Here is a 144,179-nt window from a genome sequence, read left to right as displayed (position 1 = left end):
CTAAATGGTCTCTTTACCAAACTAAAAGTCACCATGGCAAGAATATCTGGGGAACTGGCAAAGTGCTTCTGTGTGTCATACTGACTGACTTGGGTGTTAACATGTGAATCGTTGTCTTCGAGGAGGGACCTCTCTTATTCCTTTTGCAGACGATGAGATTAACTTTTGCAGATTACAGGAATAACTGTCTATATTTAAGTATTTATTTACACATAAGACTGCCTAAGAGGTGGAGGGATGGCTCAGTTGGTAGGATAAAGGTGCTTGTCACCAAGTCTGCTTATCTGAATTTGATCCCAGGGACTGACTCAAATGGAGGAAGAGGAGTCCTGCAAGTTAGCCTCTAACTTCCACATGCAGGCCTCTACCTCCCCTCCCCAGCCCCCGTACCGCCATACACACACACCGTTCGCACAAAATAAATAAATACAATTACTTTTGAAAAAGAAGGGCATAGCACACACCTGATACAGATCACAAAGCAGAAACTTTCTACGACAGCTCTTTTCTGTAATCATCCCTTTGGCGTGAACCCCACCCTTCTCCTGGAGACTTAGACTTTGAGCTAGCTTCCTGCTGGGTTTCTGAGGTCACTAAATAAAGTCTCAGGACACATTTCTTGATACGGTTCCTGTTTGTCCTTGGCTAAACTGCTGGGCACAAAGGGTGACACTGTCTCTTACTGTAAAGGAGCTGTGTCGAGGTTGCCGGGAATTCCTAACACCCCCATCTCTGAGGAATCACCTTAGCCCTGGAATAATCACTTCACAGGGCTCTTGGACATAAAACTTTAATGGCAATGGAATGGCAGATAGAAGTTTCACAGCGCTTTACAGTTAAATTAAAAGAGAATAATGTGCTACAACTTCTTGTTTCCCACTTGGTTCTAGTCTTTCTAAGTGCCCCACGGTGGATAAATTATCAGTATTTAGGCTGTTACACTGAATAAGAGATTTGCCCTCCCCATTTCCCCTTTAGTTAGTAAACCCATTAGGAATCACTTACATTAGATCAAGAACTGTATTTCTATTAGGCACAGATGTGAGGCAGGGCCTCCGTGAGACAATAAGGAAAGAAACAATAAATGTTTGCTATCAATGCTTCAACTAGCTGAGCACAGGGGCCAGTTTGTCCTTGCCCTAGTTTCCTCCCGGCTGCTGTGACAAAGCCGGCTGACCAAAAGTGACTGAGGAAGCCAAGGGCTTATTTCAGCTCACAGCCCATCACTGCAAAAAGCCAGGGCAGGCACTCAGGCAGACTCCTGAAACAGAAACCATGGAGGAACACTGCTTCCTGGCTTGCTCATTGGCTCATGCTTAGCTCCCTGCTTTTATTCTGCCCAGGACTACCTGCCTCGGGTTGGTGCTGCCCATAATGGACCAGGCCCTCTTACATCAATTAATAATCAAGACAGTCCCCACAGATGTGCCTACAGGGCAGTCTGATTTAGATAATTTCTTCTAGGTGACTGTGGGTTGTGTCAAACTGACAGTCAAAGCTACCTTGGACAATACTTCAGGAAATGTATGATGATATCTACAAACTTTTGTATCGAAATGACTAGGGAGCTACTAGCATCTAGTAGGTAATTGTAAGGACGTTTTTCAGTGCCTTACAGAGCACACAGGACTCCTACTTCTCTACAGAGACCTCTACAGTCATAAATATGAAGAGTGAGCAGGCTGGAAGCCCTCGATCTACAGTCTGACAGGGCGGTCCACACTTCTCCTTTCTAACCTAATATGCTTCATGGATGCTTGGACCGAATTAGCGCTAAAATCAAATGGAATTGTAATCAACAGGAGGAGTCCTCTGAGTTTCTTGAGGATAGAGGTGGTGGCATTCAGCCGAGCATAATGTGATGGGCACTTGTGCCTTTATTTTAGAGTGCACAGCTTAATTATATGTGACAACTCCTGTGGTGAGAAAAGAGAGCTGTGCTCCTACAAGAATAAATAACCGCCTCTAAAAGTCCTAGAAAAGTTGAGCAAGAAAAGTCTTAGGTGGGAAAAAGACAGTCAAATAATGGCTCGCTTGGTTCCCAAAGCCGCTGACCTCAAGGAGACAGCTGCCTTCAGACATGCTCCCCCAGAATGAGCTTGTCAAGAGCACGCTGTAATTGCTGACACGGGAAGGCCGGAGAGAAAGAACACTGACGTGTAACAGGAAGCACAAAGCGGAGGTGGAAAGCACAGCTTTTAGACAGACAGTTGCTTTAGGTGAGCCTGGAACAGACTGACCTTTCCGACGTTTAATGAACCCCGAAGAGGACACCTTGCTCCTTCCAATAGACACAGTTTTCATCTGAAGCCTTGATTTGATGTCTTGGAATTTGCTTGGTTAGCTGTAAGGCACTGCAGAATGAACAGTCTAGAATTAGACACACAGGGAGGTAAAGGGATAAGCAGCAGGTGCCCCTCGTATGCACCCTCGGAAGATCCTGGGCAAGGTGAGTGCTACGACACGCGGGGGTCTTTAGGTGAGTGAGCGGTAAGACCGGGCAAGTCCATACATCCTGAAAGTCACAGCATTGCCTCAGCATTCTTCCTGAGATTGGCTCCAGGGACCAACACCTCCATCAAACCACTTTTAAAGGGCTGCTTACCCTGTTCGTGGGGGCTTAAAGGTCCTATCTTTTCATTTAGTTGCAGTCACGGTTAGTTTTAACAAATGAGTCTGGGGGGTGGGGTACATTCAGAACATAGCAAGCCTTAGCAGACATGTAGAAGCTTAAAAGAAAGAAAGAAGAAAGGAAAGAAGGAAAAAGGGAGGGAAGGAAGGAAGGAAGGAAGGAAGGAAGGAAAAAGGAAGGAAGAAAGAAAGGAAGGGAGGGAGGGAGGGAGGGAGGGAGGGAGGGAGGGAGGAAGGAAGGAAGGAAGGAAGGAAGGAAGGAAGGAAGGAAACAGCACCATGAAGACAGATCCCAGAATGCAATCTAGGACTGGAAGAAACTCATTACCAAAATTAGTCTTTTCCTTGCCTACAATTAGAGGATACATTGTCAATGTACAGCTCCGATCGGTCAATGGCAATACCAAATTCCTCTCACCAAAATGCCACAGAGAGTTATATACTTGACAGTCATTTTCTGGATTCTTCTTCCTTTCCTGTATTAATAAACTAGTTATTCCTTTGATTACAACTTATTTCATTGTTGTGGGGGACATACCTGCCATGGAGCATGTGTGGATGCCACAGGACAGCTTACAAGGAGTCTAGTCATCTCAATCAAGTGGGTAACTGAGATTGTGCCCAAGATTGTCACACTTGATAGTAGGCATTGCTGAGCCATCCCACTGGCCCTTAGTGTAGGATATCATCAAGAGTTACTGACTCATTATAATATGTATGACAAATAACGTAAACGTTCCCCCCTCTTTCTTGAGACAGTCTGTAGCTGATGCAGGCCTGGAATTCCCTATACAGCTAGTCTCAAGCCTGCAATTCTCCTGCTTCAGCCTTCAGAGTAGTAGAACTGAAGGTATGTTACTTTATACCTGGCCATAAACATTTCCAATGGAAGAGTCTCTAATGAAAATTCCATTTCTTGTATCACGAGGCCTTACCTCCAAGAAACGGCTCCTTTAAAAGACAAGCTCTTTTAAATATATCACGTAGTTGGACCATGTTCACCCCTGTCTCATTTCTCCCCCTTGGCCCCCTTTCACATCCTTTCCCACTTACCTCACCCCTCCCAATCTCCTTCTGATTTCATTTCCTATGTATGTATATACATACATGTCTTTATGTAGATATGCCGAATTCTGGAACCCATAAATAATAGAAAACATGCAACATTTGTCTTTCTGTGGCTTATTCACTTAACATGATCATATCAAGTTGCAGCTACATATCCCTTCATCTATTCATGTACTAACAGACACCTAGCCTAATCTTGTAACTTACTGTTACAATAGTAGATCATGAATAGGCAGGTATCTCTGTGGCCCATTGACCAACAAGTGGTACAGTTGGGTCACATGGTAGCTGTATTCTTAGTTTTGTGAGGAACCTGACACCAGTTTCCATAAAGTCAGGCCCAATTTGCATTTGCGGTAGCAATGTATGAGTCCCTTCCCCAGGTGCTTGTTAACGTTTGTTATTGCTTGTTTTCTTCTTTTGATTTTCCAAGTCGTGCTGGTTTCCTGATGACACCGAGGTGACATGACTGCAGTGCTCCTTACTAACATCGCTGCAGTTGTAGGTTTGCTCTGCTGCCCGAGCCCTGTGGGTGTCTCACTGTGCTCCTGCTAAGGAACAGTAAGGCCGGGGTACTGACTGGAGAAAGTACAATTCATATTCTATTTAGAGCCTCAGGTATCAGTATCTAAGAAATGAAATGAGAAAGAAATGGGGAAAGGAGAAGGAATGGGGAAAGCATGAGGGGGATGTGGATGGGTTCAAAGCATAAAAAGGAGAGAGGTCATGACAGCTGCAGAAACGGAGAGCAGACTTTTCTGGTATAGAAATCTAAGGGGTGGCTGTAAGTCTTTCCTAGTGAGACTGAAGCTGTACCCCAGTTATTAATGCATATAATTTCAAATGGTAATAAAAAGGCAAGAAACTTGGAGGGAAAACTAAACTAGGGTGTCATAGTAGAATAGAAACAGAGCCTGAAGGAAGAGCGTATATCCAAACTTCTTCCCCCATCTCGAGCCTTTGGTTTCCCCACTTCCTGCAACTGTCCTTACTGTTTGTCTCTATGGTCAGAGGACTGCTCGTCTCAACAGTTCAGACAAGGAAACTCAGTGTGCCCATCCAGAGGAGGAGGACTTCTGTGCAAATTCACCGCTTTTGCGAGCATTCCCTAGCCAGATTCCCCACCTCAGCAAGTTACAATCTTGTCCCTTAGGATTTAAGGAAAGAGTTTAATATGGGAGGGCTGTCTGCAATTCATGGAAGGATTGACGACCCTCTCAACTTTGCACAGGGACAGCCCTGGCTTCCATCTTGCGTTATCTTGGGTGGTGAGGTCATTTTCTCTGGCTGGCAGTGTTGCATCTAGGTTTCCTAGCCACGGTTTATGCACGTGACTGCCACGGTTTCCCTGCCCTCGTCTAATATCCTTGATTGCTTTTCACCGGCCTTGCCCATTCAAATTTCTGCTGCCGTTCCTTCACAACGTTAACTGGCAAAGACAGTGTGGGTCCACTGATGGGTTTTGTCTAAGATGGCCACAGCCTGAAGGTGGCAGGAGTGATGGCAGCATGAGTCTTGGTGGGTGGGTGGCAGTGGTGGCATAGATAGTGGACAGTGTCACCAAGAGTCCCTTCATAGTAGAAATCCCCTGGTGATGCCACTGATACAGGAAATTCCCTGGCAGCGGCATTAAAGGCTTCTTCACAGGGAGACTCGTCCCCACTGATTTTAAAGATAACTTTGCTTGAATCCAGTAGGTGACCTAGTTATCAGTCATGTGCCTTCGAGGCCTGCAATATGTCATTCCATGCTTTCATGCTTTATCGGGCCTTCCATTTGGATGTCGGATGTTGTTCCAATGGGTTTGCTTCTGTCCTTTTCTCTTGCAACTTTAATATTCTTTCTTAGTTTTACCGTCAAGGATTTTGACTACAATGTGTTATTGAATTCTCTACATGTATTTGGGGTTCCAGATGCCTCTTCTGCTCGAATAGGGAAATCTCAGCAGTAATTCATGGAACAGATTCTTTATGCCTTTAGTTTCTTAGCTCAGCTCTTTCTTTTCTACAGATCTATAGGTTTTTACCGCTTGATCATCTTGCAGAGGTGCTTGTCTATTTTTGTTTTCTGAGCGCAGTTCCTCCATTATCCGTCCTCCATCTCAGGCATTCTTTCTGTGATCCAGTCTACTGGCCGTCCAGTTTGGCTTCCGTCTGATTCAGTGGGTTTTGAGTTTTTCAAGACTTCAATTACAGTGTTTTTGTATGCTCAACTCTCCTTTTGAGTTTTTCATCCATGTGGCTGACTTTCCTTGCTACACCTGACTGTGGATTGGTCGTTGCCTCCTGTGGAAAGAGTGCTTACTCATCCAGGACAGGCTGCCTTTCAGAGCAAAGAGCCCAGACACGGCCTTCAGACCTGGAGAGAGACAAAACAGACCACCTCCTGAGTGTTCTACAGTCACACCAGAGACAAAATAGAGTCTCCCCACATTCCAGGCTGGACAGAAGACTCTGAGGAACTACAGGCATGCACAGTGGGTCAGGATACCAGCTTCTACCAGCGCTAAATGGATGACCTTTCAGGAGAAGCTACTCTCCAGAAGCTGCTTGCACCTTTCCCCTGTGTTTTCCTTCTGTGTCTCTGTACTTCTCAGTAGGTCTGTCACTTACTTTGGTGGATTTTTTTTCCATCCATTTTGTTGGTTTTTTTCTATGTTGCTTACTTTTTTCCCTAAGTCTTGAATTAGATCCATCGACTTGCTTGTAACAATTTCCCTGTTTCAGAATATTTGAGTACAGTAGCCGAGGAGTTATGATGCCTCCAGGAAGTCATATGGTCTTGCTTTTTTTCTGTTTCTTGTATTTGTGTTGTAATTTCAGCATTTGTTGACTTGGATACCTCATCAGGATTTTGGTGGGAAGGGGATCTTCTTGTTGAATACGCTATTCTTGAAACCTCAATATGCAGCGAGAAGAAAACACACGCCTGTAGAACTGACAATCTCAAGCCACATAAGACACAAAAATACAATTACACATCACCAACGACCATAAAGCTAAAAATGCTGGCAACTTAAAACATATTTAAGGTAATTGTAGAAATGGTAAATTAATAAGCTAAAGGGGGAGACATTGGTAGGAAGAAAGCAAGATTACAGTGGGGGAGAAAGAAGGGAGTGGTGGGGACACATTCGGGATGAAGAGGAAAAGCAACATGTCAGCAGGAAAAAGAAAAGAAATCCCAACAATGAAAAATTTCAAAAACGAAATTAGATAAATGCCAGAGCTGTAAGGATAAATAAAAACCTAAGTTTATTTTTTAAAAAAAAAAACCAACAACAGCAACACTGTATATGGTAAAAAATCAAAGAGCTGCTAGCTGTAAAAAGGTGGGTGCACATAAAGAACAGACAATAAGGAAATAACCGTGGGAAAGTGTAATTCCCCAAATGAGAAAATGCTGAGCAAACATATGTGGATGTGTGAAGGTGGATACTATATAGAAACCTAAATCTTAAAAAGAAAAAAAAAATACAACCAATCAAACTTCTGAATGTGCAGGTAAAAGGCAGTTAGAACAGGGCTACAACTCAGCTAATAGAGTGATTGCTTAGTGCACACCAAGGCCAGACTCAGGACTCAGCACTGCACAAACTGGCCACCCTGGTTCCTGCTGTCTGTAGCCCAGCACTCAGGAGGTGGGAGTTGGGGAATCAAAACTGCAAGGTCTTTCTTGGCTCTTGGTTATGTGGTGAGGGTGCCTCTGGGGCTAGCGAGGGATAAAGAAGTTAAAGAAGGAGGAGGGGGAGAGGGAGGAAACAAATCACAAAAGGAAAAAGATGTCATAGCAGTGTCTTGTTGGGCCCTTAAAAATTGGAGATGCCATTTACATGCATGGGGGAGGTGGGGGTCATTCAGTGGATGCCATTGTTGAGAGCTGTCTCAACTTCAGCAGCTTCCGTTCTCGCTTAGCAAAGGCCTCTGCTTGCCATTCTGTGGGCCAAACCTTTCACCCTAGAGACTTTTCATGTTGTTTGCCCTGGAGCAGATGTTGTAGTTGAGGGGGTAGGGGGGCGGGGGGAGGAGGTGGTGGTCTCTGAAGCGCATTGAAAGCACTTAAAGCAACTACAGCTTTGAGATCAGTGCAGGGGAAGGGCTGTCCTTTCACTTTTACGGCCTCTTGAGTTTGAATAACCTCCACTGTGGAGATGCCTTGTGGGTTTCACATCCACTTCACACCTTCAAAGTTCTTGGGAAGGGGCTGGGTAATAGCTCCAGGGTTTGATCTCTCCACAGGCAGACTCAGAGCTATCAAACTCCAGACTCCAGGGTATTTCCAGGGTATTTTCATCCCCAATCACTGAGGGCAGAGTTATCTCTCCTTAAGAACTTCCCAGCCCTAGTCAGCCACCTGCTGCCAACATGCAGCCATGGGCCAGTCCCCTGTTCTTCATAACTGCCTCTCTGGGCCTTCACTTGCCCAGAAGCTGTGGCAGAACAAACGGAGGCTGTGAATTCCTGATGCCAGACTCCTAGGGTAGCTCAGTTTTTAAAAATAGATTGTTGATGTTAGGGAGTTGACTACATGGGGAATGTACTTGTCATGCAAGCTTGAAGATGGGGTTTGGATACCAAGAACCGATGCAGAAATCACATGGGTATGGCGGCTCACTTGTAATCCCAGTGGGCAGGAAGCAGAGATAGGGAATCCCCAGAGCAAGCGGACTAGCCAGATCGGCCAAAATGGTGAACTCCAGACCCTGCCTCAAAATACAAGGTGGAGAGTGATCAAGGAGGACTCATGGAATCAACCAAGCATGAACACATGCACAGACCTGTTCACATATGTGAGGCCTCACTCATGTGTACTACACACAAATACTAAGAAGTGAAATAAAGATTTTTCTGTCAAGATAGCACCCACTGAATCATAGAGTGTGGGCAGATGCTCATGGACCCCACCCTGCCCAAGGGGAGCCAATGGGGTTAATGGGTACGGAGGTTTGAGGAAGTCATTGTCTTTAGTGATGTAGCCACTGGAGAGTTAGTCATGCTGCAGCGGACAGCTGCACACTCATGCTCATGAGGATGGCTCTGGTTTATCCCAGTGGGTCACAAATAAAAAACAAAAATATGAAAGTGGAACAGGATTTGATGGGAGGGAGGGAGGGAGGGAGGGAGGAAGGGAGGAAGGGTCATTTCCTTCTGAGTCATAGAGTGTGACAACGGGAGACATCTCTTGATTATTAACCTTTCCTGTCCACCAAAGGAACCACTGCTATACCAGAACCTGTAACTGAGTCTGAGGTCTGTGAGTTTGATCTGAGGGAGGTGTGCTCGCTTTCCTTGGCCTTCTACTCTGGAGGGGGCTTCAGGTTCTCGCCCACCCCCCCCCAGAACTGAGCAGAGGACACTGTGTTCAGCTTGCTTCTCTTGCCGTGTCCCCTTTCTTTTCCTTTCTTTTCTTGTGCGATTTAATTCCTTCATTGATTTCCAAGCTGCTTTTCTATTTCTTTGAGATAAAACCCATTTCCCCCCTCTTCAGTCCACCCCTGGCTCATACAGAAGCAGTCTCAAGTCTCTCAATTCTCCTCTTTATATTGTATTTGTATCTTTTTCTGTTTGTTTTGTTTTCGAGACAGGGTTTCTCTGTGTAACAGTCCTTCCTGTCCTGGAATTCATTCTGTAGACCAGGCTGGCCTCAAACCCACAAAGATTCACCTGTCTCTGCCTCCCGAGTGCTGGGATTAAAGGCATGTGCCACTACCACCTTGTGTATTTGTATCATTTTAAAAGTTATTTAAATATAGTTTTTTATTATGTAGGTGTGTGTACCTTGTGGTGACTGTGTGGCATATGTGTGTGGACGATGGAGGAAGCCAGAAGAGGGAACCACTCCAGTCTCCATGCTTAAGTTACAGGGTGTTGTGAGCCAACAGATAAGGATGCTGAGAACTGAATTTGTGTCCTCTGGAAGAGCAGCAGGTGCTCTTAACCACTGGGCATCTCTCCAGCCCATCACTATAGTTTTAAATGGAAGAAAAGAGGGGAAAGTTTCAGGTTACAATTCCCCCACTAGAATTTTTTTTTTTTTTTTTTTTTTTTTTTTTTTTTTTTTTTTTTTTTGGTTTTTCGAGACAGAGTTTCTCTGTGGCTTTTGGAGCCTGTCCTGGAACTAGCTCTTGTAGACCAGGCTGGCCTCAAACTCACAGAGATCCGTCTGCCTCTGCCTCCCGATTGCTGGGATTAAAGGCGTGCGCTACCACCGCCCGGACCACCAGAATGTTTTTAAATGGCTTTTTCTTTTTTCTTTTTTCTTTCTTTCTTTTTTTTCTTTTTTTTTTTTTTGGTTTTTTGAGACAGGGTTTCCCTGTTGTTTCTAGAGCCTGTCCTGGAACTAGCTCTTGTAGACCAGGGTGGCCTCGAACTCAGAGATCCGCCTGCCTCTGCCTCCCGAGTGCTGGGATTAAAGGCGTGCGCCACCACTGCCCGGCTTAAATGGCTTTTTCTAAACAGCCTAATGTGTAAAATGCAGTCATCGACTAGTCTTTTCTTCTGTTTAAAACTATATCAAGTCATTCTACTATAATATTATTTGATACTATAAGAATTGGCTTGTTTTACATAAAGTGTGGTTATGAAAAATCTTTACGTTATTTTGTAATCATTTTTTTAATTTAGCATTGGGTTAATCGTGCCTAGCATGCAGCTAAAGATGCCCATATTAGAGCATAGAGAGAGTGACCTAAGATACACCTGCCAGGTTCCTGGTATCCTATCTTGCACATCATGGCTACTGTTGTTCCGTCTGTCCCCTACCCACCTTGAACTCTCCCTCGAACTGCTCCTAATCTGCTGTGGGCGGCACTGGTTAGCTCCTAAGGCTCACAATTCACTCAAAATTTAGCCTCTTAAAATAATAAAGGCACATCACCTCACATTCTCTGTGGTCTGGGATCTAAAAACAGCTTAGCTAGGTGGGTTGGGGTGACCCTTTTTGGAAGCTATAATCAAGGATGTTAGCTGAAGTTATAGTTGTCTCGAGGTTCGAGGGAGGGAGGGAGAGACTTGCAGGTTCACAGGGGAAGCATTGACAGGGCCAGGAATCAGCTCCTAAGCTCCTATGGTGACTCACAGGTCTCTCCACAAGGCTGTCTCAGGGCACGTGGCTGGTGTCCCCCAGAGCAGTGAATCCAAATGAAAGGGAATGAACACCCAAGAGGAAAGCCACCACCTCTCTATAATTAAATCTTAAAAGTGACATCCATTGTATTTTATTTGTTAGCTATTAATCAGTAAGTCCACACAACACTTAAATGAGGGAATAATCCAAAAGCATAAGCACTAGCAGACTAAGGCATCCCCAGCACATCAGAATCACTGGGACCCTATTAGTGTTTGTCTAAACCACATAACTTATTGCAGCTAATACCTCTCTGTATTGTAGGATGGTGAGCCCACCAATCTTGTTTCATGACTTTGTATAGAAATGTTACTTCTACCTTCATAAGAGATTTAGTCACTTTGGAAAGATCAGCATTGCCAAGATGGATGGTGAACTAGTTGTACGAGGAGTAAAACTTCGACACGAATCGCTGAGTAAAGACACAGTCATGCCATGTTTTGTGTTATCTTACAAGTCACCAGCCATGCATGCCTTTTCATGCATGGCCATGCCTTTGATTCAGTTTGTTTTGTAAAAGCCATTCTTGTTTGGCTGTCTGCTTGGTACATTTTCTACTTCCTCGTCTGGTCAGTACGCACAGACACATGCTCACTTCCTTCCTCAGGGAGTGCCAAAGGGAACCATTATGTTGACAGTCACACGGAAATAAAAATACCATTTCTCTCCCCCTACACTGGTGGGAAATGTGGTTATTATTCCCAGAGAAGCCAGTAAGTGGACTCCAGCCACCTCCCTCCATCAAAGGTCCCTCTCGGGCTGGTCTACTTTTGCCTTTCTCCTTTCGGCTGCCTTATGGCACTAGCTGGTGGCGTTAGCTTGTGAACCTGAAGACACTGAGAGAAACGAACCAAACTGCATCTATGCATTCATGTTTAAAATGAGAATTATATAATTTTATGTAATTATATACTAGAGTATGTATGTAGATCATATACTAGAGTATACATAGTAAAATATGTAGAAAAGCATAAAATATCTATTATAAAAGCTTATTTTGGTGTGTAACTATTAAAACTTGTATTTGCTATAAATATCCTGTGTGACGAACAAGGAAGGTTTGACGTTTTCTGATCTTCCATTCCTATGAATTATTGATATTCTATTTTATTAAGCTTTTGTTTTATTATGGAAGTGTCTGTAACTCTAAAACACTCTTAACAATTTCTGTTTCCACATAATTCCTTTTCAGTAAAATAGAAAGATATTAGAAGCCAGATAAACATATAAGAGAAAGATGAGGGGCTGTGGGAAGGTAGGCCATTCTGAGGTAAGTGGGTTTGGTTGTAGCAGTTACTTTGGGAAGTAGGAATTTGTGATAATGGAAGCGAGCAGGGTGGGGAGAGGGAGAGGGAAGGATTGGCTGTGACCTGTGAATGCAGGCGTTTACAGGAAAGGACAGTGGAGAGAACGCACTGTGGACTGTCTGCTGTTGCCGGTGTTAACTGTCTCAACAGAGCATTCTGAAGTGAAATCACAGTCATTGAGCGTTGCCAGGGTCTTTGTCCTCATCTGCTCCAGTTAGAGGGGAGACACCTAGTCGGTGAGGAGGTGAAGCCTCTGAAATCTGTGGCATTCTCTTGTGAAGCCAGTGCTGAGTGTCACTGAATCCCTGTCTCGGTGGCTTTTATCCAGAATTATGTTTCATAGTCTGGAAGAGAATTGTTTCTTTATTGGAAGATGAGAAGTTGTATTTTCGATATTGCATAAGGTATTTAAAACTTGAAATAATATCCTTGTAGTCTCTGAAGATGCAGACATTAGGAAGTTTTGCCTTTGACGCAAATCTCCCCAGTTTTTGCCAAGCTCTCTGAGTGCATCTCAGATAGAGTAGGACTCTCAGACGAGGGCTCTCAAGCTGATGTTTATAACTCTTGGATGGTTTTTGGTTTAATTTTCTCAGACATATTCATGGCTAAATATAGTTATGCTTAGTTTTGTGTATTATACATTGTAAAATTATATGACACTTAATTTGCAATAAAAAAATTTCCATTTTGGTTGCATTCAATTAACTACCCATTTCAACCTCCAATAAACCTTGGGAACATACCCGGAGGGAGCGGGAATCGACTCCCCATCGAAATGTGGTCTAGGATGAGTTAACCGTGTTTGGTTTTCTTAAAGCAGAACGTGCTGAGAGTGCAGCTTTTGTACAAGTGATTCAGTCAGAGAGCTCAGTAATATCAGCATTGATGTTTTCATCAAAATTCTCTTTTCAACTCTTTAAGGCTCCAGTAGAGTTAATTTTAAGAAGAAGTGTATTTATTTACTGGCTTCTCATAGGTTAGTTATGGCAAGCTGAAGGACAAGGGTAAAGCTTTGTTAGTTCTTCCAGCCAAGGTGGTAGCTAAAAGGCACCTTTGTGCCACTGAGTAAAGGAGAAGAATCAGGATAGAAAACAACAAACTAAGTTCGTGAGAGGAGATGCAGAAGAGGAAGAAATAAGGCGAGGTGAGACCTTTACTAAGGAACATCAGCAGTGGCAGCTGGCTGGTGCCTAGGTGTGCTGCAGCGTCTACACTGAACTCTGGTTTGTGCTGGCTGCCAGAGGGTGTCCCCCCTCCTAGACACTGGCACTACAGCAACAGCAAGCTGGACAGGGACTGGAAGGGCTATGGAGACAAGCCTGTGGCCTGTCTGAGCCATAGACCAAGAGACATCAAGACAGTAGAGACTGTGGAGACAAATATAGAAATGAGGTATGGAAATCTGAATATCTCTGTGGTGGCAGTGGTAATGTCACCATTGCGTCATTGGTTGGGTGAACAACAGGCCAGGTTGAGAAAAGCGGCTGAAATGGGCACCATCTCACTAAGGGGAGGGGTGCACTGCTGGGCTTGCAACTGTCTCACTGATAAAAGGATGCACCCCTGAACCTGACACTGTCTTATGGGGAGGAATGCTGAGCTGCCTGGAAGAGGCTCAGCTCAGCTCAGCTGTATAAAGACTCCCTCCAATCTACTCGTGGGCTCTAGGTTTCCGACTTTGCTGAGATGTCACCCATGGTGAGGAGGGCTTTGGCGATGAAGCTGACTTTGAGACACTTCTTCTCCTTTAATAAACCCCAGTAAGGCTCACTGGTTCACCAAGTTGGGCTTCAGTGACACATTCACCTGTTGTCAGGTTCCTGCTGGGGTGTGTAGACGTTTCTTCACGCCTCTCCACGAACAGTGCCACACACCATGATGAGCACACACAAGTATTCTTTTTTTTTAAAAAATATTTATTTATTTATTATGTATACATTTAGCCAGAAGAGGGCAGCAGACCTCATTACAGATGGTTGTGAGCCTCCATGTGGTTGCTGGGAATTGAACTCAGGACCTTTGGAAGAGCAGGCAATGCTCTTAACCACTGAGCCATCTCTCCAGCCCCACACAAGTATTCTTGATAAAAAGATTGCAAACTAAATCCAAGAAAACATTGAAATGATTCTACTTCATGACTGAGTTTGTTTCACTTGGGGATGCAAAGAAAGTTGTACACTCACAAATCAACAAATGTAACACAGTTTATGAATATGCCAAAGGACACGATTATCTCTAAAGATGCAGAAAAGGCCTAACAAAGTCCAACATCTCATCATACTAAAGCCCAGAGAAAACTAGAAATAAAGGTAATTTGCCTCAATATAATAAAGCCTATTTGTGAAAAACCAACATCAACTATCATGTAAAATGAGAGAAAACAGAGCATCCTTTCTAAAATCAGGAATGCGACAAGATGCACAGTCTCTCTACTTGAAGTGCTTACAGTCCTAGCTAGAGCTATAAGCAAGAGAAAGAAAGAAAGTGCATACAGATGGGAAAGGAAGAAGTCCTTTCTGCAGACAACACGGGCCTCTATTTAAAAGACCCCAAAGACTGCACCACACAACTCTTGCATTTAATAAGCACTTCAGTAAAGTAGCATGCTACAAAATCATAAAAAACCCAGTACGTTTTCTATATACCATGACAAAATTGTTGAGTAAGAAATTGTGAAAAAAGAATCCTATTCACAATAGCTTGAAAAATTAACTATGAATACTCTTTATAGAAATGAATGGCCTCTATGATAAAAACTGAAGAAGATGGAAAGACCTTTCATAAACATAAATTGGTAGAATTAATATCCCCAAATCGCTTACATTACTGGAAATTGTCTACTAATTTAATGCAATCATCATTAAAGGTCCAATAATTTTTTATAGAAATAATAAAAACAATCAGAAAATTTATATGGAAACACAAAACACTGCAAATAGGCAGCACAAAGCCTAAGCAGAAACAGCACTGCTTCTGAAAATACCTGCTGTCAAATTACACCACATCTCATAGCAGCATTAACTTTAGGGCACTGGCACAAACACAGAACAATGGACTGGAACAGAGGCCCAGAGCAAACTCAAGCCGCTACAGACCCCTGCCTGTTGGTGAAAAGTCCCAAATGCATGTTTTGGGTTAAGTTCAGCCTTTTTAGCAAATGGTACTGGGAAAAATAGATGCCCGTACGTAGAAGAATGAAGCTAGACCCATGGCTCCCCCTTTTCACAAAAATCAGTTCAAATTTGGTCAAAGAATTTTAAACCAGAATCTCTGTAATTGACAGAGGAAACTATTTTAGCAAACAGATGTAGGAATGAACTTTTTTGAAAATAAGGTCAGAAATCCAGGTAATTATCCTGAGAACTGATGGATAAAATTTCATGAAACTAAGATGCTTGTGCACAGCAAAAGGAATCATCAGTAGAGTGAAGTGACAGCCTGTAGGACAGGAGGAAAATCTTCGTGAATTATATTTTTAATAGGGCGTGATAATGTAAAGAACTCCAAGGGTTGCCCACCCTCAATTAGCAACTCAATGAAGTCATGGACTAATGAGTATACCTGACAATTATCAAAGAAATAAATACAACTAGCCAGTGAGTATTTGAGAAATATCTTGAAAATCCTTAGCCATCAAGGGAAATAAATGCAAATTAGAACGGCTGTGACATGGAATGGTGGTGGCGCTCACCTTTTATCCCAGCACTGGGCGGGGGGCAGAGGCGGGCAGATCTCTGAGTTCGAGGCCAGCCTGTTCTACAGAGCTAGTTCCAGGACAGCCAGGGCTACACAGAGAAACTCTGTCTAGAAAAACAATAAAAGAAAGAAAACAAAGAAACAAACCAACCAACCTGCTCTTTGATTTCATCTCAACCCAGTCAGAGCGGTTGCCAAGCACATAAACGAGACGGAAGGGTGGCATCTGTAAGACAGTTTGGAGGGAAAGTACCCAGGCCCTCTGTCCAGCTGTTGTTTCTGTTTGCACTTCATTGCTGCCTTTCTGTTCACCATTGGCCAGTTCATGGATTTATCAGGAAAACCTCCTTGCAGCTCCCCTCTACCCTAGCAGCCTGCTCTCTATGCTCTGTGAAGGGTAGCCCAAAGCATGCTCTCAGGCCTGCCGTGAAGGAGTGCATGGACCCAAGGGGAGCAGTCACAAACATGAGGGCTTTTACAATGGATCTGATCCTGTGGAACATAGGTGGGTATAGAATCCCTGTTTGGAAATCTTATTTGCGCCAACTGCAACGAAAATGCCTCATCCTCAAAGGACTGCCTGTAACTGTGAGGTACAAAACAGAGCAAAGCATTATGGGACAGAACTTCACCACTGCATTTCCACAGAAGTGGCTGGCCAGCTGCTGGTTTTACCTTAGGGAGTGACCTCATTTAGGAAGAGTCAATGGCCACCAAAGCATTGGCTTTAAGACTTAGGGGTCAAACCAGAAAGGGAAGCTTTACTACCAAAGAAAGTGCTTTTGAGGAGAGTGGATTTATGATCTGTGACTGGTGGCTTGATTACTCTCTGTATTGAAACTAAGGCAGCAGAATGTATTGCCAAATGACGACAGACCCAAATTATGAGCACAGAGGACACACAACTCTAAAAAGAGCCAGCATTCAGACAGCATACAGCTGCTATGAAAGAGACATGTAACAGAACTGCTAAAGATTAGGGCAGAGTGTCTGTCACAAGGTTTGTACGTTCTGACGACCAGGATAGGGTGAGTCTTCTGTCACCTACCTGTGGGGGTCTCATTAAAAAGGGAGTGAAATGTAGATTGTGACTTTGATGTTCAGAAGCTGTGATCCAAGGTGATTCCAAACAGCTGTCATTGAAGCATGGGATGTCGAGTTTGACCCGAGGACACTCATGAAATCACACACAGTCAAGTGACCAGTTGTGGTTGACAGGAAGATCATATCTAGGGTGATAATTCTGACAGACTGTATTTCAATTAGTGACCTAACATCAGATATCAAAATGACTTTTGACAGAGAAAATAATGGTGAGAAAATAAATTTCTGTTCATGCCTGAACGCAATGCATTGTAATCAATGCAATGGCCACCTTGAACATATATGGTATCAGAGACAGGTGGCGTGTCTGCTCATCAGCAACAAAGACACTTTACTTGAAAGTTTTAATTTGACAGGGCCAGAAATATTTTACAGATGAAAGAATATTTTATCGTAATAAGGCTCTGTTAGCTGAATTTTTTCTTGGTTAGAGGTTTGGGGAAATAGCCAGATGTCAGAGAAGGACTTGTCTGTCATCTCTGTAGCACAGCACAGCTGTCCCTGTGAAACAGCGAGCACACAGTTTCCAGCAGTCTTCAGTGTCTGTCCTGTAACTTAGGCTGTTACATCATCACCCCTTCCTGGTGAGGTAACCTCACACCTCTGTCTGCACCGCCCTCTTGGTCATAGTTGGTCTCTGGCTGTCACCCAGTCTTTCCCCGTGTGAACTGTGGTGGTGTTGTGTTTGTTGTCCATGCCATTGGCTTCTGATACTTGCACAACACGTGCACAGGAATGGATAGACAACACCATTGGACCAGGTCGTATGCTACCTTTTCAAGTGTTTATTTCTGGTTCCTCTTAGTTTTTTTCTAATACAGGGGATTGGACCATCTTTCCAGAAAAAACAAACAAACAAAAAATCTGCTTTTATATTTCTTACCTCAACAAGTTACCCTACCAATAACAATGGATAACACAGAGCATTTGTGAAGGTATTGGCTCTTCATTAGAATTGTGTACTTTTATCTGGTATGCATTGGTGAATTCATTACATCTGGTGTTTAGAAATACAAAAATTAAAAAAAACAAAAATTAAAAAGAAGACAAGGACCAAACTAAAGAACTACTTGTGAAGACGTGAGGTAAGTGGAACCCTTGATTCTCCAGCGGGAATGTCAGTCTGATACAATGGAAACAAATATGCAGGTCACCCAAGAAACTCAAAATAATCACGTAGCAATTCAGCTGCACCACTCCTGGTGTGTACCTGAAGGTCCCTGAGACAGCGTTCTGATGAGATCTTCACACGCATGCTTATTCCTGCACTGCTCACACAGTCAAGCTACAGAACAGACCTAGAATCCACTAGAAGGTAAGACATGACAGCATGGTGCACTAACACCTGGGATGTTTCTCTGCTGTGAAGAATAATGCAATTATGGCACCTGCAGGAAAATGGACGGAGAGCATCGTGTTAAACAAAATAAGCCAGACTCAGAAAGACTTGTCATGTTTTCTCTAACATACAAAGCACATATGTGTGTGTATGTGTATGTGTGTGCTAGCATGACTATAGATGGAGGGTATGAAGGGGAAGAAAGGTCTGAAAGTGGAAGCAACAGGAGAAGGTGCTGGGATAAACATGCTATGAGATCAGAAGGAGGGGCTGTTGGGAAGAAGGAGGGGACCCATCAGGGAAGAAGAGGAGCGGGAGAGGGCAATGATGATAAAAATAAAGGCAAATATAATGACATGTTTGCAGTAAAGTGAAATGTCACAGTGAAACCCACTTCTTCGTATGCTACCTAAAAAAACTTAAAGTAACAACTACTACTCATATCATGTGATTTTTATATAACAATAACTTCTAGACTTGATTTTATTTATTAATTTACTTAAATTTATTTATTTAAAAAAGTGCACGTGTGTGTATGTGCACATGTGTGCACATGTAAGTGTGTACACACACCACACCGTACATATTCGGGTCAGAGGACAACTTACAGGAGTCACTTTTCTCTTTCCAGTCTCTTCAATCTTCTGTGGGGATTGAGCTCATGTCTTCAGGCTTGAAGGACCAAAGAGAACTGTAGCTAAATTCTTTCTTCCGTAGATGACAAATTAAGACTCCATCTCAAGAGAACCCGCAAGTTCTTGGCACTTAGGCCAGAACCTGGGCCTCATAGTCACGGCTTTTCCACCTGACATGTAAGTTCTGAGTCTCCAGAGGTGTCTGTAGGATTCATTCAGGTCCTCTCTGGCTAGGCTATGTCTGCCTACTGCAAATTGACCTCTGGTCAGCCATCATTCTAAGGGGTCAGGTGCTCATCAGGTGTCACCCGTGACCAGGCCCACTGCCTTCAAACATGTATAAGTCACATGTCTCCCACTTTCAGAGATTAGGTTAGTAAGCACTTTTATCTGCTCTTAGCTCTTGCAGGACTCTACAGTTGAATTAGAAATGCTGAAAATGTTCACTTAGAAAAAGCTAACAAATAATATTTACATATGTAGAGATGAGTAACCACACCTCATTTACAGAATTCTTAACAAAATATGCATCTTAAAAATTCAGTGCTCCAGAATACTTAAAACAAAACAAAACAAAACAAAATAAAAACCACAAAACCTAGTAGTTTCGCTGGGCAGTGGTGGCACACTCCTTTAATCCCCAGGAGGCAAAGGCAGTAAGGATCTCTGTGAGTTTGAGGCCAGCCTGGTCTACAGAGCGAGTTCCAGGACAGCTAAGGCTGTTACACAGAGAAACTCTGTCTCAAAACTAACTAACTAACTAACTAACTAACTAACTAACTAACTAACTAACTGTAGTTACTGTTAACATTTGAGAGCAGAATAAAAACAGGTAACAATCACATGCCCAGCTTCATATAGTAATTTGAAAAAGATGCTAAAAGCTCCACGATCTCCACGATGTTTTTTTTTCTTTCATCTACGCCTTTTGTAGCTTACCAACTGTGTACTGGAGAATTGATCAAAGATGTAGACCCAAGGAGCCCCTCAACAACAGAGGGTGTCATCTGTTATCTCTTTTTCTCCTCAGTGAAAGACATGCTTGCTTTCTTAGTGTGCAGGAAGCATCATTTTCAAACCATTTGTTTCTCCTAACAAGAGACACCCCCTTAGAAGGGACCAACAATTTCTGCTGATACTATTCAGCCAGGTTGTGAAAGTGTAAAGATGTACTAGAGCATCCACGATCACTAGATGTCACAAAATAGAATTTTATCAAAATTATCAAAAGATAGCAGGAAAGAGTGTCCCGGGAGACACAACAGTCAGATCTATTCAGCCCAGAAAGGGAACCCGGAGTAGATCAAAGTCACCAAAGTCCAACTTGGTGGTTTAGTGAGGCTTTTTGCTTTTTGTTTTTCCTCTTTAACTGGGGTTACTAAATGGAGTCTGGGCTAGGGGATACTAACAGGAGTATGGTTGGAAGGTTACTTCTAGGAGCAGAGATGACTTAAAAGCAGCTGCTTCCTCCAAGAGCCCTCCCCAGTACCCACGGTAGCTCACGAAAGCTGCAGCCCTGGAGCTGTACATCCTGCAAACAGATGGAGAGTCCTGGGAAAGCTCCTCTGGGCAGCCTGGCTGCTAGTCTCCCTCCCTGCAGTTGTCTGCTCTGTTTATGAATTTGTTGAGAGGGTTACAAGAATGGTTCCTCTTCCCAGACAGGCATGTTTGTTTACAGCTTCCCTGTCCTCTTGAAAAGAATGTTTCTATTAGTAGGAAAGCATTCTACAAGGGAAGGATGAGAGTCAGACAGCATCAACAGAAAACCAAAAATAAAACAGAAAACACAAATCCAACCATCAGGACAACCTTGAATGTAGACGTGATAACTCTGTTAATGGAAAAACAAGGGAAGGTGCTGGGGTGATGGCCGAAGGTAAAGGCACCAAGCTTGACAACCTGAACTGTCAAGCTCAAGTGCAGATACAAGGGTGTGCACCTGAGTACATTAGTGCACGCATGCACACACACAAACGTGTGCTTGCATATGCGCGCACACACAATTTCTGTACAAGTCAAGGGAAGAGTACTAATTGGCAATAAGAGACTCAATGTAGCAGTCTTGCTTCTGATTATACAGACTGTTGAGCTCTAAATTACTCGTTTATGGAATTCTAGAGATTCTCAGGTTTCTGAATGGTTTGAATTAATGTGTCTTTGTCTTGAATTCCAAACATCTCTGAAAAAATATTCTTAAATTTAAATCTGGGGACACATGATTAAGGTCTGAGAGTTGCATTTATTAAAAGGGTCCTGGGTTTTTTATGCAAAGAGCTGTTTTGTCAGTGTCCAGCTTTGCACGCGCGCGCACACACACACACACACACCCCTCAGAGGGTCACTCCTATGTTCCTTTATAAGATGAAAAAGTTCTTGATAGATAGAAGACCCTTGGTGTAGGAAGTCCTTCTGTATATGTGTTGTTTTTATTGGTTAATAAAGAAGCTTCTTTCAGCCAATAGCTTACCAGAATATAGCCAGGCTGGAAGATATCTGTCTGTCTGTCTGTCTATCTATTTATCTATCTATCTATCTATCTATCTATCTATCTATCTATCTATCTATCAAGAGAGTAGACAGAGTCAGGGAGAAGCCACATAGCTGCCACAGGAGACAGTCGCCTCCACTGGAACCACCAAAACTTAGCCAGTAGGCCATGGCCTTGTGGTGATGCTCAGATTAATGGAGATAGGTTAGTTAAGGATATAAGAGCTAGCTAGAAATACACTTAAGCTATTGGCCAAACAGTATTGCAAATAATATTGTTTCTGTGTGATTATTTTGGTTCTGGGCAGCTGGGAAACAGACCCTCTATTCCATCACAGTTTATATCTTGATATCATTCCCTTGACAACAGCCTTTCTCTCAGGAAGACTCCAAGCTCTGACACTCCCTTTGTTTCTCAGAAAAGTAATCCAGTGCCTGACATATGGCAGATACTTGGTAGCCACTTACTCCAAAGAGCTTCCTAGCCTGGGCTGTAATTTATAACTACCTGTAGGATACATTTACCAAGATATTCTCTCTCTGCATCCTGGCATCCGTGTGTGAGGAGGCTAGTTGAGGGTATCAGCTGCTCTTTCCACTTGTTCTTCCTTATCATCTTCAGACAAGATCTGATACTGAACTTGGAGCTTGCTGTTTTTTTGGCTAGGCTGGCTAGCCAAGCAAGCCGAAGTGGTTAGAGGCTCATACAGCCACGCTTGGCTTTTGTATAGGTGCTGGGCAGACAAATTCAGGTCCACAAGCTTGTGTATGGAGCAAGTGCTCATACCCACTGAGCCATCTTGCCAGTTTCTTATTTGTTAATTAAAAAATTAAACACACCCACATATAAATTTTGTATAGTTAAATGTTACTATTTTAAGTAGATTGTTTTATGAGTTTAATAAATGATCACATGTATGTAACTACCAAGCAAATAAATAGTTCCATCACTTCCCAAACTTTATCAAGCCCTTTGCCATTTCTGTCCCCCTTCCATTTCCATGCAAACTAGCTGCATGCAGCCACTGATGTAGATTGTATCATTTTTATATTAGTTTTCATCTTCTTAGAATTTTACATATGTTACATAATACGTACTTTATTGTATATAGCTTTTTCTGTTTGTCTTGTTTTGTTTTTTCGAGACAGGGCTTTTCTGTGTAACAGTCCTGGTCGCCCTGGAACTCCCTTTGTACTTGTAAACCAGGCTGGCCTTGAACCCACAGACATTGCCTGTCTCTGGTTCTTGAGTGCTGGGATTAAAGGTGCATGCCGGCTTGTATATGTTATTTTTTATTTTTTTAACGGATGTGACTCTTTGAGATACATTTATTTGCTACCATGCTTTAGTTGTTTATTTCCTCTTACCATTGAGTTCTCGTCCATCATTTCTATGGGCTACATTTTAATCTGTTGATTGATATTTAGTTGTTTTACTATTTTGACTAATATTAACAAAACTGCCAATGATATTGACAAATAACTTATACCAGCTTTTTTTTTTTGTGTGTGTGTATTCCACGAAATGTAATGGTTAGATCATTAGGGCAGACATACAGGCAAGCTTCAAATTATTCTGTATAGTGGTTTCAACATTTTACTTTCTTGTCTGCGATGCAGGAGTTCCTGTTACTCTGTATCTTCAATAACAGGATTACCAGTTTTCTTTTCTCCCGTGGCTAGATGGTGGCATTTCATTCTCATTTTAAAACGAACATGTCTGGCTTTCTGAATCTCAGTCATCTCTCTCTTACCAGGCGTCACTGTAGGAATTTATGGTTAAAAAATGTAATGATTACACCATACTACAAAAAAACTTAAGAATTAAAATAACAAACTATTAATCGAGCCGTTTTCCTCCTCTCAGCGGTAAGGGCTATCTTGCTCTTTGCTGTATTTCTGGTATCTAGCATGTGTCTGGTGAATAATGTGCACATTCATTATTATCTGTTGTTATGCAGTAAACTATCCTGAAGTATTCATCCACAGTGGGCAGGTGGTCCTGAATTATATAAGAAAGCACAGTCAGTAAGCCACGGAATCCAAGTCGATAAGCCACATTTCTCCACCTGACCTTTGCTGAGCTCAGTTCCTGTCCTCGCTTACCCCTTGATAAGATGGTGATCTTAACGCGTAAGCCAAATCAACCCTCAAATCTTATGCTGGTTAGTTGTCAACTTGTCACAAGGTAAAGTCATCTAGGAGGAAGGAACCTCAACTGAGAAAATGTCTCCATCAGATTGGCCTGTGGGCAAGTCTGTAAGGCATTTTCTTGATGAAAGATTAATGTGGGAGGGCCCAGCCTACTGTGGTTGGTGCCATCCCTGATAGGTGGTCTTGGGTTGTATGAAAAAGTCAGCTGACTAAGCCAGTAGGCAGCATTCCTCCACAGCTTCAGCTTCAGCAGCTGTCTCCAGGTTCCTGTCCTGCGTTGGTTTCCCTCAAAGATGGGACTGTGATCCGGAAATGTGAGCCAAACCAGCAGTTTCCTCCCTAAGTGACTTCTTGTCAAGGTGTTTCTAGCAGCAATAGAAAACTAACTGGAGCACAGAGCTAAATGAACACAAATCTGGTAGTGAAGTCATATGGACCATGGTAGCTTTCAGAATTTGCAAAGGCAGTGAGAGTGTCTGCTGTTCAAAAGGCTGCAGTGTCTTTGGAAATAAGAAGATACATCCATCTCAACACAGAGAAGCATAGGAATGCTTTTTTCAGGGTGGAATTCTTAAAAGACCAGCCATATTTTAAAAATACATATATCATAAATAATCTAGTGCGAATATCTCTGAAAAAGCAACATTAAACCGAGTAGGTCAGCTTTCTATAATTTTTCAAAAAGCAGTTGGAAACCCCGCAAAGTTGATGAGGTATTTTCTTGGATGTCTCAATCAGAAACCAAATTTTTCCACGGGAGGTGGCAGAAACATGGGTTTCATACATGCTTCTGGAATGCAAGAATGAAGGAGGAGTGGAGGCTCAAAGTCCTCCTCAAGAATGCAGGAATCAAGTCAGCACAAACAGAGAGCGGCAGGAATTAGGCACGGGCTGTAACTAGCAGGCCTTGCTGGTAATCCTGAGGCCCTCCTGATAGAGATGAGATGGTTATGAGTCCCTTCCTCTCTCCACTTGGGCAAAGTGCCCTGTGTAGTTAGAAGGACTGAAGAGACAATTTAAAAAGGGGTCAGAGCAAATTCTGCCTTGGTCACTGCGCATGCTCACCTTTCAGTCTTCTTCAGATTTGACCTGTGGGAGCACAGGACTTCGGCTGCTGGGTGGGGAATCAGAGGAGACTCTTAAAACAGTCCATCGTTACTGTGTTTGGTCTAGACCAGATCAACAACCGTTCATGAAGAAGTGTCTGGTCTATTCTGAAATCGTGACGGGTGATCAACAGGAGGGAATGGATGGTTTAAGTATCTGGCTATGGTAATGGAAAGGTGTCAGGGGCAAAGGAAGAGTCATGCTCCTCACTCCGAAAGCTATTACTTGGGTTACAGTCTCCCCTTTGTATGGAATAGGGGGCTGTGGAGGAAACACAGGAGCCAGGTGCAGGAGGCTCATTTGGCCTCCTGGACCAGTTCCTTCGGTACTTCTTCAGCCCAGGTTAGGCCCCAAGGCACATTTGGCCGAAGTAGAACTTGGCCAGAATTGCACCTTTGCCAGCTCCTTTCTTTCCGGAGCATTTTTTTTTTTTAAAAGAAGATATTGAAGATTCAGACACCCATGCTTTTGGTAGCCCCAAGAAGAGGGTGATGCTTACATCTCATATAAGCCCGGGTAACTTTAGATGCTCTCAGGACGTGGAGTCCGCCGACGTGTCAGCAGACGCTGGACACCAGGGGGTGGAGGGTGTCGGAAAGCCAGACAAGGCTCCAGCGCTACCCCAGCCTCAAGGTACGCTACGGGGCGGTACTTCCTGACCCCGGAAGGGAAAGTTGTTTTGGGGAAGGGGAGCGAAAAGAAGAGGTACAGTGAGTAAAACTAAAACTCGGAAGTTGTTAGCTCTCTCTCTGGCCTTCGGTCCCTGTCCTCCTCTGGTCTTTTTTAGAGCACGGTTCCCTCTAGAGTCCCACGCTGTTCAAATTGCCGCTAGGAAGGGACCGCAGGAGCCCCGGTTCCCCCAGACCCTCCCGGGAACCGGGTCTCCAGGAAAACCCGGAGCGGAGCATCCCCGGCCGGGACACGCCCTCCGCGTGCGGCTGTGTGCGCATGCCCAGTGCACGGCAGCCGCGAGTAGGAAGCGGAGCGCGGCGGTGGAGGAGGTGGGAGGGGACGCTCCGCCGTAGCGAAGGCGCGGGACGCTGCAAGGGTTCCCGTGGTTTCCTCCGGGCGTTCGGGACCGTGGAGCCCTTGCGAGGCGCGAGCGAGCCTGGGGCCAGCAACGAGCGCGGAGCAGCGGGGCGGCCGGGCGGAGCGGGCTCCGAGCCCCGGGCTCCGCGGCTCGGGACACGGCTCCGGCGGCGGCAGCGGCGGGGGCGGCGATGTTCCACTGCATTCCCCTGTGGCGGTGCAACCGTCATGTGGAGGCCATCGACAAGCGCCACTGCTCGCTGGTCTACGTCCCCGACGAGATTTACCGCTATGCCCGCAGCCTGGAGGAGCTGCTGCTGGACGCCAACCAGCTCCGGGAGCTCCCCGAGGTGAGTGCCCGCCTCACCTGGCGCGGCGGCCCGGTCTGCGCGCTCCTCCGCCGACCGCTTGGCTCCGTCAGAGCCTGGCCAGTGGGGAACGACGACTGCCCTCAGCCGCCCCCATCCCTCTTTGCTTCCCGAACCCCATCCGCCAATAAAAGTTCTTTTTCATTTATACCGAAAGACTTGGTATTTAACAAGTAGTTACTTGGCGAGTGGAGAGAGGTTCTGGTCCATTAAAGTAGCTTTGGGAACTAACGCCTGTTAGGTGGAAGCCAGGTGGCTCACACTGTTCCCAGCTGGGGGCGACCATGCGCCCCATCACGCCCCAGGGCCGGTCGGCTGGCCGCCAGTTCCCGGGCCAGTGGCCCGGAGCGTCTCTCTTTGGGCTAGAACAGGTCCCAGAGGACATTTAGGACCTGGCAGCGCGCAAGTAAGCCTCCGTATCTTGGCATCTGTAAGGAATGTGCTCCTGGCCTTATCTTTGTGGGCTGTGCCCTGGAGAGATGGCGCTTTGTCGGCTCCCCTGGGCCCATGGCGGCATTGGGGTGCTGGGCAGGAGGAGAGCTGGTGCTGGTGGCCAGGTGCCCGCCTCTGGGGCACTGCGTGCGTGGACCTGTTGCGTGGTTGGAACTGCCTTGAATGTGGCAGTGGCTCCCGCTGCGAGTCAACCCTGCTGCTGCCTCTCTGTCCCTGAGCCACCACGGAGCTTGCTTGGGTCTGTCCTATTACTCACTGATGCTGTACCTATTCAGAGTTGTTTACGAAAAATTAATCATTTGCCGGACCGAACTTGTCCAGTGACAGATGCTGATTGTGCTTTTAGGAGGGTCGGGGCAGGGGTAGACGCTGAACTTTTAACCCTTGAATTTGCCTCAGGACTTTAGCTTTAACTGTTAAAGGGGACGGCATCCCAAACCCAGGTGTATGTAGGAAGTAAGCCTGTGGCAATCCAAAGGTTCAGGAAATGGAAGACTGCTGGGGGGCGGGGAGAGAGCCTAAAGGCCGAAGCTTCGGAGTGCAAACAACTTGTTTGTCCTTTGGTAACGCTAAATGCCCTGTCATTTTCAAAGACGTTCTGGTCAGATGTTCCTGTTTATTGGAACACGGGCTGATAACGATCTCCAGCGCTGACAGAGTTTAGAAAATCTGAACTATGTTTTTCTCAACATCTCAAGTGATGCACCTCTTGAATTAACTTTCCTTGATTCCCTTGGCCGCCTGTGTGTGATCCCAAAGATTCCCCTCACCAGGAACAGGGCACCCTCCCCCCTCCCCCCAGTTTAATTCAGTAGGAAAACCATCCAGTTCCCTCAGGCATGTCTGATTTTGCAGGCATTTTCAAACACATGATCTAGTTTTTAGCCTCACTATGTTTTACTTAAGTGGTAAGCTCAGTGCTTTAAGTTGTATAATTTTCGAAACATAGCAAAAATTACTTTAATGCTTTTCAAGGGATTTGAAATGCAGTTATTAAAAGACTTAGTAAAAAGCTCTTGATGATCAACTTTGCTGTAGCATTTGTGTTTTATTGTGGAATTGGAAGCTGTCTTTGGATTGGCCCTTCATTGCCTTCCGCAGTTTGTGAGATTTCCTGCAGTGCTGCAGAATTTTGCTTGGCGTAGGAGACTGAGAGTTTTGGACGGCTCAGGTATTGGTCAAGGACAACGCAAGTCTGATGGCATTCTGTAAATACAGTGAGCAAACATTTCAAAACTGAAGGATGGCCTTCCTTATTGGGAAGTATTGCTCTCACAGCCTCAGATCGTGGTCCTGTAAAGTGGATTTCTCTCTGTCTTATTTCACGTGACAGTGGGATTGTACGTGCCTGTTTGTTTCATTCATGACTTCCTTGGGCTGGCCACTGTTGGTGTTTGAGATCTGTATAACTCATTACTGTTGCTCACTGGTCCCCCAATCCTGTCTCCCCACCACCGTATCACCACCACTCTTGATGGACAGCGTCAAAGGTCCATAGTGTGGTGGCCATTACCAGCTGTATGTTTTACTGCCTATAATTTGGGAGCACAGCCAAAAGGGAGGCCTTCCCCTCTACCTGGGCAACAGGCTTTGGGATAATGATAGGCACCTAGTGTCCACGGAAAAGCCTGCAACCTCTCATTTGCTCCCACATTTTCATTTACAAATTGAGACAGGGAACTGCAGTGGTTTTTCTCAGGGCTTTGCACTGCATTGGACACAGTCTCTGGCTCCCCCCACCTTCCGAACTGTCAGACAACTGCAGTCACCCTGAACATGCAGCATGAGTCTGGCTCCGTTTCTCACGTCCATCAAACCTCAAGCTATTCAGTCCCGCCTTTTTGAGTCATGTGATTTAAACTTGGCCTTGTTAACATTTATTGTTAAACATTTATTGAAGGACCATTACTTACTAGTTATTAAGAATGTAGAGATTAAAGAAGCTACGATCCTTCCGAGCTGATCACAGCCCTGTGGAGAGGCTGATGACTCAAACGCAGAGGTGACGGGCTGGAGAGGGCAGCGCACTCGCCAGCCCACTTACCAGCCACAGACATGCTGTCACTCACCTACTCGACCTCAGAAGTGGGTCAGCTTCGCGGTGGCTTCTCGACAGTGCAGGCCGACGGTCAGCACCCTCATCTTGAGCTTGGCTTTGGTTGGGTGACAGTGGTTCCGTCTGTCTGTGGCTTCTGTCCCTGCAGCTAGATTCTTTTGGTGTCTGTACTAAGACAGTCTCTCTCTCTTGCCCTCTTGAAGTGCCTGCATGCTTTTGTTCTCTCCTGTAAGCACAGAACCTTATCCTTGTACCCAGTAGGTCTTGCTCAATAAACAGTTACTTTTCTAGAATTTTCTGTTGTCTCCTCTTTGCCTTTTTTTGCTAGTTTTTGGTTGATTGCCCTATGAAAGTGTTACCAACACCCATCCTCCTCCCGTCATTCCTTCACATCCTACCTTGTCTTCTAGTTCTAGAGCAGTTACCACGACCTCAGCTCAAACCTTATATGCTTTATGTGCTCCTTGTGTGTCTACCCAACTAAATTGTTACCTCCATGAGGGCAGGGTTGTTCATGGCTGAACCTAGGACACATGTGGTACGCTGTGGGCCCTCAAGTGCTTGTTCCATAGAAGACTCCTCATGTTGTTGACTTCAGAAGTCTGCCTTTCCTTGGCCAACGCAATTCCCCTTCCTATGACTGCCTTGCTACTCTGTTGAGACATCAGTCAGCACCTTTCTTTCAGAATCCCTTGTCCTTCCTTGGAAGGCTTTGTCTTCCATCTCTTGTACTATCTTTGACATCTTTGAACTAATCCTTACACACTGAACATTTACCATGATTATAAGTTCATTTTCAGTGCTTGTAGCCTGCTCAGGCAAGGGGCTGTCTCCCCATTTAGAGCAAGTTAGCCATGTTTCAGTTAAGTCTTCTCTTTGGAAGTGCTATTTCTCCTTGCAGTTCCATTTCTGAGGGATGGGGTAGCCATTCTTCCTGTTTCCAAGGTCTATATGTTTAACAGATTGATTCCCCGCTCTGTCTTGTCATGGTTTGTTGTTTTCTTGTAAAATGCCATCTTTCCTTTCAGTTTCTTGTTGCCACCTCCTTGGTTTCACCTGGCTTTGTGTGGCTTTTGGTCATCTTTTACCCAGGCTCCTTGGGTTGTGTCATGAAGGGGCAGTGGGGCCACATGCTGGGTTTAGAGCATTCAAGACAGAGCTCTGTGTCTTGGATGCTTTTCTCCAGCCTTAGCTTCTGCATGTGTCAGAGCACTGCTCGCTCTACAGTGTAGTCTGAGGATACAAAAGATCCGTGCAAACGCAAGCTATTTCTGAATACTGTGGCAAGAACTTATGATTACTGTGTTTCGAATTGAAGTTTTAAGAACCATTCCCCCTTCCCGGAGTTTGTTAAACCCAAATTAAAGTTTTGATATTTTCAGCAATTAAAAAAAAATCACACATCCTGTAATGTTTAGATGACTTTATAAATGAGTAATTATTGCCTAGCCTCCTGAGCACTCCTTTCATTGCTTATAGCTAATGGGAGGAGAGGAGATGTGGCTGTGGGCGAGGCCGGTGGTGCCAGCAGTTGGACGAGCAGAGTCTGCTGTGCTTCCTCAGGGAGAAGTGACTGGAACTGAAAGGGTAGCAGCCTCTGTGGGGTAGTTACTCAGAATTAAAACCCAAGCCCTTGCACCTGGTTAGTATTATTTACTACATTGTCAGTGGCCGGGTAGCATCTACAACATTATGCAATTGCTCTGTGATGCCAAGTTACCGTCGAGGTCTCCTTTCTTGTCTTTATTGGATTTTTAGATTGTTTTACTTAATAGTTTATGTAAGAGCTAAGGCATAGGGATGACACACCTATATGCTTACTTGAGTGTATAATAAAAATAACTCAATTATTCAATAAAAGACCAATTTCACGTTTAAGGAATGTGAATGTTTACAGCAAAGAGGCTGGAAAGGGATTGTCCCTACTGATGCACACATTTATCAAGTAGAGAAACAGTTCATTTCTCAGACATCCTGATATTACTTCACAGTTAGCACTTAATTGCTTTCTGATTGTTTTCTCTGTTGGTTCACACCTTCCCCATAGATTTCCTCATTCCCTACACTAAGAAGTTGTAATTTTCTCAGGTTGGATAGTATCTGTGACATAATTTTTATAGCTACTTCTTACTAAGTTCCAAATTTTGTGGTAGGGTCTTTCCATAAATCATTTTTCTTACGCCGTATAACAAACCATTGTAGCCATTATAACTTCAGTTTTCCAAATGCAGAAAAAGGCTTAAGAAACTTAAGAGGCATGGGAACATTTGGAGCTCCCCACCCCACTGGCGGGCTGGGGCCTGGGGCGAGTAGAAGCCTCTGTAGGGGGCTTTTACAGCTTTGAGGAGTTTCATACTTTTGGGGGGTATTGAGAGAGGCTTTAGAGGAGGCCATTCAGAATAGGCTAAACAGAGGGAAGAAATGCATTGTGCATCGTTCCAGGTGTGACGACTGAGGGGGCCGCCTGGGTGGTGGAGTCACACTACAGTCAGCTGAACTCTGCCCTGGGCCTCTCAGGTACTGTGAGTTGAGTTATTGTCTTGGGCAGGTGATTTCTGAGGGTAGAGGATTTCTGGGAGATGAGTCAGGAACCCTTGCATGGTGCAGCTGGAGGACTTTTGGCATCCTGTAGGAAGACTGGGGACAAGGCCCTAAGACTGTTCTCCTGGGAGTTTTTAGTCTGCTGTATCACTTTGTGTCATGCTCACTCACCTGGAGTTTGGCTTTCTTTTGTTGATGTGGGATGCCTGCATTTAACTAAAACATTGTGAGTTTTGCATGTAGGCTTTGCCTTGGGAGGAAAATGGCCAGCCAGATGTGTTGTGGGTAGGAAGTATTTGTTACCTTTTTCTATTTTCAGGTAAATGTGGCCATAGTGTTTATAAAAGTGTACCCATAGTGACCCTGGTAACTCCATGGGCTTTATTTTTCTGGGAAACATGAGTACATCTCTCTCTGTATATATCTGAGTACATCTATATAAATGCCCTGAACTTTTAACAGACTTGAAATTTGGGGGTTAAGACAATGCTGTCTTTATAGAATGCCAGCAGTACCAGTAGTGGGGGTCTCAAGCATGGGAGGGAGGGCTGCAGTGTGTGCCTGGCAGCTGGGGAGTGTTCATGGAGGTCAAGGGCAAGTTTGACAGCTGTAGGGCTGTAGGTTTCCATTCCAAGTGCAGGGCTGGAAGTCACGCTTGTCTTCTGCCCCAAGAGCTGCGTGAAGGGTGAAAATCATGGGTCAGGCCTTGGTAAGTGCACAGGAGGATCTTCTGGATGGCCATTAACTTTCTCTTAGGTGTTATTTAGTGTACAAGAATGGTAATTTATGTTGCATGTTTGTGTATGTGTGTGCGAGAGAGAGAGAGAGAGAGAGAGAGAGAGAGAGAGAGAGAGAGAGAGAGAGAGAGAGAGAGAGAGAGAGAAGTTTAAAATACATTGGAGTCCTTGGAGAATGTTTGCCCTGATCATTATTATTGAAGAGTTTACTTATGAAAGGTAAAACTTCTAGAATCCAGAGACTTGACTCATTCAGGGGTGGGGTGGTATTTTTTGTTTCTAGGAACCTCAAGGAATGAATTTGCCTCATTTGGGTGGGAGGAGGTGTTATTTCTAATTACGAAGTTGTCTAGATGATTTCTTGATGGTTTGACTAGATGGGACTTCTGTGGCCCCTTCTTGCCGCAGTTCGTGCCTGCTTCTTTGGAAAACATAATTAAGAGGAGCAGTCAACTTGGGTTGGAGGGTAAGGTCTCTAGCTTAGATGGGTAGTTGTGAGGGCCAGATGTGGTTTCCAGACCATTCAGGATGTGACGTGAGTTCAAGCTGTTCGGCTTGTTTCGAAAATGCTGGCTCCACACCTCTGTCTTCATGCTGTTGCTATGGCTGAGCGTGGGCTGTGGTGTCAACTTGTTTTGTTTTTCTGATGAGATTGATTTGAGTTCAATGCTTGAAATAAAAAAAAAAAACCATTTTTCTTGTCGTGATATCATCCATTAGCAGGTTTATCTTTAAAAATAATTTTGAAGAAGAATAATGATTGCTAAGTTTTGGAGCCCAGGGTGGTGCAGTGCGCATAGGAATCACAGACTGATGGATGCAGACTCGTCAGCATACCTGTTGACTCACTGCTTCATCATTTCCTCATGGTGCCAACCCTCCCTTTTCTTGTGTGTGTACGGGAGTTTGCTTGCGTGTATATCTGTGTACCTGTGTGTGCCAGAATTATAGACGGTTGTGAACCAACATTTCACAACCCAAGGGTGCTGGAAATCAAACCCAGGTTCCTTGGAAGAGCAACAAGTGCTTTTAACCTCTGAGCCACCCCTCTTGCCCCAAACATCCACTCTTAAAAGAATATATTCTTAACCTTGCCACAGCAGTAATTCCAGTACTTGGGAAGCTGGGCTAAGAGGTTTGGAAGTTTAAGGCTAGCCTGGGCTATGTAGAAAGGCGGTGTATTAAAAAACAAAAGCAGCAAAAAGAAAAAAAGAGAAAGAAGAAAGGAAATAAAGGATTCTTAGGAGGGATTTCTTCTTCCTCTTCATACATGGCCATGTCTTATCATTTAAACAAAAAGAGGACTCCTCCATCACGAATGATTGCTGGGTTCTTGTTCTGGCTTCCCGTTGTATCTTGGATATTTTCCATATCAGCGTGTGTTATAGGTTAACATTGATGTAGCTTTCAATTGGGCTTTACGTAATCATTTTAAAAAATTGTTCTCCTACTGTTAGGTATTTGAGTTGTTTCTAATTACTTTCAGTGATGAACCATGCTGGTTTAAATGGCTGGTACAGATTATATTGTATGCTTGGGCGAATACGCCTTGAAAAGGAATTTAAAGAATAATCGTTGGATGAAACACAGTGTACTTGCAGTTTCTCTCCCAGCCTGGAGATTCTCTTCCAGAGGAGCCCTTGGGTAGGCTCTAGTCAGGTTGGTCAGAGGTTTATGCCAGGTCTCTGGGAGAAAGCATTTAATGCTTGCCTTCAAGGAGCCAACCGTCTGTTCTTAGGCAAAGAAGTTTAGCCTTCTGGAGTTCCTAATGGAGTTAAGTGTCCCATGGTGCTGAAGGCCAAGCATTGCTGTGAGCCTCCAGAAGAGCTCATTGCTCAGGCTTTCTCAGCATCTGAGCTCACAGGGCCTGACAGTGGACCGGGCGCTGCAGACAGCTGTCATTTGCAAGGTGACACGATACTGTGTTAGGAGAAAAGATAGTCTGAGTTGACATGCTTCTGTTCCCAGAGCGAGGTGACAGTTGTGTGGAGGATGTCTAGCAGCACAAATCTTGGGCATCCCCTTGGTGCGATGACTGTGAGTCAGTCCCCCAGCTGTCCTCTCTCCACTGTGGCCCCCTGCAGGCCTGAACCCGTGGCTTGAAGAGAAAGTATGCATGGCAGCTGGGGGATTGTTCCAGCTGTGAGACTTTACGCAAACAACTAAATCTGTACTGAACCAGTGCCTTGGTTTGATCATCTTTGGAAAGAAAGGAATGGAGTCCCCACCCCATAGAGTTGTTTGAAGATTAACTGTGCTAACACCTATACACCATGGGTAATGGTAGCTGGCAGATAGGAAAAGACAATGCGATTTTACCCTTATCGATGTTGATTGTTTGGTGTTAGAAGCCCAGGCCATCATTGTTCCCTTCTCTGAATCCTTTCTCAATACTTGGTCAGAGTGATCTGAGACACAGACGTAAAGAGTGGCGTCTCCAGCGTGGCCTCCCTGCACTTGCAGGGTAAGTTTGGCAACATTCTTGTCATCTGCTTTCTCCTGCCCTTTTTGCAACTTGCACCTGTGCTGCACAATAGCCAGCTGCCCTGAGTCACTACCACTGTCTCATGCTGTGAGCCTTCCTGTCAGCCTTCCTTTGCTGCTCCACTTGGGTCTCCTGTTGCAGTGCTCCGATCCTGCGGGACAGAAATCAGGAGGAACCTTTTCCTTCTCTGTGGTCTGTGGAGTCCACCGATACTGCTCTTGACTGTAAACAGCCCTGTTTTCCTTTAAAGTGAATGATGGAAGGCCCCCCCCCCCCCCGCGTTTTGCTTCTGCTTTTCATTAAAGCAGCTAGCATAGAGAAAACATCAACTAGATACTTGAAGATGTTCTTGAGGAAATTTGTGGCCTTTTTTTGGGGGGAGTGAATGAAGTTAATGGGTTTGGAGGTTGGAGAGATCGCTTAGCGGGTATGGTGCTTGGCACCCAAGCCTGGCAGCCTAGCACGTGCAGCTTGACTCCACTAGGAGACAGGAGGTGGGGTAGGAAGAGCTGAAGCTCACAGGACAGCTAGCCTGGCTCACAAGGCAGCAGGAAACAACAAAACCTGTTTCTAACAGGACAGCAGACAAGGGCTGACACTTGAGGTTGTCCTCTGATCTCAATCACTCATGTTCTCTCTCTCTCTCTCTCTCTCTCACACGCACACACACACACACACACACACACACACACACACACACACACACACAGTAGGTTTTGATGATACCTGTGAATGTGAGGCTGAAGATTATACTAAGAATCTTGACTGTCAGCGGTCCCTGCTGTATGTGTGGACCATGATGATGGAGTAAAGACAGCACTGACTTAGGAGAGAACTCTTAGTCCTTGTCCTCACTTAGTTCTCTTACGTGAATGGTGGAGGATGTAGATGATGTATGGTCCTTTCATGTCCTGACTTTCTCAGTTGCTAATTCAGAAGTTGCTATTCCAGGAAGACCTTTCAGAGAGCAGTGCCATATCTGTGTACTTGCTTCAGGGGGCGCTTGGTGAGGTGAGTGGAACCCCAAATCTAGGCTTAATTATTGTAGTCAAGCATTTGATAATCAGGCAAAACTCTTCCAGATGAGCATCTTTCTGTGGTCATTGTTGATTTCCAGAGTTAATTAAGAAAGAAAGACCAGCAGATTTCCTCTGGTTAGCGTGCATACCTTCACACACATGTGCGCCTGCGCATCTCGCCGCAGCCCACACACACTGACTGCTTCGTGTCTGTCAGTTTTTTTTTTTCCTCAGCTTTTAAAGCTACAAGAAGCTGGCTAGGACTTTTGGTGTCTTTAGTAGGTTAGCTCAAGTCAGAGGTGGTGGTCCTCCCTGAAGTTGGCTTGATACCAAGAGAATATATTTGGGGACTCTGGTTTAGGAAGAGATCATTAGGAATATCAATGGATCAGGGTCTGCCCAAGGTGGTTTTTCAGGCTATAGGTCTGTACTCTTCAGGAATAAATACTAGCTCTGACAGGATGTTGATGCTGGGCTTTAGCAGCATCCCAGCTCAGGAGTGGGGGCTGGGCTAGGACTTCCCTTCTTCCTCACAGGCCCTCTGGCACCTTTGCTTATTCCCTCCAGGTATTCACTGAGTGCTGGCCTTGCGTCAGGCTTTGTTCTTTCCAGCAGGGCAGATAGAATCTGTGTCTCTGGAACCGCAGGTAAGCCAGATAAGCAAGTACAGATCTTTGATTTTTTTAAAAAGCTATCCTTTTATTTTATTTTATTTTATTTTATTATTTTGTGTGTGGGGGGGGTTGGGAAATGAATGGGATGGAGATGTATGGTGTGAAAGACACAAAGAATAAGTAAAAAGAAAGTTAAAAAACCCAAAAAGCTGCAAAGCAGAAATGCCGCAGAGAGTACATCTGTGGAGGTTCCTGTTTCTCACAAGGCCCCTTCAGGAAAGTGACCCTTGTCCTAATGCATGGCAGGCAGCCACTACTCCAGCACAGCAGGCGATGAGCTTGGTGCTTTAGAGTCTTGGCATGGGGTGGGGTAGCAGCGGGAAATTAAGGTGACAGTGTTTGCTTATCATCGCTTGGTGTCTAGCATGTGGCAGGCGTGAGATCTCGCTGATCTCACAGAGAACTGGATACGTGAACTCAGCTGTGTAGGAACTGCTGAGTATCTTGAGTCCTGGTAGGGGTTTTAAAGAGACCTAGCATTGAGGGAAGGCCGGTGATGAAAATTACAAAAACACTGACGTGTTCTGGGGACGGTGCCCCAGTCTGTTCTCAATTCTCCCTGTGATTGACACATCGCATGCTTGGAAAGCCCATGTCCTCATTTCACATTAAGTAGCTTTTTCCTACAGATAAGACACAGAGACCCCGAACAACTTGTCGCCCAGCTGTTAAGTAGCAGAGCTGGCGCTTGAAGACATAGGGTCTCCACCACTGGATCTTCCTGCCTCGAGGTCAAACCCCTCAAAAGCCCCTGCTGAGCCAGGAGTCCCCATCTCTTCTGTAAAGGGCAGTAAGGAAACTCACAATGTTTGGCTGTTGTTGCATCAAGAAAAAGAGCACTGAGCTGAGAGATCGCTTTCAGAATCAGGTCACCAAGTATTAACGAGCTCATTCATGCATAATCTCTCGAAGATTAGTGGCATCCATTCTTTGGTCTAGAACTCTCACCTCAGGAGATAGCAAGCAAATGGGATCCTCATCTGTTTTTCCAGTGAAAGCCCATTTGTTAGAGATGATAGGAATCATACGCTGCTTTGTCAGAGCAGTGCCCACTGTAACTCTGCCGTACTGGAAGTCAGCTCCCTGTTTGCAAAGTGTAGCATTAAGACATTGGCTTGAGATAGTCTTCAGTCTTGACCATGCCTGCCAGTACTGTAAAGTGGGTCCTATTGTACCTTCTGGAAATGCACACATTCCCATACTGCTACCGCTATTAATGAATAAAACCGAGCGTTTGGTAGTAGCTCTCATGACCCTTGCTGTGACAGAAATCCCTGGGAGACACAACTTGAGGAGCAAAGGTTTGGTGGGCCCACAGCTTCACGGTTTCACTCTGCTGGAGCAGGGGTAACAGGGCAGAGTTGATTCTTGAGAGAGGGAGCATTGTGAAGACTAGGAAGACTAGGAAGCCAAGAAAACTGGAACCAATGGCCCGTTGTTCCCAGACAGCCTCCATCTGTACAGCTCTACATCTTTCAAAAACTTACCTTTGGAAAGCAGCTAGTGTCCCAAACACAAGCCCATAGGGGATGTTTCAGATTCAAATAAAGCCACCCAGCCTAGCTAATAGCTTGTTACATTCACATGTCTGTTTTCCATAACTTCGCTCTAACATGGCAAGGTTGGGGACTGTGGCGAGTTATGTGTGCCCAGTGTTTTTTTTTTTTTATGGTTTATTTTAACTATTTTATGTGCATTGATGTGAAGGTGTAAGATCCCCTGGAGCTAGCTCTTCAGACAGTTGTTAGCTGCCATGTGGGTGCTGGGAATCGAACCCGGGTCCTCTGGAAGAGCAGTCAGTGCTCTTAACCATTGAGCCATCTCTCCAGCGGGGCCCCCCCCCCCCAGTGTTTTCTATAACTGTTGTGATTCACTGAAATTGCCCAAGGTCTAAAGGCAAAGCTTATTAGACCCTGGGCTTCCAACTTGACTTTACTTTCACCATTCTTTAGTAGCTTGTGCTTAAAAAAGAAAACAAAATCTTTGGAAAGATGTTTTTTTGAATGTAAATATGGCAGAGGATGCTGCTTGTGATCTGCATTTCGTTGAGTCATCTAAGAAAGCTAGGCATTCTGAAGTGTCATATTCAGTGTCCAGGCTTGTGTCTAAGGTTGAGGGCAGGCAGCACGTAACTCGTGGTTTCAGTCCCTGGCACTTTTACGCACTAGTGTGCAATCCCGCGCAGGAGTACATTCGGAATACTCTAAACCACAAGTAGCAGAAGTTCTCCTGCAGAAGTGCCTCTGGTTAAAGGGGCGTTTGGTGACCTCACATATCCGGGAAACTGAAGGTAATGGTGCTAGGTTAGTAGGTCACTTGCCTCCTACGCAGAAAGGGAAGGCTTGGGTAGTCAGTGGCTTGTGGTAACCATCAGAGAGGCTGGGGTTAACAGTGCCTGGCTCCCCTTAGTGAGAAGTAGATAGTGGGGAGTAGGCATCAGGAGGGTAGAAGTGTCTGCAGTTGGTGAGGTGTGTGGAAGGCACCTCCTGCTGGCTCCTTGCATATACCTGCCTTTTTCATCATGGGGTAGCAGGTAGCTGTTGTGTCTCATTAACCCTCTGTCTTCTGCCAAAACACAGAGACCATCTGTGTTTTTGTTTTCTAAGAAGAATCCTTAGCACTAATGATTTCTTTTTCACACTGTGCAAAACAAAAAAGAATGACTGTCTATGTAGATATTTCCCCTAGGTTTTATTGCCATATGCCTGGGGAATTCTGCAAGAGAACAAAAATTAAATAAGTAGGGTATTACAAAAGTTGAAGTCTCATACACTCAGCTTATGACTTATGACTTTCCTTCCCCATTGCCTGCGCTGTCGCTTCTGCTTGGGATGCCCTCCTGTGCCCATGGCCCCTCCTCTGCAGAGCCCCTCCGGCCACAGCCCAAGCATGGCTCTGTGCCTCCCCAGTCACTCAAGGTTCATGTCTCTGGTTATATGGGAGGGTGGGACTTAGCTGTGCCTCTGTTTGTTTTCTACCTGTCTGTCATCAGGTCTGGATTTATGTGAGCCTGTCCCAGGCATTGGGAAATTCAGCGCCTGAATCACAGGACACAAAAAAGAAAACAAATAAAACCTATTGTACTGAAAAATGCGTTTTCTTTTTTTGTGGAGTAGTTCAGACATGTAAACTCCTTGACCTGTGTTCAAGACCACCCATGATGGGATTCCTGCCTTCTTAAGTCTCCCGTGTCTCCTACAGTCTTTAATGATTGCCTGGGTTTGATTTACCTTCCATTGCTGTGATAAAGGCAGCCACCCCAAAAGCAACACGAAGAAGAAAGGGTCTCTGTGACCTCAAAGGTTTACCTAGGGCAGGAAGGAACTCAAGGATCTGGAAGTAGGAACTGAAGCAGAAGCCATGAAAGAGTGCTGCTTACTGGCTTGTTTCCCATGACCACCTCAGTGTGCTTTCTTATATAACCCAGGATCATCTGCCCAGGGGATGGTACCACCCACAGTGGGCTGGGCCCTCCCATGTCATTCATTAGTGAAGAAAATGCCCTGCAGGCTTGCCTATAGGTCAATCTGATGGAGGTATTTTCCCAATTGAGGTCTTTTCAGAAAACTCTAGGTGTCAAGTTGATCAATCAATCAATCAATCAATCAATCAATCAATCAGCCAGTACAGGGGCCAGTGTGTCTTTGTTTCTCCAACCTGTGTCTGTATACTGTAGGCTTTATGCAGCGCTGGCCCAGGGTAGCTATATTAATAGCAAGAGTTAGCTGTGTTAGCTGTGAGGGAGAGCAGGGCTGCTGCTGAGTCGGCAGATTCTGCTGGCAGAGGGTCAGCAGTAGCACCTAAGATAACACGTCAAGATAATGTCATTCTGTTGACAGAAGGACATTTCCGCCCCTCCTTGCCTCTTAGCAGGGGTGTTAATGAGGAGTAAAATGGCCAAAAGGCAGGAAGTGTTTCTGAAGCCATGGCCTTTGTTGTCCACATCCCAGATAACCCTCCCTCCCTCTGGAAAGAGTTAAGTGAAACCCCAGTTACAGTTTTTGAAATGCGAATAACAGCTGTGTGTTAAGTACTACCTCTGGCTGCACCTACTCTAGATTTGGTCCTTAGGTCAGCTTGATATGGTATGTGAGGAAGTTCTTTTGTTAAAGCCGACACTGAGGGCTTCTCTGAGGGCATAGTCGAGAAAAGACTTACCTAAGGTTAAGACCCTGTCTGCTAGATGCCAAAGACAAGGGCTGGTCATGTGAAGATGTGAGAGTTGTTTCCCAGTGTCTCGGGCCTAGCGTTGGAGTCAGGCAGCTAGGTAGATCCATTGCAGCAGACTCTCTGGGAGTCCTGGGCAGCTCGAGCACAGGCAGGGGACACCACAGAACCAAGAGTGAAGTTAAGGAGATTCCTGGAGCCCCGTCCCAGCTGGCCTAGATGCAGGTGAAGCCGTGGGGGAATGAGTGTCTAGAAAGATATAAACTTAGAAACCACATCCTAATGGCAGCTTGTGTATGGAGAGGGGAACAAGGATAGAGATGGATAATGTTTGAAAACCGAGCAGGGGCAGAGTCTGCTGATTGGCCGGATTTGGAACATACAGCCAGACAGTCTAGGGAGACCCTGTGATAGCTGGTTGCTTCTCAGGCTCAGCACGTGAGAAAAGGGGCAGGATGAGTGTGGCAGGTAAAGATCAAGCCACTTGGCTCATGGTGCAGGTGCAGCAGCCCGCCACAGGTGAGCAAGGTGGGTATTGAACATGGGGGGGGGGCGCTTCTGGGAGCCGAAGGTCAGGGCTGGGTATTGTTGGGTACCCGTGCAGTTTTCCTGCTGCTGGCCTCTGCTGCTTGTTTTCTTGAAGCGCTCAGCAAGGCAAGCTTGATAGAGAAAGGTAGATGTGGATCCCAGGTCCACCTGTGCAGTAGGCGGTGGCTGGGTAGGAGGGGATGAGACCTTGTAGGAGTCTGATAGGAAGGTACACGGGGTGCTGTAGACTGGGCGGAGAAAGGAAGGAGGCCCGGGAGAAGGGAAGCAGTCAGAGCGAAAGTGAACATGTCATGGGGTGAGCCAGACCTGAACTGTTGAAGACTTGTGAAAGGGTGGAAAGCTCTGGGTGAGGCCGGGTTGTGACTCACAGCTGGATGGCAAGGAGCAGACAGAGGGGTGTGGTGGCTGTTGCCCTTCAGAAAGCCCAGGGGTGGTGGTGCTTGCTCTGTGGGTGGGTCAGCTCCACCGTCATGACCCGCAAAATCAATGACTTGTGGAAGGGCCAGGTGGGCAAATTATAGTTTTCAAAAACCCAACTATAGACAGACCTGTGGCAAACCCAAAAGCCGCACCCAGAGGGACAGCTCCACCTGTCCCACCCAGCACGCCAGGTGGGACAGAATGTCTGTCCCCACAGTGTGAAGCTGTCACTGCTTCACTCCACACTCCCCCACCCTGCCCCTCCTCCTTGGAAATAATTTTTTGTGCCTTGACTTTTAAGCACTCAGCACTTGAAAACAGCCAGTTTCTCAAGAATTTGGAAAAGTACTGTGGGCTGTAGAGTCCAGGGTTCAGTTGGGTTTTAGGACTGGAGAAGGCGAAGTGGGTGATGCTCGTGAGTCAGATGCCAGAGTCTTGGAACATCTTGCCATTTTTGGTCATCTCATCCGACTTTGAAGATAAGGTACTTAGAAGCTAATTAGTTTTCAGTAGGAACTAATAGGCCTCGATTGTAATCTGAGGCCTGCGGCTCAAGGGAGCTGTAGACTGGATGTGTAGCCCTTTGCTCCTGATGTCTCTCTCCTAAGCTTGCTTCCCCCCCCCCCCCTTCATGTTGAGTGCCTCTTTATGGCTCTCTAGTGTATTTTTAAAGATGGATGTGATTTTTACATTATGTGAATGTGTGTAAGCTTATGTTTGTGTGTGCAGTTGCCCACGGAGGCCAGAGGTGTCAGTTTCCACGAGCTGGAGTTACAGGTGGCTGTGAGCAGCAAACATAGGTTCTGGGAACTGAACTCCAGACTAGTGCGTCTCTCCAGTCCCACAGTTTCTTGGTTCATACTTCCTCCCTTTGCTTGTCCCCAGCCTTTTCTACCCTTAGCATGGTTTCTTTTTCATTTGTGATCTGTCTGATTTGTTTCCCTGTAGAATTCAGCTCAAGTTAGTTGGCTAAAATGTAGGTCAGTTGTTCCTCCTATAATGATTCAGTATAGTTTTGTATTCTATTTCCTTAACGTGTTTGAAATCAGTGAATTAACAGAGGTGTGTCTACATAGTGGGGAAACTTTCTCTGAATCATTAACTGGAAGGTCCTTACACATTCAGGTAGATGCTTTGCCCCTCAATTTAACCACTTTGTGAACTTATTCATGTTTCTAAATAGTGTTGGAACTCTTTAGGAAACATTCTCAGGCTGCGTCTGCACGCCATTGGCCATTTTTCTTTGTTTGTCCTGGCCCTTTGCAAATAAATACATTTGATGGTTGGCTCAGAGAACTGAGTCTAGAGACTCAGACTGTGGAGAAGCTGGGAAATTTAGTTCTGTGCTCACATGAGATGCGACCATGAAGTCATGACAGGCTGACTCACTGGTGAGCCCCAATTCAGGGCAAACAGGGAGGGACACCGATGCTTGACTATCGTGGCCCACTTGGTAGAGTGTGCTGCCGGTTTCCTCCATTTGCAACATGACTTTTCGCAAACTTGTTTTCCAGTGTGGTGTATTTATTAAGTGACTAAGAGTTAAAATTTCCCATTACCAAAGACAGTTTAGTAAGGTGTTTTTGTTGTTGTTGGAGATAAATATGCAATTCTTGCCTGGAAATTTTGAAATGATTGTGCAGTTGCGTTGCTGTCCTCCAGAGGAGAAATCTTGGGGAAATGGGTTCCCCCAAGGGGTTTTAACCAACGTTGTGTGTGGGTCCATGGCATGGTGTGTTGAACACTTAAACTGGGCCCACCGCCAGACCTCTTGTGTTCTTAATCAACAGCTTAGTTGCTGGTCTCTGCTGGTCAGGATAGGACCAACACAACGACTTAGACCAAGTGCTTTCTCAGAAGCGCTGGAGAGTTCTTTAAAGAAATGCATTCTTAGGTCCCAGGTCCCATGAATCTGATCCATTTCTCCTTGTACCATGGTGGTTCTTGATGTTACCAGGAACTTGTAGCTCTGGGAAGGGTCCTATGGGCTGTTGGGGATGGTCTGGGGCCACACTATGTGAAGCAGTGCTGTATAGGCCTCTGGTATTATATGCATGTAGGTTCGTGTTCTTTTTCTACTCTCTAAAGGCCATGTGGTTTTGCAGAATTACTTAGCACTGTTGAACCTCCAGTTTTTAAATGCTTTAAGTGAGAGTGATAGATTCATCACAGACATGGTGAGGAATGCATCGGATATAAACAAAGCCCCCAGCTCCGTTTCACACATATTATATGATGCTAATTATGATCAGAAGGAAAGGATTCCCATCGGAATCACTGATGCATGTGTCGGAGGGAGTGTAGAACACTGGGTAAGAACCCTGTACTGCACTGCTGTGTGAGTTGTGCTGTGTGAGGTGCAGAGACTTTGGGTTCAATGGTTCTCTTTAACGCGGGTGGTAAAAAGGGTCATGTCTTTGCAGGTCATCAATGTGTCAGGCTCCCTTTCTTAGTTTCCTGTGTGAGACTTACTGTTCTTTCTTCTTTCACATACTGTGTTCCTCTACCTATGTGTACACACACACACACACACACACACACACACACACACACACGCTGAGCATGTTCTAAGGAACTATAGTAGTAGCTGAGGAATTGAAATCTGGTGGCTCTTGTTTATAGTCCTGGCTTACCAAGGCCTGGAAACACTTTCTGGACAGTGAACCTGACCTCTCCTTGTGCCAGCTTTAGAGAGATGAAGGCAGCAGTCAGTGAGCAAATATTCCTCTGAAACTTTTTGCTTTGGGCAGTATGATCTTGATCTTCCTAGAAGACAGTCAGGGTGCATTTTAGAAGTATTTTATTTGTATTTGCTTTCGATGCTAGCAGTGAAAGTTAAATACTTGGCTTTTGCCCACGGTGTTGTGAAAGCAGAATGGATGCTTCCTGTGCCTGGGATTCATGCAGGGTTAGCTGGTCCAAGCATGGCGTAGCTGGGCTCAAGCATGCTGCGCTTTTAGTTTTAATCTTCCCCTTGCAATATTTGACGTGGAATAACTACTTTCTCTTCTTGCTGATCATTTATTAAAGTTTGGTTTTTTGTAATGGGATTTCTTTTGGCACGTGAATGAAGGTGTGTCTGAGGTAACTCCAGCATCAGATGTATTGATGAAAAGAGCTTTACTTTTCAGTGCCTTTGACAGTGGCATTGAAAATCACTTACTAGAAAATCTCCACACGTGGATGACAGTGAACATGTTATCAGCGGGTACATCATTCTTTATTTCATAGTTCTTGACTTGGTGATACTATTCAGGATAAGTTAGTCTTAAAACACATAACAGATAGTGAGTGTGTTTTGGACTTATTATAGGTCTGAACTTAATTTGTTCATTACCTGACACAATCTAGTATATTTTCCTTGGATTTTATGCAAAAGAAACATCTGAAGAAAGAAAAATGACTTAGCCTGGGAATGCTAGGTGCCCAGTAACTACAGAAACCAGCAGAAAGCCTTTTAGGGGAGCTAGAACCCAAGCAACTGTTGGGAGTGACAGCTTTATCACAGCATGGATGTGTGAGTGACATGCCGAGATTTTATACGTTTCCTAGGAAAGTTTGTGCGTTAGTGTTCTGCTGCTGTAATGGATACTTGAGATAACTTACGAAGAGAAAAGGTTCATTTCAGCTCAGCAGTTTCAGAGGTGCAGCCTGTAGCTGGTTGATCCTGTTGTCTACAAGCAAGGAGTGTGACAAACTCATTTCTCTCCTCATGATGAGGAGAAAAAGAGGAAGAACAGGAGGTAGGCTCTTTCTTCTGTTTTCCACAAGGACATGTCCCCAGGGAGCATAAGTCCCCCCTTCATTGTCACGTTGGAGCCTTTGTGAGGTATAGTACTAGGTAAACTGAAGAGCCTTTTGAAGGCTCAGGCTCAGCAAGAGAGCTGGGTGTGAGGTGGGGGTGGGGGAAGGGCAAGGACAAGGGTGGAAAAGCTGCTCTCAGCTGTTCTGTTGCATTCTTCCATTACTTCTTGTGACAGCTTTTATATATGCCAAACAGTCTGAATTCCTCTAAAAATCTCACTCCATCTCCTTGAAAAGACCTCTGAACATTCATTAAAGACTGAGAAAATAGCCAGAGTTTTAATTAGGGCGTTAGCTGCTAAGCAACATTCACGGGGTTGGTGTTTTCAAAGGAGGGCATTTGCTTTTGTTTGTTTGCTCCAATTATGGAAATTATTTCAATGTTAATTTTAGAAACCTTGAAAAATTAAGAAATATTTTTAAAAAAGGAACGGAAAGAAAAGGAGTCACCTCTCCTTCCAAGGAACCTCTCCTTCCAAGAGTCCAGCCCCTAAGAGACTGGCTGGAGCCTTGCCTGCTTACCCAGTCGCCAGCCGCGGGAGCCTGGAGGTGTCACTCCCCCAGCACCACACCTGCCACCTGGCACTCACCCTGTGCCACACCTGCCTGCCTGGCACACTGCAAGTCTTTTTCTTCATTGGACTCTGAGCGCCTGGCAGAGCCTGACCGTGTGTTTCCACAGAGTTGTTCGTGATGTTGGTACACAAAACAGATTTAGGAATTTAAGCTAAATTCTGTACGCTTTTGACTCGACGAAAGACAGTACCTGTAGTCAGCTCTTTCATTTTCTCCATAGAGGCGCTAAAAGGAGAATTTGAAGTTTTTGCTGAGTGATGTGTAACGTGCGGACAGAGACGGGTGTGTGATGAGCGACACACACCCCTTCCACCTCTTTAGAGCCCAGGATGGACCCTCGTTCATTGTTGCGTATCTTTTCATGGATAATCTATACACTCACGTGGACATCCATTTGATCTTTTATAAAACCTGCCTTGGAATGGTAGGGCTGCGGTGGCCTTCTGAATAGGCACAGCCCTTCTGAAGGCATCCCAGCACCCAGTCCCAGCCCTGGTATCCTGCTTTAAAGACCACGAATGCACTAAGATACACAGTGGAAGGTTTTTGCCAGCTCATTTCTGTGGTGGCAGAAAAGCAGCAAACACCCGGAAAAAAGGAAATACAGCGAGTGCCTGCCTGTGAAATTGTTGGATAAATTGTGGTGTGGCTGTGGTGCAGTCTTTCCAAAGAGAAGGTAGAGATCTCCAGATTGCAGACTCTCACTTCCACAAACCGTGAGGAGGATGTGTGGCCGTGTATGTGTGCGTTAACAGACGATGATAAGCTCGAAGGAAGCTAAGGGAGGGGCTAGGTGAAAACGCTTCCACAATTAAACTTTTTCATCCTTTTTAATGTGCTCTTGACATCTTTCCCAGTCAAGGTCATTGAAGTGATTGCCAAATCTATTTCCTTTCACTTTTTGGAGATGGCAGCAGGTAGTTAAATCCCCATTTGATGTCATCTCATACCTGCTTTATCCTTTGGCGTGTGTGTCACAGAAGGCAGAGAAGACAATCTTGACTTCAAGCTTCCAGGAGGGCGGTGACCCCATCAGTAGCCCGGAGTGGCATTGTTGGAGATGGCACACAGCAAAGACTGCACTAATGGGGGCCGAGCCACACGGGGAGCCATAGAGAAGAGCTTGGGACACAGTTCTGTGGGGTCAGAGACAAGAAAGAGCTTTGCCAGAGATGGCAGTGAGGGCCAGATAACTGGAGTGTCTCACTGGGAAGCGGCTGAGTGGTGCAAGGGGGAAGGCATTTTGGGTAGAGACTTTGGATGTCTTTTCCATTTTGCGTCTGAACATCCCCTTTGTTACACATCTCACCTTATCCGTGCTCCTAGCAAGTAGGACTGTGGAGAAGGGGAGCGATGTCGTTCAAGGGGGCCAGGGGAAGTGCTGAGAAGCACAGTGTTTCATTACCTCTTTCCTTCTAAGTGCCTGCTGTAAACCTCTGGGGAGTTAAACTGCTGTCAGCAGAACCCTCAGTTATTTATTTGCTTCTAGATTGTGGAGGAACTTTGGACATATGTAAAGGAATGGGACACTTCAGTTTTGCAGAACCAAGAGGTGAAAATTCAGGTGGAGAGGAAAGGGGTTGAAGCAGGGCCCCCTATGTGTTTGAAGCCATGAGTACACCACCATCCCCAGCTCCCGAACCTCCCATCCTTCCCACTAGAGATTTTCCTAGTTCTCTTCTTTTGTTAGGCTGTGCTCCTGGAGAGGTGTCCTATCTCACCAACTCCTTTCTTTGGCGCCATCTGACAAACAAAGTGAGATCTATCAGCCAGGGGCACTATCACCTGTTAAACAGTGCTTTGATGAATGCAGCCTTAGAAGGTACGAATTGTGGAAGTGCCTTCAGGGCATGGGATGACCTTTGTCACCCGGAAATCTGCTGCTGCAATTACCTCAGGAAACCCTCACAACGGTCAAGCTCTTTAACTTTCCCTCATGGGGGGGCGTGGTCATCAGTCACGTCCCGCCTCTGCCCTCGCCTGGTTGTATCTAATCCTGCTTCTGCTGCTTGTGGCTTGGGTGGGTGGGTAAGGAGTTAGTCTCTAGGAGGTGGGAGGTTGAGTGGGGGAGAAACTAGTCATTCGAAAATAGTCATTCCTGAGTCTTCCTTTGTCTTGGAATAGGGGGCTTCTTGGTGGTGTAGCTGCTGGACACTCACTGGCTCACCAAACTGGAATTGAATAGCATGGTTTCATGTGTGTCTGGATCCTTTCTGGGGAGAGCAGGCGCGCTGTGCAGGTCCTCAGGGAAAGAAAGGAGACATTGCATACGTGACAGTTGGATTCCTGTGGAATTTACAGTTTTAGTTCACATGCGCAACTCTGGCATATGATTCTTGGACTCAAATTACCCACGTAGTTAAAGCCTTTCTCCAGTCCTTTTTATGGAAGTTGCCTTTAGACCAAGCCTCCATGATAGTATGGAATTTTAGGGTTTCGGATCTAAGGGAAAGACTCTGCATTTCTTGGGGCCAAGTCTGTTTTAATGAGTGTAGCCATCAGTGTAAACCACAGCACAGTCAACACACCTGATTTTATACAACTTACTTGTTAGTTTTAGGGAGTCTTTATGTGATGGAGGAAAGGAGGAGCTAGAGACTGCTGCAGGTACCTGTTCTGCTCTTCGCTGGCCACTTGGCGTTCAGCAAGTACTTCACCTTCTGAGCTTCCATTTTCATAGTGTTGCCCTGGAAGAAAATGGAGTGGTTTCACTGTCCCAGGCTGGTTGTGCAGGCATGTTGAACCAGCAGGATCCTTTCCCAGGGCGGACATACCTCTTAGCAGCAGGTCAGGTAGAGCACTGCCCCCTCCCTCAGCCCTGGGGTCTTCTAACAGGCGGATAAACCTGTCAATCAGCATTTGTCAGGTGGATGTTGCTTGTCCAGTTGATTTCCCACCCCTCATTTTATCCCTCTGCCTGTGTTTCTCGATTTTGTCTAGACTACCACAGAGTTATTCATATACTACTGAGTTGCAGGGGCTTTGAAAGGCTGGGGCATTACTTGCTGTAATGGAAAAGGTGCATGTTGAACTCACATGTCGTAAAATCACAATTTGCCAGAGATATTTGAAAGGGAAGTAGATATGAGCATGGAGAAAGAAGAAAGTAGCACACGAAACTGTCAGCACCTAGAGGCGCCGTGGGCCCTGCTCGCTTGTGTCCAGTAGTGCCAGCCCTAACCTAGGCCCGTCCTTCCGTGCAGGTTCTGTGTCTTCCTTGGATCCCAAGTAACTGGCCCCACTCTCTGCTTGTTCTCTAAGGACAAAGCCACGGGTGACTTTCCTGGGCCTTCCCATAAGCATTTTGCTTTTAATGGCTGCTTATTCCATAAGCTGTAAGTCACAGTTTATGGCTGCACTAGACATATATAACTCAGGGTCGAGTCATTATTACATATTCATTTTTACTCAGTTTTGTTTTTTAAACTTTTGACATTAAAGATAATAGAACATTTTGAGGGCACCTGAAAATACTGTGGGCCCTTGTCACTGTGTCTCCTAAATGATGTGACCATGTCTCCTGGCTCAGGGGCTTAGCAGTGGGAGTTATGATGGTGGTTCTCTGTTTTGGGTCTTATTTATTCTGAGGATATTTCATGGTCTTGACTATGTTAGTAGTTCTTCCTCTTCTCTTTTGCTGTTTTGAGATAAGGCCTCGCCTTTCGCCTTTCAGCTCAGAGGAGTCAACGGTGCAACTTTCTTTGGTCGTCTGGAATCCGGGTTCATCTGACACCAGCTGCCTCCACCATGCCACTGGGGGGGGGGAGAGGGAGAGAGGGAGAGAGGGAGAGAGAGAGAGAGAGAGAGAGAGAGGGAGAGAGAGAGAGAGAGAGAGAGAGATATTCTCTGTGTAGCTCTCCATGTCTGTGGACTTGCAGTGGTTCTCCTGCCTCTACCCTTGGAGAACTGAGATTGTAGGCATGTGCCATCACACCTGGTCTTGCCTCTGTTAGTTCTTTCTTCTGTCCTTCCAGGCTATTGTTCTGTTCAGACGGTAGAACTGCTGCACCATTAAAGGTGGAAGGGACGTGTGAGAGCTGCATCGCAGGGGCTTTGGAAGGTGTGATGGTTAGTTAAGACTTCCCTTTCTAACACTTGATTTTTCTTTTATCCTCTTTTCACTTTTTAATGTGAGATTAACTTGTTTCTGCTGTTTAAGTGGGGCCAGTAGAGAGTATTTCAGTGCTGATTTTGAAGTAAAGTTTGTCAAAGAGAATATCATTACTGCGCAGGTCCTGTGTGGAGAGGCCATCCCTCTCTGTTGTTGTCCTTTCTGAATTTCCAGGTGCTCTGAACTGCTGAAGGGTCAGGTGGCGAGTTCAGAGCCTTGGCGAGAAGAATGTAGCAATGGAGGGGATTTGCAGAGGCACCGAGGGGAGGGTAGAGAGACAGCAAAGATTCACATGCCTGGGAGAGCAAGGAACATGGTTTTTACACTTCACTCCTCAGACAAGTGGGCAGCTTGAAGCCAGAGAAAGGCTTCCACACCGGGAGTGGAGGAGCGCGGGAGAAGTACAGTTCACTTTATCCTGCCAGAGTTGATGTACTCATCCCAGGATGATAGCTTTAGTGTTCTGAAAGCCAGGAAAGCTGTTGGCATCCCCACTGTCTTCATAAGCCAGGACTGGGAGCAGTGAAAGCATGTGTTGCTAATGGTTGCTGGGGAGGGCAAGCTTCCAGGGCTCAGATTGTTGCTGGGCAGGAGGCTAGTTCCTGGTAGACTCATGGGCTGTAAAGTGGTTGGTTCACATTTTAGCTCTGGTTCACTCAGGGTTACTAGACAAATGGCCATCTCATCTGTCACTGGCAAAGTACTGAAATCTCATTGACTATAACTAAATTCTCGTCTGTTTTTCCCTACCGTGAGGAAGAACAGCTGTATATTGAACCCTCTCTCCCTGAATTCTTGCAGACTTTTAACCTGCATTCTTGCGTTTTTGGAGATGTTGGCCTATTACATGAATGAGGAAGACTGGGCTCAGTTAGATGCAAGTCTTTCCATGTGCCAGGAAAGGCCAGAAGAGCAAAGACTGCCGTGAGACTGCCCAGATTCTTTGAGAGCAGCCATCATCAATACCCATGTTACTGTTATCAGCCTGACACAGTCTAGCGTCACCAATACCCACACTACCCTTGTCAACTTGCCACAGCCTGGGATCACCTGAGAGGAGGAATTACATAGGTCAGATTGACCTGCGGGAGTCTGGGGGGGGGGATTGTTTTGATTACTAACTAATGCAAGAGGGCAGCACCATCCCTAGGCAGGTAGTCCTGGGCTGTAAAAAGCCAGCTAAACTTGAGCTGGGTAGTAGGGCTTCTCCATGGTTTCTGCTGTATGTCTTTGATTGTGGGTGAAATTCTTGTCTTGATTCTCTCAGTGATGGATTGTTACCTGAGAGTTAACAGAGCAAACAGAACAGATCCATCCCTCACAAGGTTGCTTTTGGTTGGGGTATTTCCATAGCAACAGGAAAGAGACAGGACAGTTCTGTTCTACTCCGTTGCTGTGATGGAACGAACACTGACCCTATGTCTGTTACGTTTATTATGTTTATTTTATGTTATGTCTATTACTGAAGGAAGAGGGCAGGATGTCAAGACGGTGTCACGTTGACAGTCAAGGCTAACCAGGACAGTACGCAAGTGGCCAGCACTTGGGTGTATTTCCAAAGCATAAACCTTTTGCAAAATGGATTGCTCAAGTGTGTCCAAAATGTTGGCGAGGTCAGCAAGTGCATTTGTAGATGACAGTGTCAAAAGGTCGGACACCCATCTCTTCAGTACTCTCCATCCTTATTGTGACTCCAGGGTTAGTACTGAGTCTGGTCTGCTTGTGGCCGAGGTATTTGACGTGTCTACCGTAGTCCTTCACACGTCCTTCATGTCGTTCCCACTGACACTGTCTTCCTCTGCGAGGCTTTTTTTTAACTTATAAATTTTCTTGGGAAAATTAGATGGAAATCAGTTATATTTCTACATTTAAGAAGTCTGTATCACTGAGTAGTGGCTTATACCCATAATTTTAGCATTCTGGAGCCGAAGCAGGAGGATCACAAGTGTGATATTTCTTCTCTTTTCCAGTAGTCCTCAAGCAAGCAAGCGTCCATGACTTTTGCTTCCTGACTTGATGATTGTGCCTTTCACGTTCTTTTTACACACTGGCAGCTGTGCCGTATACTGTGTTGTGCTTGACTTTTGTCATATGATACCGGATAATCTAGAGATTTCCTGGTTGCTTCTTGTAAATGCCGTATTTATACACTAGTCAGTTATAGGTCAAAGTGCATATCACCTAGTGTTCCTGTAAATTACGTTGGCAAATTTTGAATGTGAGGCAGAAAATATGCCTAGACATTAAACTTGGAGAGCCCTAAGGTCTTTCTGGATCTGTTGAGTATCTGAGTTTCCGATTCTTTCAGAGAAAACTCTACCAAGTTGTCATCAGGCCTACTTCCTGCATAGACCTCACTGCGTTCCCTGAGGACCCTGCCGGGTTTTAGTTGAGTGTGTGGGGGAGTATATGCCTTCCCTTTCTAGTGCTGTACCACAGCAGGTCTAATGCTGTCCGTGGCAGGTCTTCAGATACGCTGAGCCGTGGCTGGGCTGCACTTCTCCCATTCACTGCATCATGGGCCATGACCGGGCTCATCACTAGGCTTGTAGTTGGGTCACTCTGTACTATGTCCCTGTGTCCTTGTGTTCCTCATTGTTGCCTGTTAGCCACACTGATGGAGGAGTGTCTATGTGTTACTTTTATTAATAAAAAAAACCTGCCTTGGCCCTTTAAGAAAACAGTAAATTAGGTAGGCGGAGTAGACAGAACAGAATGCTGGGTAGCAGGAGTGGGGAGACACTTCAGGCAGTTGCCATATGCAGTTGCCATGCTTCTCCTCTCCGAGATGGACGCAGGTTAAGATCTCTCCTGGTAAGCTACCCCTCATGGTGCTATATAAATTAATATATAAATATATAAATATGGGTTAAAGCAAGATATGAGAATCAACCAATAAGAAGCTACAGATAACAGGCCAGGGGCCAGGCAGTATTTAAATGAATACAGTTTCCATGTAATTATTTTGGGTAAAGCTAGCCGGGTGGCTGGACGCAGCCCCGCCGCTCCATCTACACCACACGTGGAGAATTGCATGGCACTGTCCTTTAAAGGTTCCCCAAATTTGCTACCTCATAAGAGTTAATGGAGTGTGTAAGAGACCAGATCCCAAAGTCCTCGTTTTGGAGCCTGCATTAATAGGTGGGCTCAAGCAACCGTATGCCTAACGTAATTGTCCCATGATGTCAAGACTCGTGGATTTGACTCTCATTCTTCTGGCACAAAGCTGCTCCTTTTGCCATTTTTCTGACCAGGGAATAGGAATACACGTGAGCCAACTGTCCGGAACTGGAACTTCAAATGCAGATAAGACATTGATCAGATAGCATCATTCTCCTTCATTGGACAGCTGGGCACGGGATACCTATTGCCAAGTGGAAGGGTGGTAGGTGTTCTCAGGCACACTGCAGCCTGTTAAGTTCATTCTTTATTTCAGCTGGGGGTTTGTCCACCTGTTGAAGAAGCAGAGAGCTAAAGAAACGTCGTTTGTTTTGCCCAGACAATTGGGTAAAGCTTCAGAGAAATGGTATTTGGAATGAGTAAGATATTGGTTGCTGGAGAAAGGTATTGGGAACAATAAAGTCATAACTGACGACAGTTGGTTCATTAGCATAGGAACATAAGGTGCTGGGTCTTGTGGGCGTGGGAACTGAAGTTAGAAAAAGCCACCAGGGCAAAGTCGGAGAGCACATTGCAGCAGAAGCTGGGTGAGGTGTGGCCCTGGCAGTTGCATCTGCCCATTGGTGGGTAGTAACCAGATGCTTACAGCGTGCTGTATTTATTGGTGTTGTAAGAGCCAGCCCTCTATAAGCTCTTACAGCCCACTAACGTCAATGATGTTACTAGCACATGCCAGGGTTCTGTGAGTTCCCACCTTGTCCTGTGATGATGGCCAGGCTTGGGGAAGACATGTTCCTGTTGTGTTGGGGGCAGGCCTACGTGGAGATGCAATCACAGTTCGTGGGGTTCCCAGGCATATCGAAATGCATTCTGGATCCAGGAGCAGGGCCTGTTGGGGAAGTAGAGGCCTTTAACTCAAAAACTAAGGGAAAAAATCCAGTGCATAATTTACTTTACCAGTGTTCTTTCCTTTGATAGTTAGAATCACAGTCTGCTGGTAATGTATGGGTGTGTGTAGATCTAGCTGCGCCTCTTTGCCATCTCAGGTGCCCAGGATTGCTGGCAGGTCTTCAGACAGAAGAGTCCTGTCTCGGGGAACACCCCTCTGGGCCAGCCTAGGCAGAATGGTGAAAATCTCTTAAGGCATGTGGCTTTTCTCCAGTGCAGGCTCCCAGCTCTCGTCCTGTCTCTGCTCCTTTTGTGTCTCCCTTAGGGTCACCATTCATTTAGTCTTGCTGGCCTTGGTCTGAGCTTTGCTGATACCTCTCCAGTCGTTTCGTCTGTATTTTAGCTCACCTTTGGTATGTTTTTGTTGGTTTGATTAATATGAAGTACACTTTGGATTTACTTGCTGTGTTTGACTAGAAGCCTGAGTACCCGATGGATTATGAATCACTGGACTTATATTTGAAGTCTACCCTTTGAGACCATGTAACATTTGATTCTAGCAATCTGTTGATTTTCCTGTAGAGCATCTTTTTGTATGTGATTCTTTTCCGCTTTTGCAAATGAAAGGAAGCCTTAAAACTGTGTCAAGATGATTGCCTTTTAGAACTTAGCTGCATCTTGAGAGTATATTCCAGGGCTAGCAAGATGGATGGATCAGAGTGTCTTACATTTGAGAAGATGTTGTAACTTGGCTACAAAGAAGCATCTGGTTTTATAATACCCACAAGCAGTTATTATCGCTAGCATATTATACATTTCTCATATGCAGCTACTGTTCTGGATATGCTACCAGTATTCACTCATATATAATGGCTACCACAGTAGAGAGAGACACCGTCATTGTTCGTTTTCACCGATGAAGAAACTGGGTGTTAAGGAGGCCAAGCTGCTTGCCTGAGCTGCCCGCACAGCCAGCCAGTTAATTAGGGGATTCTAGAGACTTTGGACTCCCTAGTGCACTTTACTCTGCCATTGATTGTAGATGGGTGTGGCATTTGAATGTGGTTCTGCATCTCCCAGCCATCCGCCGGTGTCTCTTGGCCTTGGCAGGTACCCTCTCTGTACTGCAGTTACTTCTTTTGTACGATCAAGGTTATGGCCTGGATCAGGCAGTTTTTAGCTTAAATGCAGTTGTGTGTGTAGAAACCTTACCTAGTATCTGGCACATGAGGACTATTTCTCGTGGTAGCGCATACTTTTAATCCCAGCACTTGGGAAGCAGAGGCAGGTGGATTTCTGTGAGTTTGAGGATAGCCTGGTCTACAGAGCAAGTTTCAGGACAGCCAGGGCAACACAAAGAAAGTATTATTTCTTATTATTTTAGAACTGCTTTTTGGAAAGCAAACAAAGCAGTGTTGTATGGTTTTGAAATGAGGGTTTCAGAAGCACCCTGTCATTGATGCTCTAACTCCTGTACATGATAAAGTCTTGCTTAAAAGAAGTCTGGGCATCCTCAGCTCACACTCTCTGGCTCTGGAAGGTATTTTCCACAGATTTCCAGAAAACAAAGGAATGAGGAAGTGAGGACCATGTCTCCCCTTTACTCCAAATGGTCCTGATGATGAATCTACTGAGCCAGGACATAATAGCCTTGTTCCCTTATTTTGTACAAATCTGGACTGTTAGCTGGGAGTAAGACACTGGGAAATTGGAGCAGAGAAGTCATGGACACCACTGAACTAGCTCAGAAAATTGCCCAGAGACCTTTGGAGGACTACTCACATCCGGCTGGAAACCTGGGAGCTCTTTCATGTTTCCTGGAGGTTCAGATGCCAAAGATAATCTCCCACACTTCACACTGGAATTAAGTTTGGGAGTATTTTATGGTACCATTCCTTTTACACATATGTGTGTTCATATGTGTGTAGGTGTACAATGTGAGTGTGAGTGCACCCGTGTGCAGAGGCCAGAGGCTGATGTCTTCCTCAACTGACCACCTTACATATTCAGGTAGTCTCTCACTTGAAGCCACAGCTTGCCAGTTTTGCTAGTCTTGTCTCTGAGTGCTGGGATGGATATCTCTATCTCTATCTATCTATCTATCTATCTATCTATCTATCTATCTATCTATCTATCTATCTATCATCTATCTATCTATGGCCTGTTGGAGATACAGACTCCATCTCTCTACTTTCACGGCAGGTGGCAGGTACCACTCCCCAAAGTCTCTGTTCTCCCTCTCGGGAATTCATTCTCTCTCTCTCTCTCTCTCTCTCTCTCTCTCTCTCTCTCTCTCTCTCTCTCTCTCTCTCTCTCTTTCTCCCTCCCTCTCCCTCCCCCCCCTCCCTCCCCCTCTCCCTCCCCCCCCTCCCTCTCCCTCTCCCTCTCCCCCCTTCCCTCCGTCCCTCCTCTTTTTTTTTGAGACAAGGTTTCATGAATTCTCTTTTTGATTGCATGTCACAGAGATTTCTGACTCTGAGAACTTTTGAGGTGATGTGCTGAATTTGGCCCTTACTAACTAATGTTTTGAGCAGCTAGTTGGCCAGCAAATGCAAGGACACAGCCAGAACCCAGCTTCAAGAGCTTATTAGTGACAGAGAAGCACTGTAGCCCTCATGTGGGGTAGTAGAGTAGCTCCCTGTGTGGCCTCAGGCCGCCACCCGTCATATTTGTATGGTTTTCTGTTGGACAATAGCAAGAGTGTTTTGCCTCTTACCCAGGTTGCTAGTAAATAGTAAAAAATACAGCTCACGGATTGTTAAAAAGAACATCTTTTAACTGGACGGTTCCAGAGGCTGCCTGTTCTCTTCATGCAGAGAGCAGACTTAGGGCTTGAGATTTAATCAGATGAAAGTGCAGACGGGGGAGCTGAGCAGACGCGTGCATTCCAGGGGTTGCTCTTGTGTCTCAGACAGTGGGGCGCTTTAAACAGTTCTCACTTAGGCCTGTGTCTGTGGCTCTTCATCTGGATTAATGTTAGAATTTGATATTTGGTTCAGTTTGTGACGCTAAACTGTAGTGGTCAGTGTGAAATCTGTTTGGATTTTGCATTGTTGAGTTGCTAGGGGATACCCCAAGCTTTTCCATGCTGCTGTTTACTTAATGTTTCCGTCGACCAGTGGGAGTAGCATGAATTTAGTCAGTGTGAGAAATTTAAATATAATAAGCATTTATTTTGAAAGGTATAAGGCTGCCCCTTCAGGAGCTATAGAAACTTTGGAATATAAGCCCATGTGGATAGAGAGGAACCCTTATATTAAAATGACAGAATTTAAATCTTAAATTACAATTATAAAAACATATTATAGCTTATGTGTGTTCAGACTAATGTTAAGAAATGTTCAAGAAGTTCATCCTACTTCTATTATAAAATTTTATAGTGATTATTATTTGATAATTATACTTCTAAGTGTTTAGAATCTAGTTAGCGCCTAGGAGTCTGAATGCATGCCATAGTTAATCCAGTTCATATGGCTTGTTAGGGAGTCCCCTGGGGTCCTGTGGGACTCTGGGGTGTGTCTCTCTGTTGACTGGCTTAGTTTTCAGTGTTTGCTGCCTTGTGTTGCATGAAGACACCCCTTCTGTGCTTTGGAAAAGTACTGTGGCAAGATCTTGGAACAGGCTCTCTAAAATGTGTAGTGACATCCTGGCCACCAGCGCGAAGCTTGAGGGCCTTCCTGGTTTAGGAGTGGAATCCGTGGTTTCAATGTGTTGTGTTAAGTGGTGAATCATGTTGCTTATTCCTTTCCCCTTCAAGATTTCTTGATAATGGTTTAAGAGTGTGTTTTTCTACATTATTATTGTGACTATAAAGACTTTTACATGTAATTATTCGTTAAAAGTGTGAATTAAATTTTGCCTTGAAACTAACTAGCTTTTAATCTATGAGCTGAGTTTAAGTTTTAGGGCACTGTGTTATTTACAGAATCTTCCAGTTCTTGCTTGTTTTCTAGAAAAGTCGAACCTGGTTTGGGATGGTATCAATTTTATGGTTCAAAAGAGGAAAAACCCCTTAGCAGTAAGTGGTGGAGCGTGGGAAACCCTGTACATACGGGGTGAGCCCTCATTGTGTTGTCTTTGTGAGTTCTCTCTTTGCTGGGCTCTTATGCCATAGCCACGGTGTCTGAAGGCTGATGTTTTACTGAGAAAGTTGGCAAGAACCTTCTTTTTAAAAAAATAAATTTATTTATTTATTTATTTGTTTGTTTATTATGTATACGTTATTCTGTTTGCTTGTATGCCTACAGGCCAGAAGAGGACACCAGACCCCATTACAGATGGTTGTGAGCCACCATGTGGTTGCTGGGAATTGAACTCAGGACCTTTGGAAGAGCAGGCAATGCTCTTAACCACTGAGCCATCTCTCCAGCCCTGGCAAGAACCTTCTTTATGCAGCATCTCTGCATCCATTCCTACTGGACGCCTTGTGGGAGTCTGTCCTCATATGGTTAATGTCATGGTAGACTATAAAATAGTATGCTTTTGTCCCCCATGTTGAAGTATAACAGATGTAGTTTATTATAATTGGAGAAACTTAATATCTTTTCTTTAAAGACGCTTTTTTTTCCAAAAAAAGCTTCCATTAAATGTGTGTGTGTGTGTGTGTGTGTGTGTGTGTGTGTGTGTGAACCACAATGTGTATTTGTTGAGAACAGTTTGTGGGAGTTGGTTCCCTCTTTTCAACTGTGCTTCCTAGGGATCAAACACAAGTAACCATCCTTTGTGCCGAGTGCCTTTACCCACTGAGCCGTCGTGATAACCCTTATTCTTTCTTCGCAGGATGTTCCTCATTTATTACGATATTTCTCACTTCCTCCCCTATTATTCAGCTGCTCCCCACCTGCCTTGTCATCCTCTAGATTTCCTTAGGAGCCAGGCTTTCTTGTTTGCACGTCTCCTCAAGCTGTTTGAATTTCTTCATTGCTACGCTACAATATGTAACAAAAGCAGCTACATGTAGAACCTGTTTATTACTGCTCAGACCCCATCGCTGGAGGGAAAGTGGTGATGGCAGGAGCTGGAGGCAGCTGGTCCCATGGTATCCCCAGCCGGGAAACAGAAAGTGATGACTCCCTGTGCTTAACACAGTCTCTCATTTTCATTTGATCTGAGACCCCAGAGCACAGAATACCACCCAATATTTAGAGTAGGTCTTTCTACATCATTTAACCTAAAAAACTCCAAAAAGAAAATCTAAAACAGTCCCTCATAAAGCCATGAATGGTGGCCTATGCCTTATACCAGCACCCAGGAAGGCAGAAGCAGACAGATGTCTGAGCTAGAGGCCAATGGGATCTACATAGTGAGTTCTAGGCCAGCCCAGGCTGTATGATGAATTACCTTAAACAAAAATCCCTCCTAGACACGTCAGGACCTGCTTCAGGCTCCTGACATGAGTTTTCCTGCTGCCATGAACTCTAGTTTTCAGAGCCATAATAGACAGTTTTCTTTCTTGCTTTTATCCCATGTTTCTGTACAGCAGCAAAGAAAACTGTTTAGAAGAAGAATGGTCAAACAAGAAGAATCCAGGGCATGGCAGAAGATAGGTGGAGCCATGCCCCTTGTTTCCGTGGTGATGCCGCTTCCCATCGTTTAGCCATCACAGGGACAGCCTTGCCAGCATGACACCCAGCACATCACTTTTGGGCCATTACCTTCCACCGTTTGTCCTCTTAGACTCTTGGCCATCTCACAGTGTAAAATACATTCAGTGCAGAGTCAAAAGTCTGCATAGTGTTCAATAGTTTCAGTACTGCTTTAAAAACCCAAAGTCTGAGTCTGACCTAGAATTTGCTATGTAGCCTGACTCTGGCTCCCTGACCAGCCTGAAGGCATTCACTTACCTGTGAGCTCCTGTCATCAGAAAACAAGGTACATGCTTCTAATGCACAGTGGCACAGAAGAAACATTCCCATCCCAAAAGGGAAGAGGTGGGGCATAGCAATGAATGATGGGAACAGAACCAGACTGAAATTCAACAGAGAAAACACCAAACTCTGCACTGCATGTCCAGCGTCTGGGGCTCATGGTGGAGCCATACCTGCTCCAACCTGCACCTTCCACTTCGTCTGCCTGCAGCACAGTCTCTTGGGGATATTCCACTCCATGCCTGCAGCTCTCACCTGGGGATGTCACTTGGTTCTGGCATCTCCAGCATCTTAAGGTCTCCATTGCAACTAGACTTTACCTTCACAGCCTCATTCAGTAATCTCCGGGGGGGGGGGGTGTCTCTCTCACACCTTGCCACTTATTGTCTGGCCTTCGGAGCTCTGACACCAGCCCCCATGAGCCCTCAGTCCTGTGTCTTTTATGCCTGCAACACTTTATCATGTAGATGATATGACCAGCTTCAGTCACCTGCTTGAGATGCTTCTCTCTCTCTCTCTCTCTCTCTCACACACACACACACAATATCAATTTCTCTGTGGTGACCTAGGGTGGATGGGGAGTTCTTTGCTAGGCATTAGCTTTGGAGGAGCAGGGAACCCTTCAGCAGTATTATCAGCTTAAGCATGGCCCTTTAATTGAATTTGATTTTACATGGTGGAGCCTCCCTCCTATGCTTCCTAAATCTTACTCTCAGGTACCTTTTGCAGCTCAGGTGTAGAGATATGTCTTTAATGGCTCTGATCTCTTGTGATTCCAGCTGCTTTGTTCCTTGTGCTCTCCCATCTGACCGCCTATGCTGCTTCTCTGCCTCTCCTTGCCAAACCTCACAGGTCCTTGCCTTTCCCCTTCCTCTCACCATGGACCTGCATCAATCAAGGGAGCAGCACCCAATGCCACAGCTTGATTACTGCCTTAAATTTTATTTTGCCAAACAAATTAGTTCATTATTTTTAGATTCAGCCTCAACATGAAACCTCAACAGTTCAGCCCCCAAATGAGACTGTACCTAAACATCTGTGTATGAGTGTCAATCATGTTTAGTAAACTTGGTTAAATATATTTGACTTTTGTATTTTCCCTCCCTTATCTTATGCTGGCCTTGAACTGATGTGCACCTGATTATGACTTTGAACTTATGATCTTCTGATCTGTCTTCTGCCCTCCAAGTGTTGGGGAAGTTGGGCTTGTGTCATCACACCCAATTTTATGGGGTTTTAAATATTTAACCCAGAGCTTCCTGCATGATAGGTAAACACTCTAAGAAGCCACATCTCTAGCTCCGTAGATTCCATTTTTCCATGTAAAGTGTGTGTGTGTGTGTGTGTGTATGTGTGTGTGTGTGTGTATACATACACATATTCCAAGTTTTTCTAGATATTACCGTTGTTTAAAATGTGAAGAAAAAAGTAGGGTATTGATGTACTTCTATGATCCCACTTCAGGGCCATACTGGGCTACAAAGTAAGACTCGGCTTCAAAAAATCTAAAAAAAAAAAAAAAAAAAAAAAAAAAAAAAAGCAAAGCAAAATAAAAGAGAAACTGAAGGAAAAAGCAGCATTCGTCGCGCCAGCTCTTTGGTTTTCTGTGATACAAAGCATCAGCACAAAAGTTGAATGGCCCACAGTCATTTGACTTAACTTTTCTCTCAACAGGTTTATCTTTTGGTTCTCCTCCCGTATTTCTATTATATCTTTCAGCAAAACAAGGTTTATAATATGTATCTGTGTATATATGTGTATATATATATATATATATATATATATATATGCACACATACTTTACTTGGTTTCCTGATCTTTGAATGGATATATGTATTATAAGTATTTTCCAGATGTGTGGGTTTCATCACTTTTACCTGGGTTTACTCCTTCCCCGCTGCTAATGCTTTGGTTAACAGTTTGGGTGGAAGCGTCACTCCAGCCCCTGGCATCCATATATCCAGAGTCTGAAATGTTGGGGTGGAGGTTCCATCCCAGGCCTCCTCCCCTCAGAGTTGCCTCAGTCCAGACTCCGCCGCCCCTGAGAAAGCCCGCCAAACAAGGACCCCTCCCCAGAGATGCTCAAGACCACTCCCACAGCGTGTTTAAACTGTCCCCAGAGAACAAACTTCCAGTCTTCCTTTCCTGGCTCCTCTCTGGGGGTGGGGGTGGGGGGCTGGAAAGCTACCTGGCACCCTTAGTGTATCCATTAAACTGGGCTTTTTCTATTTCAGTTCGATTTGGTCAGCGGAGTAGCTTATTGGTGTGCAGAAACTTTTCAGTATTTTAGTTGCTCTTTTCTGGACCATCCTGCTCTGCTAAGCCCCTGCCACTCCTGTCACCTCTCTGGGCATCAGCAGTCTTGATCTTTCCATGTCAACAGCTTAATTCAGGTTCCCAGTAAAGCAATACTGTCCCTGATGTCCTCCAGTTTTAATTAAGAGTTTTCCCTGTCCAAGTGACTGCAAATGCTGCTACCCGCTGTCCACCTCTCTGATGAGGCACAGAGAAGAGAGCATTCCTGGCTTCATGATTTTCAACATGGTTTATCCCTGAACTTTTCAACAAAGGTGGCGGAACCTTTGGCATTTATATCTTCATTAAACACATTAATGGTGGAGCAGTGGTGGGGCATGGAAGTGCCATGTGAATATTTCAATGTGCCAGCAAATATAAAAAAATGGAGAGCTATTTTGAGCAAAATAAATGCAGCCCTTTTGTTACAAATGCCCAAGTGCACACCTGCTAGCACTTGGCGAGGAGCAGATTTGTTGGGTTAAAATTGGCTCATCTGAGATTTTAGGACCATGGGAAGAAATGAGCGAGTGGTCTTTTCTTTGTTACACAAAGGCTTCCTGTGCAGCTAAAACACAAGCCTATTAAATATTATATTTTAGAGCAGTAATCTGTCCTCTGAACAAATAAATTGGCAAGTAAAATATTTTCCAAATTATAGAAGAAATAGTTTTTGTAAGGGATGGAGCTTTTTGTCTCATTTCATATTTATTAACTATATTAACTGTTTCCTTTTCTAGAGCATTTGGATATGAGAGCATTTGGATATGAGTTTTCTGTTTTGTGAGTCAGTATTCCAAATTCTTTTTTGTTATAAGTTGATAGTTTATAATTGTACAAGTCTGTGGAATACAAAATAATGCTATCATTTTTTAATATGGTGTAGCACAATTAAATCAGTATAGTTTTATCCATCTCAAATGTGGTGATTTTGTTTGTGCTTTAACAAATAAAGCTTGCATGAAGATCAGAGTACAGAGTTAGCCATAGAGGCCAGGCAGTGGTGGCACGCACCTTTAATCTCAGCACTTGGGAGACAGAGGCATATGGATATTTATGTGAGTTCAAGGCCACCCTGGACTACACAAGATTGAATCAGTCTAGAAGAGAAACAACCAAATGGTGGTGACTTTAATTCCAGTGCTAGGGAGGTGGAGACGGGAAGTGATACGGCTGGACAGAGAGAAATATAAGTTGGGAAGAGATAGGAGCTCAGGATTCCGTCTGAGGTTTCATAGAAAGGGCATTCAGTCTGAGGATCTGTAGGATTCAGTAGAGGTGAGAACTAGGGGCTGGCTGCTCTGCTTCTCTGGTCTTTCAGCATTAACCCCTCTATCTGACCCAAGACCAGTTAGAATTTGTGCTATACTCAAACATTTAACATTTAGAATGTGCTGAGAACATTGGAAAGTTACTCTTAGTTATTTCAAAATATATGATACACAATTATATTTACCGTGCGGTGCAGTAAGAGAGGGTGGGGGATACTGTGTGAGAGTTTGTGAGCCTGAGGGTATTCAGTGGCCTGCTCTATCACTCTGCATGTTCTCTTGAAGCAGGGTCTTTCTCTGAACCTGAGCCTGGAATTTTCTTGCCTAGACTGGAAGGCAGCAACTGCAGCAATCCTCCTGTCTCTGCCCCCCTCAGATCTGCGACTGTATGTGTGCACAGAATGTTTGGCTTACTGTGTGGTTGCTGGGATCCAGAATCTAGAGCAAGCACTGTTACCTGCTAGGCCATCTTTCCAGTCTCCAGTAGTTCTTGGTCTTCAGCATTTACTAACTCCCCTTCACACTCAAATCCTGGCTGTGAGATACAGTTATTTAATTCTCTGCTTAGTTCCACTGGGTCTTTTACTGTTTTATAAATATTTTCTCTTCTTGCCTATTATAAACTTTTTTGTTATTATCAAACTTTTTATTCAGCCACTTTCTCTTCTGATTTCTGTTATAAAAGTTAACACTCCATGATTAACTGCAGAATTTTGTAACATGCATTACCCAGTTTTAATTCATGTTCTCCTGTAGTGGGTCTGGATTTTCTACCAGTTATTTTGTGGATAACTGCTAGGTTAGCAATATTTCCCATGACTTCTTTTAACACATTTCCTGTTTCCACTCCATCTATTAGCAGAGACTATTTTCTGACCTCCTGGATTGGGTCCTCATTTTCATCACACACATGTGCACACAGACAGAGAGCCACCCCTCCCCCAGGAGTGTTAGGGGATGAAGATGCGCAAGATAGAAGAGGCTTCATCCACCTTCCCCAGGGCCTCTCCCACCATTTACCCTGCCAGCCTCTCTTCTGTCGGTTAGTGCCATCTCTTCTGAAGCTCCTCTGCTCTTCCCAAGCCTTTATCCTTTTCCTTCAAACACAGTGGGACTCTTGGGATTAGACCTTAGAATCCCTCGTATTTTATTGGTCAAGCTAAATCAGGATCTCTTTCTTCTCATGGTCCCCTTTCTATTTTTATAGCCCACATGCTTATCACACACTTGTGCATATGCACACATATTTAAACGAGTCAACCTGTGAGAGAAAACTTGCATTTGTCCTTCTGAGTCCAGCTTACTTCATTTAGCATGCTGACCTCCACTTTCATCAACTTGCCTGCAGATGTTTTTCTTTTTAGTGGAATAAAGTTTCGTGTGTGTGTGTGTGTGTGTCTGTGTGTCTGTGTGTCTGTGTGTCTGTGTGTGTGTATGTATCACGTTTTCTTTACCCACTGATCAATTGAAGGATATCTAGATTGCTTTCATTTTTCCTCGCTAGCATGAATACTGCAGCAGTAAACAAGGGTGTGCACCTGTCTCCAGGACACGTTGGCTTAGAGTTCTTTGGTAGTAAAACCAAGAATAGTATAGCTGGGTCACGGAATAGTTCTGATGTTCAGTTTTTGAGGACCCTCCAACACTGATTTCCATATTTGCTATGACATTTGCATTCCTACCATTGGTTACTAAGTGGTATTCTCACCAGCATTTCTTGTCATTTGATTTCCTGATGATAGCTGTTCTTCCTGAGGTAATCAGCCCAATTTTTTCCTTTTCTTTTGATATAGGGTTTCTGGTAACAGACTGTCTTTGACTCTATGTAGCTAAGGTAATAGACTGTCTTTGACTCTCTATGTAGTCAAGGATGATGACCTTGAACTTCCGATCCTCCAGCATGAATGCCATCCAATTGCGGGGAGTACAGGTCTGTGGCTGGTTTATGTGGTATTGTGGCTTGTACCCCAGGAGAACCCAGAGGGATTCAAGCCTGCTAGAGAAGCACTCGCTCTACAGATTGAGTCATCTCCTCATCCCTACAGCTCTAGTTTTCATATCCCTGGTGGCTAGGTGTGGTGGGATAGTTTCTGAACATTTATGGCCTTATGCATATCTTATCTTAGAAGTAGTTCTTTCTTTGAGAATTTCACACAGTGTATTTTAGACATATTTCACACTATCTCCCCTCCACGCCACACCTGACCCTGGGCTTTTTATTTGGCAACCTATGGCTTCTAGGAGGAGCATAATCCTCTGTGTTGGGTAACTCTAATTAAGCACTTTTATATGAATATATAATATACATAAGCGTATAAAATAACTAGGTTTATATATATAATATACATAAGCATATAAAATAACTAGGTTTCCATGTGACTTTTCCAAACATCCTTGCAGTTATCCCTTCTCCAGCTGCCTCTCTACTATGTATGTCTTAGTTGGGAACTCCATTCTGTTAGTCTATTTATTGAGTGGTTGACCTTTTAATGTTTATATTTGCACTTCTTTATGTATTTTGTTGGTTAATTCTCTGCTGTGTGGTCACAAGACCTTTTCACATCCTATAGCCTATATATTTGCTGTCTCTTCCACTTTGGTGGTGTTTCCCTTTGCTTGTATGGAAGCCTTTTAATTTGATGGATTCTGCCTGTCAGCTTTTGGAATCATTTCCTGTTCTGTTTGTGTCATTCCAGAAAATCTTTGTCTATGACTTTTGAGTGTATTGTTTTATCTAGGTTTTCCTCTGCCATTTTTAAAGTTCCTGGTCTTATATTGGTGTAGGAGGTCCTTTTGTATTTGTATTGCTTTCATTGGTTAATCAATAAAGAAACTGCTTGGCCTGATAGGGTAGAACATAGATAGACAGAGAAGATAGAACTGTATTCTGGGAGAAAGAAAGCAGCAGATAGAGAGAGCCATCATGAAGTCACCAGGTCAGAGACGCTGAATCTTTCCTGGTAAGCCACGACCTCGTGGTGACATACAGATTATTAAAAATGGGTTGAATCAAGATGTGAGAGTTAGCCAATAGAAGGTAAAACTAATGGGCCAGGCAGTGTTTAAATGAATATAGTTTCTGTGTGGTTATTTCTGGGGTTAAGCTAGCCGGACGGTGGGATGCAGCATGCTCCCTACTACATTATATTAAGGTCTTTGATCCATTTTTTGGTGTGTGTGTGTGCGCGCGCGTGCGCACAGGATGGGAAAGATGGACTTAATTTCATTTTTCAATATGAAAATCCAGCTTTCCCACCATCCTGTTGAAGATGCTGGCTTTCCCTAATACGTGTTTCACAGCTGTCAAACATCAGATGTCTGGCTGTAGCCGTATGGGTTTATTTCTCCATTCTTTATTCCATTCCATGTCTTAGTGCCAAAGCATACAGCCTTTGTTCTGATAACTCTAGTATAATTTGTTATCAGGTGTGTGTTACCTACAGCATTACCCTGTCTTTCTTAGGGTAATGTATGCTTTCATATAAATTTTAGAACCTTTTTGCCTTAATTCTGGAAGAATATCTTTGGAATTTTGTTCAGGATTATGTTGAATTTGAAGATCATTTGTGGGAGTTCTCTATGTTCTGGTTTTGTTTTCTTTAGTGCCTGAAAGTTTTCATTGTAGAGTATGGGATTTCTGCCTGTCCCCATTGTAGATTATAGGACTTCTGCCTGTCCCCATTGTAGAGTATGGGACTTCTGCCTGTCCCCATTGTAGAGTATGGGACTTCTGCCTGTCCCCATTGTAGAGTATGGGACTTCTGCCTGTCCCCATTGTAGAGTATAGGTCTTTTGCCTTCTTTGATAGACTTAGTTTTGTTTTCTTTCAAAACTGTTGTGAATAAGATTTTTTTCCTTCCAATTTCTTCCTCTTCAAATTCATTATCAGTATATAGAAAGGTGACTGGTTCTGTGTGTTGGTTTTGAATCCTGGCACTTTCTGAAGGTGTCCAAGAGTTTTCTGGTGGAGTATTTAGGGTTTTTCCATGTCATCTACAAGTAGCGATGCGTTCACCCTGGTCCATCCCTTTTGTTTCTTCTGTCTTTGATCCAAGTCTTCCAACACTATGTTGAATAAGATTGGTAATAGTGGACACCTTTGTCTTGTTTCTGATTTTGTAGGAAATGCTTTTGGTTTGCAGTATCTGTATAGGTAGTTGATCAAAAGGTAGGCCACGTTGATGAGGACAGGGGTAGGGATTTGATTTAAGTTAGATAAAATACAAAAGGATGAAAGAGTGCAGTCAAGGTTAGAATGCCTCCAGAATAGAGATGGGTGTCACTGTAGCCTAGCCACGCTTTTTTTCCAAGGTTCATGGCATTCTCGACACTGTTGTTCCATATGGGAATCCATAATAGTGGTTCTTCTCTACTTTATGGAGGAATTTTTAACAACTTGGGTACAACTGATAGATGGCTGGCCATATAGTAACATGAAAGGATGCAGCCCCTTTGGAACTGAGATTTCCTTGCCCTTTCTCAGATGCAGGGAAGAAGGATTAGTAATACCAAAAGGGCAAAGACCTTGTCAGATGGAGAATGGGGCAACGTTCTGTTTTGTTGAAGGAAAGGCTCCGTGTCTGCTAAGAACAATAGTGGCTGTAAGAAGCCTGGTGCCACGCGACAGCCCGGGCAGTTGGGGTTTCTCTGAGTATAATTGCACAGAATGTGCTCTAAGTGGGTCAGTGAGCTCTAATCAAACATGTAGATTTGAAGAATAGTGTCGCTGTGTGTTCTGTCACATGATTGCTCAGTGCTCAGGCACCCTGCCAGAAGAGCTACACAAATTGTTCTCCGTGTGCCCTGGCTGATCTCAAAAACAAGGCAGAAGGGTTTATAGCTTATGAGTTCTTTTTTAAGGCTTATGAATTCTTTTCTCTATGTAAGGAAGCTGAAAATTTATGATATAATATGGTTTGAGTGACACCTCCTCAATTGTGTAAGAAAAGTAGGTGATTTAGAACATTTGAACACCTGCTTAGATCTGTCAGGCTAATGTGGGAAAGGACTGAGGAGTTACTGGGATCATGTTGAGATCATAGCACACTGTATTTTTCCAGCTAGTTGTGTACCTTCCCGTGTTAACTAAAGCAGTATTTGGGACAGGCCGTAGATGAGGATATGGTCAACCTGTGGCCTCTATTAGACATGGAGATCTGTAGGCTATCATTTTTGCTGTTTATTGCAGACTGAGTACCCAATTTACTTGATTTCTTGTATGTTACATATGGGCGGGCCCAGGATGCATGGAATTGGTGATGGCTTTTATACTTCTGCTATTACGCCTTCCTTGGAAAACAAAGTAAGCTTTTCATGCTTGAGTAAACACATTGATGTATTATGAAACTGTCAGACTCTTTGAACAATTGGCATCGGCTCAGTTATTCAAATATGTGACTCCTTTCAATGGCTTTTGTGCTTGATGATGCTTTGGTACAACTAGTAAAAAGAGATTGCCATCCCTTAAAATAAATCTCAGCTGATTGTTAAAGAAATCTCAAGGATTAGCACCCATTGAACATCTTGTTCATTATCAAATACGTCCAATTAGTAGAATCATTTGTCTAGATTCATAGTGCATTTACATTATCTTTTTTTTTAATCTTAAAAACAATTCAGGCAATACTCGTGTCACCTGACCTGTGATCTGTCTCCACCCCCTGATGTTCTCACTGTCCGCTCTTGCCTGTGTCAGTATGGCTTTTTACAGAGAACTTGGTGGGATTTTTTTTTTTAAAGAATTATGTTTGCATGGTAACCCTTTTTAAGTTCAATTGTGTTTTTAATAATCATTTTTATTATTTGCATAATACTGAATTATGTAACATCTGGCTAGCCTGTTTACTTATTCACAACATGCTTTCTAGTTTTTATTTTAACATCATAATGTGGAGATGTGTTTGTGCACTATGCTTGTTTTGGCTCTTTTCAGTTGCAGTCTGAGGAGTGGTGCCTAGAGTAGATCAGTAGACTTGAAAAGTTTTTTCTTTTGTGTGTTGCCCACTCACTTTTCAAAAGGCACTGCATCTTTGGGTCATTATATAAATACCAATTTTTAAAAAAAAATAAAAGAAGACAATTACTAAATATCAGCATCCTATAATCAATGTTTGGAGCGTCCTGTCATCTTAGTACAGATGTTCTCAGTCATTGCACCATTTGGATCAACTGGGAACAGGTGCCTCTTGCCTTCCCTGGGCTTGTGAGAGCCCCGACTTCGCTGTTTCTGTAGGTAATGTGCTTCTGTGTCTCCAGTAGCGCGTTTGTTTTTCAGCTGGACTGTGTTCCACTCCATAGCTCTCTATAGATGTCTACTAGTGGAAGTTGAATACTTGACACTTTTAGATTCTTGCCTTTCTAATATTGCCATATTGATTTTATCCATGTAGATGGTATAGTATTAATTTATATTATGATTTTCTCTTCTTCACTCCATCCCCGTTTGCTTGTTTGGTCCTCTCCACGTGGAGAGTTGCAGATGTCTTCTTTGTGCCACATCAGCAAATCCCTGAGATGAGGGTTTTTTTTTCCAAAACTCCATCTGGGAGCCTATATATTTGGTTTCTATGTAGTTTGATTATCCTCAGGGATTGTGGTTCAGGGGCATATGGGACTCTCCCTGGGAATTTGTTTATTTTTCTGAAGTTTGTTGATTTGCTATCCTGAATGTTATATTGCTCTTTTAAATTTACATCCACATTTTGGTAGTTTTCTGGGGAAAGTGTGGGAAAAGCAAATTTTTCATATTTGGGTGGGAAATGATTTCTTGTCTTTTTAAGGCAGCATGTCATTGACTTTTCCTTCAGGTTTGTGTCCGGTCCAGGGCCGCTCTGAATTCAAACTCCTTGTTAGTGTTGTCCCTGTGTTTCACTCCTCTTTGGAAATTTAAAAATCCCAACTAGCTCTGTATTTACTATAGAACCATTAGTTCAGTTAGTTCAGTATTTCTTACTTATGGTTTTTATTTTCATTCTCTTAGTTATTTTTGCATTGTTGTGATCATAATAACTAACAGAAACAAGGGTGGAGAGATTGATTTTGGCTTATGGCTTTAGTCCATCATAGCGGGGTAGAGAGATGCATTTATGGCAGTGTGAGCCCAAGGAGGGGCCTATCCGCATGGTGTTGGGACAGTACTCATGGGGAGTGAGGTGAAGCCCTGTTCTGGGCTGTAACCACCAAGTGCTGGTGGTACACCTTTGCCAGCGATGCTGCCACCGACTGAAGCTTCCTTAAGTCCCTGCCTCACAGCAGCACCAGCTGGGAAGTGAGTGTTTCAAACATGAGGCTGTGGGGTACAGTTCCCATCTAACTGTAATGTACTTGTGTTGTCCTGATGCTGTGCCCTTGGGAACCAGAAAGCTGTTCTGTAGTTTTCTGTGTTTTTTGGCATGGATTACTACTTGTAGAGTTGTTTAGTTTCTCTCTCTCTCTCTGGTTTGGTTTTGTTTTCCCATCTCTGAGTTATTCCAAGCTTCTTCTGAGGAAATTTGTTAATTTGATTTACCTCTCTTAGAATCTTTTGTGGACAATACATTACTTTTACATTTCCAAGTGTTTTTTAAATTCAGATTTTCTTGATTTGATAACGTACAGCGTTAGCCCCCCCCCCCCCCCCGAATCCTATACTTTTTAACTGATGAAGTTTTCTTTGGCTCCCTGTATTGTTTCTTTGTGGTGTGTTTATGCAAGCTTTTGGGTATGTGTGTGTATGTGTGTGTGCATACCCACTTGAATTCCTGCATATTGTAGGCTTTTTTCCTTAGGTATCTAGAGAATGTAGACTCTCTTTAAATTAGAGATCCAGGTCCTGACAGTGTGGGTGAGCTGAGCCTGTGTGTTGGGGGTGGGGGCATCATGCCAGCTGTTCTCTAGGACGATTGCTGTCACTTGGTCTGTGCCCATGCCTGGAGTCCTGGTTGTCCCCAAACAGGAGGGTGAGCTCTCTCTGATAGCCCTTGACTTTCTCTCTCTCTTTTTAAAATTAGAGTTGCCTTATTCTTGCCGGTAAAGCCCCTGTGCTGTCAATTAACCTATTGCCTGGCTGTGAAGGGCAGGAAAGAGAAGACAAGGATTTATAGTTCTTAAAAATGAATTTTTAATCAGTTTTTCTTACATTAGAGGCACTTGACCTAATTTCTTTGTGGCTACTTAGAGCACAGCTCTTGTTTTCCTTTCCTCCCTCCTTCCCTCCCTCCTACCCTCCCTCCCTCTCTCCCTCCTCCCCTTACTTTATGATTATTTGTCCTGCTTTTTGACTTTAAGAATTTTGTTGCATAACTGTCTAGTTTACCTCTTGCTTTGTATGTTCTGAATCTTCATAGGCTTATTGCATATTTTTATATTTGTGTTTATCTCTCTCTATATTTTAGTATGTTGTTAAAGGGTATAGAAGAAAGATTTACATATTCATTGTATTGCAGCCATGGGGAACCAGTATGGACTTTTGATTCCTAGTTAAAATATTTTCCTACTTCCTGCACACAGTGTTAAGATACTACATCTATAACCAATAGAATTATTGTGTTATGTTTTACATAAACAGTAGTTTTAATTAAAATTTTCCTAAAATATATTATTCTTAGATTTATAGATGTCTATTTAATATCACAGTTTTAATATTTTGATAAATATAAGATGTGACAATCTATTCTCATGAAGTTGCTCATGTATTTTTAAAAACATTTTTATTTTTAAATACTTGTAGATGGACAGAAATTTGCAAGTATTAGATGTCTTTAAGGTACTTTGTACACAGTATGCCAATGATGTCTTCATATGGTCAGTTTACTGCTCAAATTAAGAAGTTAACATTGGTACAGTCTTCATTAGTTCTAAAAGACAAACCGAATGTTCAACTAGCTCAAAGAGCCATGCAAATGTATATGAAACTTACGTTACACCATTTTCTCTTTCAGCAATTTTTCCAGCTAGTCAAATTACGGAAGCTTGGACTCAGTGATAATGAAATTCAGCGACTTCCTCCAGAAATAGCAAACTTTATGCAGCTGGTGGAGCTCGATGTGTCTCGAAATGGTAAGAAGACATCCCACTTGGAATGTCCTCTTGTCTTTTTTGATGCTGGGGACATGATTGATAAAAGTAAATGTATAAAGGTTATTGGAGATGCTTTTAATGGTTATAGAAAAGCTATGTGCATTTTTCGTGTGGAAATTAATGATATTTAAAGTTTATGGTTTTGAGACATCTCACTTTGTAGTTCAGGCTGCTCTTGAATTTGCAAACCTCCAACTTCACCTCCTCCAGGTACTGGGATCCCAGGCCCGTCTCACTATGCTTGGCTTTAAATAGTTTGGTTAACTTCAAATATTTGCCGACACTATTTTTGTAGCTTCTAAAAAGTGGCTTTAGTCTTCACCTCTCTTGGCTGGAGACCGCCGTGACTTAACTTGCTCAGTTTGGTTGGGTTTGGTTTGGTTTTATGAGACAAGGTCTCACTCTGTAACTCTGTCTGGTCTGGTACTCACCGTATGGCCCTGCTGGTCTTGACAATGTGGCAGTCCTCTTGTCTCTGCCTCCCAAGTTCTAGGGCTGGAGGTGACCATGAATGACCAGCACTCACTCATGTTCCTGAGCCTGGCATGGAGAGCTGGTGGTGAATGCTTGTTTGGACACTGTTGTAGAGAAGCCATGCCCCAGGGAAAGGTTAATTCTCCTGACTACAGTTGAGTGCACTCCACCCCAGCCTGCTGACGTACTGTGAGCTGCCTTCTGTTATCTTAATTAGGCTTCTGATGGTTCTGTCCTCTTGCTTTTATGTGACTTATTTGTGAGTTTATCTCGAATTTCTGCCCTTACTCTTCTATCTTTTCTCTTTTTAAACACTGAACGAGGGAGATGCTGACTCAAGTAGAGTCCTGTTGGAGCCGCCCAGCACCACGGCGGCTTTTATTGCAGAGTGTGAAGTGGCGGCTCCTGGAGACAGGATTCAGTCTTCCAGGACCTTTATAGTTTCCCCAGCCAGGCCCCAACGTAGTTGAAATTATTTATATAGAGGATAATTGCTCCATCTCTCTTGCATTACACACCTCTTTTGTTTTTTTTGAAAAATGTAAATTGTTGTTGAGTCTCCTGTGTCCCACAGACACCGCAGGCCCGGGCACCATGTCTGTGAGTGGATCTTTGTCACAGTAGTGAAGCAAATGACCCCTCCCTCCTTTGCTTGCTCCTGCTCCATCCCATTGTTGGGAGTTGTCTTTTGGAGGAGCCGGGCTTCACTGATGCAGTGTCTTTTATTATTCATGAAAGTCAGTTCTTACTTTGAAGGTACTGGGTGGGTGGGTTTTTTTAGACTCCTGGCGTATGCATTACAGAACAAAAGGTAGCTCAGGTAAAGTGGATTTCACAGAAGGCTGGGAGCAGAACTGACATTCCAATAGCTACAGTAGATTGGGGTTCATAGCTTCTGTCTCACTGCTTCTTTAGTCCCCTCCCCCGTACTAGCTTGTGCTCCTGTCTCTCCATCCACCATCCGCCTGTTACGGCTTGTGCCTGTGTATCTCTCCCTGCCTCTGTTCCTGATGTAGTATCCATTTATCCACGACTCCTAGCTCAGGGAGGAGTGTTTCTCCCAGCTTACCTTTTTATGTCAGCCGTCAGACAGAAGCTACAAATGGCTGCCCTGGGAGAGGCAGGGCAAAGGTTTTCTCTCTCTCTCTCTCTCTCTCTCTCTCTCTCTCTCTCTCTCTCTCTCTCTCTCTCTCTAAAACACATTGGAGTCAGGATTAGACCTGGCCTGGAAGAGCTTCTAGGAAGGTGCCTATAAGACCGTACTTTTGACATACATGATGGAAATGACATGTCATAGCAGTAACTTGAATTATTTAAAAAAAAAAACAAAAAAAGTTATAAAGCTGCCTGCTAATTCTGCAGAGAAACAGAGACCGTGTGAAATGAAACCTCAGTCACACAGTCCGAGGAAATAAAAAGCAATTTTGAAATTGGAATTAGGAAGGAAGAATTCAATAGGGGCCCAGAGGTGCTTGGTGAAAGAGGAGCACTGGTTAGTTTTGTGTTTCCTGTGATGGGGATCCCTGGGGTTTGGTAGTGACTATTGCTTCCTGGCTCACCAGTTCTCAGGACAGCAGAGAGCTACGTGCCTCTTCCATGTGTTCATTTTTAACCTTCAGCATGTTGACAAATGAAGCTAAGTATGCCCGAGGTCTATGCCAGGGTGTAAGTTTCCTGTCCTGAGGATGCTCACTTTGAACTTTTGTAATATCTCATTGCCAGTCTTGCCCTCTGCCAGTGTTGGGACCTTGTAAAGGACCCAGCAGTTTTTTTCATGTTTTCTGAGACTGTTTGAGAAATGCCGAGGGCCTTAAACTGTCCTGGAAGAGCCTTGCCTTCATAAGTAACCTGCTAGAGAATGTGGTATGTTGGGGGGAGTGAGAGGAGATGGGCACATGGGATAGGGGAACGAACCACCATACAAGCATGGAGAATGCAGTATGGCGCATGGGCGGCTTCAGGGATTTAAGGTTATACAAACCTGCCAGAGTGACACATCAAAATAAGGTCCCTGCTTTTATAACCAACAGGAACAGGGTTCAGGCCACTTCCAGATGGGCAGATCTCAGTGTGCTTCCTTTTCCTTCTATTTACTATTAATTTTTGGCAGATAGAACCACATCAATATAAATTTCCATGGCAACTGAGTATATAAACAAAAGTCACAAAACCTCCAGCCCGAGAGGCAGTGTGAGAGCCTACTCTGCACACTTGAAGCATTGTGAGGTCTGGGGCTGTTGTCTGAGACCTGTGTAGTCTCTGCTTCTCTGTTGCACTAATTGGAGCTGCCTGCTGCAGACAGAAGCTGATTGTGTGAGTTCCCTGCCCAGCCTTTGGCTTGTACAAGAGCCCAAACCAGGGCTGGCTGCTTCTTGATCAGGCTTTCAATGGCTTCTTCAGTTCCTGTGTTTCTAAAAATCAGTGCTTTGACCATGGAGGAGGAAGGCGAGGTGTTGATGCAGCCACTGGATTACTCCGTGTTGAACCTGAACATGCAGCGGTTACCTGAAGGTTTATTAAATTGAATGTTCTGAAGTGGTCGGTCTGGAGTTGACCTTGAGGTTGGGCCTTGGGTCCCAGTGGCTATGAATCCTGCTAGTCCACGAGACAGTAGCAGACTTTAGAAGTTAGCACTCAGATTTGCTACAGACATTTTTCGGAAGTTCCATGTGATTATGGGCCTAACTTCTCTCTGCCACAGACAACCCTGCATCTCTGTGTGTAGTGTGGGAATATCCAGGATGTTCCTGGTTCAGGACAAGTATGCTAGAGCTGACTTACGCTCACGTTTATTTGGATTCTCTTTCCTTGCTTACATGAAAGATAAGAGAGTTTTGTGTTTCTCTCCAAGGAAGTCTATAAATAAAGATTTTTTCAAAGGACTGTTTGGTGGGCCAAGAAGAACTGTCTGGACCTCCAAACCTTTTGTGCCTTCGTTTTCTGATATTTCAGGCACAAAGTCAAGGGAGATATGGGCTTGTAGTGAAGAGTGAGCTCACGAGGCAAGGGCAGTGCTTGTGGGTATTCTAGGGGTGAGGGCTTGCTTGTTTGTTTGGGAGGGGGTATGGAATCAAGGCTGCTCCAGAATTACTTGCTGGGGACTTTGGGCCAAAGTTCTGGGTCTGCCATCAGTGTCGGGTCAGCTTTGGATTGGCTCTTAGCTCTGCTGGGCTGTGTTCTGTGAAGGGGTGGAATGAGGCCCTACTTCTTGTGTGATACGAATGAGCACCAAGTGTCATGTTAAACATGCAGGGACCAAAATATATTGAGAGAAAAAGATACTCCATGTCTTCCTTGAATGTAGATTAAAGGATGACTGGAATATAGTACATGGGATTGGTATCTGGATGTGGTGTTAGAATTATATATAAAACTGGACAGACGTCCAGTTCAAGTATGAGGCATTTTCTGCGGTGCAGTGCCTTTAGCTCGATGCTGGAACTCTATGTCTGTTTCTCATGTCCACCTTTTCATGGCTGTCCTAGGGAAAGGCCTCTCATATAAGAAAAGATACTGACCCATAACATAAACTGCTACCCAAGGATCCACAGCAGACTTTCCTAATGCATCATGTCTTCGGCCCCAGTGTTAGTAGATTGAGTTGTATAGTTGACAGTGTAATTTGAGTTAAATCCTTGAACCATGCCATTCCCCTTTTAGTTTAGTTTTCCCCGAAGTATAAGACCTAGACCACTGGCACTAGTAGAGGTCATTGTTGGTGTGTAACACTTAATATTGAATCATGGTGAGAACACGATCCATTTTCCAATTTTATCCATGTGTTGCTGTGTATGGTACCTTATAACACTACATACAATATGCATTTCTGATGTTGAAAGTAGCTTTGTATTAATGATTTACAAATCAACAACACTTTGGTGTTTTGGAAAATAAATATTGAGATAAAGAATATGGGAGTATTACAGTTATGAAGATGGGGTGGGGATGGCCGGATGGAGGGGTGCTGGTTATTATTAGCACACTGAGCCAAAGTAGCCTGAGGCTTATTTTGCTCATAAGAGAAATCCTGACTTGTGACTGGCTGACCAGCAAACAGGATCTACCAGGAACTTAGGTGTAGGGTCTTTCCAGTGTACGTGCCATGGATGCCCCGCAGGGAGCGCAGAGCCCATCTTCTGTCTGAGCTTTGACTTGGTTTAATGCGTAGGGTGGTTCTTCTGTCCAAGCCAGGCATGCTGAACAATGTCTGTGGTCTGTAGCGTTGGCCTCTTTAGTGTAGCATAACCAAGCTTGAAACCTGCTGAAGTGGCTGTGTTTGCTTCTGAGTCTTCCTTGAGGAGAGACCTTTCTGGCAGCACAAATCTAGAGTATCTGTATGTCCTCCTCCTCAGCTGCATGGCTCTTGCACTTGGTTTCTTTGTGATTAACTACATTCATCCTCACCAGAAAAGCTGCATGAGTCTGCTTTTACCCATGGATTCTTCAGACACGCCGTAATGAAGTTCTCGTTTCTCTGGCTGCCTGCCTCGGGCCCTGGATGAATACTCTGCTTAGCACATTGTACAGTGGCCGGACCTGGAGAGTTTCCTTGTCCCTGTCATCATTAACCATGAAAGACATCAGAAAAGGAAGCACAGTGCTGAACTCACTTGGCTGATGCAGGCCAGCTAGATGGCTCTCAGTGTAGAGCTTGTCCCTTGCTTTTTCAAGTATTTCAGCTTCCTCACGTGATCCCTTTCTGCCTAGTTTGTACCTTCTCATGAGTTAATATGGAAAAAATAGGGTTGCCTTCGACTCGCAAAACACAAAAGTACCACATACTTAGTTATATTCTGTTACTGTGAAGAGACACCATAACCAAGGCAACTTATAAAAGAAAGCATTTAACTGGGGGCTTGCTTAGTTTCAGAGGGTGAGTCCATGACATCTTGGTGGGGAGGCAGGTAGGCGTGGTGCTGGAGTTGTAGCTGAGAGCTTGCATCCCGATCCACAGGCAGCAGGTTGGGCCTGCTATGGGTTTTGAAACCTCAAAGCCCATTCTCAGTGGCACACCTCCTCCAGCAAGGCAACACCTCCATCCTTCCTAAATAGTCCACCAACTGAGAGCCAAACATTCAAATATCAGTCTGTGGGGGCCATTCTTATTCAAACCACCACGGTACTTAATTTCAGTTTATAGTGATCGTTTTTTAAGTGAAGGCCGAAAGGACTTGGGCTTCTGTGAGTAGGAAAATTGTACTCCAGGTTTGGAGAGATGGCTCAGGGGTTAAACCACAGGTCCCTTTTGATGAATGTATTTATACTTTGTTCTTATGTTTCTTGCCATTCCTCAGACTTTTTTGCCCTGTCTAGAAGGATCTCCCTAGGGTCCCTAACTTGCCCATGCTGTACGAGAACATAGGGATAGCAAAGTAGACCTCTTCTAATGTGGCTCCTGTCCCATTATCAGCAAAATTGTACTGAAAATAGTAAATTTATATAGCATTCTCTTTTTCTTTTTTTAAATTAGCAAGTCTATAATAACTGAAAACAACACCTCTGAGTATATATATTTTAGGAAAGAGTCTTTATTTAGTTACAGACTCTTTAAAGGCTTTCTCCATTTTTCAGTGGCATTTTATTTCCCCATGAGTGTTCCTCAGTCTTTACATGCTAAGTTGTTGCTCTTGTTCATTGCCCCCCCCCCCCCGCAAAAAAAAATAATGGTGGGTTCATGTCCAGCAGGCTGCTGCAGAAAGCAAAACTAACCACAGTGCTTTCTCTTGGAATTAAGTCACATTGGGTGGAGGGCTTCTGATACCGTGCAGAGGATTGTTGTGAGTGTCGCACTACTGCTCACAGCCCTGAGAGTAGCTGGGGCCGGTGCCCTCACTGCTTGCTTCACTTTGATTTTGAGGTCACCCAGGTTGTCATGTGGGTCTGGCTTGAGGCAAGCGGCACTGAGCCATGGGGGCAGTTGAATGATGGATGGTCTAAGCAACGCTCCCCAAAATTGCACAGCCTGTCACCTAGAAATGACAGCTCTGGGAAAGGGACAAAGGATCTTACAGAGAAGGTCTGGGACTGAGAAGCGTTCCTAGAACTGACTTGGTGGGTCTGTGTCGCGATGGTTTGATTCTTAGTTCCCGGTGTGAGTCCTCGGTAAGCTTTTGGTCCAGATAACACTGCTCAAAGCCAGTGATGAAAGTGAGTACAGATTCCTTCTGGAAAACAAAGCAGCCGTAGACCATGGTGCATCAAACACTCCTTTTAGTTAGCTGTAGTTCTTGTTTGTGTGTGTGTGCAGGTTGTGTGCGTGTGTGTGTGTGTGTGTGTGTGTGTACGTTGTGTGTGTGTGCATCTACCTTGTTCCTGAGGTAGGTCTCTCCCTGATCGGTGTGTGTGTGTGTGTGTGCGTGTGTGTGTGTGTGTACGTTATGTGTGTGCGTCTACCTTGTTCCTGAGGTAGGTCTCTCACTGATCTCTGTGTGTGTGCGTGTGTGTGTTTGTGTGTGTGTCTGTGTGCAGGTTGTGTGTGTGCATCCACCTTGTTCCTGAGGTAGGTGCTCACTAATTCGTCTAGACTGAATGGATAGCAAACACAGAGATTTTCTTGGCTCTGCTTCCCCGGCACTAGGCCTGTAGAAGGATTCATTTCTGCACCAGGCTTTCCTTTTGTAGCCTATGTGCTGGGATTGGAATGCACAGCTTCATGCTTGTGTGACAAGGAGTTTTCTGATGGGTTCATCACTTCACCTCTTTAATATTTTTTTTTCCCTGTTGAAGATTTACTAAGTGTAAGGTTGTACGTTAAGGTCGTCTGTCACAAGAGGAAAATCCACAGGTACTGTAGATAAAAAACTACATATAAATGACTGGTGTATCACCCACTGACAATTTTAATATTCATATAGGCATGGAAATAGTATGAAATAAGAGATAAACAAACACAGATAATTGATTTCTGTGTGACAAGGAACCGTGCGTGCTATGCTAAGTAACAAGCTTTCAATAGTCAGTGTAGACTATTACTTAAAAAGGCTTGGTGTTTCAACAAAACAGGGCCATTTTGTTCCTGCTGAATTTACAGTGTAGTGTGAGAAGGGTAGTAAGGGGTAGATGGTGAGGGCTTCTGCTGCACGTAGCTTCTGCGATCTCGGCATCTCCTTAGTCTTCAAGATCCTTATGTTTGGCTGAAAGGGGCTGGGGAAAGGCTGAAGGCTAGAAAAAGAGGAAAGCATGGCCACTGGTTAAGCACAAGATCATCCGCAAGCCTGGTATTTATCAGATGCTGGCGAACCCCAGTAAGAGCAGGGGAGTGAAGTGTGTGTGGATCAAGTCCTGCAGTCACGGAACACTGAGAAGTCCGTGATCTGCTCCTTCAGGAAAAGCAGTGACGAAATTCTTGTCTGATTGTGAGTTGGGGTGTGTAGTTGGCTTCGTCAAGTGTTTTTCCTGTTTTCAGTGTTTATGTTACCTGGAAACATCCTCATGCACACACCTAGAAATGTTTGATTTGGCACACTGTGCTGCAGTCCAGGCTAATTTGTAAACTTAATCACACCCAATAAACACTCCTGCAAACAGTCACATATCCATGATCCTGCGGTAATGTTACTGCCTTCCAGCAGTGAGCCCCATGCCTCTAGGAAATGCCTCCCAAAACAGAACATGGATGTGTTCTCTCCCACACCTGCAGAAAGTACATACACCCAGGAACAGGTCAAGAGCATTGGTGGCCACAGAATGCTATTAGCATAAGACCTATGCTAATGTGTGTGATTTCAAACTTGAAATTTGAAACTTACTTTAAAATAGAGTTTAAAACTTGGAGTTTTATTTTGGGGACATCCTCCAAGCACTTGCTTCAGGGCCACCCATCCTTGCTTCAGGATTTCTGAGCCACATTGTACTTGACTGGTTGTTTTGACCTCGCCAAGTCCTAGTTTGCTTCATCTGTAGAGTGGAGACTTGAGCTGTTTAGGTTAGTGGCTAGGCTGTGTGCAGGACTGGAGCATCACCGGGTGTGCAGGACTTAGAGCATCACCGGGTGTGCAGGACTTAGGGCATCACCGGGTGTGCAGGACTGGAGCATCACCGGGTGTGCAGGACTTAGAGCATCACCGGGTGTGCAGGACTGGAGCATCACCGGGTGTGCAGGACTTAGAGCATCACCGGGTGTGCAGGACTGGAGCATCACCGGTGTGTGGCAGGACTTAGAGCATCACCGGGTGTGCAGGACTGGAGCATCACCGGGTGTGCAGGACTTAGAGCATCACCCGGGTGTGCAGGACTTGGAGCATCACCGGGGTGTGCAGGACATTAGAGCATCAACCGGGTGTGCAGGACTTAGAGCATCACCGGGTGTGCAGGACTGGAGCATCACCGGTGTGCAGGACGTAGAGCATCACCGGGTGTGCAGGACTGGAGTATCACCGGGTGTGCAGGACTGGAGCATCACCGGGTGTGCAGGACTGGAGCATCAACGGGGTGTGCAGGACTGGAGCATCACCGGGTGTGCAGGACTTAGAGCATCACCGGGTGTGCAGGACTTAGAGCATCACCGGGTGTGCAGGACTGGAGCATCACCGGGTGTGCAGGACTGGAGCATCACTGGGTGTGCAGGACTTAGAGCATCACCGGGTGTGCAGGACAGGAGCGGTAGAGCTGCAGTTAACCCTGCGCTCTTTCCTTTTGAACCTGAAAATCGGACTTAGGACCCAGGGTCAGAATGCAGGAGTAGGGTGAGGACCCAGCAGAGATGTAGCTGAAGGAGGTGTGGCCAATGATCTGCACTGTCCCACGTCAGTCCTGTGATTTGTGGGAACCGTTGTCTCAGGATGGGTAAGGAAACTGAGGGTTGAAGATGTTGTGAGGTGCCTCAGATCAGTCATTATTGGTGGAACTGAAATAAGGCACTATGGGAAAGTGGCACTCATCACTGTATTTTGAGAATATTGGATAATAAGCCAAGATCAATAGTTTGTTCCATTTTTTTTTTTTTAAGAGAAACAAGCTTGTCAGTATATTGATCAACTCCGGAAGCAGGAAGGGGTTATCTGGAGGTGGTTTCTAGTTTGTTCACATGTCTGTAACGGATTGCCTTAGACTGAGTAATTTACAAACAGCTGAAGTTTAATGTTGGTAGTTCAAAGGCTGGGAAGTTCAGGACCAAAGTAGGTATGGTATCTGGTGGGGATGTGCTGCTGTCTGACTTGAGGATGGCATCTTGATGCTATGTCCTTTGGTGGAGAAGGGACCAGGGAACTGACTGCAGCCTCTTTTATAAGGGAATGAACTCTGTTCTCAACTTGTTTGCCTCCCAAAGGCTCTACTATGTTAGGATGCGTCTGGGGACACCAATAGTAGATGACAGCGTGTTGTTTGTGTCCATCTTCTAGCCAGCAATTGGCTGTCATTTAGTGAGGGAAGATGACATAATACTATTGAGTTGAATGTTGTGGTTCTCTTGGCAAAGACATGGCTCTATTTTACGAGTAGAGATCCAAGAAGAGAAGTTAGAAGCCACATAGTTTGTGCCTTTAAAGGAAAAAAACAAAGTGGTTAGACAGCAGTGATTGTCCCTTGGAAGCAGGTTGTGGCTTTCCCCTTTGACTTGGTGCAGCTCTGGTTGCTGCTGACTAGCTCATCCCATGCTCTTTCCCAAGGGCGTAGTTGAGATTTCCCACGTAGGTACTGAGGAGGGTGGTCCCCGGCGATCAGGACGACCTTGGTACTAAGAGTGGTCAGTTGGTTGCATGAAGTTTTTTTGGGGTCTCTGAGCTTGTTGACACAGTCCATCTCATCGGTGGCTTCTGTGCCAAGCTCTGCCTCCGAGCAGACGGAATTTTCCTCGCTGAAGCTTTCTTTGTGACTCAGAGAAACAGCCCCACAGGATCCTTTCTTCTTGCCTGAGAAGGTCACAGCAGCGAACTGTGAGGATTACCGTTGTTTCAGTTTTCAGACTTTTAGGCTATTAAGGAGAATAGCAATAGATGTAAAGACCCAGTTCTGTGAACAGAAAGAGAACTGTGTCCATCGTCCCTGTTGAACAGGTGTCCTGGCATTGACTGTGCACCAGTATGAGGGTGGAGTCCTTGATAAGCCTTTCTCTTTAGTCCTTAGCCATCTCCCCTGGCGTCAGCTTGCATCTTCCCTCTGGAGATGCTGAAGCCAGGTGCTGCGGCTAAGCTCAGGTTAAAGCCATCTTGAGTTGTGTGTGACTTAGGAGTAGAACTGCCCCTGGTGTTCCAGTTCTAAAATTACAATTCTGTTTTCTTCGGTATAAAAACTTACATCCTCTTACCCAGAAGTAATTATCACTATTTTTGGTATTTTCATTTTTATTACTTGTTTCACAAAAATAGGCACCCCTTCATCAGTAGATACTTCTGTATTGCTTTTATGTACTTACTGTAGATTGGGGGCATTTCTGGTGCTGTCATTGGTACTTACCAGAGATTAATCAGGGTTAAGTCGACCATTTTTATCTTTCTGGAGGAATTAGGAACAGACCTGCAGCTTCAATGCCAGCAGGAAAGCTCTAGATGTCAAAGGTAAGGCTGCCATGGTGTGGCTGACACACAAGAGAGGGCACTTTTCAGAAGAGCATAGAGTCAAAGCCAACCAGACCAGTGGAGAGGATGAAGGAGCAACTTAGTCTACTGGTCTCAGGTCCTGCCCTTGCTGAAACCCATCAGGGAGCCACATTCACCCCACAAGCCTGAAGTCACAGAGGCACATGGGGACCTGTGGTAGGAACAGACCTTCTAAAGGGCTGTGAAGCAACTGGTCCTCTATTTGCATACCCTGTATTGTTTGTAGAGTGCCTGTTTAAAGGGCATGCACACTAGTAGTTGGTGTCTTGAAGTATTTGACTTTGTTTTCAACCTCTTTGTAATGGTGTTGCAAAGTGTCAAGCTGAGGAGTGCTGGTGAAGATGAACCATCAAATCTGAGTTAATTAGTCAAACAGGCAAGACAGCTTCCCAGGAGTTAGGTAGTTGATGGCCACAAAGGAGTGTTCCGGTCTGTGCAGTTGAGGCAGTGAAGCGGCGTAAACGAACGACAAGCAGAATTAAGCAGGCTAGCCTAAAATAAAATAATCAGCTTTAATAAAAGGAGGAAAAGGGGAAAACTTTTCCAGAGTTCCAGCGAAGAGCAGGAAAACAGGAAGGCGGGGCCACATACCCGCAAGTTTTATAAGTAAAGCTTAGCCTCAGGGGAACACACCCCACAAACAAGGTGATTGGCTAAGGTTCCCCTTCAAGACAGTGATTAGATCTGGGTTAGAAGGTTAGAGATAGCATGAATATTTGGGGAAAATAAACTATATTATTGGAGCCAATGAAAGATTATACCAGAGAAGAAGATGGCAACAGGACCTGAAAGGCTGAAGCCAGCGGGCATCTTCCTGAAAGCTGTTGGTAGCTATGAAGGCAGTGCGGTAGAGGAAGGTTGTGTGCATCTCCCGGTACCTAGCAGGAGACTCTAAACTGTTTAAGGACAGCTTGGAAGCAAGAGGGTAAGCATCTGTGAGGGAAATCCAAGTGGACCATCCCCAAGGGAAGTTAGTGGCAAATGACAGCTGATACCTGAGATAGCCTCCTACTTATCACCCTGAGAGATGGGAGACACTGAAGGGTGAATCTTATTTGTAGGCATGTGAGGGTGAGCTGTCTTTGTCAGTGGAGATGTTCCATGGTAGCTAAATGTGAGGATCTGAGATTTAAACAACATTGTTGGGAAGAGATTAAGGACTGAGAATCATCCATCTTTTTTGTGATCTTAAGCTTCAGTGTTGGGAGGGCAGAAGAGTTCAAAGAACACTCCTGTCAAAGAGAAAGAACAGGGAGGGGAGGGCCCTTGTGAGCTCTGTAGGATCTCAGTGGAGAACTGGCCAGCATTACTGATTGGTGCTATAGGAAGGGTCAGACAGGAACGACCGAGCAGTTGTTCCCAGCAGGATGCAGTGGGGACATGCAGCCAACACCTGCAAGTTAGGCTGTTGTCACAGGCGAATCTGTCCTGCATAGCCTGTGGAAGGACGGAACCCTGGGTTGCTCCATCTTTAAAGGTCTGCTGAAAAACAGCCCAGAAAGCAAACCAGGCAAACCAGGAAAAGAAATGGAAGCTCTGGGAGCAACCTGGCACCCCAGGCAGGGCTGATGATAATGCAGGAGGGAATGGTCAGAAAGTGCGCCCTGAATTTTCCATTGTGTTTGACACTTGGGAGGTCACCTGCGACAGCCAAAGGAAGCAGTTATGACGCAGAATGCTGCAGTAGTTTACACTGTTTTTGAGAGAGAGGAAAACTTGAGATACGTTAGCAATCTCCATTTTTTAGAGGAAACATCAGTGATTACTGTTTGTTGTGCTGAGGGATGGGGGTGCCGACGGTGGGGCGTGTCTAGGACAGCTGCTGCTGATTTAGTTGAGGGAGGAATTTCTTAACACCCTGCTTGTATTCTGCATGTGTGAGTGAGTTGTGAATGCATGGCTGTTGCTGCAGCGAGGTGGGTCCAGGAGGAGAAGTGTGTGTAACCAGCCAGCCGGTGTTGTCTAAACCATGGCTGTGGATGGGACACAGGTGAGCGATAGCCATTTTAGGTGCGCCACTCTGTGGTGGGCTCGAGGGCCCCAGGCGGGTGCTCCTTTCCGAGCCTCTTGATCACACTCATCATTGGGTCCGTGCAGGTTTACTTCATCGGGGGAAGCAGTGTGGTTATTATAAAATGCTGATGGAGGGAGCTTCCTCCATTGCGGCCGAGGTTGTCTGTTGGGTATCTCACTCTGTTGGTTAATTTTACTTATTATTTTTTCTGGATACAGTAATTCTTCTAGTATTGCTCAAGCCAGGCTTGACTCTTCAAGAGGTTCTCTTCTCCAAGTCTTCCAAATAGCTGTGGCTACAGGTGCCACGCGCCGCACCACGCCTGCCTTTATTTTGATTCATTTGCAACTCTCTTGACTGCTGAGATCCTGGAGGGCAAATCTGGCGCCTTCTACCTGCTGCCACTGGCCGAGCATAAATGTCAGCTCCCAGTCTGGACAGACGAACTAACAGGCAAAGGGGGTTGGGGTAATCTTCTGAACTTTGCCCTTTGTGCCATTGTCCTTATCCCTTCCACTGTATTTCTAGAAAAACTTAGAAACATCACGGGTGTTGGTTTTTTACTCTAGGCCTGCTTATTACATAGATAACATGGAGCCAGGAAGTAAGGGAGACCTATAGACTTTTGATACAGCCTATGCTAGATGCATTATTGAAAGGGTTCATCTGCCCAGAAGCTGGTAAGCAAGTGGTAGAGAACAGGTTTAAGCTAGATGATCACACATCTTTGATATTTAAAGTATATTCTAAGTCATTGTAAATGGCGTTCTGATGTCAACATTAAGTGCAGAGAGCCCAGAAAGTCACTGGAGCTCCGCATGTCAGGCACTGTGTGTGGTCGCAGGTGTGGCAGAGGAAGAGTCCTGAGTGGACACCATGTTGTGTGTTTCTCAGAGATGTGCAAACCGCCTTGGCAGAGTCGTGCTTGTAGGTTGAAAGGGTAGACTGAGAAAAGCACCCCCAAGGGCAGTGGCTCAGAAGTCCCCAGTGTTGTCAGACCAGAGAGAACCCTGTTTCCAAGGGTGGTGATGGCATCTAGGAGTCTTTCTAAAAATTTTAACTTTGGGTTGTGGTCTGTCTTCCTTCACTTGGAGCAGTTGTTTCTGCAGATGTGCCCTGAGACCACCTACGTAGAATCCTTGTTAAAATTCCATATTTCCATCTCAGCCAAGTCAGAATTTCTGATGCCAGATACCAAAGTTTGTATTTAAAATTTGTGAATGTTAAATTTAAACTGGGAGTCAGTCACCAGAACCTGGACAGTCTTGATTGAGTCCAGATGCTAAGTAGGCCAAAAGGATGCTGAAGCTGACCTTTCTGGTCTTCATTAAATCTGCAATAGTTTACATATTTACATGGATGGATTAAGCATTCCTAATTTGAAAATCTAAGATTTGAAATACTCCAAAATCTGAAACATTGACTGCCCAAATGAATTTTGGCTATCGGGTTTTCAACTGCTGTGCTGGCTAATTTTGAAGTTAACTCGACACAAGCTGGAGTCCTTCAAGGAGAGGGAACCTTAGCTGAGCAACTGCTTCCATCAGACTAGCCTGTGGACAAACCCCTAGGACATCTTCCTGATTGGTAGTTGAAGTGGGAGGGGCCCAGTTCACTGTGGGCGGTACCACCCATGGGCAGGTAGTCCTGAGGACTGTAAAACAAACAAACAAACAAAAAAACAAACAAACAACAACAACAAAAAACCAACATGCTGCCCAAGCCATGAGGATTAAGTCAGGAAAGCAGCACTCCATGGCTTCTGCTTTATTTTCGACCTTCATGTTCCTACGTTGCCTTCCCTTCAAGATACGAACTGAGATGACTTCCTTCATAAACTAAGACAACACGAGCCCTCCCTTTCCCCAGCTGTTTTTGGTCATAGTGTCTCATTACATTAGCAGAAAACCAACTCCCCTGGCAGTTTCCATATGCAAGTGTCCCCAAATGAAAACATAAATTTCAAAATCTGAAATACTATTGGTTTCAGGCCATTTCAGATAAGAGATGGCCAGTTTATGCAGAATATTATTTCTCCCAGTTCAGAAATTAAATGTCTATTACAGTGATTTGATTACCATTCAGCAAAAGCAAGCATTTCAACCCCCGCCGCCCAGCAGAAATTTGATGGTGACACCTGTGAGGATTGTCTTCAGGCCTGGAAGCTGACCCAGCCTGCAATAATACGGCATCTCCAGGGTGTGATTTAGCTGACATTCACTACATAGTTTGTTCTGATTCTTAGTCTTGATATTTTTTGTAAATTACAGAGAAAACATTAGTTTTACAAAGTGTATTTCATACATTCATCCAGTGCCGAGAGAGAGAGAGAGAGAGAGAGAGAGAGAGAGAGGAGAGAGAGAGAGAGAGAGAGAGAAGGAGAGAGAGAGAAGAGAAAGAGAGGTGATGGATGCTTGAAGAGACAGTGCCAGTGCCAGTTTCAGTGGGTGCGTTCTGTTGTGTCTTTTGAGGATGTTAAACACCCTTATGAATATCTTTTCATCTGTCAGTTGACAGCTTGCAATTGAAAGCTTTTACAGTATTCCTTTGAGTAATATAAACATGTTTTGAATTCTTTTGAGTGCTTTTTTGTACTCCATTTTTTTCCTTATCTTTTAAGGGTGACTTATGAAAAAAAAGTCAGTTTGTTATTGGAGGTAGAGAGCTTTTTTTTTTTTTTTTTTTTTAATAAGCCTTAGGTTGGAAGATAGCTACATGGTTAAGAATGGGCTGCTCTTGCAGAGGAACTGAGGCTCCATTCTCAGCGCCCATGTTGGGCAGCTCATGATCACCTGCATGCAACTGCAGCTCCAAGGCATCTGATTGCCTCTGAGGTAGAAGAGGTTGCTTGAGATCACACAGACACCCCCCCCACCGCTGTCCCTTCCAATATCTTCTGTCTTACCCACCATTCCTGGTCTCACCCCTAACCCCCTCCAGGACAGCTTTCTTGGCCACTTGGTTTGACTTCCATCCCAGGGGTCCATCCAAGCCTTCAGCAGAGATTTTTGGAGCTGAGTCTGTCAGGGTAGGAGGAAATCCCTTTGCTGTGCCTATAAAACTGTGCATGGGAGTGAGTCACTGCAAAGCACCATGCAAAAAGTGCCCCTCTCCTCAGACAGTGTGATCTGAGTCTGGTGTGTAGTGGGTTCCAGTGAGGTGGGTTTGTTTGTTTGCTTGCTTATTTGAGGCTGTGCCCAGGCCTACAGTAGGCTGCTTTGAATTCTTGGGTGACAGTGGCCCCAGAGATTCTGATATGCCAGGCCTGAGAACCACTAAAGGTGAATGCCCCAATATTTTTAAGAGACTCCCATTTATTTCCAGATGCCCCAGTAGTTTAAGATGTATCCATAAGACCTGCGCCCTCTCCCATTCACCTCCTTTCTCCTTCCCTCCCTCTGTAGGTCTTACTCTGTAGTTCGAGCTGTTCACCGGGTGTTTAGTCTGTGTCTGAAGACTGAAAACCCCTTGCTGCGATTATAGTACTCAGTGATTACATTACTGCATCAGGGTGTGCTCGGAAAAGCCCAGTGAACTAGTTGAGTGTCAGTGGCCTGGCTGGTCTGTCTGGGCCCCATGGCTGCTCTACGCACATATACAGAACTGTGTTCACGTTTGGCCCCGCACTCTTACCTGCTCTGTGTGTCTTATCCTAAGAATGATTCCTTAGGCTGTGATTGAGTCTCAGCTGACTGCAAATAATGGAGTAGTCAGGGTGAACACGGCTTAGGAGGCTGTGACCTAACCCGGAAGGGCAAGAGAGCATGAAAAACTGGCCACATGAGACTAGTCAGAGGAGTAGGCATTGCAGGGGTGTGGGCGGTGGGCACTACAGGGGTGTGGGGAGTGGGCACTTCAGGGGTGTTGGGACTGGGCACTGCAGGGGTGTGGGAGTGGGGCACTGCAGGATGTGGAGAATGGGCCAATGCAGGGGTGTGGGAGTGGGCACTGCAGGGGTGTGGGGAGTGGGGCACTGCAGGGTGTGTGGTCAGAGGATGGGAATGTTTTGTGGTCTAAAGATGAAGCTGGGGTAGGGGTGTGGAGTTAAACTTTCTTTCATTAGAAGGTTTTAGAGACTTTGATATATAAGTATCAGTGACTATATTTAGCCATATTTAAATCAGAATATTTTTCAAAAGCTGTAACTTTGGATGATAAAAAGTGAGGATTCTGATGAATAAAACTTTCATTTTTGATATTCAGTGATATTTTCTTGAAGTATAAATAATCTTAAGTAAAATTATATGAGTGTATATTTAAACATACTGTTTTAGAAAGAAGTAGAACAAATGCCAAGTAGCTGTATTTTCTTTCCTTTCTGTTATTTTGTGTGAAACCTAGTATTTAATATTGTCTTATGAAACAAAACCTTGTACCTCCAGACTTTTTTTTTTTTTTAAGCTTTTTGAGACCAGAGTTTCTCTGAGCTTTTAGAGCCTGTCCTGGAGCTAGCTCTTGTAGACCAGGCTGGTCTCAAACTACAGAGATCTGCCTGCCTCTGCCTCCGAGTGCTGGGATTAAAGGCGTGAGCCACCACCGCCCGGCTCCTCCAGACATTTTTTTTTTTTTTTTTTTTTTTTTTTGGTTTTTTCGAGACAGGGTTTCCCTGTAGTTTCTAGAGCCTGTCCTGGAACTAGCTCTTTGTAGACCAGGCTGGCCTCGAACTCAGAGATCCGCCTGCCTCTGCCTCCCGAGTGCTGGGATTAAAGGCCTGTGCGCCACACCGCCCGGCTCCTCCAGACATTTTTAAACCTACTCAGTGGGAAGAAAAAGCTGAGCTGTAACAATTATTTTGATAGTTGTTACTGGGATTCTTAGTTGGAACTCTTTGAGAAGGATACTATGTATCCTAACTGGCTTGAATCATCATGTAGCCAGTGCTAATCTTGGGCTTTGAGTTCTGAGTTTCCTGTCCCAGTCTCTCCAGTGCTGAGACTATAAGGGTGTGCCACCACACCTAGCAAGGACTTTTAACACGACTTGTAACAAGACTTAGGCAAAATAACGTTTATGAAGGGTTGCTTGTCTGTCTTGTCTTCCTTCCTGAGCCATGTGAGGCCCAAGCCCCTCCGTCAGCCTTCTTTACACTGAAATGGATGCCCAGAACTGGAGCTATATGGACAGAGGCCGGCTGGGTGTCTGGAGTGCTTGGGCTAATATGGGAAATGGAAACATTTGAAGCAATTCTGCTTTTAGTTTTCCTCTCTCATTACCAGAAGAACAGCTGTGGCAGCAAAAGGGGAGGACTGGGGAGACACACCATATTTAGTCTTGTTTGACAATCTAGGATATTTTTAAACAGGATTGAGTCAGGGCAGTCCACAGCACACGCATTCAAACTGTCTTAATCAGCCAGCCTGTTGGCACACAAGGACCTTGTTCTTCTAGTCTAGTAGTAAATAATACTAAATGAATCAATGTGATGTACTGACTGTCCCCCAAAGTCACAGCAGCTCAGTGTGTCACCGCAGCCCTGTCAGCGTCTCCTACACGCTTGTTCTCTTCACTGCTGGCTGTTGGTCGTGCTTGAATTCTGTCTTTGGCCGAAGCTTCTGCACAATAAGGACCCATCTCGGTGCCAGCATGGCCCTGTCTCCCTTCCTCCTTCCTCTGCATCGCCAAGTAGACACATTGCCCACTTTCTGCTCAGAAGTGGCTCATATCATGGCAGCTTGCTTCCTTCAGATCGTGGGATATTTACCACTCCACTCGCGCAGTGGCTGGGGGTTCTATCCCAGGAGGCCGCTCGCCTCCACTGATAGAATTCTCGCACAACCTTTACTTCTGCTACCCCAGGCCTCCCACTCCCACGTTCCTCTTCTGTCTCTCTCACATAGGTAGGCTCTGAAGTCTGTATGTTCATGCCCTCTGTCCATGCTACGTGGCTGCATTCTTGTTGCCTTCTGAGAAAGGGCTTCCATTTGCCTGCTCAGAGTTTTCAATTTAAAAAAAAAAAATCCAAACACCCAGAGTGACTTTTCCCTGGACCTTGGTACCTTCCTCAAACAAAAGCTCCTGTCTCTCTTTCTAGTGCCCAGGCTTATTGAAGGCATGTCGTGTTCCAGGTTCTTAGGACTTGGGATGCAGTCTGTGTAATTTTTTTTTGGAACACAGATTTTATTTCTGTAGGTCCCTGAAGATATGTCTGTAGCTCTGAACCAGAAAAGATTGGAGAACCAAGCTTAGGTCAAGAATTCCCGTTGAAAGTTCCTCTTCCCTAGGCTCTGTCTGTGCTGCACTGGAGATGGGTGGCAGTACTCCCAGGATGCGGGGTGACTGAGGGGACTTGTATGAGTGAGGGCTTGGTGGGGTTGTGATAATGGTGAGAGCCAGCCATGGCGGAACCAAGCAGACAGATGCTATTTCTTCTTCATGTCACCCATTGCTTTCCTTTCTGTGGCTTTTTGATGTGGACCACGGGGAAAAGCAGGAATGCAGCAGCAGCAGCAGCAGCCAGGGACTCCCTGCGTCCTGCTGAAGACAACTTGGCGCACAGTCTTGGGGACCGGATGACGCTGCATGTAGAGCTCAGCAAAGCTTTGGAACCCGAGGGCTTTAGAAGCATTGGGGACCAGTGAACTGGTATTGAAAGTCAAGGACAGTCAAGGGTGCTCAGAGTCCAGAAAATGTAGCAGCCACTCAGGGTCTGTGAGAGAGGTGGCAGAAGTACAGTTTGCACTGATGCTTGTGGCCTTAGGGACCTCCCTGCCCAGAGCTCGGCTCCACAAGGTATGCAAAGCCCTGGAGCAGGTGAGCTTGCCCTTCACCATCGTCTGCCCAGCTTCTGTCTTGATAAGGACCATGACACAAGTTGCTCTGTGTGAGCTGCTATCCCTAGTTGGGAAATCTGATACTAGAAAACTCTTAGTGCCAACATGACTACATATGTGGAAAATTCTACCCCTTACTCCATGTAATCAGCTTCAGGCAAAAACATAGGACTGAGTGAAAATACTGCCCAAAGTTACATTCAGATCATGTGGCTCATGGGCTTTATGCAGCTTAAGAGCAGTGTAGCCGTGGTTTGTTGTTTGTTTGTTTATTTCTGTCTGTCTGTCTGTCCATCCATTCATCTATTTTGTTGCATTTAGCCTAGGGTGGTCATTTTGGTAAGAGACAGATTGAAGTCTGCCAGTCAGGATATTGTTTGAAATTAAACAGCAGTCCTTTCTTATTAACTCATTCGGCATCATGATGCAAAAACCTATTTCCCATCTTTCCCCCATTTTTCTTGTTTGGCCCACCAGGGGAATACTGGGTTGGAGACTAGAGTGTGACCTCTGCTGTTTTACACTTTCCTCCTTCCTCCTTGTTGTTTGGCTCCTCGGCCTTTGTGGTTTGGCTTCTCCTCACACTGCTTTTAAAGATAACAGCTTATTCCTTGGAACCAGACTATAGCTACGCCCTTCCTTTCCTGTTAATGTTGCGTGTGATCCCATGCTCTGAGTGGTGCTGTGTGCTCTGACTTTTCTGGCTATTCCTCAGTTCTTTTTTACCTGACGGACTCCCAGTTTTAAGGATTCTGCATTCTTAAATGGGGCTCACTCTTGCTTCCTCTCTCCACCACACTCCTCCCCTACCCCCTTTCTGCAGACAGTATTTGTGTTTCTCTGTGTCCGTACCTCTGCTGCCTGTAATCCTTCAGTGTGTCTGGGAGTGGTCTCAAATGTGGCTCTGCAGGTCTTCAGTGGGACCTTTGTGTCTTCCTTGCAGAGGCACTTATCAAAACTCTGCTTTTCCATATGCCGCTGGAGTGATCTTGAGGTCATTTATTTGATGCTTCTGTATGTCGAATAGGTCTGCTACTGTCCATCTCAGTATTGTTAATGGAATAAGAAGTGCCAGGGAGCAATTTTGTTTATTCATTGAAATGTAATGTACCATGAAAGACAAAGTAGGCTGCCCACAGTCTTCCACAAAGGGAAGGGCTCTGAGCTCTGAAGCCAGAACTGACACCTATGCTCAGGACAGTGCCACATAGCCTGGCTTGACTCCATTCCTTGGCATCCCTTAAAATGGTGGTGGATTGGTACCATGAACATCAAGAGAGGGTCTACCTTGATAATTCTGGGACATGGTGACCTATTTATTCCTTATAAGAACACATAAACTAAGCTTACACACTGCTTTTGGGCTGGAGGTGGAATAGAATCTCTCAGCCTGTATTAAAAGTGGACGTCCCGAATGGAGGGGGATGTCTGTTGAAATTACGTCTAGCGCCGGTGGTATTGTTGTGAGGCTCTGTCTTTGTGAGCAGCCTCCAGCAAGCAGTGCCACAGTGGTGGTCTGCCTGCTTTGTGGACAGAGCTCGGCACTGATGTGAGTCTCCCTCCAGCCACAGACATTGTTCTGCTGGTAAATGGTGGATTGATATGTTCCTTGCAAGACAGCTAAAACCATTAGTCAAAGCAGTTCAGACTCAGGGCTGATGACAGCTTGCAGTGGATCTGAATTAAAGGTTTGTCTTAACGTTCTAGGGGAAAAGATGGAATAAAAATAACAAAATCTGATACTTACAAAATGCCTGAGAGATTTTGGGTTTGTATTCGTGGCTGTAGGTGGACATGGCTACAGGAACTATAAAAAGTAAGACCTAAGTCTTTTTTGTTTGTTTTGCTTTTATAGTGTTGAAAACTAGAAGTTTTGGGTGATATAATTTAATGAATTGATGAAATCTTAATGCTAAGTTTAGTTTACTAAGAATATAATAATACTAATGTCTTCAGCTTCCCTATGTAAATACATGCTTATTCTGGGTCTTGCCCCATGGCAGTTACAAGGGTGCCTCTTTCCCCACACATCCAGACTAAAGCAGTACAGGAGGGGACTGTTGTGGTCTGTCCAGGCTGACGAGGCCTGCATCCAACACCTGCCTAGGTTACCTACACAGTAGTGCTAATCACGTGATAGATTTGTGTGTTTTTATCTCTTCTCTCGGTTTTGTTTAAATTAAAGCCACAATGTACGAAGTAATGGGTTTTCATTCTTTTCCGCACATGTACGTACTGCCCGCTGGTCGTATCCACCTTCCTTTTCCTGTTCTCCTTTCCCCCTTCCACATCTTTAGTAGCCCACTTCTTACTCTCCGCTGTCCATCTTCGTGTTATTTTGAGGCAGAATTCCATTATGTCTCCCCGGTATCTTGGGCTTTACCATATATCTCAGGCTTGTGATCTTCCATTGCGGACTCCCAGATGCTGGGGTTACAGGCCGGCCACCGTGTTTAGTCGTCACCCCATCACCTCCATATTGTTCCCCATAAAATCCACAGGAGAGAGAACTGCTGCTGCCCCTGTCTCCTGACCACTTGCCTTACTTCACTATGATCGTTAGTTCGCCCATTTTCCTACAGATGGCATAATTCTATTCCTCATGGCAGACTGAAGATACAGACTGCAGGCTGCGTTTTCTTCACCTGTTTCTGCATTGGGGGCATGTAGACTGGTTATGTGATTGGGCTATTATGAAGAGCACTGCTGTAAATATGGAAACTAAATATGGAGAGCCTGTGTACTGACTTGGATGCCTTTGGGTGTATACCCAAGCGCTAGATAGCTGGAGACGATGGTGGTTCTATATTTAGCATTTTGAGGAAACCACTTTGACTGATTTTTTCGTACTGGGCCTCAGTTACATCCCTGCCAACAGGGTCTTGGAGCCTCCAGCCCTCTTCACCAACAGTTTTTGCTTCACCCTGATGGCGTGAGATGGAATTTTACGTGCTGTTCTCATGTGCAATTTCCCCGTTGTCAAGCACTGTATTTATTGGAAGTTTACTTCATTGGAAAAACTGTCTGGCCAGCTTTGTTCCCCACTTCTTAGTTGGATTATTTGTAGTTTTGTTATTTAATGTTTTGATTTTGATTTCTTTATATATTCTGAATCTTGTCTTCTACCCAATTGATAACTGGCAAAGATATCCCCCCTCCCCCTGCAAATTGTTATTTTGGCTTGTCAGGTCTCTAGAGGAGGAGGACTAGCAGAGTGAGTGTTGTTGTAAAGGGGAGTTTATAGACTGGCTTACATGAGTTGAGTCGGGTAGTCCAGCATTGGCCAGATGCACATTGGAGAGGCTGAGCACCTGGTGCTTGCCAGTACACAAGGATGGATGCCTCAGCAGTTGTATCTGGTGATAAAACCTGGAGGATTCTTGGAAAGCCTCTGGCCTTCAGTTCATGCTCGAAGGCTGAGAGGCTGGGTTCTGATGGCAGTGAAGGATGCCAGCCGTAGTAGCAGCAGCAACAGGGTAGAGATGATGCATAGGCAGGGAGAGAAGGGCACGCAGGCAAAAACATCATTGCTTTCCCTCAGACCGAGTCATGTCGGGTGCCACCCACTCGGGGGAAGGTCTTCCAACATCATGTGACCCCTCTAGGCACTACCCTTAGTGGTCTGTCCAGAGTGTGTCTTTTAGTTTATCTAGACCCTGCCATGCTGGTATCAAGACCAGTCATCAGAAGTTCACCCCTTGTCGGCTTGATACCTCATTGTATCTGCTTATGTCATACTTAATTTCCAAATGAAAAAATAGCGGCCATAATTCTACCTAACATGATATTCTATAACTACCCTACACTTAACTAAAATACTGTTATTAACAAAATAGGACAGAAACCCTCACGCAATTAGAATTTCATTTCTGTAACTGTCATTTGGCCTGGACTGGTATTTATACTACCTTTTCCTAATAACCATTCTGTATTTCCTTCACTCTCAGCAAGAAGCTCAGCATGACTTGCTTGGTTCTTTATCTGGAGGGGTGATCACACCTTCATTCCTATAAACTACGGGTCATTTGTCATCTTGCCTATTTTGAGTTGTAGTTTCCCACTGACCTTAATCATAGGATGCTGTGCCACCAAGAGATGCCATAATGGATCTTCTGCTCTGGATACAGCTTTTTGACACTGTGAAGAAACTGTCCAGTTTCCTCCTGATAGCCTGGGTTGAATCATCCTGTCCAAGCACTCTGATTTTCAAGCCTGTTGACTCGGAGGTATCGTAACTGAAGTGGCCAGGAAGCAGTCTTCAGCTTCCAGTTAAGCTGTGCCTCCTGCGGGAGCATTTCCCCTCTGAGAATCAGAGCCTTTGGCCAGCAGAGCCTGAGGTCAAGCCAAACTTTGCTAGTGAGTCACCAAGGGTGATGGTACATCCCAATTTCTTCCCCTTAATTCCAGGACCCCCAAACCCTGGCTGGAGGAGAAACAATAGCATTAGTGGGTACTGGTGGTAGCTTGCTTGCCTGGAGAACCCTTGTAGAAGGAGCGGCGGGGCTGCGTCCTGCCACCCGGCTAGCTTTACCCAAAATAATTACAACGGAAACTGTATTCTTTTAAACACTGCCTGGCCCATTAGTTTCAGCCTCTTATTGGTTAATTAACCCATATTTAGTAATCCGTGTAGCACCACAAGGTGGTCGCTATTACCAGGAGAGATCTTAACCTGCTTGCGTCCATCTTGGAGAGGAGAAGCATGGCGAATGCTTATTGGCGACCGCCTTGCGTCTGCCCAACTCTGCTTCCTTTCTCCCATAATTCTGTTCTGTCTACTCCGCCTACCTAATTTTCTGTCCTCTTAAATGGCCCATAGGCAAGTGTTTTCTTTATAATCAGTGAAAGTACACATAGACACTCCTCCCATCAAACCCTGCTGTAGGCCTCCAGTCTGTTGCTACCTAATTGGTATTGCAACTGTGTCTTTAAAAGGCCATCCCACCATTTTGTCAAGCCAGTGTCTTGCTTCTTTGGCTGTGAAGTGAGTCCTGCTCAGAAGCAATACTATATGGGGTTACTGTGACTGTGCTAAGGCATTGTGTAAGTTAATGGGTGGTCATTTGGGCAGAACTGTGTGCAGGAAGGCAAACCCACACCAGAAGTATCTGGTATCCTTCCAGTTAGGATGGGGCCCACCAGGTCCCTTGGCTCATCACCCAGGAATGATGCTCACTGGGAGCTGGTACTGTTCTCTGCAACTGACATGTTTGGCATTCAGTAGCAGATCTACCTTGTGTGAGTAGACGCTTACATTGTTAAAGCCTTGTATGGCCTCCATCCCCTGTCACTGTAGCCATTGGACAGTACAGGGATATCAGGAAGAGGCTGGCTACTGTCTATAGACTGGGCCATCCTATGCAGTGATCATTGTTTCCTCTGCTGGAGGTAACCTGTTCAGAATTTACATGGGGAACAAATATCTTCACGTCCCTTGCATAGTTGGAGAGATTTATCCACATATTTCTCTTTTAGCTGTCTCTCTCACCAGTTTTCTTTTTAAAAAAATATTTATTTATTTATTATGTATACAATATTCTGTATGTGTGTCTGCCTGCAGGCCAGAAGGGGGCATCAGATCTCATTTCAGATGGTTGTGAGCCACCATGTGGTTGCTGGGAATTGAACTCAGGACCTTTGGAAGAGCAGGCAATGCTCTTAACCGCTGAGCCATCTCTCCAGCCCCCTCTCACCAGTTTTCTATTGCTGTGTCTTTCCCACCACTCAGCTACATGGCCACAACTCACAAATCTCTATTATGTGTACATTGTTTCTCCTTCCAAGCAAAACATACAGTCATGTGCACTGTGCCAAGATTTGCCCATTACAAAGATTTTCCTTCAGAGTAGTCGTCCCAGAAAAGGATTTCTGATGCTGCAGCGCTCCGCTTCTGGGTGGTACCTGCATCGGCTCACTGTGGGCGGCCATCAAAGGTGCCCAGTACCATCTCTGCCTGCCCCCGACCCTCTTGGTTACTGTGGGTCTGCTGGGTCATAGAACCCAAGCAGCAGGAGAGCCCGTGCAGCATCGGGGACCCGTTGAGGAGCTGCCTTCTGTTCTGAGCCACACTTAAGTCCCGGGGTGTTTGGGCCAGCGTACCGCAGCAGAGTGAGGGTGTGCTGTCTCCAGAATCCAGGAGCCCCACTCAGCAGTGGGGAGGGATAGGAGCAGCCACTTTTTCTTTCTCTGGAAATGCCACTGAGGCGGAAGGCCCTTGGTCTTTGGTTGGATTTGGTTTCCATCTGCGGATGCACATTCTTTACCGATAGGTTCAGAGTGGTTGTTCCCTCCTGCTCACTTGGCCCAGTCAACATAATGTCATCAACATGGTTAGACTGTTTTGATGCCATGTGGAAAAGACAAATGATCAGATCCCCATGAACTGAGTTGTGGCACAGGGCTGAACAATTAATAATAGCCTTGAGGTAGAAGAGTGAGAGAATTGTTTCTCCTGGTCCTTAAGAACGGGTATTGAGATAAAAGCATTTGTGAGGTCAATAGCTGCTCAGGTGAGGATGGCGCTGTGGCATCTGCTGCAACAGCTGCCATTGGAGCCACAGCTAGACAGTTTGTGATCCTCCTGTCACCTGCCTAAGAATCGCAACACTTTTCAGGGGCTCCGAGGAGTCAGTTCCGTTGTGGGCCCCTGTCTCATAGGCACTGACAGACAGGTCTGGATATTTCCTTCCCCCACTTATGAAAGGGGAGGATGGAGTGGAAGACGGAAGAAGATGGTAAGCCTTCCACTATTGCAGCGGGGCCTTCCTTCAGGGGACAGGGCCTCCCTTCATTCAAGGGGTTCTGCTCTTAAACTAGCTGAAGTCTAGAAATTGGTCGAGCTGCCGTGCATGTCTGTTGCTATGATTCAAGACAGCCGTTCATTAGCATACAACTTTCCTGCGTATATAGCTGAAGCAGGAGCTTAGGCCTTCTGTCTGTTTCACTTCTGGGAGCGTCATGGTTGATTACTCGGTGCCAGAGGTCTTCACGAATCAGACCATTATAAACATTGCTTTGCCTACATTGTCCTTTGTGATGAGTGAGCTCACCTTGCCTCTGGCGGTTCTGTACCGCCTCTTGACCCTTGCTGCTCTGGGATTCGGTTTGACCCATTGAATTTAAGTTGTCCGGTTGCGCAGCCACAACCAGCACTGTAAGGTATGGCATACACTGTGACAGCTCCTCAGATGTGCTGGTTCCCCTCTCACAGCCTGTCTGTTGCAGTGCCAACTCCGCCCCCCCAACCCCTGCCCCCATTGTGGAGGGTTAGGTTTCACATAGCAAATCCTCTCCAGCCTTCCAGTGTCTTCATCTAAACCAAGGCAAGGCATATCAGTCTGCTCCAGCTAATTCACACTAGACCGTCTTCTGAGTCACCTTTCAGCCTACAAGCGAAATCAACTGTTGTTGGCACCTTTCCAATATGTCAGCTAAACTATTAAACCCAGGGCCTGTGCTCACTGGAGCCCATACACCGGTTCACCCCTCCTTAGGCAGGCTGGTGGTCCCCTGTTGCTGGGAGGTCACCAGATTGATGCCAAACTTAGTGCAGGACACCTGATCGGCACAGCTCATTATAGCCCTAAACTCCTGCATTCAATGTGACCCTCCCGTCTCAGCCTCCCGAGTAGTTGGGACTACAGGCATGCGCACTGCGCCTGGCAGGCATGCACATCTTTAATGTGCTTCCTTAAAAAACATGTCCTCTGAAGACATGTAGGAAAATAGTTCCAACGGCCGGGGCCATACTGAATGAAGGTAACAGCGTTCGGATTCCTCTCTGTGATTGTATTCAGTCCTAACCTTGAAATGCTAAGAGTGATGCTGACCTTCTTTGCTTCTCTAGATATCCCCGAAATTCCAGAAAGCATCTCCTTCTGTAAAGCCTGCAGGTAGCCGACTTCAGTGGAAACCCCCTCACCAGGTAACTTCCTACTTGACGTACCTAGTTACAGTGCTGGGGTAGATGTCTGACAGCCTGGCGAAGGAATACACCTAGGTGGGGCGCTGACCCCGCCAAATAGGATTGACTCTTAGTGTGTGATAATATGCAGTGGAAGAGGGCACACTGGTATTGATGGAATTGTCAGGACGGAGGACAAGGAGTTCATGAGGACTGTTACAGCAGGGGTTAAAGAACACATTTCTGAGTAGCATGAAGACATGTACCTTAAAAACATTCTCGTTGGGTCGAACAAGATGGCTCAGCAGGTAAAGGCACTTGGCAGCAAATCTGATGGTGAGAATTCAGTTCCTGAAACCCACATAGTGGAAGAGAACTAACTCTGTGGGTTGTCCTGTTGTCCTCTGACCTCACAATATGCACCATGCCACATGTATGTGCACTGTGGTGTGTGCGTGCACGCACCGTGGTATGTGTCACTAAATAAATGTAAAAAAGTAAAATAAAAATTAATTCACCAATTCATCTCCTGACTTGTAGGATTAGACTGAGGCCAGAGAGATTCCCGTGTGTTTACCCAGGCAGTCGATTCCCTTTATTGACCTTGGGGCTGCACAGTCCTAGGCACGTGATCTTCTGCTGAGTTAGACACCAGCCAGAGAGTCTTACATTTTTACACTGCAGTAATGAAACATTTCTAACATCAGCTTTTCTGTCAAAACACATACTCACAATACAACCTCCCCCCCCCCCAAAAAAAGACAGGGTTTTCTCTGTATAACAGTTCTACTGTTGTGACAACTCGCTTTGTGATGATGCTGACTACAGAGTCACAAGATCTGTCTGCCACTGGCTTCCAAGTGCTGGGACTAAAGGTGTCTGTCACCACCCCAGCTACAGAAACCTTCCTGACACGTTATTTCCTTACTCTTGCAGCAGCTGTGGGTTCTCCTTAGGGTTCTCATTCTGCGTGTGGCCCTCACCCATTTTCCTACTTTATGCAGCTCCGCCCTTCCTGCCTGGGTGTGCTGAGGGCCACTGTCATGGCCTTCCTTGGGGCCTACCTGAGTTGGGAGTCCACTGCCTCCTGCCTCCAGGAGCCTGTGTTGCCAGGGTAAATGAATTGGTACCCATACGGCAATGCAGAGAGACGACTCTTGGGTGTGAGCTCGAAAGGTTTCTCTGGGCCAGTGAGTCCATTGGTAGATTTTTCAAGGCTCTGCACATAGCTGTTCCCTTTGAAATTGAGCTGGCTTATCTTACTCATTTTAAAATTGAGACTCCCTGAGTAGGGGAACAATTCCCTATTTAATTTTTGTCTCACCCATGTCTCATTTCCCAGAATTAGATATTTTTATGGTTGTTTCTGGTTTCTTTACTTTTGGATTTCAGTGACTGATACTCTTATCAATTATAACTGAAAAATAACAATCCCTTATGCCTGCATAAATCTAATACCTTTTTTAACTCGTTACTGTCCTCAGCTGTATCCTGTTTCCTAGTAACCTTCACACAATTATTTCTCCTCAGAACCTCTCTTGTTTCCTGTCCCCTGACGTTCATGCTCCCCCCAGGGCTTTGAGGGCCTCCTCGGCTACAGTGTACTTCAACAGCCTCTACCTGGTTGCCCTCTGCTGCCCTATCAGTCTCTGAGTACTCGTGAAACACTTCAGTTCCTTTTCCCAGCCCCCTCCCTGACAGTTCTGATCTTTCCCCTTCCTTTAACCTGGGGGAGAGCACCCTGCTTTCTGGTCTTCCACAGCACCCTCTCTGCACTGTGTTTCCATAGCACTTGACATTACACGTAAGCTGTCCCTCTAATAAAGACTCCCTCACAGACATGAGGAAGTGACTTGCATTTCTCTCTTATTATCGTGTCTCCCAAGCCCAGCTGTAATTCTCGAAGGAAGTGCTCAGTGAGCATTCCACTGAACTGCACAGCAAGCGGAGCTTTAAGGCAGCTTATATGGCTTGGCAAGCTGGGATTGCTCTGGTTTCTGCCAACTGAGAACCTAGCCAGCCACTCAGCCACTTAAATCGCCTCTGCTTTTCTCCTTTTCTCCTCCTCATGTCTGTTAACATTGTCTCCGCAGTCATCCAAAGGCACTCTCAGCTAGAGCACACTCAGGTTCTGTGAGGCTTTCTCTCCCGTTTTTATCCTGGCCTCCTCTGTGACGGGATCCTTAGAGAAAAGCATCATTTCAGTTTGGCAGGTGTCCTGATGTTAAGAATTAAGATGTTATCTGGAGCTGAAGGGGACTCGGTAATTGCTTAGCTTGGCACACTTAGTTTGTGGCTGGGGAGGGAACCTCAGCTAGATGAGCAGACTTCGAGACCCTGCAGCTGCTGCGAGAGCGGGAGACAGCTCCTCACGCGGTTCTGCCCCCATCCCTCTGCGTGCGCTCACACTGTCCACCCTTACCTAAGCCAGCAGCGGGCAGAAGGGCGGGAGCAGCAGCTAGAGCATTTCACTTGCTTTAGGAACATCTTCTGTATTTTTAAATCATAAAGGAATATATACGCCTGACAAAACTCCAGACAGGCCAAGTAAGTTTTGTCTTTTGAATTATAAGTAACAATCTTCAGCAAGTGATTCCAATAATGTAATAAAACAGTCCTGTTGATGCCCTGTTCTTGGGTACCTGGATTTTGAGTTTTGTAATTCATGTCAAACATTAATACAAGATTTCTTTTTTGCTTATCTTTTTTTTATAACACAAACATACCTAGCAAACAAAAGACAAGTATAGTGATCAAGAGCTCACTACTAAAGTCAGAGTTCTGCTTATGCTGGGGGGGGGGGAGAGAGAGAGAGAGAGAGAGAGAGAGAGAGAGGATCATTTTAGATGTGTTAAAATTCTTTCATCTTTAGTCATGATTTTCCCTCTAAATACGAGTAACTCGGAATATTGAAACTCTCTCTCTCTCGCTCTCTCGCTCTCTCTCGCGCTCTCTCTCGCTCCTCGTTTTTCCAGACAGGGTTTCTCTGTAGCTTTGGAGCCTGCCCTGAAACTAGCTCTTGCACACCAGGCTGGCCTTGAACTCACAGAGATCCCCTCCCCCCGCCTCTGCCTACATTCTTTGTAAATTTTAAATGATGATTTTGTATCAAATCCTTACCATTTTGTGGAGTTTGAGACATTAAAGTGCTTTTGTATGGACTACGTAGTGAGAGATAAAATTAATCTTAAACGAGTGACATCTAGAATTAAAAAGAAGCTAAGACAGCAGAGCAGCTGGCCCACAGCCCATCAGTGTGGAGTAATCCTCCGCTCTGGGCATTCTGAGCTGCGGCTGGCCTGCGGCTTAAACCCCCACGGGCAGCTAAATTTTCTCTGCAATTTCTTCTAATCAGGGCATTGTTGTCATTCTCAGCAGGATTTTTGTTTTGTTTTGTTCCTTAGGATTTTTACTCTTTTTTGTTTGCGATGTGGTCAGAGCGGTCTTGGCTGGCCTGGAACTCACAGAGACCTACCTACCTCTGCCTGTGCGCCCTGGGATTAAAGGTGTGTGCTGTCACACCCCAGATCCTCAGAGGTCGGGCTTCAGGGTCAGCAGCAGCAGCATCTTTCTTTCTCCTAGAATGCCCAGCACGCCTCAGCACCTCTCTAGGAGGCCGTGCACATCTGCGCATCTCTCTCTCAGTATCTGCAGGGCCTGTGGCTTTCCCTCTGTAGACAGAGCCGTCTGCTTCTGCTTATAGGTGTAGTGTATATAGGATACCAAGGCGGGTATCCCATAATAAAAGGTGATGCAGGAGGCTGTTGCAGCCACCAAACCGCGTGGAATAAGTCTGTATTTACACTCAGCGTGCACTGCCTTACTCTTTTGGATTAATATTGTTGTCGTCGTTGTTGTAGGTTGCCAGAGAGCTTTCCTGAGCTACAGAACCTAACGTGTCTCTCTGTAAACGACATCTCACTGCAGACCCTGCCAGAGAATATCGGGAAGTAAGTTTTTACAGACGTCTGTGAGTGCCGGGGATGAGAGGGAGCTTGTCAGCCGCACCCTCTGCCTTTACAGACTGTGGAACACAGTACCATTCGCCACTCCTTCCGTATCCCCGTCAGGAAAGATGAAAGTCAGCCTTTCGTTTGTGTGTGATCCTCTGTGTACACATCAGCTTGTGTGAGGAGGCCAGAGGACAGTGGAGGTTAGGCGTCCCCCTCTCTGTCACTCTCTAGTCTGTTCCTTTGAGACAGGGTTTCTCAGGGAGCCTGGAGCTGAGCTGGTGCCCAGCAATGCCTGGTGGTTTCCATCTCCACCTCTGTCAGCGCTGGGGTTACAGGCATACACTTAGCCACACCCAGCTTTTTTACATTCTGGGATTCAGATTCTCATTCTTGTTGAGCATGTATTGTTGAGCATGTATTCAGATTCTCATTCTTGTTGAGCTTAACCACCGAGCCATTCTCCAGTGCCCAGCTGTCCCTAAACCTTAATGGTTATAAACTGTACTGCTGCTTTTTATTTGTAAGAAATCTAGTTTGTTTGAAGTTTTGTTTTTAAAGTGTGTGTGTGTGTGTGTGTGTGTGTATGCGTACATGTGTATGCCGTGTGCTTATGAGTGTTCATGGAGGCAAAAGAGGGTATCAGGTTCCCTGGAAACTGCTTGATATGGGATGCCGGGAATTGAATTATGGACTCCGTTTGCTTGGAATTTAGGCCAGCACTGGACAAAGTGATACCTCCTGAAACGAAGACGTTCCTGTCCAGCAAAGAAACAATCCGATGAGTGAAAGGAAGCTCACAGAGCGGAGAAACTTTGCCAGCTGTACAGCTGGTAGATCAGTATCCACGATATACAAAAGAACCCAGAAGGAGAGAAAGAGTCAAGAAAATGACCCAGTTTAAACAATGGACTATGGCTCTGAACAGAGCGTTCCTAAGAAATAAGAATAGCGAAGACTACTTGTTCAAACTGCTTTATAAAAAGCAGTCAGAAGGGGTGGGGTAGGGGAAGGTGGAGGGAGTGGACACTGAGGCTGGGTATGTAAAATCAGGAGGATATCTTTTTTAAAAAAATAAAATTAAAAAAAAAAAAAGCCAGTCAGGAAGATGGCAGTTTTATCAACAGAAGCTTAACAAAGACCTTTCCGTAATAAGAGGGAAATGTGGAAGCTGGTGTGGTGACCTCGCAAATGCACCTGCCTTTGCAGGGCGGCATCCTTAGCTTATAGCCCGCAAGCCGAGGCAATGTCTAGCCTGTTGTTTTTCACCAAATGTAAAGCAAAATGTTTGGAATGATTAAGTATGTGCCTGTGTTGTATGTGCATAAGATAATTAGGTATTGATTAGTACTGCCTGTGTTGTAATTGCATAAAGATAATTATTATCAGCCTAGTGCTCTTTGAAGCAAGAAGGGTGTGGTGTAGCAGCATACATTGTAGGGTTTCTTAATTTTTTAATAAAAAACATTCAAGCTGAGCATGGTGGCGCACACCTTTGGTCCCAGAGGCAGAGGACTTTATGAGCTCCAGGCCAGCTTGATCCACATAGTGAGTCCTCAGGACATCCAGGACTACAAAGTACGACCTGTCTTAATAGTGTGTGTGTGTGTGTGTGTGTGTGTGTGTGTGGTGTGGTGTGTGTGTGTGTTATATGTAATCATACACATGTGCAATATATAACCATATATGCACATATGTATGTATAATTTTCTTTTATCTCCTATAAAATTTTATGTATATTTTTAATATGAACAATATATTGGTATTATACACATTATCTTTAAAATAATAAATGCAAGGACTGTAAAGGTCTACTGTAGGTGTGTGGAGAGCACCCTTTTATTAGATGATTTTATTAGATGTCATCTAAGCTCTACACCAGCGCTTCTCAAACTTGCTTTTCTGGGCGTCAGTGGTTCTATTGAGTCTTCCAGATCACACTGGGATAGTGAGAACCAGTGCTTGGGTGATCTCTGCGGATCTTTGCGTCCGTTAGCTCTACTTTTGAAAAGTTTGGGCCACACACAAGTTTCTAGTTAAACTTGGGGCCTGCAATTTCAGACCTTTGTTAACATGTGTATCTGCAGGCATGCAGTGTGCAGATTTTACTGTGCTGCAGATCTGTTGTATAAGCCAAGCAGAAAACCCCAAAGCCTTTCATACGGATGGACTTTCAAGTCTGTCTGGTACCCTCTCTTTCCAAACTGGCATGAAGGTCTATTCTTCCTGTAAAGGTTCTCTTTGCCACCCTTCCATAATGGCGGACTGAGGTGAAGTAGATCCCAGTCCTGCAGATTCCCTGACCTGCCACTCACCTCCCTTACTATCATCGCTTCAGTTCTGTGTCTATGCAGAAAAGACTAGGTGTTGGGTGTTCAACTGTGTGTCTGTAATCAGTGCATGCACCTGCGTTACTTACTCCTTCGTTTAATCAGGCATCTTGGGTAGCACTCCTCCTTCCCTGCTGGGTGGCCACCGCAACAGAGCACACCGGATGCACTCCTCAGTACAACGAGACCTCGTAGGTCACTGGACGAGGAGTCCTGGCAATCTCCGCCAGAACCGTGTTTAGCCTGTCCCTATGCAGTGCCCTGCACTCAGCTGCTGTAAAAAGTGGTTCTGAAGAAGAAAACTGTGGAAAAGCACAGCTTCTATTGCCATAAAACTTTGTAATGAGGAATAAGTATTGTCTATTAATACTTCTTAATTTTTCTGATATAAGGAGTTATGAGGGAGAAAGGCGGTTATTTTTAGGGGAAAGATATCTACCCAGAAGAATGGGAAGCTTGTCTCGTTTTGGTAACAGTTCTGACACTTCTCACATTTTGCTTCTCTGCCTTTGTTGCCAGGAAGCTTAAAGCTGCTTCCGGCATGCAGTGAAAGGCAGCAGGGAACGGACTTGTGTGCAGCAAGGGAAGTCGGGAGCAGGGTGAAGTGTTGCTGGCAGCTGCAGCTTGTGCCCAAGTGCTTGTGCCGCCACCACAGCACCCGTGCTCCCAAGGCAGGCACCAGCCACCCTGAGTGCAGTTGGCATCTTCTGTGCTGTGCGTGGTTGAGTAGCTGGAGAGTTTTAGTCTTCCCCTGCAGATACGGCCGTCTTTAAATTACACGGTTCTCACAGTTGGCACATTTTGTTCTTCCTTCTTCCCAGGGTCTTAGTGTCTTAGGTCCCGAGTCTTTCTGTGCATCTGCACTTTGGTATCTGCTAGGATGGTTGTCAGAAAGGTACATGGTAGCAAGTGTCTTTGCATAGTTAGAGGCGTTGAAACCTTGACCTCCTGCTGGTGGGAAAGTACAACCGGCGCAGCGCTGTTGCCCCCGTTGTGAACTTAGCTCCCATAGAGCCCAGCTGTTCTAGCCGTATTAAAGACATGACCATTCAGAAATCTGTTGTGAGTTCATAGCAGCATTCTTCATAATAACCCCCAAAGTAGAAAACCATTCACACTTGGATCCATGAGAGAATGGTCAACAAAATGTACATCAATCAATAAATGGGCTATGAAGGAAATGAAGTTGTGCTACATGCCTGCAGCATGAACGCTGGAAAGATGTTTAGTTAAAAAAATAATAAAGCCAGACCCCAGAGGTCACATGCCATTTGACTCTGTTTATACAGAGTAACAAGTACGGTCAAGTCTATAAGAAAAGAAGCTAGTAGTTGCTAGAGGCTGAAGGGTAGAACAAGTTTAAAGAATGTGGATAGAATTTTAATGAATTCTTCTAGTTATATGTACTCAGAATTAAAAACAGGTTCATACAAGAATGACTTTGATTCTTTTGGAAAGGATAAACATTTTCTGGAACTAGTAATAATATTTGTATAGCTTGTGAATGAAATGTGCTAAAACATAGAATTTATACACTTCAGTAAGAGAATTTAATAACTGATGAATTGCTATGAGGTCACTAGTCCAATTACTTACCCATGCCGAGCAAGTAATTACATGTGTCCAGTCTTTACAGTGCTCAGGTGATGCAGAGTGGGGGGTGAAGGTCGGAGGAGACTGAGACCCCAGGGAACTAGCAGGGTATGCTAAAGACTTGGGAAGCTTGCAGCCCAGGATTGGGCAGTATGCTATTTTGTCTTGACCTTGTGTAACTTTTCCATGAAACAGTCATGTTACTTGAAGTGCTATAAAAAAGAAGTCAGCGTAAGCGTGTTCCCTGCTCCTTTAATTAAAATTTCTCCTTGAGCGTTAGCGTGCCTAGAATAGCAGAATTGTCTGTGATGAGCTAGTGTAGTTCCCAGCACAGCCATCGGTCATTGAAGAGTTCTTATCAGTAAACATGTAATTATGATAATTTGGTGGTAGAAATAGAATGAGTTGGCAGGCCTTAGTTAGGTTCCCTGGCAGACTGAGCTAGAACATGTGGATCTGGTTTAGTCTGTGCTGTCCTTGGAGCCAGCGACCTTGATATCAGTGAACTTGAACTAAGCAAGCCTGAGGCCTTGGCTGACAAAGCCTAGTGCTAGGCTGCTTAGTTGTGGTGTGACAGAAGAGAAAAAACCTTTGAGAAACTGTTACCATATTAAATATTCTTTTTTGAAGCCTGGAAATTGCTGCAAAATGTTGTTTCAAAAGCAAAAATATTTTTTTTTAAGTTAGAGGCCTGGAGGCATAGGTTATTGGTAGAGTACTCTCACCAGCAAAAGTTGTATTTTTTTTCACTCAACTGTAAATGCTTGTAGGTTATTTTTTTTATGATTTTTCAGTATATTGTCATTTGTTTGATATAAGTATCTTTTATTCTGTTTTCTAGATGATTTGGTAATGAAAATGAGGGGGAGAACCAAAGTGGTTTAAAAAGAGTATTATTTAAAACAGTTATAAAAAAATGTGAATTTCTCAAAATAGTCACTCATTCAGTCACTTGAAATAGAATCCTAAAAATGCAAGTCGGCCCCCCATTCTGACTTAGAGAGGGTAACTTCTGCCCTGCTGTTCTGAACTGTCTGAAACAGGAGCGATTTGCAGGAGGCAAGGCTTCCTGAGCCTGGAGCAGGCTCCTTAGCTTTCTCACCCTGCCACTGCTGGAAGGCAGGCGCAGTGCTAGTGGCGGGAAGTAATTGTGCCCTAGAGGACAGAGAGGCCATCCCAGCAGTACTGCAGAGAAGAGTAACTTGCCAGGGCTGAAAGTTGAAAGATGATCTGTTTGTTAATTAGGGAGTGATTTTAAAAATTAAGGTTTGTGCAGGGTAGTGAGATACTGTTTTAAAAAAATTAGTCTGTACAAGGTAGAAAAAGGAGACGAAGCCTAGTGAGGAAAACAGCGCAGCGTGGCGGTGTACTGTAGACGCCAGTTTTCTACTCCAGATTATATGGAAGAGCTGGAAGGTGGCTCGTTGGCTAAGAGCACGTCTTCTCTCGCAGAGGACCCAGGTTCAATTCTTAGCACCCACATGGTGGTTCACAAGCATCTTTAACTCCAGTTCCAGGGAATCTGGTGCCCCTCTTCTAATCTCCATGGGCATCAAGCATGCACGTAATACGCATTACCGACATACAGGCCAATCACACACAACATGAATAAATCTTTAAGCAGAAGGAAAGACTGGGAACTGAAGACAAGGCTCAGCAGTAGTGCTGCTGCTCTCCTCGGACCCAGCCCTGCCCGGGACTCCGGCTCCCGGAGCTCTGATGCCGCTGCGTGCCTCTGCAGCCTGTGTTCGCACACGGAACATAGATTTAGACAGGCACAGACATATGCTTCATTTTTTAAAGAATCTTTAAAAAAAGACGAGTCATACTTTCTTGTCCTTGATAAAGGAAAATTCTGTCAAAACGTCTTTTGGTATGTAATTGTGAGGGTGTATTAGAAGAGAACAAGTATGGAAGGAGAACTTTTTGCTGAGCATGCGGATTTTAAAAGATAACATATTTTCTAATACATACATACACGCATGCATATGAGTATGTGTTGCCAGTGCGCAGGGGTCATTCACCGACTGCAGAGTGAGAAGCAGCATAGAAGAGCAGTTGCAATGCAGGCTCCCAGTGAATCCTGGCCTTTTGCTCCCTAGTTGTGTGAGAGGTTCAGCTTCTTTCCCTGTCCCTTAGCTTTTCTTCATACAGCTCGTTCTTGGAAAGCAGTTATAATGTACATCTTATAGTAAATTGAGACTATCATTAGTACTAGCAAGACTATTTAAAACTAATATATATGTTAAGGGTGTGCATCCCCGCTCCACACACACACACACAGGGTTTCTGTGTGTAGTTCTGGCTGCCCTGGGCTTGCTCTACCTGCCCCTGCCTCCTGAGTGCTGGGATTAAAGTCGTGCACCACTAGCAAAACATCTAATTTTTTCATGTTTATGAAAGTCTTAAAAATGTTTGGTGGTTTTGGTTGATAACAGTGTCCTTTAACTGAAGTGATAGACAGATTCATGTTGGATCCTCTCTCCCAGCCTCCTGATTCAGCACATGGACTCTGAGCTACGTAGAATTTGCTTAAAATCCCTGCCCTGGCCAGCAGCACCTCTCAGCACATTTTTTCCCTTTTCTTTTTGGGTTTTCTAGACAGGGTTTTCACCGTGTAGTCCTGGCTGTCCTGGAACTTTCCCTGTAGACCAGGCTGGCCTTGAACGTGTGTATCTGCCGGTCTCTGCCTCCCAAGTGCTGGGACTACAGTTGTGTGCCTCTTCTCTGGGCTCCTCAGTAGCACGTTCTTCTGTGGGTTCTGTTAGAGATGAGATGCTGTTCACTGTGAGTGGGAGACGCTGCCTCAGTGGGAAGAGATGCCATGTTAGTGCTGTGTTCTGGGAGACGAGGGAAGAGACTGTCTCGTGGCATCAGTGTCTGACTGCCTTGACGCGGTCCTGGGACTGTGTCCACTCTTAACCCCAGCAGTCTGGAGAAGTGTGTGCTGCAGTGGGTTGGTAGGTCCTGTACTTTGGTCTAGCACATTCCAAAGCGAGCTGCTAATGAGAAGCAAGCCCGTGGTGGTTTCAAATTAGTCTGCTGTCCTCTGATTGAAAATGGCTTGTTCAGATTCAGGAGTCTCTAGGCAAAGTCTTTTCTGTGTTTTCTGCCCCTTGTTTAAAGAGTCACAAATTGCAGTGTATGTAAGATACGAAATGGCCATGCCAGCGGCTACCCTTCCCGGGGTCTGTCCTCTCAAGATGTCAGTGGTAGGAAATGATTACTGTGATCTTTCTATGGACAGTGACCGAGCTTGCGTTCTTCTAATGTACCCAAGTGTGCTAAGGGACAAGCGATGGCTCAAGTTTTTAAATAACTAGCCTGGTTAATTGAAAGGAAAATATATTAAGTACTAATTACTATAACAGAAACAGTGTATAGAAAACATTGAGAGCTAGTAATAAAATATCTCCACCAAACAGACCAGGATTTAAGCCTTTCATCTGAGGTTGCAGAGTCTGATTATAATGTCCAGATCTTTATTTTTAATTGCTGGGAGCCATATTTGTATATGTTAATGGTAAGTGTAAGGCTACATGCCTAGCACTTGGGGTTTTGTTTTTAATGGCTCTTGGGGGGAGTATTATCACCCCAAGTGGAGTCACTGCATTTAAACTATAGTTTTGTGTGTGTGTGCGCGCGCGCATTTATGCATACACATATTTTAAGTAAACATAATTTCCGCCATGGCTCTTTTTCATAGTATTTTATTGATTATTTGGGAATTTCACATCTTGAATCCTGAGCACTTCATTCCAGTCTTCCCAGATCTGCCCCCCCCCCCTTGGACTTCCTGTTACACCCCCCTCCCCCTCCGATAAAAAGAAAGAAAAAGAAAACAAGTTCGGGTGTGTGTTGCCCATGTACTCACTGTGGGCAGCCCCTTAGAGAGCTGAGTCCTGCCCCGCCTGCCCCTCCAGAAGCCGTCAGTGTGGAGAGCAGCACTTCAGCATCCTCACCACAGTCTTTAAGAGTTTCTCTTTGGTGGCTTTCTGTCTAGGCTGCTATTGTTTTAGGGGCTGAGGAAGGGTAGGGGTTGTCACAGAAGCCTTTTATGTCCCTCTTTCTCAACTGAGTGTGCAGTCATCAATGCCATGGCAAAAACAACTTCCCTGCTCTTGGCAGCCATCAGGAACACGAATCATGGACTTAAAACACAGTTTCTGGAGACAGCAGGGACCATGGACATCCACATGATCTCCAGCATCACCATGTGCCACGGACCTCAGCATAGTATCCAGTGGCAACACAGGCCAGAGACATTAACATGGCCCTCTACCGCAGTAGGACCACGGGCTCAGACATGCCCTCCACGGCTTCAGGTAGCAGCCCAGGCCACTCACATCTCTATGTCCCCCAGTGGTGGCACAGCATAGATGTCAACATTGCTTCAGGCTGCAGCACCGACCACAGACATTCACATGGCCCTTGGAGGGAATCCGGGCCATGGACCTCAACAATACCCAGACATGGCCCTTAGCAGCAGCACAGACCAAGACATCATCGTGGCCCTAGGTTGCCGTGCAGGCCACTCCCATCAATACAGCCCGCAGTGGAAGCCCCGCCCATGGACGTCTGAATGGCCGGCCTTCAGTGGTACCTTGGGCCAGGGACATCAACACGACTTGGAGCTGTTTTAGGACCATGGACATCCAGAAGATCCCTGGGCTTCAGCAGGCCTGAGGCAGTGTACCATGGATACCGAAGGGTCCTTCAGGCGCAGCGTGGACCATAGAGGTCTTTTGAGGGGATCCAATCCAGAAAATGATCTGTTCTTCCATCTTGGACTTCGTGTTGTTGCTCAGAACCAGGGAGATGGTGCAGCTGGGCAGTGTGTGTGTGTGTGTGTGTGTGTGTGTGTGTGTGTGTGTGTGTGTGTGTGTGTAGGTGGGTGGTGGGGGTTGTGACCGAGTGCAGGGTTCAGGCTGCAGCACCCCTCCGCTTTGGCCCTGTTCAACAGCGTGTTCTCCCCTCCACTGCAGGCGTCTCTCTCACCTCTCCCTGCTGTCTCTTCTCTAGTTCCACCTCCACCGCTCGCTCACCACTCCATTTCTCAGTATTTCCCACCTCCTCCACCGACTCATTCTTCGTCGCAGTGGCAGGAGAAGTTGGTGTCACAGATGTGCATGCATACATATATAAACACACCCACACCACACCACAAATATTCATTGCAATGAGACATTGGTCTGGTTCAGGGTTTCTGAACGAACTGGACCATTGCTGAGAGTCGTCTTGGATATCCTGCTATTGTCAGAGTCATGTTGGGCCTGCAGCTCTGCTCCTGCAGGACTGGCTCCTTCACATGCTACAGCAGCTCATGGAGGGGATAGATATTGGGGTGGACCCACTCAAAGCCTGGGATCCGAGTTAGTCAGCCGTTGGTGGGGCCAGCCCGGCTTCTGCCGCCACTGCTGTCAGTGGACCCCATGGCTTTTTCGAGCATCTTTAGTCTAATTCTCCTCCTCCTTTCACCCCCTGAATTGCCCCCCACCCCCCCTTAAATGACACTTATTTCTCCCCACTCATCCCAGCTCCACAGCACCTGTTGTTGGAAAGACAGAAAGTAAAGGATTAAGGAAGATTAGTGCTGATGCTCAGAAATAAAATCCCTCCAAATCTAAATGCTGCTAAAGCAATATATTAGCAAAATTGCTTGGGGTTGCAAGGAGCCTAGGTACCCGTGAAGTGGAGGGTGGTGGCTGTTTGGAATCTGTGTCATGAGGTGGGGGCTTTTGTTAGCGAGGCACTGACTCTTATCTGAAAGTGACCCAGATAATCATTGTTAGGGAGAGCCTCTGTCTGCTCCACAGTGTCCTGATAGGCGCTCGTGTACCTGAAAGGCAGGAGAATCTGCTGCAAAGAGCACCGTGCTAGGGCTTAGTAAGGGTAAGAGCAGCATCAATATAGCTACTGCATTAAGTCAGATGTGTGGTCAGAGCGTCTCACTGTATTATTTCTGACTCCTTAAAAGGGAGGTATTTTCTCTGGTAGTTGGTGGCCATGAGGTAGAGCACTGGGCTTTTGTTGAGACCCCCCTAGGTTGTTTTTTTTTTTTTTTTTAATGTTGAGACCCCACTAGGTTGTTTTTTTTTATTATGTTTATTATGGGCTGGAACATGCCACAGTAAAGGTAAGAAAACCATTTGCAGAAATTGGTTCTCTCTTTCCACCAGCAAATGCTGGGGCTTCAACTCAGAGTGTCAGGTTTGGTGGCAAGTACTTTTACCCCTGAACCATCTTGTCAGACCTAGGCACTTGATTCAAAACAGGCATGGTATTTCACTGATAGGGGAAGAAGTCTCCACCCCTTGAGATTAAAGGCACTGCTGTTCTAGTAACCGCGCATTTTTAACATTCTGAAACCGAGATGCACATAGTTGGCATCCGTCTTTGTTAGGGAGTGGTCGTCTTTGGTGACTGGGAAGTTATTTCCCTGTGTCATGTGTAAGGTATTTGTGAGTCAAATACTATACTTTTATTAATGCCATTGTATTGAAATCTGGGACGTGAAGATTATGTTCATCGGTGGTGGTGGTCTATATTTTTATTCTGGGGAGTAACGGGAAAGGTTTGAATAAGATCAGCATGTGGGGGATGTGGGTGGTGGAGGGGGAGTAGGAATATTGAAGGCATTTTCTTAACACCGTTTTCTTTTTTGAATTTCTAGTCTTTATAACCTGGCTTCACTGGAACTGAGAGAGAATCTTCTTACGTATCTTCCTGAGTGAGTCTCTGGGGAAAAGAAGAGGGCACTTTGTGCAGAGTGACTGGCAGGATAGTTTCCTGAGCAGTGCTTCCTACCACATCCTAATAAACCATGCTTTTGGAAACTAGTCCAAGAAAGGAAGTGTGTTTCTCTGTGTGCCGTAAGCCTCTCTGAGCATTCTTGTTGTTGGTTATTTCAACAGCTCTCTCACCCAACTAAGGAGACTAGAAGAACTTGATTTAGGAAACAATGAAATCTATAATTTGGTAAGTGTGTATCTGAGAGATTTGATGTTTCTCTGCCCTTATGATCTCAAGTGATTTTGAGGAGTTCAGTAGGGATGTCTTTCTTCAGGTACAACTAGGAAATTTGGGAAATGTGTTTCTGTTCACGGTGGGTGGAGAAATATGGTTTGGGGGAGTCAGGACTAGTGGTCTGACCATGAGGGGTGGTGTTTGCATTCTAGGGAGGAGGTTGGGGCAGTTTTAGGGACAGAGTCTTGACATGAGAGAAATAGCAGCTAAGCCTACTGTGGTACCCTTTTCCCGTTTGATAATGCTCTGATGGAAGATGGAGGTCTGGGGCCTTGTCACTACAATGCCACCTTTTGTTTCAGCCAGAGTCAATTGGGGCGCTCCTACATCTGAAGGATCTCTGGTTGGATGGAAATCAACTGTCTGAATTACCTCAGGTAATTTATAGTGTGTCTCACAAAATGTGCAGCAGCAGCAGTAGACTGTGTGTCTTCCCTACTTCCATGGGACTTCCTAGAAGACCCCAAAGATAAAATGAATGAATGAAATTTGTGCCCTGGCCATAATGACACATGCATGGGCAGCCCATATATGGCGGTTCTGTTGATGTGTCCACATTGGGTTTCATGGTCTAAGTTGATGAGGATGGCTGACCAGGTCTCTTCCTCAAGAGGGCACCAGATCTCATTACAGATGGTTGTGAGCCACCATGTGGTTGCTGGGAATTGAGCTCAGGACCTCTGGAAGAACAGGCAATGTCTTAACCGCTGAGCCATCTCATTGTTGAAAAAAAACACATCTACAGAAAGGCCATGAGCTTTCACCATTGTACCGTGTCACAGGGAGATTGGAAACCCAGCCCACTGTCTTTATAGATGTCCAAGTCTCATTCTTTCTACCCAGTGTAGTTTACTTTGCGCCATTAGATCTGTGGATGAGAAAGACCATAATTGAGACACTGTACCTCTCTGCTACTTTGCTGCTGTGCCCAAGTGCTTTAGGGTATTTTTTTACTACGTTTTCCCCCCTGTGGTAGTTAATGTAAAATAATATTAAGAGCTCCCCCGGCTCCCCATTGCACTCACGGTTTGAGTCTTTTCTCTGCTCTTGTCAAATGAGACCCATGTTCTAAATGAAGTGGGCCATTTCATTCTTCAGAGTGGAGTCTAGCAGGCAGGTCTCGTTTCAGATGAACCAGTTGAGAAGTTCCCCCAAAAGCCTTCCCCAGCAGCCATGTCTTGTTCCCTCCTTTTCTCTGCCACATAGTCTGAATCTTGAGTGTTCACAGGCCGTTCCTTTCATGGTGTGGATGATCGCATTTTAAAATAGTTAGCGTGCTGCCCGCTTGACTGTGGCTCAGGGGTGACGGGCTGTGGGTGGGAGCGACAGTGAGAGGCCAGGAACTCTGACACTAGAAAGACGCACTCAACTAGAATTTTCGTTGTCTCTGTGATAGCCCTGAGGTTATCATGATGTCTCTTAATGACTAATGCAACTGAGAAACTAATGAGACTCTACTTCTGAAATTTGGGCTGCCTTTGACTGATACTGAGATTTCACTGGAACGTGTGTGAGATCCTTGCCGGACGGGGAGAATACTGTGGAGGACCAGGAGTGTAATAAAATACTGGCCATGTGGTATTAAAAGTATTAGAGTACATGTCTGAGCAATGTGTATAAATGACTGTGTGACATGTGGCATTGTAGCCACAGAAGAATGGGATCGCTAATAGATTATGCTGTAAGTGCTTATTTAAAAGTCCCATTTGCCTCTAGTATCAAGTTCTACTGAACCTCTCCTTCAGGCTCTGTGGCTGTGATTTCTATAGTTTATCATTTTCATTGGAAAGAGTCTAGGAATGCACTCAGATATTCACACCTAGGTATGAACTGAAGTAACATGCTTAGAACTGAGGTCTTAAATTATTTTATTTTTGTATTTTATGTGTGAGTATTTTGCCGGCACATATGTCTGTCCACCACATTTGTGTAGTGCCCTCCGGAGACTTGAAGAAGGTGTGGGGTCCCCTGGGACAGGACTTCCCATGTGGGTGCTTGGGGGTTGAACCCAGGTCTTCTAGCAGAGTGGTCAGTGTTCCTAATCACCAAGCTACCTCTCCAGTCCCAGAACTGAGGAGTTTTGGGTTGGTTTGTTTGGTTTTTTTTGGGGGGGGGGGTTGGTTTTTCGAGACAGGGTTTCTCTGCAGCTTTTAGAGCCTGTCCTGGAGCTAGCTCTTGTAGACCAGGCTGGTCTCGAACTCACAGAGATCCGCCTGCCTCTGCCTCCCGAGTTTTTTTTTTTTTTTTTTTTTTTTTTGAGACAGGATTTATCTGTTTAACAGTTCTGGCCATTCTGGAACTCACTCTGTAGATCAGACTGGCCTTGAACTCACAGAGATCTGTTTGCCTCTGCCTCCCAAAGAACGGAGGGATTTTAAAGACAGTTTTTCGTGTGTGTGTGTGTGTGTATGTGTGTGTGTGTGTATGATATATGATATTATGATATATATAATGTATTTTGATCATATCTACCCTCCAACTCCCTTCATTCTGCTTCATCTCCTCCCAACTTCACGTCGTCTTTATTTTCCTTATCTTTTAGACCCACTAAGTCCAGTTAGTGCTGCCCATATACACATGGGTATGGGCCCACCTACCATGGGCCATTCCCTTAAAGAAAAAGGACTTTCCTTTCTCCATCAGCTATCAGTTGCCAGTAACTGCTCACTTGGGGAGGGGGTGAGGCCTTGTGAGCCCCTATCCAATGCAGATGCCCCTATGTGGTGTGAGGTCATGCATGCAACAGTCACATCACATCCAGGGTTCCACAGCATCCATCCTGGTCTTCCAACTCTCGCGTTCTTTCTGCTCCTGTTTCTGTGATGCAGACCTGGGTTTGATGGTGAAAATCTCCTAGAGCAAATTCCTTTGTGCTGTGCTGTGCCAGCTTCAAGCATGTGTTTCTCTTTCCATGCCATGAACACAGGAAATAGGGAATCTGAAGAGCCTGCTCTGCTTAGATGTCTCTGAAAACAGGTTGGAAAGACTTCCTGAAGAAATCAGTGGCCTGGCCTCGTTAACAGACTTAATCATTTCCCAGAACTTACTGGAAACAGTGCCCGATGGCATTGGTAAGTATTGAAATGTGGCCGACATAGGGTTCCACCTGCTGTCGTCTTGAGCGTTGCTCATTGTTGTTCAGTGCTGGGAATGGGACTTTCCGTTGCTTGTTTTTATAAGGAAGGCAAGGGATAGTTAATGCAGTTTCAGCTACGCCGGTCCATCTTGGTGATACCTGTGATATTGTTACTTTCAATTGTTGATTCATGTCTACGTTATCCGAGCCCCATAATTATAAAGTGACTTAGTCACAATTAGAGGATAAATGAGCAGTCACTAGGACATTTCATATCAGAATCCTAAATAGTCCATGAGACGGTAACTCAGACATCACTAGAACTTAGGTCTTTACTGGGCTCCATCCTCTTGATAAGAGTGCACTGGGAAGATGCCTTTAGATGGGACACGATAGAGCTGAGCCATCTGTAATGTGCTGGGAGAGATCTTTTAACCTTCCTTGTAGTGTGGAGCTGCGGGTCCCACCGCCCGGCTCCCAGCCACCGGCTAGCTTTACCCGAAATAACAACACACAAACTGTATTCTTTTAAATACTGCCTGGCCCATTATTTTCTGCCTCTTACTCACATCTTGATTAACCCATATCTAATAATCTGTGTAGCAACCACAAAGTGGTGCCTTACCAGGAAGTTTCTAGCATACATCCATCTTGGGCTGGAGCTTCATTGCGTCTGGCATCTCTCTCCCTTAGGAGAGGTATGGCAGTCTGCCTAACTTAAGAGAGGCGTGGCATCTGACTGAGCCATCTACCTCACTTCCTTCTTCCTGTTCTGTCTACTCCGCCCACCTAAGGGCTGGCCAATCAAATGGGCCAGGCAGTTTCTTTTTTAGCCAATGGGAATCCTCCATCACTTCCTGTTCGCAGAGGCCGCTTGTTCAGTCCTAGCCGCCCAGACTCGAAATAGCCACACAGAATCTGTATTAATTAAATCACTGCTTGGCCTGTTGCTTAAGCATCTTTCTAGCTAGCTCATATATCTTAAATTAACCCATTCATATTATTTTATATTTTACCATGAGGCTCATGGCCTACCAGCAAGGTTCCAACTGGCGGCTCCATGGCTTCTTCCTGACTGCCTTTTTTTCTCCCCAGCATTCAGTTTAATTTTCCCACCTAGCTCTACTCTGTCCTATCACAGGCCAAAGCAGCTTCTTTATTCATTAACCAAACAAAAAAAGCAACACATGCACAGAAGGACCTCCCACATCACCTTCTCTTGCTTTTTCCTTTTTTTCTCCTTCCTTTCTTCCCTCCTTCCCTTTTTTCTTCCCTCCCTCTCTCCCTCTCTCCTTTCTTTCACTTTTTTGACACAGAATCCCCCTATGTAGCCTTGGCTGTCCTGGGACTTGCTCTGTAGGCAAAGCTGGGCTTAAACTCACAGAGCTCCTCCTGCCTTTGCCTCACAGTTTCTGGGATTAAAGGCCTGCACCGCCCAACATTATCCGCTCCATTTCCTTTCTTATAAAGGAGCTTAGACCAGGGTGAGAAATTAGTACAGAATGTGATGGAACAAGTGTTGTTATTTAAGCTGTGAAAAATGTTTTATCTTCTTTCTCATTATTCAAGGGCCTGAACTTGTTTTTTTTTAAATAGGGGTTTTTGTAATGCTTTCCTTGTATGCATTGCTAATCCTGTAAGAAAGAGAAATGTCTGTCAATCCTGTAAGAAAGAGAAATGTCTGTTAATGTGCTTTTTTGGTTGTTCAGAAATTTTGAAAGCAGAACCAAATCAATGTATATTTGTTTAAAATTAACTGTTTAAATGTTAATTTTTAAATGTGTGCTAATAATTATTATTTTATATATAATGCACAGAGATAAAGGGGCGGGGAGAGGGAGAGAGAGAGGGGGAGAAAGAGTACACGCAGGGACTGGTAGCTCTATCATAGCAAGGGCCTGTGGGGATTTACCTGGGACTTAGTACCTTACTGATTATGATACACAGTGAGCGAGGAATGGCCAGTCCTCCCTTGCCCCATGCCTCTGCCCAAGGCTGTAGAGTTCTTCCTTCACGTCTCCTTCCACAGCTTCATGTTTCTCTCTGTGTGAAGGTGATCTTCTCATTTGATGCGATGGTTGTCCTTGCTAGGATGTCGTAATAACAGACATTGACGATAATAAAGGTTGCCTTCACTGTTTGTCTCCCTGACTCCAGCTGGAAGGAGGAATTCGAATGATTTAGGTTTTCTTTTTGTCCCTGGGGACTTGGAGGTGGCCATTAGACTCATTCTTCTTTCTCCTTGTCCTGTGGGTGTCTATCAAGACTTCCTGTTGAGAAGCTCTGGAGTTTCTACCTTTTCCTGCATGCACAGCTACTTCTGCGAGGGTCTTCACAGAGTCACTGTGTTCTCGCTTGAAGGGACGTGGTCGATTGATAAATAACCAGACCACCTAATACAAAAGATTTGGTTTTTAATAATTGAGGAAAAGGGGAAAACTTACACGACCAAAGATCCCGTGAACACCAGGAGCACAGGGAACCAAAGAGGAGGAGCAAGCGCACCTGGATCTTTTTATTTGTTTTGTGTGGTCCCAGGGGACACACCTTAAAAAGCATGTAATTGGCTGAAGTTCTCCATCACTCGCTGACAAGTCAGCTCTTTGAGCCATGGGGCAGGGTCAGGCGAGCTTCTCTCGAATCCACTCTTAGAAATACATCAGTAGCTGTTTGTCCTTCATGAAACTCTCTGGCTTTCACAGTCTTTAGTTAGCCCTTTCAAATAATTTGTTTCTAATTACTGACTTTCTGATGTGCTGAACAAATTGCTGTCCGCACTCAACCTTCAGTGATCTAAATGAGAGTGGTACAGTTTGAAAAGCTGGTTGAAGAGAAAATAAGTAATTATTTAAAACAAAAAAGAACAGCAGCTAGGAAAAAAAAAAAAAAAAACCAAGTGGTGATTAGGCAAAGGATCACAACTAATGAGTTTAAATGACACTTTTGTAGGAAAACTAAAGAAACTGTCAATCTTGAAGCTCGATCAGAACAGACTCACACAGTTGCCTGAAGCAGTTGGGGATTGTGAAAATCTCACAGAATTGGTTCTTACAGAAAACCGTCTCCTGGTGAGTGCAGGTGCTGGGATGGGTTCTCTGCCATAGTAAGGTGTGGCCTGAAGACCAACTGGCTCCACAGTCAGAGCACGTGTCCTCAGCGCCTTGCACTGCACTCCCACCTCAGCCTGCCTGTGACTGGGTGTGTCCTGGGTTGTGTCAGTGCACCAGAAGGAATGGGAGGGGTCTGGGGGATGGAGACTTAGACTGCTGTGTTCTGAGATGGAGGATGGCATCTGAAAACCTTGAACAAGCCCACTGCCATCTCTACCCTAAAAACAAGAACTGAAGACAGCTGCCCAGACTCATGCTTTGACCAGGCTCCCTCTCGCCACCAGGGTCAAGAGTGCACGCACAAGGATGGGTCAGCATATGTGGCAGCCAGTCTCTGCTGTCTGCCCCCCTCCTGCCCTTCTTTTTGCTTCCTAGGTCAGGCCCACTGTTTGTTGCCTTCTCTACTGTGATCGTCTTGTACGTGCTTTGTTAAGAGGCGACTACTTGGCTCTCTTCTTTGGCTTCTCTTCTTTATAGCCCACATTTCCTCCTCTTCTTTCCTCTTTCTTCTCCTTGCTCATGCGTTACTAAGTGTAGTATCCTCTGGGTGGAAAGAACAGTGAGAGACAGCCTACAAAGAGCAAAATCTTAGACGCAGTGGGTTCCTGCAGTATCCTTCCGCAGATGGCTTTCCTCTGGCATGCGTGGGTGGCAGAAGTTCCCAGATCATCTGGTCTTAGCGGAGCTTTAGGCTTACAAATAGAAGCCATACCGGTTACAACTCTAGTCCCCCTCAGATTCTGCTGTGGTGTTGGAGGCCCCGGGAGCCCGCCTGCTGTTGTAGGGCTCTGCTGTGCACGCCAGTCCTGCTTACCTCTCTTGACACCCAGGTGGGTCTTTCTGCACCCCTGGCCTCTCAGCAGCTGTGCCACCTTCTAGCTTCCACGCGCAAAGCCACCGTCTACCTGTGGTTGTCTGGTGTGCTGGAAGGACACACATAAACCCTGAAGGTGCAGATACACACTTGTTGAGTGGAAGAGTATTACAGCCCCATCTCCACCTCTGATTTAATTTCTTTTAAACATACTGTCATATCAACAGAACTTAGAATATGTCATTGCATTTTCCCAGGTGACCATTAAAGACATCTGATATTCATCTAACATTTTCTTTTGATACTCTTGTAAAAAAAAAAGTCCTTGTAAATAATTGCTTCTTCTGTTGACTTATGTTTTAAAAATTGTGATAAGTTAATAACATGTATTATTTCAACAGACTTTACCTAAGAGCATTGGAAAACTTAAGAAGTTGAGCAACTTGAATGCAGACAGAAATAAACTGGTGTCTTTACCAAAAGAGGTACGTGCTGCTCAAGAAATAACATGGTAATGATTGTTATACATAAGGGATCAAAAATGTTCATGAGTGGTGTTTTATTCTTCTTTAAAAGACATGCAGTACGTTTTGAGTATGAACCTTTCCAGAGGAGTGCATCCAAGAATGCCTATCAGTCACATGAAAGAGACTTGAGAAAGGTACATTGATAGGATTTTAAACAGAAGAGAGAGAGAGATTGGTGTTTTGATAAAGAGAATGACTATGACAGAAGTAGATAATTTTGGGAACTTGACAGAGAATATGGATGATTTGGTGTTTGACTGCTGCATTTAACCATAAACCATTATTGTGCTTATAAAAGTGAACCATCAGGCAACCCTGTTTCTTGGAAGAGATTTAGGTCCCGTTACTGTCTAGGCCGGGAATCCTTTACAAAGGCAGGAGGCTGCCTTCTCCACCATTGCCCCCGTCCCGCTCCATTCCCTGTGTCTCTTCCTCCTCTCCCACTGGTGAAAAGAGACAACCGCTTTCTGTTGCGGCGAGTGACTCGACTTCTTCAGAGGCTTCTAGGTCTACCAGAGGAGGTGGAAGTGCAGAGAGAACGCACAGTGAAGGGGAACATGGAGGGGTCTAGTGTCCTTTTGGAAGGCTTATTGTTCACTGTGTTCTGGGAACTGGGGGCACTGTACTGGAAAGAGTAAAACTGATCTTGCCTTTTTGTTCTTAATATTCGTCACATAGCCAAAAGCTGAGTTTATAGTCCTTTCCTTTCCCTTTATCGAATAGCTGTTGGTGAAGACTTCCTGTTGGTTGGGTCCTCGTAGAAAAAGCCTCCTCCCTTCACATAGTCATTGGCCAACTTAGCTTTGTTCAAATTTCTCTGCTCTGACCCTTTTACCGTCTGTCTTGGAATAATTTCAAAGTTGGTATCTAACGATCCAAAACTTGAAGGTCGCTTTACAGGGTGTGCGGGCTGCTTCTTTCCCTTCTCAGCTCGGTTCTCTGCTCACAGTACCCAGTCTCTTCTGGGTAAGTTGAATCACCTCCCTGAGTGGAAGCAAGAGGAAACAGATTAAAAACATGGCACATTTATAATCAGACATACCCTTGATATGAGCCATCACATCTAAGCAAAACCATCTCCAGCAGAAAGACTCAAATCTACATCGCAGCCAAATTTGGGACAACTAAGATTCTGCTAATCAAATCATTTCGCTTCTAATCTGTAAGCAGTAAACCAAAACACAGCTGACACTGTGAACACTGATTTCCCGCTTGTGGAATAGCGCTTGTGCGCGGGGATGGATTTGGGTGCAGAGTCGGCACAAGGACATTGGTCGCTTTTTTCCTTAGTGCCCAGTATGGCCTGTGGTGCCTCTGTGTGGCTCCACTCGCTCAGTCTTTGAGGTCGTGCTGGCCCCCTCAGTTCACAGTACAGAAACTGAGGGCAGCCGGTCTTTAGCTCTGAAGATGGCGCTCCCAGTCTCTAATCCCTGTGACTGGACTGTAAACACAAACAACACAAGGGGCTCAGATTCAGCACGGCCTTTTCATGTGTCCTGGAGATTGTACAGAACCTTGATTCGGTAAAGAAAGGTCAAGTGACCTTTGGTCTGGGCATTCTAGAAAATCAGTATAGCAGAGGGGTATTTTGGGACAAATGCCAAGGAGAGCACTTTGAAGTTTAATAACAATATTCTCCCGTCATCTCTGGATGGCTCTTGAATTCTTTTTTTTCCAAGAAGACATTTTAGGGGAAAAAAAATCTTACAGATTCATTATTATGAAACAGCTACTGTCATTTTAACAGTGAGCTGTCTTTGATATTTTTAAAAATTGAGTGTCCAGCAGTGTTTCTGCTTATGGCCACTGCAAAACTCCTCTTACTTTAAAGCATTTGCGCTGTCACGTTCTCTATTTTCTGGGAAACTGTGATTGATTTCCTGGCATTAGAGTTGTATAAGTGGATAAAGCAGATACTTTTTTTCTTCAATGTCTTATAAAGCAGAAACGTTTTGATTTTCAGGAGTGAGGTCTTTCTAGATTACTTTTAGCCCTAACCACACACACCCAAATCCCAGGATAAGAAGCTCATTAAGTAAGTCTCTGACTCTGCCGTGGATCTCAGTTTGGTACCCAGCAGAAAGAGCATGACTGCTTGTCTCATTGAGACTGATCAACTAAACCACAAAGTGTGTCCCCATCACGTCTCAGTCACAGTGTGTACACTTAGTGTAGTCTGCCCTGTGAAGTCTGTGTGAACGCCAGCTTTATCTCCGTGCTTGACACCACTTGATCAACTCTTACACTTTCTTGGGGTCTTTCCATTGAAAAATGTGTTACCTTTTTTTCTTGATCAATTAAGTTGCATATATGGCATCTCTAAGCTAAGACAGAAAGTTACCAATTTTTATGCCCCAAATCCATAGTTGTCTTATTGCTGTTGGTTGCTGCATCTGTAGTTTTCCCAATACTGTGTCTCTGTTGTTGTAGTTGATGGTATTGTATATCGTCAGTCTCACGGCACAGCTCCTTGCTCCAGCCGCATGAATTTCCGTCTACTTTCCCAAATGACTGAGGGGAAGGTGTTTGTCTGCTGGGGTCACAGTAGAGGATTCTGTTTGTGTTTCGTGGTGTCATTTGTAGTGAACATTGGAAATCAATGAATGTCTCTTGTTTTCTTAATTGTTAGCTGCTTGGAATTTTAGAAAAGTCAGGTAAACTTGTCATTTTGTAAGTATTGTTCTGACTGCAGGTACAGCTCTAACTCCCGTTCTGCTTCATTAGTGCATGAAGATTCAAACTGGCTGACTGCTCTGTGTGTTCATCGTTGTAAAACTATGGGCATTTTCTCCATAAAGAAATTTAATAACTGCATGACCTGGACTCTTCTATTGATAATGTGTTTCCTCAAATTTGTTCAGATAATTTCACAAAAGAATGCTTTTCTGTGACTTACATTGTAAGTTATTCAGAAATTCTGAGAGGCATCTTTTGCTACCTCATCCGCCTTCACTGCATTGTGCTGTCAGCATGATCCTAGCTTGTGGTGGAAAGGCTCATCCGGGCATATCTGCAGCACATGGCATGCTTCTGAGCGCCGGCCACTTGTGTGCTTTCTTTCACTCTGTTGCTTAAGTTTATGTACTTCCGGGAAAGGGGAGACATTAGGGGATGAAAGTGTGGGAGTGCGGTTTGTAGATAGGCAGGGAGCCGGGGTGTGACCGTGGGCTGATGAAGGAAGGCAACGCCTTCAGTAGTCCCCAGCCAAATGCTTCCTTGAAACACCTTCTGGCTAAAAAACTTGAACATATGGCCAAGTTTAGAATACAGAGGAGATTTTTGCTTGTTTTTGCGTGTATTGGATCAAACTAAGAAAGGTACCCCAACTATATCACACCTGTTTGGTCAAATGGGATAAGGTAGAATTTGAAGAAAACACACACACACACACACACACACACACACACAAATTTAGGCACTGTGCAAATATTAATTCCCTGTAAATATTCTGATATTCAGAAATGTTTATGATGTTAGATTATTTATTTCACAGATAGCTTTTTGCCTTATACTTTAGATTTGTTTGGTTCTAAGTTACCCTTGCATTTTAAAATTATTGATAATATAAATAAAATATAATATACAACCTATATATACTAGAATAAGATATAGGTGACCATGAGATCTGAAAACTGTGAATGCATTCCTAAATTTGAAACAAGAAATAATCAAGAAAGAGTTAACAGGGCTCAAGAGATGGTCCAGTCAATAAAGTGCCTGCCACACAAGCACGAGGACCTGAGTTCAGTCCCTGGAGGTTCTTGTAAGAAAAACAATGCATGAAACCCCAACACTGGGAGATGGAGACTGTGGGTCCCTGAGGCTTCCTGGCCTGCTCGCTTAGCCTAACGAGGGAGATCCAGGCAAGCGAGAAACCGTGTATCTACAAAATAGGAGAAGGGACTTGAGAAAGGATGAAGGTTACTCCCTGAGCTTCAGATGCTCATTAGATTCACAGGAATGCAAGCACAAAACAGTTGATGATTATGGTGGTTTTGTGTACCTGAAAGATTTGCTCATCTGAAAGGGGATAAAAACTATTTAGGTAGGAAGACATTCAATTTCAAATGAAAAAAAAAATCTTACTGTTATCAGAAAGTTCTTCATGTCGCTGAGCAAAAGATGTGTCTGTTATGGTAAAGTAAATAAAACCAAAAACAAGTGGTACCGAGAATGGGAGAGCACTGGGAAAATTAGCCCCATTGGTTTTTACAGACGTGTGAAGACATTTTAATCTATGAGAATTTTAAGATTTTAAGTGAAACACCAAATGTTGACAAATACTGCAGGCAAGTACCTATTTTTGTATAAGTATCAATTGCTAGGGCTGTCATAGGAGAGACTGTTGATATTAAAGACTTAAAAACATACCTTTTGTTCTTCTGTTTCTAGAAATTACATTTGTGAGGTAAAGACAAATCAGTATCACCATTTACTAGATGATTAAACTAGTGCTTGGGAGAAGCAAAGAAGTGTTGGAATTAACTAGCAACATCAACCTTGGATGTTCATTAAATAATTTGTTATATAAATGGTGAGGGAAATATTGTGTGGCTAGAACAAGTTCTTATGATCTATACGCTAAAGATCATAGTGTCTTGTTATATATGTGCTCTAATAATTTGAGGAATCCCCAGACCATATAATTCTGAAAATGTTCATGAAGTGGGGAACATTTGTATAATTATAGCACAGGCTCTGGAAAGGATTCTAAAATTATGTATATTTGTTCACGTTGTAGTTCAGGCCAGATTTTGTTTTCTTGTAACTTTTCCTTTTTGCTGGTAAAAAGTAGGTTCTATTCTGCTACCAGTATTGACAGGACAATACCGAGAGAAAGCAGTCTGTCAGTTGCAGGCAGCCCTTTGCAAAGTGGAACGCAAGCAGCATGGGTGGCTGCCGTGGCTGCCTCACCGGATCATCAGTCTGGTTATCACCTCCAGGGCGCGCTGGAAGAATCCATCCTTTTCTCAACCTGTGGGCTGCAACCCCATGGTGTTGTCGAACGGTCCTTCACAGGGGGTCGCCTAAGACAGTCAGAAAGTAAAGATATTTACATTATGATCCATAACAGTGACAACATGATAGTTAAGAAGTAGCAACGAAAATGATTTTATGGTTGGGGGTGGTCCTGGCAGCCTGAGGAACTGTATTAAAGGGTCACAGTATTAGGAAGGTTGAGAACCACTGCCTTAAAGGTTTCCATGGTGATCTCCAGGCCCTTCCTAGGCTAACTCAATGGCTGACAGTTAAATATAGGATCATTTTGAATTAACATAGACACAAAAGAGCTAAACTTGGGTTTCCTGCAACATTCTGTAGTTTTTAGAGACTCCAAATCCAAACCCTTGTATTCTTGGAAGGTGTTATTAGTGGTTTAAGGGAGGTTTAAAATACCAGCTTCCTACATAACTGGTAATAGGTTATTTAAACAGTGACTCTGCTTCCCAGAATTGCTAAGTGATAGTAGACATTTGATCCTGTTGACCGCCAGGGAACCTTCGGATTCTGCCCGTGAGACCAAAAGTGAGATCAAAGTACAAACAAATGATCCGGATAGCATGGGTAGTGGGCTCGTGTCGCCCCATCGCGGGTTTTTATGTAAAAGATTATTGGGATATGCAGTCAGGTAGTTTCTAAGATGTCCAGGGGAGCACTCTCCAGCTGTTTGGCAGGTGCATGAGCAATGGAGGGAGGGTAGTTAGGAATGGAGCTACTTTTGTCAAGTATTCTAGGTATATATATCCGTGTACAAATAAGCAGTAATCTCATCTAGTGGCCATAAGGATTTTCAAGAGCCATTTTTTCCTGTTAGAGTTCATGATTATGGAAGAAATTTAGATGGCAGTTTATCACAATGACCAGAGAGGTTCTGGGAAACTGTGATGGGGCTAAAGGACATCCGGCCAGTTTGAATTAATGGTAAGGTTTTTTAAAACAGAAAGAAAAATGGTGTTGCAATAAGAAGTAATGATGAAAAAAATACAGTGAATAAACTAGCTTTGCTGGGATAGGAAACTTGAATTCAGAGACCTGAAAGGGACAGCCCATTGGGGTGCTCGCTGTGTGACGTTTTATTATATTAATATTTCACATCTGTTTTGAACTTTGCAGTTAAATAAAGTAATTGGATATCCTGATATTGTTAGAAGAAGAAATAAAAGGGACAATGCAAGAAATTAACTATGTAGCAATTTTGTAAATTCATATCATGCTCCTAGGGTGCTACACACATGTATTTAGTATACATGTAAGTGAAACAGGGCAGGATATATATTCAGACAGCCTTGAGGAGTCAAGACTCTTCCTCCAGTGAGAGGCCCTAGGGTGGTCCTTTCCTGTGTGTCCGAGAGACATCAATGGGTCCCTTCATGAGCGGTTTCTGCTCCGGGTGGCAAAGGCCAGAAGAATGCAGTGCTTTGTGGAGTCCTGGAGAAGGCCGTGTCTGAGATCAAGTTATTTTTTCCTTCCCTTTGGTTCATCTTTTCCGACTCAAAAATCCATGGCCGGTTTGTCCAGCAAAGTCTTGAATTAGTGTCTTGAAGACTACACTAGGAAGTTCAGCTACCCTGGAACAGACTTGGATGTGGACTCAGCTCTCAGTGTAATGAGATTGTTACCAGCAATCCATGACTGAGACATATGTATCTATCTACCAGTGTTTGCTGAGATGTTACTGGTTTTGCATTCCTCAAGGGAAAGTGATTTTTGCCAGATTATTTTATGAGCAACCAAAGCTATCAAAATCTATTTAGAGACAGTTTATGTATAATCTATCAGGTTCCTCCCTTCTGTTCTGAACCCTGGAATATTGAAAACACTGGATTTATAGGGCAGGTGTTGAACTGTGTGTATTGGTGTCAGCATTACCTCTGGCCTAGTATTTTGAAGTAGAATTGTTTAATTCCCTTATAACTAAGTAATACTTCCTGGGCTTGTGTAGTTTAGCTGGTATTTTACTAGTGCAGCTGCATTAATATCAACAATGAAAAGTAATATTTTCAGAACAACAGTTTGAGCTGTACTAAGCATTTTCTTTATTCAATTTAGAATGTGTTTAACATTTTGTATGACTTACAGTGATTATATATGCTCATCAGTGAAATTTAAAATCATACGGATTATTTTATGCATCTTTTTCATGCTGTTGGCAAAATATACTGCCCCACCCCTCCTCAAAATGGAGAAAAGAACAGATGTTTTTTTCTTTCCCACTGTAGATTGGCGGGTGCTGCAGTCTGACCGTGTTCTGCGTGCGGGACAACAGACTGACTCGAATACCCGCAGAGGTGGCACAGGCCATGGAACTTCATGTCCTAGATGTGGCAGGGAACAGGTAAGAGGGTTTGGCTGGAGATAAACTGATACCTTGCCCCACTCTTTGCTGTGCATCTCTTTGCTGTGGCCTGGCCACATCTCATGAGCATTATACTGCTTAACTGAACAACCAGAGGGGCTGGAGAAGTCTTGATGGGGGACCAAACTACTGGAGCTCAGCCTGAACTTAGGCTACTTCAGAGCAGTGTTTCCTAGGTGATAATACATCTGAAAGACTAGATAGTGGACTGGAGACTTTGCCTCAGTTTCTCTAGCTGCTTTCATTAGTCACAGTGAGTCTTAGAGATTCTTTGTCTGCAAAATCAGCTTGAATCAGTTTGAATTTTTTTTTTTCTGAGGCGGGGCAGAGTTTCAGGATGTTGAAGCTAGGCTTGGACCATCCTCCTGCCCCAGCCTTGCAGGAAGGCTCAGACCAGAGTCATGTACTACCAAACCTGGCAGAATTTTAAGCATGGGTCATTTTCAACCTCCTGAATTTGTAAATAAAGTTGTATGTGTAGGGGCATGCTTATGGGAGAGGCTCCATAGTGTCAGAGGATCCAAGGGACTCAGAATCCAAACTGCAGTTCAAAGCAGACGGCATCCCTATGACATGGCAACGCCATTCTGCACATTCCCAGCTCCCCATTGTGCCCAGGTTTTGTGGCTTAGGAAGCAACCCGCTTTTCAAGCATTCTGAGCTTGTTGCAACACTCCAGATGCCACATGCACCTTCTACCTGGGCCTGTACAAGCTGGCCTTTCTAGTTGGGACCCCTTTCTCTGACTCTGCCCTTATTCCTCATTACCCACTTTTCTTTTCTCTTGGGGTTTTGCTTTGGATCTTCCCAAAGAGCTTCCCCTGCAGTGATGCCTGCTGTCATCTTAAGGCGGGGTCTGCCTCAGCGTCACCAAATCCCTTTTCCCGTCACAGCATCTAGCACATGGCGGGTGTCTGGTAAATACTAGACTGAAGACACATGCTAATAGCTTTGCAGAATGAGCAGCATGGTGTTGCAAGACGTGTTATAATCGCTTTTGAATGCGATAGGGATAGATAAGCAGTAATGTGTTGGAGACGGCTGATTTTACTTGGTCAAAGCCTGCAGGGTAAAGAGTGCTGGGGACTGACTCCCACGTTCTGATTAGCTGACCGCTAGGTCAGGCACAAGGCAACAGAACCGGACTCTTCACTCTTTGCAGTGGACTCCAGACAGCTGGGCTAAATAAGCTGTAGTTGGAGGAGAGTTATGGCCTCGGGACGCGCACCTTCTTAAAGGCTAATCCTCTGGGGAAATCTTGATAGAGTTAGACCATTAAGAGGTGCCTGGAAACTCAGGATTGGTTTGGATTGAATGTCAATTTCTGCTAGTTGCTCACTGGAGCCTTTGTAGCCTGGGAAGTACTGTTCTTCCTAACTTCCTTTCTGTAGTTCAGGAAACTCAGGAACTCTGGACATTCCCTGATCCTGGCCACACTGGGAAGCATGACTTTACATTCCTAATTCTTGAGTGGAAATATGACCCTGGCTTCTAAAACTGTCTGCTATGACTAGGGAATCATTCTAGTTCTCAGAAGAAAGGAAAGTTAAATTTTTATTACGCTTGGGTTGGGGTGGAGACGTTCATTTAAGAAGTTGAGGTACATAGTCGTCATCTGAGTCAGTTAAATGTGCCATTTTGTCCTTCCATATATATAAATTCATCACTAAATTCTCAGCCTTTAAAAATGTTTAATCACTACTTGTTTTAAAATTTCAGAATTGAAACTAGTAATAATATTAGCGTGTCAATGTTGAAACTTGCAGAAATGTCGTCCATGGAGTTGACTGAAGGTGCTGTGTCTGGCTCTCCTCTCAGACATATAATAGCGACGCTTGCCAGCGGGACTGCCTGCCCCGTGCAGGAACTTGCTTTAGTAGACCTGATAGGATGTTCTACCGCAAGGGTGACTCTATACCATGTGAGAACTAGGAAGCCCTCTGTGGCAGTGCTGGGAAGTGACCTAGATCATCAGCTTCTCTGGGACCCAGGACAAAATTTCTTAACTCTTAATAAACTCTGCCTAGAAATACTCCCAGGACCACACGGTAGGGTACTTGGCGCTCTGCGCCAGTGTCACCAGGACACTGGAAGCGGTGTCTGTCATTAGGGAAGCAGGCTAGACTTTGAGTTCTGTGTTGTGTGTATCTGTATGTACACACATGTCTAATAAAACCATTTAAAGCTGGAATATTAAGTCATCAAAATAAGATTTTTTTCTGCATTCAAATGAAGATGCACGATACCGAGTGAAAAAAACAAGTATTGAATGGTATTGCACTCAAGTTTGGTTTTCCTGTTTTTTAAAACAAAACCAGAACTGAACTACACCAAACTATGGATAGTAGCTCCCTGTCAGTAGAGGACGGTGGGGACTTGTGAGTACATGGGCTTGTCATTTGAGAGATTTGCTACTTTTTTTCCAAATGCTCTTGTCTGACATTTTATACACTTCGGGATATTTTTTGAAAACTGTTAAAAGTAGGAAATCCTACTTGGAAGCAAGAGACAAGACATTAAAGTATAATGGTGTTCAACCATTGGTTAACACTGCATTACCAGTAGGCATGCTGAGTTCTTAGATGCCTTTGACAAAGCATGGAAGGCCACTGGAGGCTGGGTTGGTCACAGTTGGCTTTGCTCCCTTGCTGCGGAGCTGACTAGAGAGCATAGAGATGAGCACAAGTGAGACCGTGTTCTCTTGCGCGGATTCTGTGAGTCACTGGCACAGAGAAGGCACCAGATCAAGTTTCAAAGCGTTCTTGCTCCTCTGGGAAGCTCCAGTACATTGATTCCCTTTTCTGCTGGCTGGTTTTCCTGACCGACCAGAGGAGAGTAGATGGGCTGCAGAGGGGCTACAGCGAGCCCCGAGAGGCTGCGTGGTCTGGCCAGCAGAATGTGTAGACTGTGTAGGCGCAGAACCCCCGGGGATGCGCTGGGGTGTGGTGTAGACTTGGTCAGCAGCACCCTCCTTGGAGCTGGCTGGCACTTGGGCATTCACAGTGTTTCAGACAGCTCGTTAATGTGAGCTGCAATACCATTACAAGGTCTGCTGTTGTAGAATCTAGTCATTTATTTTAGCTTTTATCACCCACTTGGCATCCTTGGAAGCTGTTATTTGTTGGTGATATTTTTAGCCTCTCGTTTGCCTTGCCAGTGCTCACTGGGAAGCCGGTGACGGCTCCGAGGCATTGGGGGAGCAGATAGTCTGTTTTGTGCCAGTTCTCAAGTCTTGATTTTTTTTTTAATCCTTTGTGAGGTTGTGAACAAGACCAGCAGAGTTGCTGACTGTAACGTTCTTGAGCAACACTTGGAATTTTTAACATTTTAGAGGCTATTAGCTTAAGTCAGATTTGAAAAAGAATCAGTAATATGCGAAACTCTTCATTCCTATAATATAAAACCGTTTGCATATGTGACACTTGTGCTGTCTGTTGATGTCATTGCTGCTGGGAGTCAGGGCCTTGTACATGCTAGACAAGTGCTCCACCACTGAGCTGTGTCCCTCCTTCCTATAGTGAGTATGCATGTATGCATGTGTGTATGCACGTGTGTGTGTATGTCACCCCCACACACACATAAAAAAATTTAAACCTCCTGAGTTTGAATGTGCATACAACAGATTGTATATATAGAGAGAAAGGACTTTAGGGTAGCACAGGGGATTTCACTTGCTGCCTTGCTTGAAGAACAGACAGATCTTAGCCAGGAGAGGGTGGAGAGGGACAGCTACTTTCCCCAGATTTCTCAGATGTCCTTGTATGGTGTGAGCTCTTCATGGCAGGTAAATGAACATAACCTTCATTAAGTGAAATATTGCCTTGTTCCTGTTGAGATAGAGGCCACCACCGAAGCAACTTGGAGAAGAAAGTATTTATTTTATCTCATACTGTCAAGTACCCACCCTAGCACTGGGGGAAGCTAAGACAGGAACCTGGAGGCAGGAGCTGAGGCAGAAGCCATGGAGGAGGACTACTTATTCTTGCTACCCCGTCTCGCTTAGTTTGCTTTTTTATACATCCTAAGACTACCTACCCAGGAGTGGCATCACCCACAATGATTTGGGTCCTTCCACATTAATCATTAATCAAGAAAATGCCCTACAGACTTACCTGCTTGGCAGTTTGGATGGAGGTCATTTCTTAATTGAGGTTCCTCTTAACTCTAGCTTGTATCTAGTTGACTGAAAAACAAAACAAAAACAAAGCAAACAAAAACCAAAACCAACCAGAACAACCGACCCCTTGTCAGCTTGATACACAAAACAGATTACTTCAACTGTAAACGTTCCTTCCTTATTCATACCCATAATTCATATTAATATCACAATATAAAACATACACAACTTTAAAGCCCCCACAGTCTTTAAAAATTCAAGTGCTATAGAAGTTCAGTATCTTTAAAGTATTCCAAATCTCAACTGTGGGCTCCTGTAAAATAAAAAATAAATAAATAAATAAATAAAAAAAAAAGCTTTTCTTTACTCCAAGAGGGAAACAGGAAACAGCAGGGCAGTCACATCAAGTAGAAATAAAGCCAGGTTCAGAAACGTGCTCCATGTCTGACGTCTGGGTCCAGAGGGGGCTCCGTTTCTGCAGCTCTGTCATTTCTGGCAAACACAGCTTCTCTCATACGCTCAGGCCAAGTTCACTCCACAGCTGCTGCTGTCCTTGGAGGTTCGGTCCTAGTATCTTGTGTGCTGCACCTTCAACGGTGGCCTCGGACTTCTCTTGAGGGATTCTGATTCTGCCACATGGTACACACTCAACTTTTCTCCATGACCTCTTCAGTCCTAGGCGCTCCACTGTAACTAAAGCTATACCTTCACCAATGGCCTCTGCTGGCCTCTGAAAGTGCCAGGCCTCAGCTCTTCTCCATGACCTCCCTATGGGTTTCAAAACTAGTACCATCTGCGAGACTCTTAGACAGTACCAAGTTTAGCTGCTAGCATGACACGCACCCTTGGCCCCCTCTGGACCATGACTTTTATGCACTGACCCTGGGAAAATATTCCCAGAAGTTTTTACCCCAGTGAATGCTGACCTCTTAATTGGTGTCTTCTGGCTAGTTTTTTGTCAACTTGACACGAGCCAGAGTCATTCAGGAGGAAGGAACTGCAACCGAGAGGATGTCTTCGTTAGAGTGTTCTGTGAGAATGCCTGTAAGGTGTTTTCGTAATGACCGATGTGGGAGGGCCCAGGTCACTGGACAGGGCCACCCCTGGGGTTGGTGGTCCTGGGTGTATAAGGAAGCAGGTTGAACAAGCCATTAAGCAGCGCTCCTCCATCCCGCATTCAGCTCCTGCCTCCAGGTTCTGCCTTGAGCTCCTATCCTGACTTCCTGGGTGTTGAACTGTGATGTGGAAGTGTAAACAAAATAAGCCCCTTCCTCCCCAAGTTGCTTTTGGCTCTGGTATTTTATCACAGCAGTAGAAACCCTGACTGGGACGACAGTTAATTTCTCAGCTCCAGCTAACCAGTATTGATTGTTCCAGTAACACAGAGGTTTCACTTCAGTGATCATTTGTTGTATCCAATTCTTCATCCCAAGCTGATCGGAACCACAGATTCTTAATTGACAATTGCCACCGAATGCTCCAGGTAGCCTCTTTGCTTCTCTCTGGAGCCCCACAAGCCATACCTCTGTTTTCTGCACTGCTTCAACATCGCTCTCTTCCAAGAGTACACAGAACTACTTAGTATACCCTCCCAGCCCAAAGTTCCGAACACTCCCCACTGTCCTCCCCAAAACAACATGCTCATGCCTGTTACAACAGTGATCCATAATCCTGGCACCAATCTCTATGTTAGTTATGTTCTTGTTGCTGTGATAGACGCCTTGACCCAAGACAAGTTGAGGAGGAAAGGGGTTATTTCAATTTACACTGTCAGATAAACAGTCCACCACCCATGGTTACTTACATGAAGGACATTTTGAGGGTTGTGATCTACCAAATCTTGGTGCAAGCAAAAAGAGACACCTAATATCCAGGTGTCGCATTTCATCTTTTTAAAGTGTTTCTTATGTGGAGTCTCTCTATGAATTTAAACAATCTGATGGGTCTGTTAATTATCACCCGAGTCTGAGAACTGAGATTGACTGGGAACTGAAAGGTCAGAGTTGAAAGGGATCGCTGGAAGGGTGGCCCCAGAGATGGCAAGCGCGGCAGGGGCAGAATGAGTCTTCATCTTTCCTTGCCTCTGTCCTTCCTGCCACCCCTGGGGACCGGCTGCAGCCCTGTGCAGCCATAAGAACTGCACATGTGTCCTTTAGTGATGCTGTTTATTTTCCTCAAACGAAAGCTTAGCGCCAGGCCTTCAGATGTGTCTTATACTTCCTTGAGCCCGTGTTCTGGAGGGCCTACGGAGAGAAGTGTAGCAGTAAGGAGACGCGGGGACCTCACTTGTGACTCTAGTCACCAGTCTATTTGTGATCATAATGTCTTTTTACCCTCTGGACTGCATCTAAGGGCTCTCATTTTTATTTTCTTCCCGTTAGTATTGGCAGGAGTCAATTCTCTGACATTTCAGGCTATAACATCTCTTGTTTTATGGCAGGTTGCGTCATCTACCCTTGTCACTGACCACCCTGAAGTTAAAGGCTCTGTGGCTCTCTGATAATCAGTCGCAGCCCCTCCTCACGTTCCAGACGGACACAGACCGCACCACAGGGGAGAAGATCTTAACGTGCGTCCTTCTTCCTCAGCTGCCTTCCGAACCTATCTGCCAAGGTGATTTTCTCTTATGGACTGCTAGCTGGAGCCAGCGTCTGCCCACAGGGACTCCTTTTCCCAAGCATGCTTATGTTTTGTTCAGTTTGCCTTACTAAAGGTGTTTGTTGGGTTACTCTGAAGTGATCTGTATAGGAAAAGGTCACTTGGCATCTGTTTATCATGACTGAAATTCCAAAAGCAAGCCTTTGGTTTAGAATTACACAGCAAGGATAAAGTATATGCTCATCAGCTTGTTACAGTCCAGACTGATGATGGAGGATTCCCAGTTAACACCATTGGTACAGTATCTTTAAATCTAGACTGATGGTGGAGGGTTCTCAGTTAACACCATTGGTACAGTATCTTTAAATCTAGACTGATGGTGGAGGGTTTCTCAGCTAACAACCACCATTGGTACAGTATCTTAAACCAGTGAATGGTTTTTTTTTTTTTGAGTTATTGTATCTTATTTTGTAAATTTTGTGATTTAAGAAGAATATTCACACACATATCAAAATGATGGTATGAATCCATTGCTGAGAGAGATGGGTTTGGTAGGAATACTAGACTCCCTTGAGCTGGAAACACTCCAAAGTGATCTTGCTGGTCTCAGGAAAGTGTAAACAAAGTGTCATGAAAGAGGAGAGTACCAGCCTCCCACAAACTGCAGCCATACCATGATCAAAAACAAAGCAAAAAGCTGCACTTCCTTTGTGAAAAGAGCCACAAAGCACTGTTAGTATGTTTAACCTTCTGTGATGAAACGTTCAGCACCCCAGTCCTGCACATCCCTCAGAGGGTCTCTAGTGGAAGTTCCACTATAGAGGACCAGTTCTGCCCAGGCCTTTTTGCTTCTTGATTCATATTTTAACCGAAAGCGAGGGTTGGAGGTTGCAAACAGTGGTCTGTCTTCCTTATTTTTGGCACTGTGGGCCTCCATGTGGATTCTGACCAGAGAGCCACTAAATTATAGTGTAGCCATTCCGAATCCCATAGCCAGCATTCCCTGCTGATGTTGTCTTTGTCACTGCAGAGAGCCTGCCTCGCTGTGGTGCCCTGGAAAGCCTGGTGAGTGACGTCCCCGAGGATGCCTGGAATGACCGCACAGTACACAGAGTTAGTGCAATCCGGTTTTTTGGAAGATGAGAAGGATGAAGACGAAAGCGAAACGGTACGGGGGTGGACATTCGTCCAAGTTGGGCAGTGACGCCTAATGTGGGTTTTCTTTGTTTTTGTATAGTGTATTTTCTGTTTTGCCTTTTAACATCAAGGTTTTTGTTTGCTTTTTAAGCAAAACTAATTCTTAAGGCACTGATGCAGATTAAATTTTTGACACTGCTGTTACTTGAATGGTTGTGGTACTTTTATTTCTTTCTCATTTTTAAAGATTTATTTATTATGTATACAGTGTTCTGTCTGCATGTATACCTGCAGACCAGAAGAGGGTGCCAGATCTCATTACAGTTGGTTGTGAGCCACTGTGTGGTTGCTGAGAATTGAACTTAGGACCTCTGAAGAAGAGCCAGTGTTCTTAACCACTGAGCCATCTCTCCAGCCCTGGTGTTTTTATTTCTTTGTGATAGTTTTCCCTTTTGACCCCATATTTTTCTCTAAAATTGGCACTTGCTTTTTTTCCACTTGTGTGAATGAAATGTTTTCCTATCTCCAGTACTGCTCATGACTGGGCTGCGTTAATTCCGTTCACATGTCACTGTGTGACTCAATACGAGACATCTCTCTTCTGGCATATTGGACCACCTTGGCCTTTATGTAGAGTGTTGTGGTCTTGGCTGACACTATCTTGGCAAGTTTCCATTTAGAATCAGAAATATATTTGAAGCTCAGCTCTTCCGTTATATTGAACATGTGTCTCGGCTCTGAAACTTGATACTTTTTTTTTTTTTTGAAAGATTTTCATTTTCCGTCATGTGTGTGCATGTGTCTCTGAATATGCATGCTGCCCCGGGAGGCTAGAAGAGGCTGTCGGTGCCCAGGTACTGGCTGTAGTTTACATGCAGTCGTGATCCATCCCGATGGGTGCTGGGAAACTGAGCCTGGTGCCTCTGGAGGAGCAGTGGTGGCTCCTTACCCCTGCACCATTTCTTCCAGCCCCCCACACTAGCTCCTTAAACTCTACCAGTTGGGCTTTCACAAGCAGTGATAGAGAAGGTGTTTGCAACTCCTCCCCCCAGACAAAGGGCTACTTTAAATTTGTCTTTAGTAGTCCAGCTGTCACCAGATGGGGCTCAGTAGGGAGAAAAAGTGGGAACCAGGCACGGTAAAGGAACTTCAAAGTCGGTGTTTCTTAATGCTTCCCACAGACGGTCCCTAGCGCAATTATTTCGGTGGTTGTTTGACTACCTCGGTGATGCTCTTTGTTAGGCTAATGTGCTCCGAGATAGGTCTTTGGGAGATGGAAGCGCTGCTTTGTTGAGATAATGGAGCATCCAGATATTAATTGAGGGGGAAATGTTCTGCCTGCTCAGCCCCGTCACTTAACTCTCAGCTTTATTAGGAAGAGCGTGTGCTTTCATCAGGACAGTGAATGGCACAAGCAGTCCGACCAGAGAAAGCTTCTCTTCGCTTTCTCGCTTCCAACCCTTGAGCCTCGAGGGGTGAAGGAAACCAGAGCCACTCTGAGTAGTAGAAGAGCATTCTAGTAAAATTTAATTTAGGATATTTATTTGGTTTTTCTTCTTATTCTATAAATTATATCTTAAAATTTCCATCAACACATAAAAAACTCACTTCATACTAATATTTTTAAATGTATTCCTTTATTCTAAAGTAATGTGTTTCGTCATGACCGCGATGTTCCTTCACTGTTCCCGAGCTCTGGGTGGGCAATCCGATGAGTGCACAGAGTTGGGAAGAAAGCTGCTTCCCTGGGTTTCTGTAAAATACGCATTGGAATGCTAATGCTTTGACACAGTAGAGGATAAAACCAAACACTCGGGCCTCTGTTTGCTTGCAGAGAACTCTTCAGAGGCGAGCCACGCCACACCCAGGGGAGTTAAAGAACATGAAAAAGACGGTGGAAAATTTACGGAACGACATGAAATGCTGCTAAAGGACTGGGATTCCAACAAAACGAGGTCAACCATGCCCCTGACCGAGTGACAACGTCGGTTTAGCATTTGCCCCTGAGTTCTACCTGCTGTGTCTTCCCTGCTGCAGAGATGTTCCTGTGCGCCCGAGGAGCCTCCTGCAGGCCTGTGTCCACCATCCCTGTGCCAGGATGCTGCTCCTCGCACAAAGTGCCTTAACGCATCCCTCAGTCACTCCTCGCACCCATTGTTTCTCAATCTCAGTTGTTCCTAATAAGTAGAATACACTACTGTCAACCTCTGACCTTCGTTTTTGTCATATGTCGGGGTTTAGAGAGAGCAGGAAGGGGAATCACGGCCCTCTTCCCTCATTGAGTGCTGGACATTTTGAACCTAAGTTCTTATGGACCGACTGATGAGAGGAAGCTTTATGTATGGGGAAAAAAATGTACTTTTTAACCTTTCTTGGCAGCTCAGATGGTGTAAATTTTAAAATTTTGTATAGGTATTTCATAACAAAAATTATGTATTTCTTATTTTATCTGAAGACGGTACATATTTTTCATATTTGTGGAGAAAAGCAAATTAGGCCTAAAGTATTCGTTCTATCTGTACCATCCACTTCGTGCCTTACTGTATCCTGTCCTGTCACACCAGTTGTAAATAGTGGCATCCTTGAGCAGCAAGATGGGGATATGAGTGTGGTCATCTTAAAGCAGTATTGCAGTTTGAGTAGTAATGTACCAGATGGATTTATTTTTTAACCAAAAGATGAAATTTATCAGTGATTTGTAAGTTTCATCCAGTGTCTCTTCGAAAGATGAGCCAAAGGATTAGACTGCTGCCGAATACGTCACTTCATATGCTCGCCCTTGTCCTCAGTTCTGAGTGTAGCATCAGACTGTGCCTGCCGCCGAAGCTGTGTGCCATTTGCGTAACGATGTAACAGCAGAAAAGCACAGAAGAAAAAAGAAAGCCTGTTCAGAAATTCAGTGCATCAATAACTTATGTATTGCAGAAGAATGGACTTTTATTGGAGAAAGCTTTAAAAGTTTATATCCAGATAAAAGACCACAATAAAGCAAAATAACCTATACCTAATAGAAACATTGCTATCTTTATACAAGTGCACTTTGATTTGTAAATAGTTTTTAATCAAAGCATAACAAAACACGCTTTCTAAGATTCCTTCTAAATCTGCTAAGTTAAGGGGTCTGTTTTTAATGTGTTTCTGTTGCTTCCTTTATGTGTGCTGTGATGAAAGAGACATGCAAGTGCCAGGCGCTGTGTGGGTGTCGGGAAGTCATGGGGTTGGGGAGGCAGGGAGGGCTCTCTGTGAAATTAAACTCATCATGGACATTGCCATATAGCTTTTTAAAAATTATTACTTGTGTGTTCAAAATGGTAGTTGGTAATTGAGTTCTTGAGTAGAGTGTTTCTGTCTGCTGAGTGTCTAGGTTTAGCCAGTTTGAGAAGCTTCTGGTGAGACTTCATTCATGAGTCATATTTCCACATAGGGTAGAGCCCAGAACTGCCTTCAGTGTGGGGTTCATCATTGTGAGCTGTGGCATCTGGCAGTCGGACTCCTTGGAAAACCCGCTCTCAACCAGACAAATACAGTTCCTTCTTGTGTCCATTCAAGCTTAGGTCAGTTACCCTGCAGCCACTGTTGCTGTGTCGGTGTGCCCATGCATTTCCAACACCCTGGAGGAAGAGCACATGGTGTTGAATGGTTTCTCAGCTCTTGCCTACTAATCGGTAGGGACCATTTTCTTTTCTCCATTTTAAGAGTTTGACATACTCTGATTTTAAAACTTTAAAACTGCTAGTTTGTAATTCAAGGACCGAATCTATATAAATAGAGGATTTTTACTTTGAGCGAGTCATCTGACTCTGAAAATCCAACCAAACTTTCCCTGTGTATTTTTTTCGTGGTTTCATAGAAAAGCCACTACTTATCACTCCGTTTATCTGGCTTTAGTGAACGGGGTGGAGGTAGGACCACACAGAGATCAGGGGAGGAGAGAGAATTGCCGTAGGAAATGCTTTGTACCTAATTATTTGCTTCCTTCGCCTGTTCCTTTATGCCATGTCCACCCAGCTGGTTTGTTCTGTTTGAGTTTGGGCTTGGGAGGTTTTGTTTCATCTTGACCATTATGTTTGGCTGATTCTGTGGCACTCTCAAAATTCAGGGGGATGGAGCCAAACCTCCCCTCTACAGTGCAGTCCAGCACCAACTCAAAACAGCCCCGGCCTGGCGATACCCAGGCTTTCTAGGAAGGGGAAAGCTTCTTGCCCAGTAGCCAAGCTCCTGGACCTTTCCCCGGGGTGCAGGGGCGGGGTGTGAGAGTGGGCAACACCAGTCCCGTCACTTTTCTCCCTGCCCCTCCCTTCCTTTAGGAAGGGGTGGAATTCGGTCTTCCACTCTTGAGTGTAATAGGAAAGGAAGGAAAAGATAATGTTTATAGGAACAATACTAACCTGCGTTCCTTCCACGATCTTCAGTTCCTCCCTTTTTATAAACTGAGTTATATCTCGTGGTAAATGATAAAACAACAAAGCCCACAACCTTAGAGGAGATGAAGACAAAGAGAGATAGTCACTGGTGACGCAAGTGGTGACCAGCAGGAGACTGCCCAATCATTACCACCAACAGTGTGGTTTTCTTGGCAGATTCTAAAGAAATATAGATAACCCGCCAGCTCTGAGAGCACTAATGGTTATCTGTGAGCGCAGGAACACCACCAGCCTTTTTGCACAGTGGCCTTTCTTGCCATCCTCTGGGAGACGCCATCCCCCATGAAGACAAATGAATGGATGGGCGAAGGCCGAGAACCACGTCTGTCAGGAAGTGACTGAAAAGCCAGTCCTGTTCCTGTGAACACTGCCCTCCTTGTACCATGGGTGCCCTGCTGACTGACTTCACCCAGCTTTTCAAAGAACCAGTTAAAACAATGTTTTAAAATAGCCCTCAGTGGGCTGGAGAGATGGCTCAGTGGTTAAGAGCATTGCTGCTCTTCCAAAGGTCCTGAGTGCAATTCCCGGCAACCACATGGTGGCTCACAACCATCTGTAATGAGGTGCCCTCTTCTGGCCTGCAGACATACACACAGACAGAATATTGCATAACTAATAAATAAATAGCTATTAGAAAAAATAGCCCTCAAGCTTTTGATTGGGGGAAATTGAAGACACCCAGAAGAAGAGTCTATGATGGGTCTTTGCCGTGCCTGTCACTCACCTTCACCAAGTATCGACACAAAATCAAAAGGCATGCTGTTTTTAAAGGTCCTAAAATTATGTTTTACTATATATGCAAGAAAAGATGACCACACGGGTGCTTAAAAGAAAGGAAGGACGGGAAAGAAAAGAAGGACCCTAAGTGTACTCTCTTTGAAATTACCGTTTTGAAGTTAATTTTTGAGTCAAGATGCCAATGAAATCATGGGTTTGAATCCCAGCCATGCCACGTGGATTTGATTAAAGCGACTAGCCTAATAAATGCTTAGAGGGGACTAAATGGAATATATGGAACACACGCTGTCAGGAAATTGATGGTTGCTGTTATTAAGGCCTTGCTGCTGTGACAGTGACGTCACTAGAAGCTCTGCGATCCATACTGGCTAGCAGTATGTGAGCAGGCCATTCTCAGGGCACACGTACTACTTACTGGTAACCTTGCCTGAAATCTGTTGGTTTAGATATAGGCTTGCCATGTTATATGAGGGAATTTTTGCTTTGTAGCTCAGCAAAAAATTGGCTGGCTTCACACTGGCCGTCCTCCTGCCTCCGCTCCCTGGTGCTAGATTGTAGACTCACACTACGGTGACTAATTGATGATAAGTGCATTTTAGTTAGTTTAGTTAATGGTTAGGCTCCCCACGGTGTCTGTCAAACTTCCTCCTTTTCTGGACGTAAAAACTGCTCTTAAAGCTGGGCAGTGGTGGCACATGTGTCTGAATCCAGCACTCTGAGGCAGAGGCAGGCAGGTCTGTGAGTTCACAGAGCAGGTTTCCACGACAGCCAAGGCTGCACAGAGAACCCCCTGCTGTCTGGAAAGTTTTTATGAAGAAACCATTAAATACCTGATCAAGGCGGTGTGTGTGTGTGTGGGGGGGGGGGGTGACTCACAAAAATCATTTGCATTTTGCCTTGACCTCACTTTTAGATTTTAAGTCAGTGGGATCATTTTTATTCCTTATCTTAACTCTAACCCTGGCTTTTTATATTCTCCTCCCTCTTGACGAACTATGTTCTGTCTCTAAAGGAGCTCCTGGACTAGAATGGGTCAGGCGGGGAAGGTAGCTTTAAAACGCTCACCATAGAGACAAACCCCCCTGGAAACGATGGATGCGCGTGTTCGTTGCAGCTGTGCTGGAGGGTGGAGTCGCTGGTCTTTCAAAAGCCCAGGCCAAGCTAGCTGGAAAGGGAGACTAACAGGAAGAACCTGCTGGGGGGCCTGCAAAGCTGCGGCTGCACGGAGGTTTTTTGTTCTCGCCCTTTGCCCAGAAGGACCGTAATTTTAAACCATGAGAGCAGGCTGACAGTCACCAGAATCTGCTGGGGTTGAATTTTTTTTTTTGTCTTTCCATTTCTTTTGAGGCATCCCCATTTAACTGAAATGAGGGCCGCTCCCGGTCAGGTAGGAGATCCATAGCTGTCGCTCCAGGTGCCTGCCCCACCAAGCTAACTGAACACACTGTGCTTTCCGAAATGACCCTGTGGAGGAGATCACGGTTCCACTCGGTAAAGCCGAGAATTAAGATTCAAGCCATTTCATAAATAAGCCCAACTC

General features: G+C 44.9%; 1 protein-coding gene across 1 annotated transcript; it reads left to right on the top strand.

Moving 5' to 3' along the window:
• Window positions 1–25,876: 25,876 nt before the first annotated feature.
• Window positions 25,877–140,396, top strand: Lrrc1 (leucine rich repeat containing 1). The gene is given in 17 exon segments (XM_038323472.1): window positions 25,877–26,035; window positions 72,005–72,122; window positions 99,786–99,821; window positions 99,824–99,863; window positions 103,703–103,792; window positions 114,389–114,445; window positions 114,630–114,693; window positions 115,044–115,118; window positions 117,668–117,812; window positions 120,767–120,885; window positions 122,143–122,226; window positions 129,489–129,604; window positions 136,183–136,355; window positions 137,371–137,468; window positions 137,470–137,508; window positions 139,312–139,395; window positions 139,397–140,396. Coding segments are annotated over 17 exon segments (1,572 nt in total). The 3' UTR covers window positions 139,472–140,396.
• Window positions 140,397–144,179: the final 3,783 nt, after the last annotated feature.

This window comes from Arvicola amphibius, chromosome 3 (genome assembly GCF_903992535.2).
Source record: "Arvicola amphibius chromosome 3, mArvAmp1.2, whole genome shotgun sequence".
Lineage (NCBI taxonomy): Eukaryota > Metazoa > Chordata > Mammalia > Rodentia > Cricetidae > Arvicola > Arvicola amphibius.
Note: the sequence above shows the minus strand (reverse complement) of the source record. Positions and strands in the feature narration are given on the sequence as shown.